General features: G+C 43.6%; 3 protein-coding genes and 1 long non-coding RNA gene across 13 annotated transcripts; 2 read left to right on the top strand and 2 right to left on the bottom strand.

The window, feature by feature from the left end:
* Window positions 1-18,090: 18,090 nt before the first annotated feature.
* On the top strand, window positions 18,091-28,290 carry TRIM45 (tripartite motif containing 45). Of its 2 annotated transcripts, none has more exons than XM_019730606.2 (6): window positions 18,091-19,423; window positions 21,016-21,740; window positions 22,990-23,119; window positions 23,723-23,837; window positions 25,462-25,588; window positions 27,744-28,290. In XM_019730606.2, the coding sequence occupies exons 1-6, from the start codon at window positions 18,936-18,938 to the stop codon at window positions 27,875-27,877; spliced, it is 1,719 nt and encodes a 572-aa protein (XP_019586165.2). In that variant the 5' UTR covers window positions 18,091-18,935; the 3' UTR covers window positions 27,878-28,290. The 2 variants fall into 2 exon arrangements, with proteins under 2 accessions (XP_019586165.2, XP_019586164.2); XM_019730605.2 differs by lacking the exon at window positions 27,744-28,290 and adding an exon at window positions 26,397-26,672 and having other exon boundaries at window positions 18,095-19,423.
* Window positions 28,291-32,929: 4,639 nt separating this feature from the next.
* On the bottom strand, window positions 32,930-69,302 carry TTF2 (transcription termination factor 2). 9 transcript variants are annotated; one of them, XM_019730608.2, is made up of 23 exons: window positions 69,207-69,302; window positions 69,023-69,125; window positions 67,107-67,193; window positions 58,817-58,883; window positions 56,971-57,963; window positions 56,536-56,650; window positions 56,003-56,185; window positions 54,021-54,148; window positions 52,447-52,528; window positions 50,515-50,634; window positions 49,213-49,363; window positions 47,392-47,500; window positions 45,651-45,832; window positions 44,776-44,929; window positions 44,370-44,461; window positions 43,500-43,582; window positions 42,966-43,099; window positions 41,988-42,158; window positions 39,493-39,551; window positions 38,446-38,596; window positions 37,632-37,714; window positions 36,257-36,331; window positions 32,930-33,871 (listed from the first exon to the last, which is right to left on the bottom strand). In XM_019730608.2, exons 1-23 carry the CDS (start codon window positions 69,232-69,234, stop codon window positions 33,727-33,729), a joined length of 3,495 nt encoding a protein of 1,164 aa, XP_019586167.2. In that variant the 5' UTR covers window positions 69,235-69,302; the 3' UTR covers window positions 32,930-33,726. The 9 variants fall into 9 exon arrangements, with proteins under 9 accessions (XP_019586167.2, XP_019586166.2, XP_074174716.1 ...); XM_019730607.2 differs by having other exon boundaries at window positions 56,003-56,188; window positions 69,207-69,280; XM_074318615.1 differs by having other exon boundaries at window positions 56,003-56,188; window positions 69,226-69,261.
* LOC141568487 (uncharacterized) lies at window positions 69,274-81,199 on the top strand. Its single transcript, XR_012491653.1, has 3 exons — window positions 69,274-70,074; window positions 77,887-78,066; window positions 79,434-81,199. It is a non-coding gene; the product is annotated as an uncharacterized LOC141568487 (long non-coding RNA).
* A 2,142-nt stretch (window positions 81,200-83,341) lies between these two features.
* CD101 (CD101 molecule) lies at window positions 83,342-118,204 on the bottom strand. The gene is made up of 9 exons (XM_019730611.2): window positions 118,071-118,204; window positions 110,883-111,263; window positions 108,560-108,976; window positions 104,635-105,021; window positions 100,637-101,020; window positions 99,539-99,943; window positions 96,489-96,890; window positions 93,599-93,994; window positions 83,342-86,138 (listed from the first exon to the last, which is right to left on the bottom strand). Exons 1-9 carry the CDS (start codon window positions 118,111-118,113, stop codon window positions 85,906-85,908), a joined length of 3,048 nt encoding a protein of 1,015 aa, XP_019586170.2. The 5' UTR covers window positions 118,114-118,204; the 3' UTR covers window positions 83,342-85,905.
* Between the last annotated feature and the right edge of the window lie 6,578 nt (window positions 118,205-124,782).

Here is a 124,782-nt window from a genome sequence, read left to right as displayed (position 1 = left end):
TGTCCATGAGCGCAGAGCAGGTGCATTGAACCACAGACGCATTACGTCAGCTCAAGTGCAAGGACCGGAATATCATGTATACCATAAACATCTGGGGACGGTCAAATCTAGATCTAACGGCTGAAGCATTTCAGACGAATTAATACATTTGAGGGAACAAACAAGTCAGACTTCAAGGTAAAGTGTAGGCTACCCACTGCACCCAGGTTGTATGAGGATTTGTTGTAACTGCATTGTTAATTGGGGGACAGGGTGTGCAGGGGGTATAATGCATACCTTGTTTCCCCGAAAATAAGACGTAGCCGGACAATCAGCTCTAATGCGTCTTTTGGAGCAAAAATTAATATAAGACCCGGTCTTATTTTACTATAATATAAGACCAGGTACAATACAACACAACACAACACAACACAACACAACACAACACAATACAATACCAGGTCTTATATTAATTTTTGCTCCAAAAGACGCATTAGAGCTGATGGTCCGGCCAGGTCTGATTTTTGCGGAAACACGGTAAGAAGGCTTCTGCCCCACGGCACATGTGCTGTGCTTTGGTTCTACTGATGAAACTTACAATTCCTACCCTCCCTCTAGCTGGTGAAGTCTCCACACATCCGACTGGCTGCTCTAACTCAGACTGTCTTACAATGTGCCCGAGCTCCTTGCTCCCTTTAACCTTGTCTTACGTCCTCTTTCACATCAGTCATCTCCAGGAGTTTCAGTATGGCTGCCATGAGTGAAAATTAAGTCACAAAAACAGAACCGTAGCTATGCTATCTCTTTTCTACCTAGCCTCAAAAAAATTCTTCTTTCCCCATGAAGCTGCCTCTGAGTGGTCCTATGCACCAGCATTTTACTCTCCGCTTTCATGTGTACATGCAGTTTGCACAAAATCACATGCTGTTTTGTCTATTGTCCTTCACTGCTGTGCAGTTGGACTCCCTTGAAGGTGATGACAAAATAAGGATGGGGTCTCAGGCAGCCCTTAGAAGTTTGCTCTTAACAGATGGCTCAGTTGGTTGGAGCGCGTCCTCTCAACCACAAGGTTGCCGGTTGGACTCCCGCAAGGGATGGTGGGCTGTGCCCCCTGCAACTAGCAACAGCAACTGGACCTGGAGCTGAGCTGCACCCTCCACAACCAAGACTGAAAGGACAACAACTTGACTTGGAAAAAAAGCCTGGAAGTACACACTGTTCCCCAATAAAGTCCTGTTCCCCTTCCCCAATAAAATATTTAAAAAAAAAAAAAAAAGTGGGATCAAGCAGATACTCCCAGCAAGTCTTGCTTACTGACGGTGTCTGTGGGCCAAAGCGGTTCAGTCACAGCCTAGAAGAAAGCACCTGGGTCTCCTGAAAGGCATGGCTCCCCCAGATAATGATATGCCTGTGTTTTCTCAAATCATAACTTGCCCTTCAGCATTATTTTATCTCTTAAATTCAAACCGAATTGCCTGGCTAAGAAGTATTTTTAGCATTTTCAATTATAAGGTCTCTTACCCAAACCTCTAAACAATACTTCAAGTAAGAACTTTATGGCCACGTTGGTCCCATATCCTTCTTTAGAACAAGACAAAAGTGGTGCTCAGTTAAGCTAGCCTGCGAGAGGTTCATGGCACACTGAGACCACGTCCTTTCTCTTTGCCTTCCATATTTGCAGTTACCAAACTTTTTTTTTTTTTGATAAGCAATCAGTACCATTATAAGGAGAATTATTTAGATTTTGACAGATAAAATTCCAGGGGCTTATGGCTTTTACGACTTTGTTGAGATGGATCAGGTAGCCATTTATGACTCCAGTGGTGGGTCCAGGTCTCATACCTAGGGTGTGAGACTAGAAGTGTGACGGGATGACAGCATAAAGATAGCAGTGTCTATTGAGAGGCAGTAGGTGCCCCCAGACGAAGCGCAGGGACAGCCTGCTAAATGAGATCCATGAGGAAAATCACTATTGTCCTCAGCTCCTCTCAGCTTTCCTTTTATCCACTTTTTCCCATTTGACCTAATCCACCCAAATCTAGGCCCTGAGTACTCTCAGTCTTTCCACCATTCTTTCCATCAAACTCCACCCACCTACCCACCCCACACCCAGCCAAGAAAAAAATGCTCTGTGGCATCCAGCTACACATACGAAGGTAATTAATTGACAGCCATCCCATGGAAGCAAATCCTTACTTCATTGAAATGAAGTTATAAGGAAAACTATCAAAGAAAAATATCAACCTAGTGAGAGATACTTGGATCATCAAAGTATAGACCAGTGATGGTCAGTGAGGGAGACCAAAATAGAAGAAAAAATGAGAAGCAAAGAATGAATGATTCGAAGGGGCTTATCAGTTCAATAACTAAACCCTTGTAAGAATGTGCACTGGTGAATGTTAGGGAGAATATTATCATTCTCCCTTAATGTCATGAACAGTTAGACACAATCAGGATAGAGATACATGTGTCAGTAAAATGCGTGGCTCCATTTAATTCCTCTCCCACCTCACCCAATTATGAGCCAGAGTATTCTACTTACGTATGTTCAGGGTCAGGTTTGAGCATACTCTGAACAGAGTTCCTGCTGTGGGCAAAAAAAACATAGGGAGTCCCTGCCACCATAATATCTGCCTCATTTGTAACTATGACCGTTACAGAGACAGCTCAGAGAAAGCAGTTATGACATTGCCTGGCTGTAATAATTTGCTAGGACTGCCATAACGAAATAGCCTTGTTTGGTTGGCTTAAACAACAGAAAGTTATGTTCTCACAGTTCTGGGGCTGGACATCCAAGACCAAAGTGTCAGCAGTTTTGGTTTCTCCTGAGGCCTCACTGCTTGCCTTGCAGACGGCCACCTTCTTGCTGTGTCCTCACGTGGCCTTTCCTCTGTGCACATGCATCCTTGGTAGCCCTCTTCTTACGAGGACACCAGCCACATTGGATTAGGGCCCCCCCACATTACTCCACCTAACCTTAATCACCTCTTTAATGGCTCTGTCTCCAAATACAGTCACATTCTGAGGTATCCCGGAGGTTAGGCCTGCAACATATGACTTTGGGGGAACACGATTCAGTCCATAACACGGGCATACATGAAGGAACTAATAAAAATTAGCTATTATTAAGTCCATGTGTTGGGCAGAGCAAATGCATATCAAGGCAACCAGACAGAAAAGATGAACAACTTTGCTTTTTTGTCCCACCAATTTGACCAAAATTGTTTAACGTTTCAACAGTTGGGGCAGCACTGAAAGCCTTGTCCAAACAGCGACTGCTTCAAAACAGGTCAGAGGACACTTGAAAACTAGAGCACAGTGGCTCAGCGGGTGGATGCTGTCACGGGAACTGAACTGGCTAATGGCCTCCCCAAACTGCAGGTTCCTATTTTAAATGTTACAAAAGACCATAGAGCATGAAAAGATGAAAAAATGCAGCCACTGTGAGTCCAATCTTCAAAGGAGGAGAACTGAGTGATAGGGGCAGCTGGGCCCGATGTGACTAAACTAAATTGCCAAGTACTAAGCTGCCTCTGGGCTAAAGGTAGGTTATTATCTGTTCTGTCCTGGGGCTTTCAGGATAGAAAATAGCTTTTTCCTTTTTTCTCTGCTTCTCACTAAAATCCTTTTGCCGTCCTTGAAGACTGAAAACATCTATGTGTTGGCCAAAGTCATGCAAAAGGGACACGGACAAGCACATTCACCCCTAGTGCTAAGATAACGTCAACATAAAAGAGAGCTTATTTGGGGAGAAACTTCCGAGCAGACCTGAAGAAGGGGCAGGGCAAGCCCCTGAGCTCCTGTTAAGAGTCGTGCGGTGAGGACAGGCAGAGCTGCCCTGGACTCATTCGGGCCAAGCGTCTGGGTAGGGCGTGATCACCGGCCCCCAGTACAGTAGGAGTGACCCTTCCCCACAGGAATGCTGTGTATATGCTGTGTATTTGTAGGAAAAGAAGAGCAGGGAGCTGGGAGGCTGTGAAAGCCTCCCGTTGAGGAAATGGCCTTGTTAGAAAGAGGATCTCCCAAAGCTCAGGAGCTGGTATTAGGTTATTCTCCCCTCGAGGATTCCAGGGCCCTTCAGATGTGCATCTCAAGGGAAAGGAATCATCACACTACGACCTACCAGCCATCGTAGGGAGGGCAGAGCTGCATACAAATGTCATCGCACTATCGGTGGGTTGAAATGGCAGCACAGAGGGTGACCGTTTCTTTAAGGGTTTTCACGTGGGTAAGACCACACTGACCAGCTCCCTGCCGGGGTGGAAGGCAGACACCTGCAAGAGTCTGTTCCGATCTGCATTAGGGCCCAAGTTGTGATTCAAAAACACCAACCAACCCCTCCCCACTACCACAGGTCTCTGGAGTTACACTGCCAAAAAGGGCTGCAAAAGTGGCTCTCTAAGTTCTTTTTTGTCATTTGAAGACTACACGGTCTCTTATACCCGGAGCACAGAAAGGTTCTCAGGCCACTAAATGATCGAACCCTTCCCTTTGACTTTCCTCTCTGCTTCAGGTATGCAGTTGCTCCCTAGGCAAATGGTGGTCCAGAATCCTATCGTGAACAGTATTAAAACAGTCGAAATGTCTCAAACACGTATTATGGAGCAGATGTAATTTACACCCAAGGAAGAGGGACACTTTCACTGAAAGAACGCACACATTTTTTGTAGTTATCACAACAACAAAAATCTGATGATGATAATGATGAATTATTATTATTATTTATGTCCAGCTTTCATCACTCTCTCCTGATCCAGACATGTTCCCACCTACTGACCAGGCAGCACCTCCACCCAAAGTTACCTCACTCTAAACTCGTCCAAAACAAACTCATTTTTATGAGTTGCAATCTCTACTTAAGTCATCCAAGCTCTCGGGGTCATCTTTGACCCCTAACATGTCCTAATCAATTGGTCATCGATTCTCATCAGTTCTACTGCCAAAATGCCTCCATAATCTATCCACTCCTCTTCATCCTTATTGTTCCTGCCTTAATTCAGCATCTTCTCTCAAGAGAACAATTGCCCAGCCTCGACACTCATCTTCCTGCCTCCAGTTTCCTTTTGATTTTTGATTTTTGATCCAAGAACCACCCCTTTGAGGCAATATAAATTTGAGCTCTTCTGAACACAGTAGTTTGCTTCAGTAAGGGAGAAGCAAGAACTCACCGAGCCCGATTCACAACAGAGGAGTGACAAAGTTGAGAAACAGAGGACCAAGTCTTTCCCAGTCTGTGTGGCATGGTGCTATCGTTTGAGCGAATGATTCTGACAGAGTTTTATGCATGTTTTTGAGAGGAAATGGGAAGATGTTCTTGATGGGAAAACAGAAGGAAAATGGCTATTCAACTAGTGGGTTAAATTAACCAAGAACCTCTTAGGACTCAAGATAGGTGACCCTTAGCTTTCCTTAACTGAAAAAGAACTTGGGTACGTAATACTCTAAACATAACAAACAACTTTTTTGACTCGAGAGAAAAACGTTTCTCCTAAACCCACCAGCCTAATAATGATTACCATGTCTGTACGTGCCTTCCCAGTCTTTAGCCACGGCACACACGTGTCATATAGCTGCAATCATAGCCTTTGGTTGGGTAACTACCTAAAGATTTACTAAGTTAGAAAAACAATTGACCTTACCTCATCTCATGCATTTCACCTGAGGGTTTTCAGTCTGGAGGACTTTCTTCGTTAGACAGTGGTTCCTGCTGGTGAACGGTGACGCTGCGGCCTGAGTGGTACCTGCACAATTTAAATAAAGGAAAGGTGTGAAATCGGGTAAGGGGCTGTACATTTTAAATTGGTGGAACCCAGATATGGGGAAAATGCCTAAAGTCTAGAAAATGAAAAAGAGACCCCCTTCCCTTCATAGCACCTTCTGATTTTTATTAGCAGGATCCTTAAAATGCGGTTAATAATACCATGTTTCCCCGAAAATAAGACCTACCCCGAAAATAAGCCCCAGTTAAGACCATCAGCCAGACGGACGCATTTAGTACATTATGACGATGTTCCAGAAGAAGATGACATGACTGTATTTGAATAAATGTAGATTGCTGTACATGAAAAAAATAAGACATCCCCTGAACATAAGCCCTAAATGCGTCTTTTGGAGCAAAAATTAATATAAGACTCAGTCTTATTTTCGGGGAAATACCGTATAAGACCCGGTTTTATTTGGGGGGAACACGGTATCTACTTCACAGGGCTTTTGTGAGGAATAAATTATGTGAAATTGCATTGTAAACTATTAAAAAATGATACAATTGTTAAGGAAAAACTATTAGTATCACTCATGAATTTGTATTGCTCACTAAACGCCACACTCCTGAATAACGACACTCTTGCTTCCTCTCTTTCTATCTCCCACTCCACTCCCCAGAATGCTCTAATACAGAGGCAAAAACAGAGCTTTGTTGGAACTGAGAGAAACAACCAACCAACCAATTTTTCCTGGGATTGTCAGGGACAGTTCATCAAGAATTTTACAGGGCTAATAATAGCGATCTGGGACTTACTTTTAATATTTATAAAAGTCTATCCTGAAATTATACTGTTATCAGCAATAAAGCTTTCCAAGCTAAATAAAACATCAAGGTTTTTTTTTTCCTTTTAAATGGAATTACGTAAAACAAATACGCATCTCATAGAAAAACGTATTGTTGCTTTATTTCATAAATATTGTGTGAGGCCCTGTGGTGACCACAGAGGACAATAAAGATGAACAACTCATAATCCTTGCCTTTGAGGAACTCATAGTCCAGTGAAGATAGACCAGTTTAATGTGCAAGTATATTATATGGCAAGGGCAAGAATAAGAACAATCACAATAAAAGGAATATATGCAGGATTCTTAACTTAGAGTTGAGTGGGGCTGGGTGTTCATGGAGGGCTTCCTGGAGGAAGTGAAACCTTAAAAGACTTCTAGGAGTTGTCCAGGCAAAGGCTGTGCATGAAGGAAGAAGGGGAAGCCAGACGATATATCCAGGCAGAGGGAGCAATATATGCAAAAGGTCAAAGGTGAGAGAAAACATGCTACCAAGAAATTGTGGTTCAATAGGGGGTACATGAGTGGGTAGAAATAGGCTGTGGAGAACAATGGCATTTTACCCCAACTTTAATTTTGCAAATATTCACACCTAGAAAACACAGCAAAAATAGAGCAGTAAATATCTATATATTCTTCATCTCAATAATGGCAAGGAGAGAGAATATTAATTAATTGATCAGTCAATTAACTTGGCAAAATGTTAACAATTGGTGGTAGAGATTTCTAACTCTCTTCAGATGCTCCCTCTTCCCAACCTGTAGTAAAATCTTTCTATGTCTTTCCTCCTCTCCATCCTTGAGAAACTTGGAGACTAATTGGTTGTAAAAACATGCTGGTGTTATGTGCACACTCTAGAAATATCTAGTCCAGATAAACCAGAGTTTCTCAACCTATTTTTTCATGACCAACCCCCTAAGGAACATTTTCAGACCTTTTTTTTCTATTTGTCTCCCTCAGGAAACTTTAATATACTGATATACTGTGTATCAGGTTTGTACTGTACACACACACACACACACACACACCCTATAAAGAGTAAGATTTTTTTCACACCCAAGACTAAATGTTTGCCCGTAACAGGCACTATCACTCCCACTGAGAATGCATGAGAAGATAAACAGATCTAACACAAAACTGAAATAAATCAGATTGAAACAGAATGAACTCTTATTCCAATTTAATTTTAGAAGCAACATTAATATACTAACCAATTATACAAATGTAAAGTGAGATAAATTCTAAGATCTCTAACACAAATGTTTAACTCCTAACGTTTTGCTTCAGCTAAGAATGCTTTGTTTCTAAGAAAACCCTTTTATTGTGAGCCACTTGGCCACAGATACCGCATGTTTCCACGCTCCGGAGAACCTAGCGCAGTGAGGACCTAGTCAGTCAGTTGTCACCTGGTCCTGACGAAATGCACCAAATAACGTTAAGTTTCCGTTGGGTAGGGGGAGGCAATCCCAAGTAGTTTAGGGGCAGCAAAGATGGGGCAAACCAAGACAGGCAAGACCTGGAGAAGGAGAATGTTCCTTGCAGGAGGCAGTGAAACTTAGGCAGGTGCTGAAATGAGCAGTTTGTACTGAAGATAAACTCTCCTGATAATACTGTTTTACCACGATCTACAGCAGTGTTACCTGTAGAAATGTAATGTGAGCAGTTTGTGTAATTTTAATGTAGACGCCACATTAAAAAAATAAAAAGGAACAAGTGAAAATAATTTTAATCATAGATGTTATTTTTATTTAATGGATTATCACTTATATAAATAAACTGCGGTCCATCTATACATGGGAATATTATTCAGTGCTAAAAAGCAATGAGCTATCGAGCCCCCAAAAGATATGGAGGACCCTTAAATGCATATTACTAAGTGAAAGAAGCCAGTCTCCAAAGGCTACCTACTGTATGATTCCAACTCTATGACGTTCTAGAAAGGGTGAGACCTTGGACAGTAAAAAGATCAGGGGCTACCAAGGGTTTGGGGAGGAAGAAATGAATAGGTGAAGCGCCGGGGATTTTCAGGGCAGTAAAACCACTGTTTGACACCATGCTGTAATGCATTAGACATTAGTCCAAGTGCATGGAATGTGCAAGACCAAGGGTGAACCCTAATGTAAAGTACGGACTTTGCGTGATACTTATGTGTCCATGTTGGCTCACTGATGGTAACAGACGCCACTCCCTGGAGCAGGATATTGATGGTGGGAGAGGCTGTGCAGTGTGGAGAGAGGAGACAGGTGAGAATTCTACAATTTCTGCTCAGTTGTACTGTGAATCAAAAACTACTCAGAATAATCAAGTCTATGTGTTAAAATATATATATTTGTAACATATATGATATCAATATGCAATCAATAGAAAACATTATTAATGAGATATTTTACAGTCATTTTTCATAATAAATCTTTGAAAACCAGCATACATTTTACACGTACACCATTTCTAATTCGGATTGACCACATTTCAAGTGCTCAAAAGCCACATATGGCTGGTGGCTCCCAGAGAGGACAGCACCAGGCTAGAGCAGAGGCAGCACCAAGCCACCCTGGACATATATTTGAGAAAAACGTGTTTTCTGCGCAAGCAAACGCAGCTTCCAGACAAGTGCTTGACTCTCCTTTCCACCCCGGCCGCTGCCTCTCGGCTCCTCTCGTACAGGTAGATACTCAGTCCCACGCTTCCTGCAAGCCCCTCCCTAGCCCAGCCCCCCACATGGTATCACTCCAAAGATTCTCTTGATGGGACACTGTCTAAAACAGAGGCCTGGAACACTGGCGAACAGAAGGGATTTATCACAGCAGAGTTCCCTGAAAACACCATGTACTCCTCACTAATAACAGGAGACAAAGCTTTGAGGTTCTGCACACTGTGCGGAAAAAAAAATGAATTTATTAAAATGCAGTGCAGATTTAAATGCTACCTAGAAAATAGGTACTTAGGAAAAAGACAGTTGGTGTCAATAGAGAAATAAATCATTAGGCTTGCCTCAGTTGGTGAGATAATTTATATTTCCTTGCCACTGGCAACGTTGTTTATTTATAATATATTTCCTAGCAACAATCCTGGAACTAATGCATAGACTTCTCTACATGCCATGATATAGTATAATCTATTCATGCTCTAAATGCTGTTACCAAGCTGTGGGTGCACTTTAGCTCAGACAAGTTAGCTGTCATTTGAATCAGAAAAGGCTCTACGTTGAATCATAGTCTGCCTTTTATATTCATCATTTCCAGGTTCTAGCACTCAGAGAAGTGAGGGGAAAAGAAGGCATTAATTTGCTTACCATTTCCAACAGCTCTTCCAAAAGAAGGGAAAGGAAAAAATAGAAAGTGGACTGACTATAGCAAAAAAAACCACAAAAAACAGTCCCACAGAATCTTACAAAGAAAACAGCACGACATAAAGCAGAATGCATACATGTAAGTTTCATTTATAGTCAGAAAAATCATTATTAAATGCTTAACTCTCATCTGAGTCCTCTTTGAAATAAAGGAGAAAATTAAAAACTAAAATAAATAAAATTTGTATTAACTGTACATGGCATTTTAAAAATTAAGATATCTACATGAAAAGTCAAAATATTTTCCATCATTAATTTAAACCTTTCAAATAAGTATTTTAATATAATCCTGGTATAATTTAATAAAATGACATATCTAGGATTCAGTTTAAAATACCCCAACAAAGAAAAAATGATACTAAAGGTAAAAGTTATGTAAATACATGAAACAAAAATGACAGAATGCTGCTAACTGGTGAAGCTGGGTGATGGGTACTTGGGGGTTCATTACACTTTTCTCTCCACGTGTGTATGGCTTCTATCTAAAGTTTTCCAAAAAAAAAAAGTTCAAAAATTGTTGGTGGCAAGTTGTAAAATATATGGGTATCCTCAACAAAAAAATTGACTGGCTTTTCCTGACTCAGAGCGTGGCATGGCAAATTTACTATTTACTTACACTATTTTAAATTGTTCTCATTTTTTTATCAAACATTATTCATCTCAATGAAAAAATATGTATATACACACATATATATGTACACACACACACACACACACACACTAGTGTTATGATAAGTGAGAGCACTTAACACTTCCTGATACTGGGTATTGCATTCAGCTCTGCACCTTATTAGTTGTGGGTCCTGAGGCAAGTTACTTCTGAGCCTTTCTACGTAAGGATAACATTTAAATCACAGTGCCTGGCACAATACAGGTATCCATGTAGCGCTGGGTTAAATGATATTTAATACGTGGGGAGAGCCAGGGTGATTGTGGAGGTAGGCCCACCCTACTATGTTATGTTAGGGGCCATGAACAAGAGAACCAGAGGCATCCAGTCCAGGGTCCGCTCTCCCTCCAAATGGAAGGGCCTCTCACCAAAGGTTCCCCACCAAACTTGACCGGGCTCCACCACCCCCAACAGCTACCGTTTGACCACTGAGCCCTAGGTGTGCACACACTTATTCTGTCTACACCCGGAGAAGAGCCTGCAGGCCCTGGCAGGGGGCTTCGGGCTATTTGTCAGGAAGTTCAAGCGTCCCTGGCAACTAGAACCTAGTCTGGAATGTGTGTGTGTTGGGGAGTGGGTTGAGGGTGGGGGGAGATGTACTCTTAGAATTCCTTAGCCCCCAGGAAAGAATGTGACAGGAAAAGGGCCAGGGGAGGTCCTTTCAAAGCCAAGGGCGCAGGGCAGGAGACCCAAGGGCCTGGACTAGAAGCAGGACTTCTTAGAGACAGCGTGTTATGTGAAAACCGCTGGAGTAGGAGGCAGAAGCATGGATTCTTGCCCCAGTTCTGCCAGTAACTTCCAGTGCAACCTTAGACCCAAGGCTTAACCTGGCTGTGTCTCAATTTTCTCATACAACCATTTAACAAATATTTACTGCGCTCCAATTATGGGCCAGGCATACATACTGTGACTACAGAGAGAATTCAACAGACAGTCGTTCTTGCCCTCAGAGACTTACAAGCCGTGAAGCTGTCTGGGGCAAGCATACTCCAGACAAAGGGTCTCTTCCAAGTCAAAATCTTCATGATTGATCTTGCAGGGTGACATGTTCATTAAATATAAATACCGGAAGAATCCTAAGGGGACAAAAATAGAATATGTAAATTGCAATGCAATATTATAAAAAGTGCAAAATGCCTTTTATGATCCATTCTCTAGCCAGACGGCATGAGCGCTGCAAACTGCTGCTCTAATTTTAATCATGAGAATTATCACCACAGGCAGCACAAAACCTCATCTCTAATGGTGCCATTTTCTTTATATTATTGCCCATTTTATTTATGTATATTTTCTATGGAAGATAAAATTTATATAAAAGACCGTGTAACCCCAAAGCACTTATCCACATTAATTTTTAAAAATAAATACATGAATATGTCAGGTGCTTCTTAAAACATTTATCTCAAAAAAGGTTAATAATGAGCTTTATTACTTGATAAACATACAAAAAGGAATTCACAGAAAGGGGTGAAAAGAGTGTACAGTAAGTGTAAATAGTCTAATAGCTTATATTTATGCCAAACCAATTAGGGTTGGGAGCAGCTTCCTGCCTACATCAGCTGCAGGGTGTCTGGGGTCCTGGCAGTGCATTTGGTCAGACAATTAGGAGTCTAGTGAGAAGAGCTAGAGGATCCTGGGTAAGATGATGGAGAAGTTTCTTCAGAAAGGGTAGGTAATAATGGACCTTACATCTTGTTTCATGCCAGTCCGACCTAAAAGCAGTTACACAAGGAGAGCTCCAAAGTTTGGGTCATTCTAGCCATTTCATCCTACATCTCAAAGCTGAAGAGTCGCCCAGTTGTCACAAAATATCAGTTAGAAGGGACTATTTATACTTGTGAGACCTCACAGTTAGAATCATCTCAGGGTAGTGAGGTTTCAGATAAAAATCAAAGCATCCCTATTGTAATGTGACCAACTTCTCCCTCTCTGTCTCAGTTCAAAAAAAAAAATAGAACAGGAACGTGCACTGTTCAAACTTTACCAGTAACATAGCTTTTTATTACAGCTACTTCCACTAGATGGCACTAAAGCCTGTGTTTTAGGAATCAGACTCAAAATCTGAAGGCAAACATCTATCTGAAATGAACAATACATTTCTCTGGTCATGTGTCTGGTCCTTAGGACCCATTTCTTAGAAATTTAACATACCTCTTGATTTATTCACTCATCAAACATTTATTAAACTATGCCACATTTCAGACACCGTGCCCAGGGTTAGAGATCCAGACATACAACGTGGTTTCTTGTCCTTAACACGTTGCGTACAGCGGGGTTTAAATCCCTCATAAAAATCCACTCAGAAAAAACGAAGATTCTTGTGATCCGTTCGCAACGCGTTAAGAGTTGTCAGGGTAGGAGGGGAGGGGTGCTGGGAGGGCAGGGGGCAGACTCAGACAAGCAAGTATAAAATGAAATGCAGAATGGTAAAGACTCAATAGCGGTCATCACAGAGTGCCATCGGTACCACACACAGGGGCACCTAATGAAGACTTGGGTCGGTGGAGTGATGCCTGCACACTGAGCTTTGAAGATGGGTAGAGACTAATTAGGCAAAAGAGAGAGGGGCTGGGATGTCCTAAGCAAAGTGAATGTCTTATACAATCGTAAGAGAGGCTGAAGGTCAAAGTGCACCGGGTCAGGGTGGGGCAGTACAAGAAATGAGGTTGGCAGGGTTGGCAGAGGCAGAGTCAAGGCAAGCCCCTACAAAAGATAATTACTATGAGAACAAGGATTTGTGCTTGTTCTACACAATGACATATCCTGGCACAGGGCTAGAAGTCCCTGCCCTCATGGAACCTACTATTCTAGTGGGGAGCAAGCCAGGAAGACATTTGGGGAAACATATTCCAGGAGCTTAAAGGATATTTGATGGATAAATGAAGGTACTACCGTGTTTCCCCAAAAATGAGTCCTAGCCGGACAATCAGCTCTAATGCGTCTTTTGAAGCAAAAATTAATATAAGACCCAGTCTTATTTTACTGTAAGACCGGGTCTAATATAATATAATATAATAATAATATAATATAATATAATATAATATAATATAATATAATATATAATACCAGGTCTTATCTAATCTAATCTAATACCCGGTCTTATATAAGACCCGGTCATATCATATCATATCATATATCATATCATATCATATCATATCATATCGTATCATAATATAATATAATATTATAATATAATACCAGGTCTTATATTAAGTTTTGCTCCAAAAGATGCATTAGAGCTGATTGTCCAACTAGGTCTTATTTTCAGGGAAACACGGTAAGAACCCACTGAAGATCACAACCAAATTGGAATTTCAGAAAGATTTCTAACAGGATTATAGAGAATGGATTGGACATTGAGACGTTCATTAGCAATGCAAACAAAGTATAAGAACTTGAGCAAAAGCAGGAATAGCGTGGATGGAAGAGAGGGAGTAAATTCAGGGATACGATGTGGGTAATAACAGTAAAAGCAGCTCCCATATAAAAAAAGCAGATGTTTTGTATACATCACCTCCAAATCCTACAACAACCAAGAAGGACGAAGAGGTTTTTTAAAGAAGTAGTGCCCTGCAGGGAGAAAAGAAAGGAGTGGTTAGAGAGGCAGGAAGTGGAAGAAAAATCAAGAAGAGTGTTATGGCAACCAAGGGAGAATCAAGTTTTAAGAAGAAACTTGTCAATGGCAAAACTATAGCAAATTCTGTTAGATTGTAACTGAAAAGCATCCACCGGATTTAGCAAGTAGGAAGTTATTAGAGACTTTGGCAAAAGCAATTTCAGAAGAATTGGCCACAGCAAAAGCCAAATTGTTCTGTTTGGGAGTGAAATGTGAGGGGAATTGGAGAATCAAGTGCAGACTATTCTTTTTAAGGGGTGGACAAACCAAGAGCTAGAGAAGAGCATAGGATAGGAGAGACTTCAGCGTGGGTGTGAGCTAAAAGAAAGATCCACCAGACAGGAAAGGATGAAGACAGAGGAAGAGGCAGGTGAGGCTGGGCTTCAGAGCATAGATCTTGGGAGACACGATACTCCTGCCTTTGAAATTAGGAAGGACGGTGAGTGGAGTAATGCTGAGAGATAAATCGGACATAGCTCTCTGGTTCACTTTCTATATATTGCGTCAGTCCCTGATGGTGTAGATTAAGCACAATGTCCAATCCAGACATTTTCCTTCGTTTCCTATTTCCTTCCTAGCCTCCTTGCTGTTGGTCCTTTTCCTGCCTTGGGCTGCAGGAGTGGGTTGAAATTCTCCAGACACCTTGATGGACGTGATCATTTTCATCAGTCCTGTTCCTCTGATCCCATGACTTCTGTACCGCCTCCCTGCAACTATTTGCTGCCTGGGGTCCGCGGGAAGACGAAGGGGCATGTGAAGCATGGACTAAAACCCTGAACTATTTCTGGGAAAGGAGAATCTCTAATCCTCTCCCGTCGTCTCACCCCGTATCACTTACGGTCCCCCTTCCTTCAAAGGCATGATACACAAAACCCTGGGTTGCATGTACTCTTGATGTTCTCCTTTATTTGAAATCATCATTCCCTGCCTCATCGATAATGTCTTTATTAGATGTCTACTGTGTCAGCGCTGGGTTAGTTGCCAAGGATGTCTCATCTTAACAGAGAAATAAAGAATATACATGTGTGTGTGCACGAGTGCGTATGTGTAAATACATTTACACATGCACACATGTATACATACATAGTAAAAACACTTACTACCACAATGGAACACAAACTGAAAAATGAAAAGTGTAGGCAAAAGAGCTATTGGCACTCAAATCTGGAGCCTGGAAGGAGCAGGGAAAGTTTCAAGGAGGTAGTGTGAAGCAGGCCTGACATAAAAAGACAGGTAGGTTTACATAATAAAGGTGAACGAATTCTGCAGACAAAATTGGCAAAGACTAAGAAATGTGGTTGGCAATATTTAGGGAATAATTAAAAGGCCAGTTTTATGGACCTATTAAGAAATCCAGATTTTATCCTATAGCGTCAGGGAGCTTACTGAAGCTTTTAGAATGAAGACTGACTTGTACCATGTTTTTACAATTAATTTGAAGAGATTGAAAAAACAGGGAGGGCAGGGATCATTCAGACATTACTGTAATACTGGAGGTGAGGCTGATAAAGACCTGGTATCATCCTAAAATTCTACACAGTGAGGTGTTGGCAGCAGGGATGGAAAGAAATCGGTACCTGCCTAGATATGGAAAAAGAGAAAGGAGGCCAGGAACACTATAAGGTTTCAGGCTGGAGGGGGGGAGGAAATCCTTGAGAGAATAAAATTCAGAGAGCACAAAACGTAGTGAGCGAAAAAGTTCAACAGTTTCAGATACATGGGGCTTAAAGTGATGGGAACACATTTATAATAGATGGTTGTGCCCAAAGCTCAGGGGATTGGTCAATACTGAAAGTGCGGACCTGGAAATCGTCTGCATAAAAGGAAATGGAGAGAGAAAAGGGATAAGTGGAGGAAGGGGAACGAGTGAGGAAAGAGAGTGTGTGAGGCAGCCCAAGAGATTAGAAATTAGATGGCCAGGAGAATAGAGAATTTCAGAAGTCAAGAAGGAAGCACGTTTTCAGGAAGAAGAAGTACGTAAGAATCATAAATACTAAAGAGTGTACTGGGAAAAGGCTAGTGACCACATCACTTGTGATCTACAAAAAGTTTCCATAGGAAAAAGGAGTCAAAAGTTAGTTTATTTGGGGGAGGAAACAAATGGGTGGTGATGGTGATAGTGGGAACGATGAAACCTCTAGAGAGCGAGACTACTCTTTAGAGCATGTAGTGCTGAGAGTCACACAAGGAATTTGCCCCCTTTAGGACTCGATCATAATTCTTGGCAGAACAACATACTAGGAAAGGACTGATTGAAAATGTAAAAGCAGCAAGGTTTTGAGGAGGCCGGAAAGGTTGGGATTAAAGAGCAATGGTCTTGAGGTAAGGTTAACCTTGGAACAGAAGAAAGGCAGTCAGGAGAGGGATGAGAGGAGATGTAATGAATCAGATTTTTCAGTAGAAAGTGAGGGAGTTTTCCAGATAGCCTTGCTTTTCTCACTCAGTTAAAGGCGGAGATGCTTTATCTCAAAACACATTAAAAAAAAAAAGCCTACTGAGATGCTTAAGAAACTGGGAGGGGAAAGGGTAGAGGTTCTCAGATGTTACCTAAGCCTGGCCACCGGACTTCCTTGGGGCGATCCTCATGGAATTGGTAAGATTAAATGAGATAATGCACGTGTAAATTATAAAGCACTTTTTAAACAAGAGAAGCCTGGAACGGCTACCATGGGAAATGTGAGAACATGAATAAGAGATGAAACAAAGCACCAGGGACAGTTGCGATCAAGTGCAGAGCAAGAATATATAGCAAGCCCAAGTCTGCACCGCTTTTGTGACTTGCTCCAGCACCTGGAGTGGAGAAAGCAGGTTCTGCATCAGGGCCCATGTGCAGAGAACCAGCTGAAGAAATCGAGGTAAGGACTATTGTAAGACCTTTGCAGGCATCCTTACTTTTGGAAACCCCGTGTCATTTTTATATAAAAGTGGCATTTTGACTCATTGGCATCTATATTTTGGAAATGGCTAAACATGTCCGTGTCTTTTGGAAATGGCTAAACATGTTTGTAACTAGTTTTGAAATACTGGAGTCGACAAGTTTTGGTTTTGTTTGTTTTTTCCCCCCAGATTTTCTTATTTTTTAAAGCTTAGGCTGGTAGGCACCGGGCCTATGGTATGAAATGGGTAAGGACGACATCGATGAAACAGCTGTTCGTTGGGTGCAAATCACGTAGGGAAGGTCAGGAACGAAGCAAACGGTGAGAAAAGCGTACTAGACAGGCGTCAGCAGCTGCAGATGATGAGAACAGCGGAGGGCAAGGGGCTAAGTGCTACCATTTCTGAAATGTTGGCTCCCAGGCCGAACCCGGAGGCTCCGGGTAAACACACTTTAAAAAGAAGACAGACATGACACAGGGGGCCCAATATGTTCCCTCTTTGGCATCTTCCACTACCCCATTGTGACCAGTCACGGGACCCTCCTTGACTGACTGATAAAAACAGCGGGACAAACCTGCTTCGCTTCTGTTACGTGTACCTGCAGAATTCTGGGTGACGACCCTTGAGGTCATCTGCACCCCTTGCCCCGTCGGGTGCAACAGCGGTTTCTCCAGCCCCAAGGGAGTCGGGGCCTCCCCGGTTCTGGCCACACGAAGGCCTCCATGCCGGCCCTCAATTCCACGGGTCCCAGAAACAAGGCCTCAGGGACCCGTAACCCCGGAAAACGCCAGGAGCCGACGAGCCGCCTAACCCCTCGCAGCCAGCACGCTACGCCCGCCGGCTTCCAGAACTAAAATAAGCGGGGAGAGAACTCCCAGCATGCCGTGGGCTGAGCGCCGGCCAACTGACAGCGCCACCCACCAATGGGAGAGCCCGGTCTGGGTTCGTGGGCCCAATCCGAGGCCGGAAAGGAGGCCGTCCCCCGACGCCTCAGCGCGGCTTTAAAAGTGGTCCTCTGGCCTCTCTGGTCGCCACAGAGATGAGGAGAGAGACAGTCCCCGTGACATGGTGACGTTGGCTATACTATGCCGCTCACTCCCCGCCTGGCTCTTTTCCTCCCAGCGAGGCCCGAGCCCTCCTGCCGCCCCACGTCTAGCCCTTAGCTTGGCCCCGCCCCTCCCAGCCTGAGTGGACGGGCGAAGATGTGGGATTTCCAGAGCTTATTGGATGCTGGTGGTGTCACCAGCCGCGAGGGCCGCCCCTCTCGGACGGTGATTGGACTCGCCTGAGTAGACCTGGGCAGCTGGGCTGGGATTGGTGCGAGCAGGGGCCAGAGTCTTTAGGCTTTTAGGGCTGAGGCCTGGGGAGGCGCTGGCAACCGAGGCGGACTCGGCGGGGACTCGCAGCATCCTCGCCTGCCGTGTACCCTCCCCGAAGGGCCGGGTCGAGGGAAGGAGCGGGAGGCCCCCCTACCTCATCACGCGGGGGCGAGGGTGGCACTTGTCGCGTGTCGGGCGCCGGCCCAATGGGGCGGGCGGCGGGAGGGGGGGGATGGTAGTGGAGGGCGCGAGAGGTGCAGGGGTCCAGGCGGTGGCCACGGGAATAGCTGGCACCTGGACCTGGAAACGCTTCCGGGAGGACTTGGGGGGCAGGGGAGGGCGTGGGCGTGTCTGGTATGGGATGCGGTGGAAAGGAGCGGGCGCTCCTGAGCGGATCTCTGGGCGGTCCCTTTGGGGAATCCTCTTCGTCCCCTTTGCCCTTTGATTTGCGGACGAGAGAGTCCCCATGGTCTCTGTTCAAGTTCTGGAAACTTTCTCTTTGGGTGGCCTTAATCACCTACCACTTCGTTATAGAACTGCCCAGGGCCTCTTCTGATACTGGGCACAAACGTGGGGAATATGTCCGAAAAGAGAAAACCGCTGCTGGGCTTCGTGGGCAAACTCCCCAGTGGGACTGCCCTTGGGAACGCAGGCAAGACTCACTGCCCTCTGTGCATGGGGCTTTTCAAAGCCCCCAGGCTCTTGCCATGTTTGCACACAGTTTGCACCACGTGTCTGGAGCAGCTGGAACCCTTCTCAGTAGTGGACATCCGAGGGGGAGACTCTGACACAAGTTCTGAGGGGCCGATATTCCAGGAACTCGAGGCGCACAGCCTGCAGCCCCAGATCGGCATTCTCTGTCCGGTATGTGACGCTCAGGTGGACCTGCCCAGGGGTGGAGTGAAGGCTTTAACCGTAGACCACCTGGCCATGAATGATGTGATGCTGGAGAGTCTGCGTGGGGAAGGCCAGGGCCTGGTGTGTGACCTGTGCAGCGACAGGGAAGTGGAGAAGAGGTGTCAGACCTGCAAAGCCAATCTCTGCCACTTCTGCTGCCAGGCTCATAGGTAAAGATGGGATACCCCCACCTGGTGTGGCGTATGAGCAGCGTTCAAAGGGTCAAGACAGAGAAACCCCTTGGTGAACAGATGGAAAGCAAAGTTTTCTCAAATGCCACGGGAGGTCAAAGACTAAACTAGGATGTGATAGCAAATACTCTAGAATGGTAGTTAACTCCTGAAGCCTGTTATTACCCATACTAAAAACAGCATCAAAGGTTTGCATAGTCCTTTCCGGTTTGCAAAGCACACTCAGTGATCTTGGATCATCAGTCGATTGTATAGTGAAAAATTGGACGAGGTGCTGGAGAAGCAGAAGGAATAGAAGAGCATAGCCCCTGCCTCGATCTCGTTTGATCCTTGCACCTTTTATAGGAAAGCACACACTGTTTTCACCCCTATTTATTATTCGAGGAAATAAGCACAGTAACATGTAATTTGCCGAAGTCCCACACCTGGTAAGTAGCGTGTAACAGAACCGAATTTTGAATCCAGATCTGAACGCATTCTGTGCTCTTTCTAATCCATGCTGCCTTCCCAGCATAAGGCGCTGATTGGGCCCCACCTCAGCCTTTGCCTTGTGTCCTACTTACTTGGGGACTTGGGGAGGTGGGCTGTTAGGTGCTCACTGGGGTGCAGATGGTCTTTTATGGCATTTGGTGAAGTTTGTCATCTGAAGCTCTTTGTCCCTTCTCAACCCTTTTCCCCATTCCAGAGCATCAGAATATAAAACGGCCAAGGTTTTAGGATTAGCCTAAAGTAGTTTTTAAGTTCTGCCTTCCATTTTTCTCTGGCCTCACCAACAGAACAAGTTAGTAGTCTCCAGTCTATTTTTAACTGATAATTGTCACTGCCTCGCTGCCAGCTAAACAGCTGGCCCTGTTTTCTTACCAGCCACTGTTTTAGTGCCAGAACAGGCATATAAGCTTCAAGTTGTTACAGCAGTCACCGGGGTTTCCTAGAGATTTCCCTGAATCTTTAAAGGGCTACAGAAAAGGAATTAAAAGAACTTTGAGTCTACTGACCATATCCCTCTTTCTAATAATGTTGATGACTTTTGTTGAGGAAATTTCTAGCTTGCCGCTCTGGGTGATGTAGACACTGGTCAAAGGAAATGCTCTACCCAAATCTTAAATGAAAGCTGAGACTTGTTGGGGCCAGCTAGCTGCTTTTCAATTCCCTGGGGTTTACTGCCATGCTATGTGGCACAGTTTGTCTCTTGGTGCTGGGTTTTCACCTTGCTCTCACCTGTAGCTCGCTGGAGTAGGCTGCGGCGCTTGTCTAAACTTGCCAAATTAATTCATTGGGGAAAGTTCTAGGAGGTAGCCTTAGTGTCGCAACTTTTGGAAAGTCATGTCCTAAGCCAGGGAGCCCTCATCTACTATCATTTATTCTGTACAACAGCCTCTGCAGGTGGTATTGTCCCCACTACACAGACGAGGAACTGGAATCAGAGGGGATCATGTACTTAGTAAGACGTTAGTTACCACAAGGAGAACTGAACTCAGGTTTGACTTCAGAGCCCATGCTCTGAAAAGTTGGGACGTTTCCCAGCTAGAATGGTTCCCTCATTTCCTGTCCCTGACTCTGCTTGCCCCTAGGCGACAGAAGAAAACGGCTCACCACACCATGGTGGACCTGAAAGGCTACAGCCGGGTAGGGAAAGCCATCCTGTGTCCTGCTCACCCTGCAGAGGAGCTGAGGCTGTTCTGTGAGCTGTGTGACCGGCCCGTGTGCAGGGATTGTGTGGTGGGGGAGCATCGGGAGCACCCCTGTGACTTCACGGGCAACGTGATCCACAAGCACGGGGACTCCGTGCGGGAGCTGCTCAGGGGCACCCAGCCCCACGTGGAGGCCCTGGAGGCAGCCCTGGCCCAGATCCCACAGACACACAGGGCCCTCCAGGAGCGAGTGGAGGCCGTGGCGGCCGATGTCCGCACCTTCTCAGAGGGCTACATCAGGGCCATCGAGGAGCATCGGGACAAGCTGCTGAAGCAGCTGGAAGACATCCGGGGCCAGAAGGAGAATGCCCTGCAGCTGCAGAAGGCGCAGCTGGAGCAGCTGCTGGCCGACATGAGGACGGGAGTAGAGTTCACCGAGCACCTGCTCACCAGTGGCTCGGACCTGGAGATCCTCATCACCAAGGGGGTGGTGGTGGAGCGGCTCACCAAGCTGAACCAGGTCGAATACAGCACCCGCCCCGGCGTGGATGGCAGGATACGCTTCTCTCCTCATGAGAAAGCAGGCCGGTGCCGTGGCTATGAAGTCTACGGGGCCATCAGCACCCAGGAGGTCGACCCGGCCAAGTGTGTCCTTCAAGGAGAAGGTAGGAAGGCACTGCCTGCTGGCGGTGTGGGGACGGTGGCCAGGGGCACGATGTGTAGAGATGCGTGGCTTTTTCAGCTAGGAAGAGCTCCCACGGACCAGCTTACCCAAGGAGACACACAGCGATCTCACGTAAAGGACAGGGACCCCCCCCCCCCCCCGGCCCTTTTCTGATTTCTCTGGTGAGGCTACAGTTCCTGTCCCTTCCCGGGCGTGGCTTGATCCTTTTCCAGCTGAGAAGTGTAGTAATTACCAAGGAGCTGTTTCTCAGATGGCAGAGCAGAGACAGTGCCCGGAGACGCCAACAGCAGACTACAGGGCAGGGCGAAAGCCGGAGTGCTCAGAGCCTGGCAGGCCCCAGTCGGCCTGGACCAAGTTCTGAAGAGGAGATTGTGCTTTCCCTTCTTCTGTGTCCATTTTGGCTCATGCAGGCCACGTATCATTCGCATTTAAAAGAATATGGTAGACGTGTCATTCAGTAAGGGGAAAAACAATTTCTTTTGACCACAGTGTTCTATTCCTAAAGGAAGCAATTGTGCAAACATGTATTTCATCGATCAGTCCTGACAGGAAAATTGTATCCTAGTCCTCCTGACTCTGGCACAGGAATTGGTAACTGGAGGTCACAGATCCCTCTGAGAATGACTCCCCAAGGAACACCCACTGTCTTTGGCATACATTTCTGTTCCTTAGACCATAAACCTCTCCGGAGACCTCCCAGTAGTTCATGAGCCCCCGTACAGGCTAAGACGCCCTGTTTCATAGGACTGCTGGACTGGGCTGTAGCTATTGAGAACCCCCATCCTGGCATGAGCTAGCACACTGAGGAGATCCTCACAGATGAAGGGTCCGAGCTAGTCAGCTGTACCCCCCATCTATCCAGCAGGATCTGCGCTCAGAGAGGGTAGCGTGGGGTTTCCCAACCTCTCACAGGGTCTAGAGGTTTTCTTCTCTAAATACTTAGGTCAGTCCTGAGTATTCTCAAAGCTTCCTTAGGGCTGCAGTTAAGGCCCAGGATCCTATGTGATCCAAGAGTAGCTGCTGGCTGAGACCACCAGGCTCATGAAGAGGGACTCCCAGAGGTATGCTTGGGGAGACAGACGGGAGGAGAAAAGAAAGGGAGCGGGGCGTTTAGTCAACAGGAAGCACAACCTCTTGTTCCAAAGAGCAAAAGCAAGATGGTGTCCGCTCTGGGGCACAGCCCCTGCAGTTGGCCTTCGAGGTGAGGGCTGAGTGTTTATCTTCGGCAGATCTCCACAGAGCCCGGGAGAAACAGACCGCCTCTTTCACCCTGTTCTGTAAGGATGCCGCGGGAGAGAGCATGGGCAGGGGAGGAGACGACATTCGGGTCACAGTGGTCCCCAACGATAAGAAAGACAGGTTAGTACTACACAGTCAGGTGTCACGGGTCAAAAGCACTGACGAAACGGGAAACTTGAGGTCCTTTGCAATCGGGGGGATGTTAATTGCTGTAGTTACCTCCTACCTCCCCACGATGCTATTAAAGAACGTGATTGGACCAGCTTGACCAGATGTATTTTCTTGCATGGGTTTTGGCCTATATTCAATTTTTTCCCAAAGGTCTGATCTGCCCCTCAGATTGTCTTCACCCCAAGCTTTGAATAGACTGAAAAATATTTTATATTAGATTGAATGGGGCCCTTCTCAAAATTCAGCCCCACTCGGCCACTAAACTGTGCTGGGCACAGAGTTCTGACTCTGGAATTAGAGGAGAGAGGAGGGAGGTACAGCGGAAGCCAATCGAAGAACACAGGAATGTTTTTGAGGAAGTCGTCTGTACATCAGGTTAAATTAGCATTTATGTTGCTTCCCTTCTGCTGTGACATTAATTTCCAAGACAAGTAGAAGAAGCATCCGCTTGAGATGGAACTTAATGGTGTAGAGTTTACATCCTAAGACAGTGGGCAGCTGCAGCCGGCTTGGGACAGTGCGCGGCTTCTTACAACTCTTATCTCCATGCAGTCCAGTGAGAACGGTCGTGCAAGACAACAAGGACGGGACATACTCCATTTCCTACACCCCCAAGGAGCCTGGCGTCTACACTGTTCTGGTCTGCATCAAAGAGCAGCATGTGCAGGTAAGAAATGTGCTTCCCTGAGCCCTTTTCACCTGGCGCCCCGGGTTCTGTCACCTTAGGATGTGGAGACATTTCTCCTGGGATCAGCCGTAGACGGGGACTGAATAGGATTCTCTTCTTTCTTACTTCCCTTCACTTTAGAAATGGGCGAGGTTTTGGGACTCTGATTCTTACTAGAGGAAGCTGGTGGCCACAAGAGCTCTCTAGCCCTATTTCACCTCCCAGCAATTACGCTTGCAGTTTATCGTTCTCCCAGGTGGCTTGTTGGAATGCTTAATTTGGGAAAGATACTTGAATCACAGGGGGCGATCTACCAGCAGACAAGAGTACAAGTTCAAAAAACATAAATCTAGCTCAGGATTTCCCTTTGTTCAGACTATGACCCGGCGTGGACGTCCTAGGACACAATTGGGAGAGGGATGCCCTCTTCTCTCACCTGCCCAGGCACCTACCTGCCTAACCATCTGCCCGTGTAATCCCCTACTGTTTACAGACCTGCATGTGTATCTGTTACCATGCTTACTGCCCCACCTCCACAGACAACTGTAACTTTCTGGTTAGAGATTGCGATTTTTTTTAAAATCAGGTCATACTCAACATGTTCAGCAGAATCTCTGTGACATTTGTACTCAAATGTCAGAGGCTTCCCCCAACAAGAAATCAACACCGACAGGGCCAACAAAACACCCCGTGTCGGGATGTTAGGCTGGCTTAGTCAGTGCTCTAGGAAGATGCAGGTTCCTGGCCACTTGCTTGCCTCATTGCAGCCCTGGAGTGGGCGAGGTGTTTGCATACGTTGTTTCAATTTTCTGCCAGACCATTTAGGTATAGGGATGCTCATGCAATTAGACTGAGAAACCAAACTTGCCAGAATACGTAGTACCTGCAGGGCAAAACCAGAACCTGACCCCACTTCTGTGAACTCCAAGTTGCTTTTAAAATAGTTTGTAAACTCTTTAAAAGAAGAGAGATTTAACATTTGGAAGGTTACTAAGGTGCCAAACTCAGCTTTCGCAGACCGCATGGTTCTCACATAGGGACACGTAGTATTTATTCTTTAACAAAGAAACTAGAGAATGGATGCTATACTTGAAGGAAAGGGGGCAAGTAGAGTTTCTAATTGGAGAATTATTAGCACACACCCTTGACCTTTCTCCCTTGCACATCCCTGCACCGTCCCAGAGTAAGTGGCTGGGTAAACAGGTACGGCCAGGATGCAGGGGTGGAAGGGAAGGAGGTAGCTCAGTGTGAGGGGTGGTGAGTGTCTGAGAAATTGGAGTAAGGAACACAGGACACAGGACGTCCTAGCCTTGTGGTTAAGACGCTCTACTAATTACCCGAGATGCCTCAAGAATGGAGAAGACAGACGGAAGTCAGTGATATGAAAGCCGGTGGGTTTACTGTGTATCAGGGGGCCGACGTACCAGAGGCGCAGGCCACACGCCTTGACTGTCCCTGCATTTGTGTCTGGCCCATCCAGCCGAGCACCCAGCGAGGCAGTTATTAGCCCCCAGCCGCCGGCCCCCTCCTGCTAGCCGTGTCCCTCTGACTTACACACCTGGGATGCTCAGCTCGTCCCTGACTCATACCCTGCTGTTCTTTGCTCTTGGTCCGAACACCAAAGGGCTCGCCGTTCACGGTGACCGTGAGGAAAAGGCACCGCTCGCACACAGGCGTGTTTCACTGCTGCACATTCTGCTCCAGCGGAGGCCAGAAAACTGCTCGCTGCGCCTGTGGAGGCACCATGCCAGGTGAGGGGACCAGGCGCTCTCCAAAGTCCCTCCCCTCCGGGCCCATCTCCTGGCAGCACACAGCCACTAGGTTTGCGGTAGTCGGACTCAGGCTTTGTTTCGAGACTACAATCTGTGCACATAAACGCCACAGTTCTAAAAGTCCCATTTCTAGCTTCGTTGTTCTGAAAATTGAAAGCAAACTTCAAAGTTCTGGGCTCTTGCTGTTTTGATACAGGTCACCAGTCCCATCAGCCCTGTGCTTCTCCCCAGATGCTCAGTTTGTTACTGCCTTTTCAAGCCTCCTGGCAGTATAACAAAACGTTACCCCACCTAGTTCCTTTGAGCAGGTTAAAGACATTCCAAACAAGGCAGGGATGGGGGAGTAGATGCTTAAAGCAACTGAACCAGGTCTGGCTCTTTTCTCAGCTCAGGCAAGAGATGTCATTTTTTTCAAGTATTCTGCCGTCTCCTTGCTCTAATGGTGGCCTTAAGACAGGCTCTCGCACCCTGTGGTGTAAACCTTCTAGGATCTACCTTCTTTATTTCCACTTCTCTACCCTCCTCTTTTATTCCAGTTCAAATCCAAACCAGTTCATCTCCTTGAGTTAGCACAATGTTAAAATAACACTCTTCTCAGACCTGCAGCTAAACCTTAATTGATTTGCTCTCATCAGTCCTGGGAGTCCTGACTGGAGAGGGGTCCGGTAGCCCGTTCTCGCCAGGTTTTTATTAGAGGTTCTCACATCGGTGAGTCAAAATGTTGCCAGGTGCTGTTTCCATGACAACTGCTGACGGTGCTCTTCCCTCTCCTCTGTGTACCACGCAGGTGGGTACCTGGGCTGTGGCCATGGCCACAAAGGCCACCCAGGTCGTCCCCACTGGTCATGCTGTGGGAAGTTCACCGAGAAGTCAGAATGTACGTGGGCAAGTGGGCCGAGCTCAGCAAGGAGTCTGCTCAGGACCGTGGCGCTCTGACGTTGCCTGCGTCAGCCTGTGAAGCTGCAGCCAGCACGACCTCAGATGCCCAGAAGACCCCCAGGCCCCGATGAAGTCTCAAGAAACTGACAGAATTAAAAACAAAGTGCCTTAGCTATACTCTCGAGTTCAAGTACTTTTTGTGAGTCACTCACTGATTGTATGTATGGACGGTTGAGCACAAGAGACCCCCACTGTACTCTTTGTCTTAACGATGGGTTGGCAGTGTCTTCTCCACCCGAGGAGGCTGCCTCTGTCTTGTACAGGTATGGAGGTACCTGTGCTGCTGAAACTTAGAGATCACGGGGGTAGTCTGGCTCCTCAATGTTTGATAAATAACCTTTCTTTATTTCTCCCAGAGCTGTTAGATATTTCCTTCAGAAATAAAACCTCCTTTCAGCATATCCACTTTTCGCTAGCACACACTCTTTAAATGGATTATACTGTGATCTTCCTGTTTAGGTAGAGGTCCCCCTCTTCCACCTCCGTGCCATGTTCATCTTGTACCCCCCACCCCCACCAAAGACTAGAAGATTGCTATTTGGTAAGGGCACACAAGTGGTAAGCCAATGAAGGGGAATGGTGCTGACATAGAAGCTCAGACATTGACTGCAGTTCATCTCCTGCCAGGGGGTCGAGGGACCCTCGTCCGCCTCACCTCTCTCAGCGCTTTGTTTTCTAGAGTACTCTTCACTTTTGTCTGTTACTAGGAAGTTAACTAGAAGCTTTGACTCCTAGAGCACAGCCGCTTTGCTGGTAGACTCGAAAGAGAATTCTTGGGGGAGGAAGGACACAGCAGATCACATTCGCCTTCCATGAAACATCTTCTGGTGTTTGTGGCGTCACTCTCTTAAGTCTCCTATGTCACTGACTTTTCCTTCTCAGTCTTCTGTGCCAGTTCCTCCTGATTTCTCTCTCCAGTCTCTACACATTGCAGAGCCCGAAGGGTCAGTTCTTGCATTCCTATTTCTTCCCACTCCATAGATGATCCCATCCTCTTGTGACTTTAAATACCATTTTTATACTGATGCCCCCAAATTTATCTCCAGCTCCAAATCCCAAAGGAACACACCCAACACCTGACTTAACATCTCCACTTGGGTATATCACAGGCATCTCAAATTTAAAATGTTCAAACGGAACTTGCAATTTCCAACTCTTTCCACCTGCCTCTACCACCAAACTATTTCTCCTGCAGGCCTCTCCATCTCTTTCCAAGGGAAGTCCAAATCCGCCCTGACAGGTGCTGGAGTCAAGTCTTGGGAACATCACGCACCACATCCAGTCCAGTGGCGGATCCGACCAGCCATCCCTTCAAAGCGCGTCTGCTGAGCTCTGCTCTCCTCCGCTGCCACCATCCCGGCCTCAGAAACCAGGACTTCTCACCTGGAGTCTGCCTTCTAACTTGTCTCTCTGCTTCCACCCTTCCCCTCCTGTGCTCCCTTCTCCACTCACCAGTCAGAGAGGTCCTTTGAAAACACCACAGCAAAGGAAGAAGACAAACAAATAAACAAAAAACTCATAGACACAGACAACAATTTAGTGGTTACCAGAGGGTAAGGGGGGAGGGGGTAGTAGATGATGGTAAAGGGGACCAAATATACGTGATAAAAAGAGAACTGAGTCTGGGTGGTGAGCACACAATGTGATATGTAGATGATGTATTAGAGAATTGTACATTTGAAACCTATGTAATTTTACTAAGCAATGTCACCCCAATAAATTTAAAGGAAAAATACACCTCAGATCACGTCACTCTTCTGCTTAACACCTTCCAATGGCCTCCCATCTTACTCAGAACAAAGCCAGTCTTTATACCTGTATGACCTGGATCCCTGCTCTTCTCTCATTTCCTACCCATCCCCCCACCACGCTATTCTAGCCAAACTGACTGCCTGGGGCTCCTCAGAATCCCCAAAGTCCTCTGTTTTGTGGCCTTAACACCCCTCCAACTACAATGGTCTTCTCAGATACCGACACTCATTTTCCCCAGGTATCTGCTCCCACGTCAAATATCTCACTGGAGAGAGCCCTAACTAAGCACCCTGTGTAAACAGCAACACCCCCCACCCCAGGCGTCCTTAGCAGGCTTCATCGCCATCTACCATATTATTCTGTGTGTTTATTGTCTGTCCTCTGATACTAAACTAAGCTCTAGGAAGGCAGAGATTTGACACTTATTAACTATATTGTTCCCGTGTAGGAACATTCCTGGCACACATACTAGAGGCTTAATCAACATTTTGTTGAATGAATAAAGATCTAATTGGTAGAATTTTTAGTTTGGATCTCCTTAGTATCTTTCTACAAGCCAGACTTCCCTTCCCTCAAACTCCAATATTTGTCGTTCAACCAAATGCCACTTGGAAAAAAATCTTGGCCTTCTCTCAAATGTGTTGGATAAATTAAATGCACCTTAGGGACCAGCCTTGAATTTTCCAGTTAACCTCAGACATCGCGAGAGTCACTTGGCATGAAGCTTGTTGTATTACATCATTCCCCTCCACACACGTCTTTTAATGAATCAGATTTCAGAACTCAGGATAAAAAGCTTATCATTTATTTCAGTTGGAAAAAGCCTTTGGTAATTGGATAACACTATTGTAGATGGAATTATACTGCAACAGAAATGTCTATAAGACATCTAGGTTTTGGCAAATGCTTTGACTTCAAACAATATTAATGGTAACAATTCCATTACAAACATTAAGAAAGTCTGTGCAGGTGGGGGTGGTGGTGGGGGCAGGGGAGGGGATGGCCCTGTTCCTTGGCCTGCCCTATAGTGCACTCTAAATTCAATTTAATTTAACTGTCCTGCCAGCTGAAAGACCTGGCAAAGTCAGAGTAATCTGCAGAGCCCAAGACACCAAGGTGAGGAAGAAAAGAAGTCTGAGGATTTACAAGTTGCCCAGTGTCACAAAGTGCTTCAGAAATCACCTTTGAGTCGCGAGCACTGGAGCGTCAGCACGAGGTAGTGTTATGAGGTAAGTTACAGCTCGGGAGTTCACAGGGAAGAAAAACGAACCCCAATTACAGCCTCCGTCCTCTGGGATGTTGTAAGAGGATAAACACCGTGGCTTCTTGGATAACAAACACACGCGTGTACCTGTCAGCCCACCCATTCTCTAAGCTCTAGAGTGCAAGTCACTCAGCTTTATTAGAGGACGTACACCCATGTTAGGTTTGCGTCAGCTAACAGGTGATGGGCGCAGCTGAATGCTCTGGCAATTAAAAGCAGGCTGTAGGAAGAGGCACATCCCTCGTGGCCTTGTTGGCTTCTACATACTGATTTCAATGCCCTCATCAATTCTTCCCAGAAGTCTGCCCTGACTAGGTCAAATCCCTGTTCTCTGCCGGCAGAGCTACACGTACCTCTCCACTGCTGCACTCATGACAGACACACACGCTGATGCAATTAATACCTGTGGCCCTCCCTCCTAGACTATAAGCCTTAGGAGGTCAGGAATCGGTCTTGGTTTTGCTTACCCTTATATCTTCGGTACCCAGCAATGCCTGGCACATTTCATACAGTTTTTTGAATTAATGTATAAATAATTAAGCAGTAAACGTATTCTCCCCATCTTCACTTTCATACATAATCCCTTCCTTCACGAAGATTCAGCTAAGGATTCTGGGAGAAAGGACTCCAGCTGGTAAAGACCCTGTGTAGCTGCATGTCTGTCTCCCTGTTCCTTCCCTAGGAGTTAGGCTGTTCTTTCACCCCCATATCCATCCCCTAGCTACTGATCATAATTGGCCCTAATTTCATTTTCATTTACGAACACACTTTAATCTAGGTTATATGTCTAGGAATTCCAAAATCCTATTATAATTTTCTTTGGGCCTGCAGGTATGCTTTTCAATTGTTTCTGCCTTTTCCTAGGGCTAGAAGCTACATAGTAAATAGCAGCCCAATATCCCATTTTGTAAACCCAGTTCTCTCAAAGCATCAAGGTTTCAGACAAGCAGAGGCCACGCTGAGCTCCGGAGTATCCATGGTTATCCTATGAGCACAGGACAATCGGCGTCCATGTTGAGCCCTGCTGAAAGCCACTTCTTGGGTAAGAGACAGTGAGAGAGAGGTAACAGCCGGGATTCCTACACAGCCACTGCAAATCACGACTGCTGGAGAAAAGGGCCATGTCCCACAAAGGTGTCCTTCTGCCGACTGCTGTTCATACTGGCTGCATGACCACAGGCGTCCTGGGTGGGGCTTTTAGAGGACCCAGGATGCCATCCAGCCGTGGCATGCACAGGAAGCCCTTTTTGGATCAACACTTCTAAAGAGCAGTCAAACTAGAAACCTTCCATGAAGACCATTCTGCCACATCAGAAATGCCTTGTAAACTGGCTGCTCAGCAACGTTGCGCTTTGGTGACAGATGTTCCCCATCTGGTTCTTTCAGCTGCACCCATGCGGCTGTTGTATTCTCATCCCCAGACCTGGTCCCACAGCAATAACACTCGCATCTGTATGGCCCTCCACGGCTTCTAAAGCATTTATTACCTCATTGCGTCCTTGCCCAGGTCTGCTGAGGTAGGCAGGAGGCTCTGAAAAGGAAACCTCGCAGTGCTGCTGTCACATGGAAGGCTGGCTGACACGGGCAGAACTCACACGCCAGCACCTCAATTAGATCACCACTTTGTGGGGTGTCGCCCATTGCTAGAGGGGCCAAGGACCCACCGTGTCATGTCCAGACCTTAAGAAACTGACTCACTGTAACTAAAATGAACATGAGCCTGAGATAGTCACCAGAATGCTACTTCCATGAATCCAGGAGAAATTCCCACCCCAGGGCTGGGGTTTAGGATGCGTGTTTGATACATTCCATCCCATCAGGACAGTGTTCCAACTTTTGTTGCACCCACCTCACATCCAAAGCATCTCACGGTTATAGGACACCTACTCAAGACATAATTAGGTGGCTCTGCTGGGCTTAGACTCAGAAACAAAAAACACTAGAGAAACTGTTGAAGCTACAGAGGGAATCTTATAGTAGGTGACACTTGTCACTGGGCTCTGAATATCTGAAGACTAGGTTACCCATATCCCTGCACCCATATCCAAACTAAAAGCAAGAACACTTGGACTTCAAAGTTCACACTGCCTCTATCCCAAACAGTGCTTGGAATGGGCAGTGACAGTGTCACCTAACTAATAAGCCTTCTGACTGACATACCCGATCTGTCTATCTAGTCAAACAGTTTCCAGCATGTGTATTTGTTACTGAATTCCCGGCGGAGCACAACGAGATATATGCCAATCAACACATCTTACAGATAAAAGAATCGAGATGCTCAGGGAATCTGAAACTAGCCTAATATCAGACAATCAGCAAATGGCAGAGGTAGGGTTTGTACATTCTTGCTGTCCTGGGAGCTACCGCTTCTCAGGTGACACCTATCTTTGCCCTGGTATGTTGATCTTATAGCATAACTCCCATAGGGTAATCTTACATCTTTCTTTTCCTGATTTTATCGGGGACCTCACTGTAGCTGCTGAGTTCTGAAAACAATGCCCACCTTACAAATGTGGAAACCATGTGTAAAGAAATTGGTATTTTCAAGGTTACGTCCCCAGCTACAGTGAAGCTGGACTAAGGTTAAGTCTAAGTTCCACACCAGAACTCTTCCCACCAGGCCAGACTGTCGTTACCTTTGTAAGCCTTGGCCTTAGGGGGCATCTCTGCTTAAACAGGCGCCAGTGCCTCAGTCCACAACTGTGACTGAGGTAACACAGGGTTTCATCTCCTAATCCTAACTCAAAGGAGGGCGACAATTCCATCTAGAAAGAACTACAATTCTTTCTAGCAAAAATTAGCAGAGTAAGCATTCTAGAAATGATTGCTAATGGGAAGAAGGAAATCTGAAGTTTCCTAAAGTACAAAAGCCTCAAGAGTTTGTATTAGTCAGGGTACTAACTGTTACATAAACAACCCCCAAATCTCAGTGGCTCAAGAAAATATATTCTTTCTTGATCATGTCATAGTCCAATGTGGGTGAGCTGGGGTGAGAAGGGAGATACATGTGGGGAGGGCTTTTCCAACAGTCATTCAGGAACCAAGGCTTCCTAGTCTACCTAGAGGGACCATGGCCAAAAAATAGGTTAAGAATCCCTGATCTAGAGGCTTGACAATTCTCTGGGGCCTTGTGGTCTTCCATCAGTAACTTTGCATCCAATGGACCAATGAGCGAAGAAACAGCATGAAGAATCACATGCAAAGTTTTAGAGCAGATAAAAAAAAACTTACATCACTTCTCTCCTCATTCCATTGACCAGAACTCAGTAATATGACCCAGGTAACTGCAGTGACGACTGGGAAATGTAGGCTGGGTGCCCAGGAGGAAAAGGAAATGGGGTTTAGTGAGCACATAGCATGATCTGTTACAGTGTCAAACACATATTTATTAGGTTATACCTATGATACCAATGCTAAAAGATACAACTGTACACCTACTAAATGATACAACACTAAATGGAAATACTGTGCATTTGTAAAAATGCAAATACTGTAATAATGATACAAATATCAAATTATATGATACAAATACTACATAATTTGATAGCAGTACGAAATTATACAGTAATACTAAATGATACCATACCAACTACTGAATGACACACTGATAGAAACGCTAAACAGCTGTTTATGTACAAAGCACCTCCTTGATCTGACGCCTGAGAGGAAGAACCTCCTGGATGGAGACAACTGTAGAGCAATGGCCATAGGGGTCCACTCTCTGCTCGGCCCACAAAGAGTTTACAGGAGTAACCTCACTGGCAGGAGAGACAAAGAGATAGGCTCTTTGTTAGAGACGGTAATAATGCTGGGTCCCCCATCAGCTGAGAAGAGAAAGGGCTTTTTGAGCTTTTACTGAAGCGTATGTACAACTCTCCCACAGTTGTTTTCCAAAATTATCTAACATGAAAGCATTTTCTTTTATCTGAAATAATTCATTGGCTTGTATGTCACGCACTAAATAAGTTGATTAACATGATTGATTAACCAATGGTTGACATGATAACTGGTCCTCCATTCTGGGAACTGAGTACGCCTCATTGTGTGGCAGGCACAAGGCTTGACGGTGACAGGAGAGCCCAAAGGACCATGGTTAGGTCGTTCTCTCCAGGTCCTAATACAAACCAACAGTGGCACAATACTGAGCCCTAGAAACAGGAAGTTAGATGCCAAAAAGGACTTTGAGGTCAGCCAAGGTGAGCTTAGTGACAGATTCTCCAGATCCTGACAGAATCTGTTTGGCCAAATCTTTCTTTTTTTCTTGGAGCTGCAAGATCTTCGTTTCCACTGTTCCCTCACAAACAAATCTACAAAATAGACAAGCAAACAATCAGAAACCGAAAGCCACGTATCTAATAACATGTTCATACTTCTGTTTATGCTTCAGTTTTTAAGTGAGATTTATTCCTTTATTTAGCTTTCTTAGGTTTGGTTAGGAACTCTGTGTATAGGTGATCTAAACAACCTGCACTAAATATGTGTCTATTTAAAATGATGTGACTCAAATTGACTTCATTTCTTTCTGAAGCTAAGGTAATTGAGAAATGCAAAATAAGCAAAAGATATCCCTCTCCAAAGAAGTGTAGAGATCCAGCTTTCACACAAAAAAGCTCATCCTGATAAGGCCAGAAGACCCTGAAACTAGCAAGTTTCTGCTAGGTATATTCACGCCAGTGTAAGCACAGAATGTCTTCTTTCTTGGCGAATTCACACTGAAAACGGGTTTTACAAACTGAGGAAACGCCACTGTTGTCACGCACTCACTCATTCCCCACGTGCTGCTTAAGCATTCACTATGTGCCATGTACTGTGCCAGGTAGAGGTATGGAGAGATGAAGACAGTCTTGCTCTCAAAGAGAACACAAGAGGGAGACGTAAAAATAAATAGCAACAGTAAGACTATGACCTAGAAAGTGCTACAGTGGAAATGTGTCCAATGTGCAAAAGGAGTAAAAAGAAATCAGTCTGGGAGACTCCGGGACGGCTCCATTGCAGACTGAACTCAACGTGGGAACTGGAGGGTAAGCAAGCATTGGCCAGATGGAAGGGTGAGGAGGGCCCCCCATGGACTGGGCACGTGTGTAAAACCATGGCTGATTGTAGAACATGGTATGCTGAAGGAAGATCAACTCAACCAGTGCAGCCAGGGCAAAAGGCAAACGGAGTCGACCACGGTGTCCTGCAATGGCAGAGCTGGGGACGCTGACGGAGGCCAGATCACCAGCGGCTTTGCTAAGAAATTTAGATCTGAAAGAGGGACGTGGCAGCAGGACTGGGAAGGAAGGGACAGTTGTAAGAAACATTTAGAAAATAAAATGAATGGACTTGGTATGTGAAAAGTGAGAAAGAAGGAAGAATCTTGTTTCTGGCTCTGATTAGATATTTACAAAGACAAGGAATACAGAAGAGTAAATAGACATGAGGTGGTAGGAGAAAATAACTTCAACTTGTGACATTTTGAGTCCCTGGAAAAGGTAACAGTACCTGATACGCAGTGAGTGCTCAATAGGTATCAGTTTTAGTTGAACGAGATGAGTGAGTGAAAAACGGTGAGTACGTGGCCACCTGATCCAGGGGTTTGAGTATCTAGGTCTGAAGTTTAGGGGACCTGGGAACTGAAGATACAGACTTTGGACTTACCTGAGGATTCTTAAGGGAAGTGCATACAAAGTGAGCTACAGACAGGAAAACGAACGTAATCTCTGTATTTGACAAATTTTGGAATTCCTTGGTGCCCTTTACCAAGAACAGTTTCAGTGGAGCAACAGAGGTGAGAGCCAGTTAGTAAAGGCTGAGGAATGAATGGGAGGTAAGCAAGTCAAGACAGTCAGTGATTTCTAGTTCTCCAGGAAACCTGGCCCTGAAAAGGAAGGAGAGAAAGAGGCCCACAGCTAGAGTGGACTGTAACATTAAGGCAGGGTTTGTTTTTAAAGACAGGAGGGTCGCAAACAGAGGGACATTCTACAAAATTATTTACTGGCTTCCAGGGTCATAAAACACAAAGAAAGACTGAGGTATTGTTCCAGGTAAAAGGAGGAAAGTCATGACAACTGAATGCTACACAGGATCCAGGATTTTCTTTTGCTGTGAAGGACATCACTGAGACAAGTGGCAGAATAGAATAGGGTCCATTGCTCAGACACAGTACTGTGTCATTGTTAACACCCTGATTTCAATCATTTTGTTGTGGTTATGTCCTTAAGAGAGTGTCCTTATGGTTATGGAAATGCACGTTTAAGTATTTAGGGGTAAAGAAGCATCATGTCTGTAACTTACTCTCAAATGGCCCAGAAAAAAGTGTACACACACATGCACAGCATACGGGAATGTTCTGGTATTATTCTTGTAAGAATTCTTACATTCTTTCCTATATGTCTGAAATTATGTCAAAATAAAAGTTAAAAGCAAAAAGAGAGAGAGAGGGAGAGAGGAGGGCCCTTTCATGGGCTGTCTGGACTGAGAGGAAGCTCACTGTGACAACAGGTTGCTCTTCTTTTGCAGGGGCCAACTGCAGGTTACCCCCAAACGCCTGTGTTCCCTTCCAGACTGTCAGTCCCAAGGGGACGTGTCCCGGGAGCATCACTAGTAAGGTGATCACCCCATACTCTACATTCGATTAGAACACAGCCAAGAAAGACTTGCCCAAAAGCAGAACTTGGGGAGGGTCCTAGGTCGGGGAGGACTTTACTTACCTGTGTATGACGACATCTTTCTCCTGCCCTACGCGGTAAATTCGGTCACAAGCTTGATCTTCAAGGGATGGATTCCTGGTGGAAGAGAGGTCAAGCTCAAAGTACTGACATCCTAGGCCTGGGGTACCAAAATCCCCCAGGCAAATCCAGCCCACGCCTGGTTTTTCATGGCTTGTGAGTTAAAAATGGTTGTTACCTTTGTAAAGGGATGTAAAAACAAGCATACAAAACCCCACCACGAAGAATATGACAGAAACTCATGTAGCCTGCGAAGCCTAAAATATTTACTACCTGCACTAAAACGTTTACAGAAAAAGTTTGGAGATCTCTGTCCTAGGCGATATTGGCCTCAGAAAGGTCAGTCAGATACCTTCTTGCCATCTCATGAGAAAAAGGGGTCAGACTGCTAATATTAATAACAGCAACTCAGCACTATCACTAGTTGACAACTATCGGTAACAGGTGAAACCAACACTCAAGTGTGGTCACTAACTAGCTGGATGACCTTGGACAAGACATTTAATATTCACCCCCTACGCTTCAGATTGTTACTTGGAAATGTTAGAGCTGGCTAATGATCTCAAGTACCTTTTTCAACTTTCATATGCTGTGATCCAACTAAGGAGACAATTTGTTTCCTTCTTCGTATTCTCATTAGCAACTTGAAACTCGTTTCTCTTCTTACCTTGTTAAAATCTTGGATTACATTTCTCCATTTCAGAAAACAGTGTAATTCCCAGTCAGCTTTCCTCACTGCCACATATAGGGGTGTCCCAAGTAAGACCTACACCCATTCTCCCAGGAGATAACAACAGGTTGGCCTGTTTGTGACCATCTGGGCTGCCTGGAGCATTAGAACAACACGTAGCAATTCCTAATTGGCTGAATTTGAAAACCAAAAACTGGGACTATTTATGTGTCTCTTAACACACTAACTCATTTATCTTATTTCCAGAAAGGATGCTGTTATGCTTCTAGTGTTGACACATGTGAAGCTATATGTTAAGTATATGCCAAACATAATCAGTAAAGTCCTTTGCCTTTGCTTCTTCCTGTTTTCTGCAGTTGAGATTTCTCAACGAATATGGTATTTTGAAGAGGCAGGACTGAGTGATGTAGCTCTCAGCCAGGAAGAAAGCCCTGTTCCCAGTCTCCATGGAAACAGATGTTAGATTAACAATGAAGTGAATGGACTATTTTAAGCAGTCACTTGAAGCCTTGCTTGTTCAGGAATTTGGGGCTGTCAACTAGCCCTACCCCATTTAGATCTGTATCTACACACGTGAGCACAGAGGCAGCTCTGTAATACAAAGAGCACAGTCTGCTGGTCTCCCTGCTGTGCTGTGACAAGTCAAGAAAAATCCAGAATCTTTACCAGTGCATATCCAGAAGAAAAAGATGGTTTCCTCCAATCAGGTTTAGACCAACACCTCCAGCCAACAGAGAGATTAGCATAACCTTCAGAAGGAAAAACACCATTAACTTTATCCTGATTTGGTCTCATAACACATTTCTCCTTCTGTCTCAGGTTCAAGTCCAAGATCAGTACAGATAAGCAACGTGTTCCTGTCAAATCTTCCTCTGCTGTCATAAACGCACTGTTTTGAAACTTTCAGATGCTATCTCTGTTGCCTCACCTCTGAGGAAATTCTCACTTCACAGTTTCACGTGTGGGTGTCAACCATAAGACATGATTGTGTGCCTGCCAAAATACAGGAACGCTATCACAGAGCACCGGGAGTGGTTAGCTCGGTGAACTCTCCTTTAACCAGTATGTCTGTTCCATCAGCCTCTGCACCTGCACCCCCGCCCCCTCTGCTGTGATTCTCCTATCACTCAACTACCGCTTTCCAAATATTTATTATCTATAATTAGATGCCTTTGTTCTTCCACATCCCTCCGTATTTCCTCTTATCAAAATCCCTCCTCGTCTCAAAGCCTGCCTCCTCCACAAAGATTTCCTTGATCCTCACCAGTTCTGCTCTTCCTCTTTCAGCCCTCATAGTTTATTCTCTTTCGAGTATCTGCATACTTTGATAGGTACCCCATAAATGTCTAATAAATTAAAAACACCTGCAGGAATCAAAGCCATGAATATACTTAAATTGAGCTGCCATATTAGAATTCTCTCTGTATAACTAAGAACAATTTGCTCTTAATTCTATAACTCTGATGTGACCAACTCGTACCTGAGGGCCCCCGGAGTGATTAAATGCCTCTACCAAGTCCATTCTCTGTTTGGGGTTGACAGAGCCATCGATGGTGGCGAACGTCAGTCTGTGCCTCTTCAGGTGCAATGCTACGACTTTCAGCATGCTGGTCCACTGAGAGACAATGACACTGGAAGGAAGAAACAGACAACCAACCACCTCACGCAGGTTAAACAAACTCATCCACAGATGACCGGCAGAATGCTACTGCTATTCTTAAGATTCCGTTATCAAATGTGAATGAGGAAAGGCCTTCTGTTACCTGAGATGGAAAGGTACACTCTTAGGTCTCGCTTTAAGATAATAATATGGATAAATAAATCGTGACATTTAAAAAGAAGATGATAATGCTTCTCATTGTTTCCAGATCCATTCTACAATTTATCTTTTGCTAAATGAAGTCCGGATAAAGTGGTGGCTAGACTAAAGTAAGGACTGCAGCCTCCTATTATTTGGGGACCAGGGGTTCACCCAGAGATCTGTGGTCCGGCAGAAAAGGGACACACCCTCCCTTAGCCAGTCAGAACAAGCTGCTAGGACTTCTCTACCCCTCCAACCCCAACAAACCCCCAAGCTACTTTTCAATTAGAGCTTTAAGTTTCTAGATTAAAATATTTCATATATACAAGTACCAATTTATAACATACATGTAACTGGTAACAAACAACAAACGGACCTCCTTAGATCCAGGCCCCCCTTGCACTGTGGGGCTCGCTATCTGTTCACTCTCCTCTGTTTTGCATGTTACATCCTTGCATTTCTTTAGATACTTCTCTTTTAAATGTTTCTTTCGATGCTTAGCTTACTCTGATCCTCTAGGGATTTCCTTTTCAACCAGTGCCACAAATATTTTAATTAGAAATCACAGGGAATTTGTGCTATAACAAAAAACTCAGCAGTGCTTTCTGCTGAGCGTGACTTAAGGTCCTTGATATAAAAAGCTAAGATTTACAGTTATCAGCAATATCAAATTTTCTTGCTTCACCAATTACAAGCAATACTTAGATAATGAAATAACACATTTACCTCTTTTGGGACCCCGAATTTCTTCGGATTGCCTCCAATTCTGCCAACAGAGATGAAATCTGGAAAAAGGTCACATTAATACAGGCAGGTGTAAGCACTTTTTCTGCATTATGCCTCACCTGAATTACTGAGTAGTCTCCAGTCTGGCCTCTCTGCTCCTGGTCTTATCCTTCTCTGCTGCACTCTTGTCTCTGCAGCCAGAACTATTTCTAAACTGTCAGTGTGTCACTTTCCTCCGCTGGCTAAAGCCCTTGCATGGCTTCCCACTGAGGTAAAGCCCAAGGTCCATGCACTGATCCCTGCTGCTCTGGTTTCTGCTTACTCTCCAGCCTCACCTCTCACTATGCCCTCCCAATAACACGCTAGTCCATCCAATTCCTCCCTCCACTAAGCCATGCTTTGCCTCAGCTTGGTCCATTCTGTTCCCTCTGCCTAGAACACCCTTCCAGGTCAGCTTAACGACACTTCCTCCAGGAAGTCCTCCTAGCCCCCTAAGTACGAGTTAGGTGCCCACTGCCTATGTGCTGCTACAGATGCCTTTTGTTTCAAGTACCATGGTCTTTTTTGTATTGTGTATTAACTGCTTATTTAATCATCTCTTGCTTTCGTGACTCGATGCTCCAAGGAGGCACACCAGCACACGTCTGGTTCATTTCTGTACCCCTAGCAAGTAGCACATGACTAGCAGACAAGGTACTAGCCTAACCATTGTGGAAGGAGAAAGTGAAAGCGCTTTACCCAGTTTAAGGCCTGCTCCAAATGCTGCTGAAGAAGAGGACGTGTTCAGACTGAAGAACACTTGCTGAAGCTTCCAAACAAGCTCTCTGGGTATTTATGCAAACCCCTCAGGGCATCCCTGAGTCCACATGGGACCAGTCAGTAAGAACGCAGGGACACTCTGGACAGCAGCTGAGTTCCTTCTGCCCGACTGCTAATGCGAACGACCTTTCCAAAGCCTCCAAGGGCCCTAGAGCTCATCCCCAGAATGGTGGAGGAAGAAGAAAACTGGATCAGGAAGCAGGAGATGAAGAAAGTGCTTCCTCTGTCATCACGTGACTGTATCACTCCGACACCCCCAGGTAAGAGCGCAGATTCCTCATCAGTGAAAAAGGGCTGAGCCAGAAAAAACGCAGAGGTGCCCTTAGCCCTTCCATTGCAGGCTGCAACGGCGGTAACCTATAGAGGCCCCCACATGGGGCTGCTTTCCGATCTGAACAAACATGCTGACGCCTGGGCAGGAAGTGAGTCACAAAACTGTACCATTTTGAATACAGTCGGAAGAAAAACAGCAGGTATGTGAAGTGCGTGGTGTCTTGGCAACTGGAGGTTGTGGGAAGTGCTTTGATTGGCACATGAAAAAATTTAAAAAGAAAGGAAGGGAAGGGAAGGGAAGGGAAGGGAAGGGAAGGGAAGGGAAGGAAGGAAGGAAGGAAGGAAGGAAGGAAGGAAGGAAGGAAGGAAGGGAGGGAAAAAGCAAAAGCTGGTGATGGGTGTTTTGAGAAAACTGTAGTGGGGGAGCAGGCTCCACGATGCCTGAGCCGGGGCCAAATTCCAGCAACACTCTGCATGAGCTTAGGTCTCTGTTACCCACGAAAATCCTTTCTCCACATGAATCAACTTAAATGGTGTGAACTGCTCTGAATGGGCTTACATTAAGAAGCTCTGTGAGTAAATATTACCCAAGTATTAGACAAGGAACACGAACTATGAGGAATATAAGTTTTAACCCGACAGCTATCTTTGGAGGCGCTAGAACAGGAAGTCTGGCCACATATGGTGCTCTTATGTTTCTCTCAGTTATTAGTACCTGAGTAATACTTTAAAAACGTAATTGAAAGTAATTCTTAAGTAACACCATTCCCTTGGCAGTGACCTCCTTTCTAGTTCCTTTCTTGTTTAAAAAAACCCTTTGAAGAGAGAGGTTGAGGCTAGGAACAGGCTTAAGATGAAAGGCAGGACTCAAGTTACAACGTATCTCGGCTTTCTTCTAATAGAGCTCTTCAGCCTTAAAAAGCTTTAATGAAAGTAGAACAGAATGACTAATGAAGACGGAAGGCCACGTAGGAAACAATACTCACAGATGGAAGCCTTTCAACACGTCCAAGCAATCAGTGCCCAGATGTATTACATGGTCTCCAGGGTCCAGCTTTTGTTGTTTTCCTTTCAAGCTTTCCTGGGACAAATTGCTCTCCCTGAGGCCCTGTCACTAGCATGAACCCGACAGGCTCCTTTCCCAGTAATCCGTGACAGGAAATGTGCCTTGATGCCAGGACTGGCCCACATCACTCCCTAAAAGCCCACTATGAAACTTTAGTTTTATTCATGAAATGAAAGAAGAATTTAAGACTGGAGAGAGAATCTGACCAGCTAAAATCGAATAGTTCGAGCTCTGCCATCCAACACCCGGCTGTCGCCACCTGGACAAATGTGCTCTCACACAGAAAAACATGTGAGGAGTCCCAGCCTTTCTACTAGGATAGAGGTGACAAAAGTACCTTAGTGCTCTCTCGCGTGTCTTCAAAAAGCTCCACCGGGAAGCACTGGCCATTCAGAGAAACCGTGGAGGACGGCTCTGTGTTCTGGAGTTCGGTCAAGGTCAAGGCACCGAGCTCCTCCTCCAGGGAAAGGAGCAGGCCTTCGCTCTTCAGTTCTGCTGGGTCCAAGGCCTGAGCAGAAGACAGGAAGGGGACAACAGCGGGCACCTGAGGCTTCCGGCCATGTTACCTACCAATGACGTGCTGACTGTTTAACACTCCACACAGCAAAATATCTTCTAATGTATCATCAGTATCTCCTCAGAGAAGCCCTGATTAAAATGTAATCTTGCAAATTTTTTTTACCAGATTAAAGATGAATCAAATGATAGAACTTTTTAGAGACTTGCCCGACAGATTATATGATCATTCTTTGTCCCCAGCTGGGACAGTACAGTTAATTAAGCTACTGATAATCAAGACATATTATTACGACTCCTCAAAAGATACATTATTACGACTCCTCAAAAGAATAACACACTCCCCTTAATTATGATGTGCCTCGCTCCAATGTAAAGGCAGCTTTTCCAATTGTATAAATACTTGAGTTTTCACAACTAGACTTTAAAGCCCCAATACTGCCTGAAGGCAGGAAAAAAGGTAACTAAATTAGTTTTGTGATATCCCAAAATACCAACGTATGCATAAATAGTTTCCTTTTTAATAAAATGCCATTTCCACTCTAAAATTAAAAAGCTTATTTAAAACAAAAGAAAACAAACAATAAAAACTGTTCAACACCATGGGAATTATCAAGGTCAATAAAGATTAATGTAAAATAAAGTAAAACAAACGAGTCCCCTCTTTTCTGGCTCACCATAAACCAAAACAACCCCAAACCCCATTTGCCTTCATCCAGCAGACCAGATCCCAGTTGCAGGAGACTGAAATGGACTCCCCAGCAGCCCTCCTGAGGACCAAGCGAAAAGCTTTTCTTACCGACTTTAGTAAAGAAAGGTGACAGCAACACTGGCGGAGTCTCAGCAACTGTGACAATATGTGGGCGGTGCTGGATCTCTTTGAGTCTGCCACCACGGAGTGCCCAGGCCCAGTGGCCCCAAACTCCTGTGCCACTTCCAGGAAGGAAAACAAACCACAGGAAATAGTACAGGGTGTAAAACAGAGAAACATGGGGACGCATCGGGAACTGAGTGAGGCTCTTTTAAACTTCTTTGATCAGAGCGTCAATCATATAGTTACAACTCACTTCTCTCTGCCAACTAAGCCAAATGAAATACCGGTTTTCTTTATAGACCCACTTGCATTTAATAGAGCAGATTTTGAAAATAATTAAAAAGAAGTTTAGACCAGCATGTCTGGCGCTTACAGATCAGTCTATTTTACTGTGGTTTGAGGTTCCTGGCGAACGTCAAGTCTCTACCAAGAATTCACAACCTCCCACTGCTGTAACTTTCTGACTCTGAGAGCACGTTTCCCTTAGTTACATGTACTTAGGGGTGTCCCACTGCTCACCTCTACTGAACGGATTATCGGGGCTTCGTCCAGATTCGTTACCCACACTTGTCTGTCTTTGCAGATAGGACTGCAGAGCTAACCTGCCTCAGATCAGAAAAGAGAATATACATACAATGTTTGCTAAAACCAAACAGGTTTAAATGGTCACTGCTTGACTGTGCTTGCCGTAGGACCTTGAAACATTATAAAAGTGGACTTTTAAATGCTATTAGGTTCACAGTCAGCGCTGGCCAAAGACAATGAAAAACAGTTGTTTAAAAAAACAATTATTTTTAAATGATTCATGTATTAATATAAAATACAACATTTAATATTAATATATAATATACTGGTATGCCAACATTATTGCTTAGTGTAACATTATTGATAAGTGTTAATATATATAAGGTACATACAAGGAGAAAAAAGCATATTCCTGTTAGAAATGAGAGGTATCCAGCGGGAGAGAGTTAAATCTAGAATTCAGGGAAGGAGAAGTTTTTCAGAGAAAGAGCAAAGAACAGTGACAAGAAGGATTACAGAGCAATTTTTTTAAGTTCCAATGAGATGCTGGATGAGGTTCAAAGGTCAAAGAGATGTAATTTCCCAATATGGCCCCATGGGGACGAGACAGAATGGTGGTGACCACACCCAGCACTTCTGTGCAAGGAAGCGAATGAAGAACAGGTTCAAAAGCCTTCGATGTGTATATGAGACAAAGCTGAGCCAGGGAGCGGGTAAGGAGTGAAAGAGGGGGCTTATAATAAACGGAACACGGATATCCAACTTATCCATAATTACCGTTGGAGAAAACCTGACCCCCAACTCCCTCCCTAGTAACGACAGGCATACTATACAGCTGAGAAAGTGCTTCTTCATTGCACACACCTTGATGTTGCAAAAAGGACACTGTAAACAGTCTCTTCATCTTCAGAAAGCTTTAAACGATGCAACTGATAAGAACGCTGGGGCAGCACCACCTGGAAGAGTAAAAGAAAAGACCGGCTGGGATGGACTGAATATTAGAGTCAATGACCCCGAGGTGACACTGGAAACCTAGTCAAGCCCCGGACAGCAGCTCCCACCCTCCCCTAAAACACGACCGCTCGCTCCAACACGACACAACAGGACCGCTGAGCCACAGGGCAGGACAGCAAGCCCAGGGCCTCCTCAGGAAAACGGGAGACTCAGAGCCTCCCGAAGCATATCTGAGAGCTGTTCTACCCCAGAAGGGACACGGTCATCCACCTTCCCTGGCCTGCCCCCCGCCACGGACGCGTATAAATGAGATTACCAAGGGCTTGCCAGTGCAGTCCAGCTGGTCCTTTGTTCTCCTCAGCAAAAGGCTCTTGGTTAAAATAGTTAACCGTTCTCCTCCTTTCTTTGAACCGTTGTCAACCTGGCTCTTCCACAGATTGAACTCATCAAATGGAGAACAACGGAGAAATCTTTTTTGTTGGGGAAGAAGGACAGAGAGTCAGAAAGAAGTATGGGAGGACGGAGTAAAGGTTCAAAGAAAAACATTAGATGAAAAACAAATCAGATTATCTGTTACATCTGTCATCCAATCATTTTTTAAAGTGAATTTCATAGCAAAGCTCTGCAAGACAGATCAAAAAGATCCGAGTCAGTAACGAAAACCACATTATAAAAATGTGAATTTTCCCATTAACAATGTCAGTATCATCACAACAGGACATATAACCAATAGCTAGAATTTATTCCAAAAGCTTCAAAGGCGAGCAAAGAGATTCCATATCTTCTTATGGGCTGACTTTAATAAAAACAAGTATTTTGAAATTCAGCATTCTTTTCTGTTTGCTTCAAATAAATTGTAGTCCTGACCCTAGGCCATATGTTTTAAAGCAGAAGTAGCCCAAAACATTCACTGGGTGGCAGAAAGATGACTTCAATTGTTTCCTTTAATTTAATCTGCTCTATATTTTTCCATATATAGTGGCTGAATGTAATCAAAGTGCTGTATCAGCCAGTCAATCAACAGATTATTTTTCTCATAAATGGTAATTCTTTTGCCCTTGAAAGGTTGACAGGCTTGCCATCTGCCACAGGAGATAATGTGGCATACACCGGAGCGTTATCAAGAGATGAAATACTGATGGAGGTCACTGATGGGATTCACACTCGTGTCACCTCAAAGAGTTGACTCACTTCAGCAGGGAGTACATGTCCAGCAAGTTATTCTGAATGGGGGTTCCAGTGACAGCCCAGCGGGCACGGGCTTGGAGCTTACACACAGCAATGGAAGTCTGGACGCGGGGGTTCTTCACATTGTGAGCTTCATCCAGTATGATCCGAGCCCACGTGATTCGAAGCAAAGGGGTCAAGATACCCTGGAAGAAACACCAGTGAAATCCAACAACAGGACGGGAAAACGTCTTCAAGAAGATAAGGGGAAACAGCAAACAAGTATTGAGGACCCAATCTTTAAGTTTGAGGGTCCACTGAAATAAGCATTAAGCTTAAGAAACCAAGACTGGAAACCTCAGTGTGAACAAGTAAACTAGTCACTTGCGAGTCCCAATCCTTGAGCTTAAGCTGCTTAAGAATAAAATGTTTTCTGACTTGAGTTTTCATTTATTCTTTCAACCCACTTTCACGCGATGGCTATGCATCAGGACCACTGTAGGTGCTGAGCCTGCTAATTTCACTCATTCAATAAAAAGGATTTACTAAATTTACAAGAAGTCACTAAAAATTTACTAAGAGTCTACTTTTACATGTAAGATACTAAGCCAGACATAAAGGACAGTTCTACCCTCAAGAGGCTCACCATCTAATGGGAAAAAAACAAGATAACTGCAACACCGTGTAGACGAGGATGTAGTAAGTCCCACCGGATAATTCCACAGATGGCACTAGGAATCTAGTCAGTCACGTTCAAGGCTGTATCCCTAATCCCTGAAATAACATCTGGCATGTAGTAGGCACTCAGCATTTGCTGAATAAATGGAGTGCTGTGACGTAACTAAGCACAAGGTGCGAGAAGACACATTTAATCAAACAGGGAGGCAAAGCATTCCAGTTAGAGGGAGAACATGGCAGAGCAGTACACGTCCTGTGGTGCGGCTGCCTGTCAGGGGCCACATGGAGGGGTGGGGTGTAGGTGATGAGGGACACACAAGCAGGGCAAGGTCGTAAAAAGCCTAAGACATCACGTAAAGGAATTAAGGTTTTATCCGTGAAGCAATGAGGAACCATTGAGGAATCTGCAGTTAATCATTGAAAAGGAATCAGAGTTGGCCAAGCTGGAGAAGTGTTCTAGAGATCTCCCCAGATACAGAAATCTGTGCACATTCTGTTGTACTGAAGATAAAAACACATGCAGAAGATGAGTTCCTGGAACAACACTATCTTTTCAGGAGAACAAAGGCCCACAATACTGTGCAATAAAGCGTCAGCCCCGGACAAGTGAGCCTCCCCGCGTGCACAGCAAACATTCAGAGATCTTCTCAGGTTAGCATTTAGCCCATCATCTGCAGCCTTATTGTTTCAACCCCGTTTCCTGGAAGGTGAAGGGAGGCAGGCAGAGATGACTTAATACCAAAATACTAGACTTCACACTAAACATAAAACATATCCTGAGACTATACCACAAAGACTAAAATAAAAATTGCAACAGGTGAGGCCTTCCTACAGTCATGTAATGATTACCAACAAAATTGCAATGTAGTTACTCGTTCTAAGAAACAGCTAAGTACTGTGCCAAGCCTCAACCTCAGTCACTGAGGAGGTTATGGAATAAAAGAGAAGGGACAGAGGAGAGACTGCTTCGTTTTCACCAGTGAAACGTTTAGGACCTTTAAGGGTACTGCTGCTATTTCTGGTGCTGTGACAAGAATCTGGTTAAGAGGTGTGGCCTCCCCTCCTTCCCTGGCGGCCCCAGCCTCACCTTCTCACTGACGTTTGTGCCCGGGACCTCTCCCTCTTGCTTCTTCTTTGTGGGGATCTCCTTGGCCAGAAGGCTATAGGTGGTGATCACAATGTCATACGTAGAGAGGCTGCGTAGAGAGAACACAAAGCAAATGGTAAACGCTCCCTCTGTGACTCTGACAAGAAGAGGTAAAGTGGGTCCCTTTATCAGAATGACTGGCTGGAAGGACAGAATTCATTAACCTATGTCCTTAATCCACACACACAACTTTGGAATGGTAAACTTCACTCATTTGGCTGCCTTCTCTCTTAACTCTGATAAGTGTTAGTCTGTTCACCACAGCCAGAACAGCCTCCTTCTTTCCATCCAATTGAGTCAGAAAGGAAAATCCGCTGGGGTCATATTAACCTTGATATGATGTGGCCAGAACAGAACTGACATTTAGGAATTGATTTGACACAGATGACGCTGAAGGCCCAGGAAGTCGCAAAGCACTGTCCTCCTTTGGTCAATGATGCTGTCTCCTCTAGGTTCCATAATGGACTTGTAAAAACCCAGTAGTCTAGCTCTGACATTTGGGTATAATCATGCTGGAAATTTTCAGTTTACTTTGCCTACACTCTTTACATGTAAAGATTCTCAATGAAAGGCACAAATCTTTTCCCAACAAAAGCTTAATATTGTGCACTTGAGAGAACTTCAAATAAACACCTTTGATAAAAATGAGATGCCTAACTCATAGAGACAGCGACGTCTACATGTGGCCTTTATATCACAGAACGGGCATAACTGAGAATGACTCCAGTCAACTAGTGCATTCTGCACACCACACCCGGTACGATCAAAGGGCACATCAAGTGAGATGCGAATTACTTCTAATAAAAATCCAGAAAGAAGGCATGCTCCTCAAAGAACTCTACGCCGGAGAAGCACGAGGCTGTGGTGCTGCCCGGCTGCCTCAGTCTGCTGAAGTGACTCTCAGTCATGAGAGCTGCTGTGCCGTAAGTCACCTACCCTGTTCTTCAGGAGATAAAATACCCGGTGTCAGAGGTTGGGGAGAGATGACTCAGAAGCAGAAACAACTCTGTTCTTAACACGTTGCGTACGGCGGGGTTTAAATCCCTCGTGAAGATTCTCGTGATCCGTACGCAACGTGTTAACTAATCAGCAAGTATTCAATCCAGACCATCCTATCGCAGTTAGGAACAAAAAACAATTCCTTTAAAACCAAGACAAACACGAGGACTAAAATTACCATCTGGGGAAATATTTCCGTTCATCCTTCCTGATCATCCCTCTTCAGGAATTCAGTGAGGCCTAATCGTAAACTCTTGATTCTAAAACTTCTTCGATTGTTCATAAATGAAAACCACAGTCATGAAAAGATAAACAGCCTATATCAACTAATCATTAGTATTACATCAAAATGCTCTGTTAACACTGAGCTGGTTCCATTCACAGTAACAGAAAAAGAATGTGAATTTGGATTCAGAAATTCAGCAATCATGAAATAACTGTGACATATCCTCTTTCACCAGGGGAATGCTGCTGTTGTTATCTGGGTGACAACTCAGGCATCCCAGACCTCCTCACACAGCAGCTTTTGGGGACAGTGACAAGGATATAGCAAAAGCATTCCATTTTCTCTCAAGAGGTGTCTCCTGTACAGCTGAGGGCTGTTTAGTGATGAGAGAGCCTTTGGTCATCTTATTAATATAACATAATATAACATAATGTATATAAGTCCTGATTAAATGAAAACCCAGGGAAAGCAGGTACAGTCCTGTGGCCTCTGGGGACAGTGAGGACCCCTACTGATCGCAGTGTTTCTGCACTTACACTTTTGCACGCTGATCTCGGTTGGACCCATGATAGAGATAGACTGTTAGTTTGTTGCTGCTCACACGTTTCTCCACCTCCTTTTTCCAATGATGGATCAGGGAAGCAGGACAGATGATAAGTGTTCCATTGGAAGTAAACTCAGTGGAGTCTTTGGAGGAAGGAAAAAAAAAATCAACACCTATTTATACTCATTAAATAGACTTTAGCTTCCTAAAGACAGTAACTTTCTCTTACAGACTTATTTCTCCAAGCAATATTTTTAACAACTGCTGCTCTAATTTCTACGTAGCTTATAGAATAGGACATGGAAGAGATGGTCTTTTAACTCAAAACACTTAATGACTTCTTTATTTTCCCCTATAAAAGCATCAGATGGGCTAAAGAGGGAGAGGAAAGTAGGTAGTACATGACCTCAGTCTTAAAAAAAAAAAAAAAAATGCACTTTCACAGTGGCCAGAAAGTAGAAGCTGGATCATTTCCCAACTCGTCCTAAGCTGATTCATCAAAGGGAAGTATTATTTTTTTCCGAAAAACATAACAATTACATCCACGTTACAATGTAAGTATAAAAACCCCTAAGAAAACATTATTTTGGAAAAAGTTAGTGATGGAGTATTTGTACCACTGCACCCTCATCAGTGTGAGGCTGTCTGTGTGTGTGTGTGTGTGTGTGTGTGTGTGTGTGTGTGTGTGTGTGTGTGTACCAGGATCCAGCAGCAGTGGTCATCAGAGGCCCTGACAGCAGACAGTCACAGATTATTTTAACTCTGTTCAACTGAGAAATATACCTGTGTACATGGCAACGTACATGTAGTGTTAACCTTTAGGTACTTACACAATTATTACATTTTTAAAACAGAGAGTGAAAGAAGATACACATTGTCTAGAATCTGGAAACTTCTGGAATTTCAAAAACATGGAAAACAGTTTCTGCTATGGGGGTGGCTAAAATCTGAATTTGGGACAGATCTTCCTTAAAAAAACAATATATTAACTAATTTGGATCTACCCTGCAGTGTTACCTTCAATATTAATAAAAATAATCATTATTATGTTTAAGTCTTCCATAAAAATCTTCTAATCACAGGTCAAGCTAAGTTTATATTAAATGGAAAAAATGGTCACTTATAAGTAGCATATTCAGCATGAGAAATGACACTACAGGAAAGTAGTCTAATACCAGATTTCCAATAGATTAATTAAATATGACCAAAAATGTCCTTTTGTAGCTTAAAAGCTTCCCCTCTCTGCTGGCTCGAATGCTTTAGGAAACAGCAGGCTGTGAAGGCACGTGAATACCATCTTTGGAAAGCCAAGTCAAGGCCATGTTTTTGTCCTTTTCTTTGTTTTTCTCTTGATTTTTCTGGGCCAGGATAAGTGCAATCATTGTCAGGGTTTTTCCTAATCCCATGTCATCCGCTGGAAAATAAAAACAAAAACAGGAGAGTTAATTACTGAGGGCAAAGAGTCAGCTCAGCTTCAAGAGAGGAAACCACTGGCACTCTCTTTGCTGTGGGTGCCATTCAGGGCACAATGCTTTGCCAGCTCTAATGAAGCCTTCACTTTTCTTATTTAAATGAACCCTAGCTCTTGCTATTTATTTTGAGATCTACATAAAAGAAAATAACGGTAACTTTTGTAAAACTTGAAACTTACTATATTCTAGTCTCCATGTTACACTGTTACTTATCCAATGCATTCACTGATTTTCTATCTCAGTTTGAAGACGTGGCCTAGTCTTTTTGTTACCCCCACAAAAGCAAAAAGATGCAGTAGAAATATCCTACTACCTACTTGACTGGTGCTTCCCACATTTCTGGAGTTAACTCAAAACACCCCACCATTCCCTTAACTTACTCATCAGAGAGGAGCATAAGTGAACATTTCTTGGGTACTCTCATCGTACCAGTCACTGAACTTACCAATTTACTACTTATACCCTATAAAACATTATCCTCATTTTAACAGTCAATCCTTCTGACATAGCAGAAGTAAAATGTCACAGCATGGGTTCTGGTCCAAATTCTGGCTCTGCCCCTGTGCAGAGGAGTTAACACAGCAGGCCTGTCTACTATCCACTGAAAGACCTGCTTACAAGGTCGGCCCTTGGCTGACGTCTGGCAACTCGGATTTAAGGCGGCTTCCCACCACTCCCAGAACTGCTAAGAGTGGCTCACGGTGCCTCACCTATTTGTACAATACGGTTCATGCGAACACCTTCTAGAAGTGAGGAATTTAAGTACATAACATGCTGAAGCTGCCTATGTGACCAGCCCTGGATAAAAACCTTGGTTACCGAACCTCTCTCTAACAAGCTGCCCTGGTTGGCAATATTTTACGTGTGCTGTCATATCTCACTGCTGGGAGAAGTATGCCCTGTGTGACTCCACTGGGAAGGCCTCTGGAAGCTTGACCATGGCTTCCCCTGGACTATGCTCCATGTGCCTTTTCCCTTGACGGACTGTAATTTGCATCAACTCAAAATAATTTTATTATTAGTTTTTAATTTTGTATTAAGTTATAGCCATGAATATGACTACATGCTGTGCATCCTCCTAGCAAATCATCAAACCTGGAGGTGGTCTTAAGGACCCCCAACAAAGCCACTTACTAGCCATAGTGGACATTTGTCATGTTTTCTAGAAGTTGAGCACTTGAGAAAATTTCAGTTTGATGAGTGCCCAAAGCAGAGCCTGAAAAACTTGCTTTCTGGGCTCCCTTGCAGCTATGGCTCTGGCCGCACGCCCTGGCTCCACAGACCACATGTTCTCATACAAGACTTCGACTCAAATATAAGCAACTTGAGAAAAGAGGCTCCCTGAGAACCCCCTCCTACAGGCAGAAGGGTCTGAATCTGGGGTGGCACTGCTTTCCTCTAGTGCCTGATGGAGCAAAGCAGCGATGACACATTCCAGACATTCAGTTTATTACTTGGCTGTGGCCACTGGTCCTACAAGTCTGGCCTACAGCCGGGCTCTCCACATCTCCCAGACTCTGTGGGCCACTGCAGAATAAACTCTGTCTCTGCTTAATCAGCCAGTCAGCGTCTACTGCTTGCAACCAAGCCCTGACTGGTCCTACAGCTGCGTACTCATGAGCATGTTGCTTAACCATTCCTTACCTGAATTTCCCTATCTGTCAAAGGGGGCAACAACCCCACAGAGCTGTGGGCAGGACTGAAGGAAATAATGCCACAATGCATTTGCTGGCTCTCACCACAATACCACTTACCTAGAATTCCTCCTTGTGGCTTCTGACTTTCTCGCCAGTGTAACCAGGCTAATGCCTGCTTCTGGTGCCGTAGCAAAGGGACCTAACAAAAGCAATGACCAAAAGTTAAGTACAAATTCCTAATGAGAGAGAGGCTCTCCTGGATCCCGGCTACACGGACTCCACACTCTACTCTTTTATTTTCTGTATGTGATCCTCCCAGTATTCTCATTGTCATATAAGCTGCCTGTCTCACCTGGAAGTCCGTGGCTCCATCCTCTCACCTAGGATAAACCACACGTCCTGGCCTGCCCAGGGCGGTGGTGACTTATGCCTACTGTCCAGCATGTCTGTCAAAAGCCCCTTTTCTCACCCTCAAGTGACAGTCCTGGCTTGTCTGCTTAATCAGCCAAAGTCAGTTTCCACTGCTTGCAGCCAAGACCTCTAACTGGTCACCCTACTTTCACCAGCCATTCTGTTGGTTTTTCTTGTTATCTCTTAAATGTCACTCTCCTCTCTGTAGCCAGGGTCCAAGTCTGCAGTACTAGCCATCATTTTCAATAGCCCTTTAACTTGCATCCTTCTCCGTCTTTTCTTACTCCAGTTTATCTTCTACATACTCGGTGACAAAAATATCCTTCATAAAACACCCCCGCTCAAAATTCTACAGTGATTCCATAGTGTCTCTTGAGCTGGTCTAATCTATGTTCCTTCACCAATGCCAGGCTACGGCAAGGGAGTCCTCCTGCTCAGGAACGTCACCTGCGGCTCCCAGCTCAGGTACTGATGTCACCCTGTCCTTCCAATCTCTGTATCTTCCGGCTAACCACCACTCCCCCTAACTGGAGGGTCTGGGTTCTGTCCCCTCTGCTATCTTTAGGCCTATAACTGTAAGGCACCAAGTAGGCAGGCAACAAATAATTATTAATCTAGAGTGACTTTTCCTTTATTTTGAATCCCTTTTGTACTTTGTACACAATCTACAGTATATCACAAGGCACATTTTATCTCTGTCTTCAAGTCGCTTTCTAATTATTTTATGTATGTTGTATATGCACTTTTATCCCACCTACTTCATCAAGAGCAGCAATTCCTTTGTATCATGTGACACCTACTGAAGGTCAATAATTGGAACTGCTACTGCTCCAGACATATACACTTGACCCTTGAACCATGGGGGGTTAGGAGCACCGACACCTCTGCAGTCAAAAATTCACATGTAACTAACTAGTCGTCGGCCATCCATAAGATAGAGTCCCAAATGTGGATCAAAAATACAGTTGACCCTGAACAATGTGGATTTGAACTGAGTGGACCCACTTATATGCAAATTTTAAGTGGACTCATGCAATTCAAACCCATGCTGCTCAAGGTCAACTGTATAACTTTATGACTGTTAGAAAAAAAGTGGTGTTTTTTTCCTCAATGCTAAACAGAAAAGGACAAAATACAGCAAGGGAAGCTACTAAAGCATTATCTATAGGAATGACACACCAGAATGGCGCTCTGCCCAGCAATCTCACAGCGGTCGCCCTCTTTAGGGGCGCTGGGACACTGTTTTGGACACTCTGTACCATGACTCCTCCCTGGCTCACCTTCAACCCAGCTGGATCCTCTGCCACAGCTGTCTCAGCAGGACACGACTCTAGTGATCGATGCAGCTCAGCAATGGCTTCGCTTGTGATTTTCCACACAGCGTAAAGGGGATCGTGCTTCGTAGGGCCTGCAAACAGATAGGAGTTACCTAAAGGTGTCACACGTATTGTCCTGGCTATAGCTGCAAAAAGGCGTTTCGTTATTTGCTGACTGATGGCTCTGTATGGACTAAAAAGTCCTTTTTTTTTTAATTTATTTTTAATTATCGTTGATATATCATACTAGACTAAAATTTCTTGCCTCCCGATTCTCCTAGCCTCACAGGCTCCTCTATCCTCATTCTGTCTGCTTTTTTTAATCACATAAAAAACTGTTATAATAAAGGACAAAATAATAGAAAATCAAATGAAAAAGATTAGATAACCTATTAAATTTTTGGTAGGTTTTTCTCTTCTAGCTTTGAAGAGATGGCAGAGAAAAGGTCCCTGGGGCTGGATGCAAAGAAGTCAGCAACAGGAAAGGTCAAGCTGGGTGAAATTCAGGCAGAGAGGGACAGACCGCCCCTGGAGAGCGCGTCACCCGATGACTGCACTGCCCCGGGAAACACTGCAGTGCTGGGAGCTCTCGCATTCTACATGAAGGACCTCTACTCAAATGCAGGCATTTGGTTGCAATTTTAGGGATGAAGGAGCCAAATAACAGGTTACTAGACCAAAACCATGTTTCCCTGAAAATAAGACCTCGCCAGACCTTCAGCTCTAATGCGTCTTTTGCAGCAAAAATTAATATAAGACCGGGTATTATATTATATTATATTATATAAGACCCGGTCTTTTATTATGTTATGTTATGTTATACCCAGTATTATTATATTTGTTATATTTATTATAATTATGTTATATTATATTATATTATGTTGTGTTATATTATATTTTAGATCCGGTCTTATATTAATTTTTGCTCCAAAGGACACATTAGAGCTGATGATCTGACTAGGTCTTATTTTCGGGGAAACACAGTACACATTAACCATTAAAATGTTTTTAACTGAAAAATTATTTTAATGGAATTCTTTCCAACACCTAGCACATACTTGCTGACCTTAACCATCTAACAAAATTTAATTTCCCTCCAGGCGACTCAGTCGCTGTTACGATTACAGAATGAGGCTGTAACATAGCAACACTCTCCAAACAGCCCTGCGCACCCATCCCCACGCTGCTACTGTAACAGGCGCACCTTCTGTCCCCATGGAGACTGACCTTAGCTCCATCTGGCACCGAGTCTATTTCCTACCCCCTTGCTAACTGCTGCTCTTCAGCTTTCTCCCCTGCCTTTCTTTCTCCCTGTTTGCTTGCTTCTCTCCTTTTCTCTTTCTCTAGCTCTTGCAGTTCTCAACTGGGTGAAAACTAGCGTTAGTTTTGCTAGTCACTGCCAGCCGACCTGAGCTCCCATCTTATGTCAGCACACCGACCCATCGTATTACACATCTGAGGCTCTACCTGGCATCTTCATTCCGCAGTTACTTCTGAATTCATTATTTTCTAGAAAGTTCAGGATGGAAACACTCAGCTATGTAGGGTGTTACTGCTCTTGGTGGACCTATCAGCCATTGGTCTTCACTCATGGCATTCCTTTGCTCTGCCTTCACACACACACACAGACACTCACACACAATACAAATGTAACTGCTGGTCTACCTACCTTACCTCATCATGATGTGAGTTCAAGTTTCATCCACATTTTCTAGATGACGCCTACACACCAGCCACTGGGCAATGAACAAGGCAGACCCAGTCCTGCCCTCACGGAGATCTACAGAACACCGTGCAAAGCTCGGCTACACATCACAATCTTCCTTAGACGGGCGACTCAGAACTCAGGGATGGCGTCTCCCTTCACACGGCACAAAGACATCTACGGGCAGCACTGAGCTCACAGGTGGAGCTGCGCACCACAGGGCCAGGCCCTTGGGTCTTACCTCCAGAGCACTGCCTGGACTGTCCAGCAGCTTCCTGGCAGGCAGCCATTAGTCCTCGGGAGCCCAGGGGCTGGGGATCCTGAGCCTGCAGGGGTTTGGGCGGCACCAAGTGGGGAGGGTTACTTGTAGTTTTGGTGGAGTTACTCCGTTGCGGTACTTGGCTGTTATTCTTCTCATTAATACCTGCTGAACAACCAAGGGAAGAACATTTTAAAGTTCAGAAGAGTGAAGGAATTACATGTGCGAGGTGAGGGCCAGAGAGGGTGGGATGACCACCATTCCACTCAGCTGGGGAAGGCTTCCTGGAGAGCACAGGATTTAAACAGCTACACAAAACAATGGGAAAGAGAGTTGAGTCCACAGGAAATAAGAGAAAATTTTTATAAGTCACAGGTGTAATTTGAAAGAAAGCTCAGAACAGATAATAAAATGGAAAGGTGAATGAATGACCGTATTCTTTATCAAGATGGCGTCTCAAACGTCTCTTGTAAAGTTCATGCAAACCCCAAGTTCTGGGGCGTAAGTCACTTTACCTTGCTCTGGGGAGAGGGCGAGAGCACTGAGTGCTTCCTCCAACTCCTGAATTTGCTTGAACAACTTCTGACCCTTGTCTGGAAGCACCTGGACGTTCACCGATGCCAGGGTGCTCTGAAAAACAGGTGCAATAAGATGGATCTCTCCGCTCGAGTTGTGAGCAAGACAGCTTCAGATTAAAATACCTACAATGCTAGAACTCTGAAATTATGGTCTTTGAACGACTATGTGTGTGAAAACCAATACTTTTTTTTTAAGCTGAGCTGACCTATCCATCCTGAAAATATAAACACAGGAAAAGGCAGAAACTAAGCACCCACCTATAAAACCTTTCTCACACTAACATCTCTTAAGTCATCTGTGGGGTCCCATATCCACCCAGAGCAAGCAAACAATGCTCTGACCTGAAAGAAAAGACAGAAGTCAGCAGTTACCTTCTTTTGTTTCAGTTGTGTTGTGAGGTACACATGTTGGGCGGCTGGGTCTGAAGGTTCTACCTCCTTGGAAACCCCTGAGGCAGGAGACGTTTTCCTTTGTGCACTCTGACTAGGGAATTCACGGCTGTCCTTCTGTGAGTCCAGAGTCCTATCAAAGAGCAGGGGGCTTTCTGGCTGACAGGAAACAAAAGCATCGTCATCTTCCTCACTGTCACCACTGCTTGTGTCAGCTCCTCGCCTCTCCCCCAGGGAAGGCCCGGTGGCTGGCAGTGCAGACTGAGTGGCCAATCCTTTTGGCACAGGCACACCATGGGTCTCCGATGGCACCTGGAAATGCCCCTGGAGCCGCTTCTGGGTGGTCTGCATGCTTGGGTTGTCCTTTGCCTTTGTTTCTCCAGGCTCCCAGCTCTTGGGGGGCTCCTTGTTGAGGTGTTCCCCTTTCCGGGGCTTGCTTATCGGGTTCTGACTGTGAACAATTTGAGGCAAAGGCTTGGTTTCCTTTACTCTCAGAGGTTCTGATTCTTTGGACACACAATAACTCCTGCCATTTGATTTCTCCTGAAGAGACGCAGGAGGTTTTCTCAGCTCATTCCCATGGCACTGTTTGGATTTAATCTCAAAAAGGTTTCTATTGTGTGTCCCTTCAGTGTCCTTTGCTTCACACTGAAGCTCTGTTTTCTTCTCTTGCTTCTTCTCTTGAACTGCAGATTGTTTTTTCTTTACCACCAGGCCAGATGAGACATCTTTCTCCTTCCAGCAGTTAGATTCAGGCTTCTTTTCCTTCGTTTGATCCAAGAGTGGATCCCCCTTTTCCCTTTGCTTATCAGCCATCTTTTCCTCATCACCACCTTTGGTGAACTGACTCCAGAGAGATGGTTCTTGATTCTTGTCAAGTACCTTGAACGGGTTTCTCTGACTGGAAGGATAAAGAAACGGCTCCGATGCATGCTGCGACTTACTGGTTACAGACTGTTCTTTGGAATTAGGATCCTAAAAGAAAAAGAAAATAATCAATATAAACATTAATGCAACCCTCATATCTAGAATGCCTCTGTTCAGAGGAAATGGAAATGGAGTAAAAGCAGTCCAATGTTTCTGAACATGGCCGGGACCGTTTCTGCCTCTAGAGGAGACTGTGCTAAACTCACGACATATTACTTTCTTTACAGTGCTTTCAATCCTTGGTTCCTTCTCTACCCATGATCACCACTCTTCCAGGCCTCAATGAAACACAGTGACCAAATCAAAGTGCGTGTACAATAGCAACAAGCCACAATCATGTAGTTTTCATGAGAAACTATTCTCTCAAGATGAACTTTTCCCCAAACTTAAACAAGCTGCTTTGAATTTGGCTTTAGGAAGGTTTCACTGCAGGAGTCTAGAATCCTAAGTTTAGTAGAATCTATCCCTCTACCAAAACAAGTCTTGTCACCTCCTTAAGTCTAGTTCCTCACAGACTGGGTATCTGCAGGGTCTCTCCTCGTTCTCACATTCCAGGAGCTTAAGAATTGTATTCAGCTTATACCAATATCAAGGAGATATCAGTCTATAAAAGGATGCTGAAGCTAGTCAAGTAAATCTAAATTTCCCTAAGTAGGATAATATTGACTATAATTAAGACCTTGAAATGTATTTAAGTAAGTGAAATATGAAGCAAATACTTAACTCTTGAATATAACCAGTCCTTTGAATTACAAGTCCCAACAGGTTCTATCAACTGCCTTTCAGAGACAGGATGACAGAGACCAACCAGTTTATGGTGGACGTCAAGGTCTTTGCAGATGACGCCACAGATTGAACAGTCTTCACACAGCCGGTTTAAAAACAGGTGAATAATTCCTACCTGCCATGGGACAGTTCCACAACACTGCTTCCCCTCAGCCTTACTTCTACTGCATCGGAAGAACAATCTAATGAAGTATAAAACACAAATAATCAAGGCCATGAAAACCCATTAAAACAAGAGATAAACTTGCTTTATTTAAATCCAAGAAAACATTTTACAACTGTTTGATATTAGTTTTCAAAGGTCACTTGAAACCAATTACTCTCGTATATGTACCTTTAAAAATTCTCTACTTGCACAGGGTATTTATAAGGGCTGAGAAGTGAAAGAATAGAGATGTCATGGTAACCAGAAGGGATTCACTGGTTTATTCTTTTTCCTCTGTAAAGAATGACTGAAATGAAGACACTGATAAAGAGTGGCTGCAAAAATCAGAAAAAGAGACATAACCAGACATTCTGTTTCCCTGAATCTGGTCAAACCCCTAGATCCAATTACCAACTTACAGGAAATACAAACAGAGGAATACAAAACACTAGACCATGGGGATCTAATCTGCAAAATCCTGACAGTGGGAAATGATATATGACAAATAACTTGATTCCTTTAGCAGATAAATCACAAGGGAGAAAAAAAGATGAAGCAAACTTAGAGACTTAAAAGAAATATGTATCAATTGCAATTTGTAGACTTTATTTGTATCTTGATTTAAACAAATAAAAAACTACCAAAAATAAACTATTTATGGCATTCATGAATCTACTGGAAATTTATAATCCAACTGGTTTTATTTAATTTTTTTATTATTATTTTTTTAAATTAAAGTTTATTGGGTTGACAATTGTTAGTATCCAACTGGTTTTAAAAAACAAAAAAGAGTTTGTATCTTTTAGAGCTACAAAAATATTTATAGGAGAAATTATGTTTTCTAGGATTTGTTTCAAAATATGGCAGGAGTTGGGGCATGGAGCCGGTAGGGTACACACAAGTATGAAATAAGATTAGCGATGAGGTGGTAATTATTGAAGATCACGTGCCACATTAGTCTATCCTGTCTACTTCGGCAATCTTCCCTTAAAAAAAAAAAGAAGACTGAATACAGACTTATATATCCCAACACAAGTCAGTCCCTACACACCCAAACACAGCTTACATTCCAGTGACGCAGACGTGGCTACACTGCCGCATTCCCAAATTAAGCCCTACATTCTCCAGCCTCCCAGACTTTGTGTGTGTACCTCCCTCCATCCAAAGGATGCCCTCTTTAGCCCTTTACCTACCATCCTCCCCATCACCAGCTGTTAACACGTCCCTCAATGTCTAGTTCAAGCCCTATCTCCTTTGCAAGGTTTCCCCACATTCCCTTCCCTGTTCAGCCACTGTACTGCTTCTGTATGTGTTGTATTTAGTTGCATTACATTTGTACCTGTGTGTCTGCCTGACTGCCTGATTTTCAAAAACTGGAAGGCAATAATCGTATATGATCTCTTTATTCCCAACTATGCCTTGACTTTTATACATAATAAAGTATTAGTGAATTAAATAGAACCATTTGATTTTTTTCCTTACCTAAAATAACACCTCAAAGATTTTTTTCAAAAGAGCTTTTAAAATACGTATTTTATTTAATGTTTAAATAGGTAATATACTCACTCAACCAAAAACTATAAAGTGGCAGTGGTAAGTACCCCCTCAGCATGCTTTCTCTTATTTTTTATATATATATATTTTACAACTGCACAATTTCCCACTACATGAATGTTCCATTATTTATTTAACCAGACCCTTCTTGATGGACAGTTTGGTTGTTTCTAATCTTTTACCATTAAAAGCAATGTCACAACGAATACCTTATACACGTCATTTCACATGTGTTTTAATATACCTGTAGGGTAACTCCTTATTTCTCATATTGTGTATTAGTGCCTTCTCTGTTTTTCTTGATCTTTTAGCTTCTGAATTTTATTCCTTAGTTCTCTTTTTGCTGTTTTCTAACTCACTAAGTTTAATTTTTACCTACATTAATTTCTTTTCTGTTTCTTTCAGTTTAATTTCTTGTTCTTTTCCTAACTTCTTAAATGAGTCCCGTGATATACAACAGGAATCATAATAGTCTGAGTCCTAACTGAAAATGAATCCTGAGCAGGTTCCAATACCTCAAGGCCATTACTTCCCCTGGACATATAGGCAAAGCTAACAAGCCCCAAATGGACAAGTATTCCATAAAAATCAAGCCCCTCTCATACAAATTCACAATTTTTCCATTCAAGCTCACAATTTAAAAAAAATGTACTGGTCTCTTTCATTTTTCTCACTGCAATAGGCTATTATAATGAACTTAAGTTAATAAAATTTCTGAAATGCTTGAATGCATAAAAATTCAAAGTACTGGCTACTATTACGGAGAACTACTAACCAAAATAAATCAAGAACAAATTGCTGATGTTACTTAAAGTGTACCAAGTACTTCAAATTTACTGCAAGAACATTTCATATATACCATCTATTTTAAGGCCCAAGCCATGTATACTTCAGAAGGGCAAGGTTTGGAGAAAGAAGGAATAAAACAATGCACACCGAGTATCTATTAATACTACATGCAAATAATAAGCACAGCACTAAAAATGCTTTTACTTACATTTTTATTAAAATCAATGAGAATGATTTTGTTTTCAGGATAAAAAGCTTGTTATGTTTATTAAATTGTAAATTAACAAAAACAGCAATTGAACTATATTCTCATAGAGAAAGTAAATACTGATTCTACTAAGAAGAATGTAATTTCTGCAGTGTATTACTTATTTGTCAGGACATAGGTTATAAAGAGTAGTAAGAAACCAGCTAGGGGAAGCCAGACCTGAGCAATTCTATCTTCTTCACCAAAAGGCAAATCCTCCCTTCTAACCAAAGGCTGACTGTTCCGCCCAGCATCACACTGTCAAGTGCGTTTACTTCGGCCAGGCTGCGACTCTCAGGTTCCACAGGCGTCCTCTGCTGGGTCACATCCCAGCCCACCTACATAATTATCTCTAAAATGAAGACACTTTATTTGACTGGCCCCTGTGGCATTTTCCTTTTCTGTAAAATGGCTTAAAAAACAAAACAGAAAAGCACCTACCTCACATGGTCACTGTGAAGCTCAAATGTATTACTAACACATGTAAAATGAAAGAATCAGACCAAGGCCTGACCCATATTAAGGACTCAATAAGTAACAGCAATCATTGGTCCACTCCTGCTGACCACCTTGATTATTCCTATGTCCACGCTTCTGCTCGTGGCCCAGAACACGTCCTTGTCCTTTTCTCTATCCAAATGTTAAAGCTCATTCCAGGCCAAGTTCACTCCACTTCCTCAGTAACCTTCATCAGCCTTCATAATCCCTTACTGTAGGTCTTAGTCACAGAAGCACCTGGCATTTGAACACATCCGATTTAGCCTTCTGACATGTGCAGGTCGGACCGCTCACAACCTTCTGAGGTCCAATTCTTATTATCCCAGGTTTATCGCAGGGCCCTTACGAATATGGGTTCACTTCTTTGTATGCACCAGCAGTGGAAAAACATAAAGCTGGATTTCTACCTCATTCTTTCACCCTAAAATTCCAAGATGGAACAAAAATATAAATGTAAAGAATGAAACTTTAAATGTCCTAGGGGAAAAAACAACAACAGATGAGTATTTTTTTAATTCTAAAGTGAAGGCTTTACTAAGCATGACATAAAACTGGACAGCTGAGATAAAGAATCAGTAATTTCAACGACATAAATGTTTTGAACTTCTATATGGTAAGAATACTATACGTGAAACTCTAAGACAAAAAGCAAACTGGGCAAAGTAATTGCTCTACATATTACCAAGGGCTAACACCCCTCACACACAGGATGACGTCCACTGTACAGCACTGGGCACGCTCGCTGCTCTGCAGCATCTAAGAACTGGCTTTACTGAGGGGGTTCTTCAGGGGTTGGTGGGGCCTGTGGTCCTTCGGGCTCACGCCCAAATGCTTCTCTGTCATCAGCCCAGATAATCATCATTGGGCTAGAGACTCTGCATGCCACTTTTACCCAAGAACTAACCACACAAGTTTCTAGACATACAAAGACTCAAGTGTTATTCAAAAGGAAATACCTTGAACATTCCAATATAACCAGTTCCTTAAAGAACTAAAAGTTGTTTCACCTATTTATAGGCAAGAGTTGTTGCATCAATTTTGACCCCATACCCTTGAGAAGAAAAGGTACAAAGGCAGGGTGTAGGGTGAGAGGGAAGAAGAGAAGAACTTGAATTCAGGAGTTCGATGACAACGTACGACACTTGTAAACCAAGGTGTGCCACTTTTACTTAGTAAATCATTCACGCAAAGGCAAGAGTGCTGTCCTCTGATTCTGAGTGACTATCATAGCTTTCTAATGGCCCAGACACAGAGGGCCATGGCCAAAGGGCCCATCAAACGCTGGTGAGTGGCACCATCTGGTGTTTAATTTAGAGAACTGCACACAAATGCAGCTACACTCCAAGGTATAAAAATAGTGGACATTTCAGCCTCACCTTGGCTCACACCTCCCCTCCATACTCCATGGCACCTGGGTCCTAGCTAGGCTAAGCTTTAAATATAATGGCGTTAATTTGAGAATGAGAAGTACTTCAAGTTCTTAAAAAGAAAACCCAGTTTGGGGGAAGGAAAGACTGTATTCCTGAGGTCATTTTCCAGAGTCCAGTTCTGGCTCTCTTACTGTCTCAGAAGAAAGTCATCATGCATGCCTTCATCTATTTCTGCTTAAATTTCCAGCCTATACCACCTGATTTTTGCTGTTGTCTTCTGTTTTTAATTTACATGTTATTGAACTCTATTTTGTTTGTCCTAAAACAATCTTTTTAAAGCTCTAATACTTCCTAGTAATAGTGGTGGGCTAAAAGAATTCCGCTCAGCATACCTTTTCTTCCCATTTTAAAACAATGATCATTCTCAGCTTCCTCTACCTCGTCAGAAGAACGTTAAGTTCTCAAAGTTCTATGTTGAACCTAAACCTTCCTTCAGAGCTGCACTCACGTTTTCCAGCTGCTTTCACATATACGTAAGATATGAGTAGTTCAAAGCTCTGTGTTAGCCCCACATCTTAATCCTCCACTGTCACTTTTCCTTCCTTGTCTTGCCCCAAACCCCAGCTTAGCAACCAACCGTTCACTGAGCCCTGACACTGAGCCAAACGCCAGACTAAGTGCATCCCATACCTGACCTCACTGCATCTTCACAACCCGGGAAGTCAGGACTAGTCCTGATGAGAAAAGGGGGAAGGAACATGCTCTACCAGGAAATGCGTCTTTCCAATTCTCTTTCAGCAACTTTTCCTCAGGCTAGGAGCACCCAACTCCATTGCCATTGCCTCAATCCAAGGCCATCTTTCACTTAGGAAAGTGGGCGTATCTGGAATCAGTCAAACCTAGGTTTGAATCTTAGCAATGCCACTTACAACCATGGGTGCTCAGAGTCCTTTCCTAACCTCTCAGAATGCTTCCTTATGTCTGTAAAGCAGGCGTACTGAAACCTATCACAGCAGATTCTATGATCATAAGAGATAATGAATACGCCATGAAACAGGCATTCAATAGTAGCTATTATTTCAGTGGTCCTCTTGCCTCCACTGTCTTCACTTTCTAATCTACCCTCCATAGTTCTTTTTTTAATGCAAATTGGATTTAAAACTTTTCAGTGGTTTCCTACCATCTAGGAGAGTGTTTCTGTATGGTAGAGGCCACCAGTAGCATGCAAGTAATTTTAGATGGGAGGAGGGCATCCTGATTTCATGAACTAGAGGCCAGCCCGCCCCACTGTACCAGCAGAAAACAATCAATAAGTTAACTTTTTACAAATTCCATTTACAACAGTATCAAAAAAATTAACACCAAGGACTAAATTTAACAAAAAGGGTACAGAACTCCATAATGAAAATTATTCAACAATGCTACGAGAAAAATTTAGTCATAAATGAATATACCATACTCATGGATCAGAAGTTCAATATTAATGTCAGTTCTCCCCAAAATGATCTATATAGATTCAATGTAATCTCAATGGGGTTTTCTGAGGAAATTTTAAAAGTCGATTCTACATTTTATATGGAGATGCAAAGGACGCAGAAGAGCCAACCTTGGAAAAGGAGAAAGTTGGAAGACTCATAGTCTTATCTGATAGCATTAAGAATAGGCAAACGGATCAATGGAACAGATTAGCAAGTCCAGAAACACACAGGGGTCAATTGATTTGTTTTTTTACAAAGGTGCCAAGAATTTCCATGGAGAAAGAAAAAAACAGTGCTGAAACAACTGTACAACAGTCACTCTACATTACATGGAAAAACAAACTTCTCCTCCTAGCTCATAAGATACCCCAAACTAATCTTAGGTAGATCACAGACTGAACAAAAAAAGCCGTAAGAAAAACTATAAAACTTCAAGAAGAAACTGCCGGAGAAATTTGTGGTCTTAGATAAGCAAAGATTTCTCAGAGAGAAGACAAAAAGCACAAACCATTAAAAAAATTATAAATTGGAGCTTATGAAAATTTAAAATTTCTGCTTTTCAAAAGACAGTTAACACAATGAAAATTACAGACAGGAGAAAACATTCATAATACATATATCTGCCAGAGGACTTGTATAGAGAATATATAAAGAACTCTTCCATCTCAAAAATAAAAACACAACACAATTTTTAAAATATGCAAAAATCCCAAAAAGTTACACTGCATGATTCCATTCATACATTATTTTTGAAATGACAAATTTTTGAAAGGGAGAGCAGCACGTGGTTATATCAGGGCAACAGGAGGGAGAGATCCTACGGTGATGGAACTGTTCAATATTTTATGAGGTGGTGAATACACAAAACTCCACACGTGATAAAACTGCATAGAACTAAATGTACACACACACACACACACACACACACACACACAAACTAGTAAAATTATCTTTACAAATAAGATCGGTGGACTGTGTTAATATCAATATTCTAGCTGTGACATCATACTAAATTTTGCAGAATGTTACCATTAGGCAAAGTCCACAGGAGCTCTCTCTACACTAGTCCTTATAACTGCCATGGGAATCTACAATTATCTCAATTTCAATTAAAAAATTTCAATTACAAAAATTTCAATTAAAAAAAAATGGGCAAAAGACTTAAACAGATACTTCACCAAAGAAGATGTACAGATGGCAAATGAACACATGAAACAAACTATACTTATTCATAATAGAATTCAACTCTGTAATAAAGAATGAATTACTGATAACATACAGCCACTTGGATGAGTTTCAGCTATTGTTACATGAAAGCCAGACACAGAAGAATACATACAGTATAAATGAAAACAGTGGTTGCCTATATGGGGAGGGATTAACTAGAAGTGGTGGGTCCAATGACCCTTAATGGGGTAATAGAAATATTCTGTGTTTTCACTGGGTTCCTGGTTATTAAGGATGGTAATATACATATCTCAAAACTCAACCCGTTGAATACTTCAGATCTGTGCATCTTATTGCATGTATAGCTCAATTAAGAAAAACAGTAGTACAGACAGTACCCAGGCGTGTAAAAATTGTGAAGATGGTACTTGAATGCCTCTATCTTGGAGGGAAAAAAAAATCAATATGGAATATACAAATTCTGAACTGCACAGGATATCGTATAAAGACCATCCCATCTGCCCCCTGACTTTCTGGCCAGACTTATCTTCTGAAGTCTCTACTCAAATATATGCTGAACTGTTACCAAACCAAATACTTGCAATTCCCTGTTACTTCATGCCTCTACCTACCCAAAGCAGGGTATTAATCAGTCAAATATGACCCTTTTCTTGTCCCTAGTGAATTCGTACTTAGCTTTCAATACTCATGACAAATATCATCTGCCCTCTATATACTTTCCTGCCCTTCTGAGTTTCCATAAAAAGAAAGGGAAACTAACATGTATTGAGTACTTAACATATAGTAGACATTTTTATACATTACCACGTTCTACTAAAGAATAAGAAAGTTGACAAGTTAGTGCAAGTTAATGACTCTTGGTGGGCTGGTGTTATTGGCTACTAGAGAGTTGGAGAGAAACTAAGGTAAAGCAGTTTATCCTGCCATTAATCAGAGGTCAGGCTTCTCATTAACCAGTTGCTCAGCAGTGAAAGAGTGGCAGCTCAGAAGATATTCAATTCATATAGAAATACAGTTTGTTTTTTAATAATGAATTTTAAGAATTGTCAATCCTAGAAAAACACACCTGGCTCTAACTTTTCCAGGCACAGACAAAAAAGAGCAGATATACTTGGATGTTCCTTTTGGACACTTACTTATATTCTTTCGTGCCCTGCAGTGGAAGTAAACCCTGAAGCTCTACCACAAAGTCCGCATGCAATAAACAATGAGAAACAGGAATGCTGGAGGAAAAAAATTGAAATTTTAAGAGGCAAAGATCAAAAGACAACATCCTAAAATTAAATCCAAACTCTGGGATTTAAAGTCTATGTATGACCTCCATTGGGTCTGTAAATCCCACATTTTATGCCAATGTGCATTCCTCTGGGGAAAGGGTCCACAGCTTTCATTTTCTCCCCCCCCCACATAAAGCATGACAGTAAATGTTATCTTTTTCCTGATGACTCAGAAGTTTAAAACTACATTGTTTTATGCAACCTCTGCATTTTGGTACCTCCGGAATGACTAAGGCTAGCTGGGAATTTTCCTTTATTAACGTGTTTGCTGTCGGTATTACTCATATGCCTATTATAGTAGTGCACTCTACTAATTTATTCATGTTTAGCATAAGTCTTTTTAACTCCTCTCTTCCAACTGCTTATTATGAGAGAATTTATATATGACATTTGAGAGTAAACAGATTTGAGTGAAGATCAAAAATACTCTCGGATGACTTGTGGCACATTTTTAGTTTGCTTATATTTTGGTTACCAGACATATTCCAAATAGATCAAGTTTATCAAATTACTGTCTTCAAGTTAAATATTATTGTACTAGTTTGTAGAGCAGTACATTTGTGTAAATGGGACTCTACATAAGGCTATGTTTCTTCTAATGTGAGTCTTACGCTACCATTAGTGCTTAATTCCTGAGTCTGAACATGCTTTCATGTTTCAGGAAACTTGAGTTAGGTACAAAACCTAAGCTCAGTATAAAAATTAGAAATAAATAGTAAACTTTAACATAATATTGTTCATCGCTTATTTTTGGTTGGTCTCTTCTATCTTTAGATTTGACACTGTTTCACTCAAAATCATTTTGTACTGTATTAAAGCGGATTCCAGTAATTTCTTTCAAATAAAAAACACAACTTAGAAGTATAAGAAAATATATTCTCTAAAAACTTTTTTAAATCTTAAAGTCTTTTACTTAATTTCAAAGCACAACAGACACAAATGATCTAAATCACCTAGAGAAACAAAAGAAGTTAATATACATGTTGAAAAAATACTTTATTTTCTAGTGTTATCTACTGCGTGCCTTACATGAGATGGAGAAAAGTAATTTTTCTCTACCAATTTCAGTAGAGAGCAGGAAAAATGTTTAATGATGTGACAGTTTTAAAGTTCGTGAAGAGACTGGACAGCTGGTACTACGATAACATCACCACTTTATGGAATAGTATTAAATTTTCCCACTTTAAAACAGGTGTTTAATACTTCTGGGTCCCAGCTTCCAATTGTGTAGAACTAGGGTGCTGAATCGGATACCCGATTTTCTTTCCGCGTTAATCCCTAACCTAACTTGTTTCTTTGGATTACCCATCTCCCTTTGAATTCAGAGAACCCTGTTTTAAAAGGGGGCTAATACTCTGACCACCGGAGTGTTTTAACCTCAACTATTGAAAAACCAGCTCGGCCTGAAGCTTGTCCAGAACAGGAACCAGCAACTCTCCACTATGCCTGTTACGTCCTCACTTAAACGGGGTGGGGGTGGCGTGGCCCTGTCTGGGCAGAAGTCGCCAAGTCCTGACGAATAAACAACCAAGAGCTGGAAAGGGCCAGATGATCCAGATGTGGCCGAGCCTCCATTCATACGGGTCTCGGCGGCTCCAAGAGGGTAAGTAACCGGTCTCGATACACAGCGAGCGGGAGCGGAGCGTCTCCCGGACACGCCAGGCTGTCCTGAGATTCCCAACTACTCTCACCCGTCCTAGTCCCTGTGACGCCGAGCGGCCGAGAGCCGGCGGCCCCGCGCGGTGGCAGGGAACTGTCCCCAGCTCGAGACCTACTCAGTGGCCCGCACGAAGTTGCAGGCGTCCGCCCGGCAGACGTAGAAACTCTTTCCTTTATTCGGCCCATCGCGGACGCCGGTCTTCAGAAAGCAGCTCGTCCCTGAGGAGACAAGGTCGACAACAGTTACGCCGCGTTAGATTCACAGACCCCGGGGCGAACCCTCGGACCCTGACCCCTCACCGTGTTCTGGGCACCTAACTAATTCCATCGCGCTCCTACTCGCCCCTTCCACAAAGTGCCGCCTCAATGCCTGCTTCCGCCTTTTGGTCCGGCCTCCTCACTCAGGAACCAATCATCATCCGCCTCCTGTAGTTTTTTTAACTCCCACAATTCACCGCCGTGAGCCTGTGCTATTATCAGCCAATCATACGGAAATGTTCGCTCACCTCCAGCCAATCACAGTTTGGCGCGCGCCGAAATCAAATACGAGGCTAGGGGCCCCGGCATTTAGCTGGGGGGCGTGGCTGAGGCCGGCGGGCGGTTCCTAGAGGCTGGCGGGACTTCCTGGGCGAAGGAAGCGTGTCTTAGCTGGTCCTGGGAGACAAATGGGCGAAAGTACGACCCGTGGAAGGGTGGAGGGCTAGAGGGACGATTCCGGTTTCCATTTAAGACTCAGAGGTGGCCGTCGAGTAAACACGTGTTTCAAACTGCAGAGGGGAGCTCTGCAAAGAAAGCTCCCTTCTCCCGGTGGCCGAGAGCGCCTCAAGCTTCCCAGTCGTCTCCGAGCCGAGGCCTGGCGCCCGTGGGCGCTGTGTCGCTGTGCTGGGTCACTGGGGAGGGGAGGCCTGGAGAGGCCCCTGAATTTGCGGTGCTGGAACGGCGCGGACGACATAGGGTGCGGGGGAGGGGTCATGCGGTCGTCCTTTAACGCTGCGTGGTGAGCTGACATAGGGCAGGCGTGAGGATTTCTCTAGGACCCCACAGCAATCCTTTAAATTTGCGTGGCGCTTCAGATTTCACAGAGGGCTTACCCATACACGTCTCTCTCGACTCGGCCATCTGGTGAGATGGGCAGCATTTTATGGAGGACCCCGCGAATCACAGAAGTGTGAGTGACTCACCCAAGGTCACAGAATTTGTGGGGGGGGGGGCGATCTAGGGACAGGTGCCCAGGGGACCGCGCAGCTGTCCCCTGTGTGTACTGCATGTTCTCTGGGCACTTGTAGTGTTGGAGCCCTGAGTTACAAGTGTCCAAGTGGAAACAACGGGAGAAAGAGAATACTTTTGGTAAAGAGGAATTTTATACTTTGTACCTTTTGCCAAACTTTTTCTACTAGTATGTTCTGGTAATGTTAAAAATCAAGGATGCAATTAAATAAAAGATTGTCCAATTTTTCTACTAATACGTTCTGGTAATATTAAAAATCAAGGTGAAATTAACAGGACTATATTTGGAATCATCAAATTTATTTAACAAAAGGAAGGACTAGAAATCAGAGACTTACTGCAATAGACATGGCTTCATATTACAGCTATTGAGGACCATATGTGCAGACACATGGGGTGTGGCATGTGCTAGTGTACTTATGGGGACATAGGACAGAAAATCTAATGTCTAGGGGAAATCTGGGCTACATGATAAATGTAAATGTCATGGGGGTCTGGAAGAGGGGAAACAAATCTGAGATAATCATTTATTAATTAAACAAGTACATCTTAAATAGCATTTTGTGTGCCCCATGGGGACTGACTAGGTACTTGAGAAATGTAAAATTTATTGTCTGTACACACAGTTTATAACAACTATTCTAAACACAAGGCGCTTACTCAACATTTGGAGGAGACTGCACTAGCACGTTGAACACTACAATAACAATATAAAATAATATGTCAATGTCAAGATGAGTGGAATTAGTGGTAAATTCTGTAGGGCTAGATTAAGATGTGTCTGAAACCAAACGAGTTCGTTTATACATAACTACCCCTTTGGAACACCTATAGATAAAAACTTGGAGATAAGACAGAAGCAAAAAACAAACGAATAGAGGCATTTTCATTATTCCCAGATTATAATTCATGCATTGAAAGATTTTTAGGTACATATTTAAAATAGATGTTGTATTGGAGGAAATTGACCCTGCAACTGGATTTGCCGTTAGAGGGCTATGATAATTTAATTATTTCTTCAATAATATATTTTGTAAACAAGACAAAATCAGGGCCTCTTTATCCCATGCAGAAAAAAACTTCCTCTGCAAGTATCCCAGCCAATATCTCAGGTCAAACCTCATGAAAGTATGCACAGCCAAATCACAAAAAGGGGGAATATTTCTTCCATAAATTTGGGATATGCTATATCAAATTGAGGCTCTGGACAGCTTATCCTACCTAACCATATTTATATGAGTGAAAACAAATTTGTCACTGGGTGAAAGGTGACCAACCTATCAGTATAAACTATAATGAATTATACAACATACGCTTTTCAAAATACACACATGCATTATGTGTATTAACTTTTATTCTTAATTTATATGTTTATATCCTTAATCAGCCTGCAAATCCATGGAGAGACCTTTGCAGAATGTACTTTATGGAGTTCTATTTTGAGTCGAGTTGAGAGCTTGACTTGGTTTTTCTTTAAAGCTTGATTTATTCAAAACGAATGCCTAAGCTAGGTCCTAGAGCTAGATGGTTTAAATCCACGGGCCAATGATCCAATAAATTATTTCCATGTGGAGCTGGTCAAACGCAAAGTATGTGATGAAATTGTTCTAAAACTGAATTGTGGTAATGGATGCACAACTGTATAAATTTACTAAGACATAGAACTTTACACTTTATATAGGTGAAATCTATGGTATCTACATTATTCCCTCAATCAAGCTGTTAAAAACAAACCATATAAAAACCAATGTCAAAACATCTGCATGAAAAATAAGAGCTAAGATTAATCATCTAAGACATTTTGGCATTCTAAGGGGGAAAAAATGGCTGAAGAAAATAGTAGAAACTCTTTAGTTTTAGATGATGTAGCTCCTTAAACAGTCTGGTTCTCTCACCTGTGAAATAAAATTTAGAGTGGTTCAAACACTCATTTTAATTCTTGAGAAAGAATTATATTTTCTCTGGTCAGCATTGTGCTGGCTGGAATATATAAACATGTCGGACGTCTAGAAGATATGGGTGGTGAGCAGCTCAGCTGGAGCAGTCACCCCTTGATATCTCTGTCACTATCTGTATTGTTTAAAAATAATCAGCAATGCCAAGTTTCAAATTATTTGTAAAGTTCCAATTTCTATGCAACCTTTACCTTTACTTATTTTAAAAATTAAATTGTTCAAATTTGTTTTTCCAGTAAGCTGGTGATCTAAGTATACTTAGTTTTCCAAACTTATATCCCTCTAGGTTTTGCTCATTGCTTTGGGTGGGATGGAGAGGGGTAAAAAATTTTAAATAGTAGATAAATTATTTTTCCCCATTAGGCTCATTATTAACTATAAGGAAATGTCACCATAGCCTATCTTTTTCTGAGGTGTATTCTGAGGTAAGTGCTTTGTATATGCATTCTTAGTTCTCACAATTACCCTGGAAGTGGGTATTTTATCCTCATTTTAAAGAGTAAGATACCCAAGTTTAGAGTAATTAGGAGCTTGCCCCAATGTCCTGCTCCTAACTGCTGACCTTACAGAGCCTCTCCTTGGACTTTGGAACCAGATAAATTAATCTTTTCCAGGCTCAAAGTTACAAAGATGACACCAGCAGATGGGAGACTGGAAAGTTTTTGAGATTACCAACCCAGTTCTTGCCACTACAGTATTTTTATGAAGCATAAAATTCACTGATTCATTCAGATATTTAATATCTGAGTGATATACAGACATGGCTCAACAAATCCAAGATGAAAAACAAACCAAGTCCTTCCATTTTATAAACGATCACTAGGTAGCAGCATATTAACATAGAAACCAAACAGAAGGCCTGCCTCTTCTGTGGTTTCATTCTTTTTGCTTAACGATATGTAATGGTAATTCAGTTTCATTTCATTTTATGCCTTACAAATGTATGACCATTTTATACTTGTCCTTTACATAGGACAGTATAGTTGATATTAGAGTAAGAATAAATCTGGTTATAATTTGAAAACTCAAGAGAATTTACAAATTCTTTTGTTGTAACGATATTTTGTAGTATTCTGTTCTGAATTTCACTGGTCTTTAAAATATTACCCCCCAAATGGTTCAAAGCAAGCCCTCCTCCATTGCTTTTTTAAAAATATATAAGTGTGCAAGTCAATGTGTTTTTAGTAAATTTACAAAGTTGTACATCCATCACCACAATCCAGTTTTAGATCATCTCCATCACCCCAAAATCTTCCCTCAGGCCTGTGTGTAGTCAGTACCACAGACATGGCTTAATAAATCCAAGAAGAAAAATCACACCAAGGCAACCACTGGTCTGCTTGTCTTTATAAATTTGCCTTTTCTGGACATTTCATATACATGGAGTCATACTATACGTAATCTATTGCCTCGGTCTTCTGTCACTTAGCACAGTGCTTTTGAGTTTCATCCATGTTATGCTCCTTTTTATTGCTAAATAGTATTCCATTGTATCCGTTCACCAGTTGATGGAGTATTTTCCCTTTGGGGTTATTAGGAATAATGTTATGAATATTAATATAGATATATTTATGTGGGCATTTCTTATCATTCCTCTTGGGTATATATATACCTACGAGTAAAATTGCTGGCTCTGTGGTGAGTTTGTTTAACTTTTTTAGAAATTGTCAAACTGGTTTCCAAAGTGGCTGTACCACTTTATACTCCCACCACTAGTGTGTGACGGTTCCTGGTTCTCCATGTCCTCACCAACACTTGCTATTGTCTTTTTTTTATTATAGGCATTCTAATGGCTGTGAAGTCCTATCTCGCTGTGGTTTTAATTCATCTTCCTAAAGACTACTGATGTTGAGCTCCTCTTACTGTGCTTATTAACCATCATCTTCTTCTTTTTAAATGGTCTTGAAAAGCTTTTCCTTTTTTTTTTTTTTTTTTTTTTTTACTTACTAGAGACTGGTTTATTATAAAGATACTCAGGAACAGCCTGAGGGAAGAGATGCATAGGGCTAGATGGATGGAAAGGGCCCAGACGAGCTTCCTTGTTCTCTCCAGGCACACCGCTCTGCCAGAATCTCCTCACATTCACCGAGGAAACTCTCCAAATACTGTCCTTAGCTTTTTCTTTTAAAGGCTGGTATGGAACTTAAACTAAAACCTAGGTAAAAATGATATTGTTATTCATCCAAGGAGAGCAAAGAAACAGTAATGGTTTGCATAATGTTAAGTAACCAAATTGCATATATACTGTGACTATACTCATGTGAAAAATATTTATTTTTATTTATTTTTTTACTACTAGTTTCAAGGTGAAAAATAGTTTTAACCACAACACACTATTTCCTTTTAAGACTATCTATGGTATGATTTCATGTATATACCTCTGAGAGGTTGAGGTGGGAGATGGCTGTAGTTTTTATTTGCTAGGCCTCGCATGTATTGCTGTTATAATTTTTTAAAAAATCCAACAGAGATATTAAAGCAGAGGCATAGGAATAAATAACAGAGGGCACACACCAAAATAATAATACTGCTTATTTCAGATGGCAGGATGGTTGGTAGCTTTCTTTCTTTCTTCCCATTTTCTATATACCATGCGATGGTATTACACTGTTGGCAGTAAGTCATCGTAGGTTCCTCACCTGCACCATTTTACCTGTTAAACTCACTCAGTTCTCTTTCTAGTTAGTTAATCCTGACCTTCCTGCAATCAATACTGTCTTTTATTTTCTTTATCCTTCCTACCCCCTTTTGGTATCTAATTTCAATTTTTACAGCAAGGTATCTTCTTCTTTAACTCTACACCAGTTACTTTGCTTAATTCTAACCTTATCCTCAACCCTCATTCCAAAAGTTACTAGAAAGCAAGGTCCCTTCTCCCTTGTTCTCTAAAATCCTCACGTCCACAGAAATTACAGACAACCTAGACTCAAGACCTCCTGTGACTGCGTCCTTGTTTTCTGGCAGTCACCCTGAGCGGCATTTCTTCTGGAAGGCAACAAATGGTACTAGGGTAGGGTCCAGGTTCTCAGGTTGAGACTGGATCCACTGCCCACTGCTCCAAAGACTTGTGATGACGGGAGCCTCCCTCCATGCTGGGGTCTTAGGGGCTGAGGAAAGGCTAGCGGAGTTCTGGCGAGTTCTCCCTACATTTCCTTTCAGAGTTCACCTAGGAGCTGGAACAGAACAACCTCTGTTTTCTGCTGCTGTTTTTCAGTACCAAAATGGTCTTAAAGAACTCCACTTTTTAATAACATGCATCAGAATCCGTCGGTCTTTGCTGAAAACTCTTCAGTGGCTTTGTGTTGGAATCCTCATTTTGATTCATGTGGCGCCCCCTATGACATAGTCCCGCTTACTTCTCTCTCACCTTCTGCCCTCCTACTCCTCTGCTGCTACTTTCCAACCACCGTGACATGCTTTCTGTTCCTTGAGGTGCCCAGGTGGGTCTGACCTGAAGGCCTTTGTGTGTGTCATGCTTTCTGTCTCGAATGCTTTTCCTAGTTATTCAAAGCAAGCCCCTCATCCTTTAGGTCTCAGCTTAAGTTTTACCACAGCAAGACTTGCCCTGACTTCCGTATCTATGGAAGTCCTTCCTTGTGTTTTTCTCTCTCAGCACCGTTTGCTTTCTGCGTAACATTTAGTATGTAGTTCTCTGCTTACTTATTCATTGTCTGTCTCCTCCATTGATTAGATTATATATGAACGTCCCAAGAGAACAGGGACTTATTTCTGTTTCGCTTACCACTCACTCACCATGTACACAGTGCATAGAAATTCAATACATATCTGTTAGGTGACATAAATTAAGCCATAGAATACAAGGGACCCTAAAGGCACCTCATGTGCCCTCCCAATCCCTTCCACGTCATGCCTAATGGATTCAGCATAGAAACTTCTGGTCACAGCAAATTCTCTATTTGGGTATGTCAAAATGTCAGTTAATTCTAACGTATATTGAGTAGAAATCTGTCTTTCTGTCTGAAACTTTCACTGACTTGGCATCTTAATTCTTTTCAATGTCACTTTCTAATATTTGAATGTGGCTGTCTCACCCTCCTGGGCTCCACTTATGTTCTCATTCCTCAGAGAAACTGCTCCCACTGCTTCAATTACATCCTCCCCTCCATCCCCCCTCACAGGCATTTGTCAATGAATGTGTGTTTCATTTGACACATCTCAAAGAGAATTCAATATGAAGAATACTGTGGGACAACTATCGTCTTTATTTTAGATATGACCACTCTACGAGGTCCAACAATTTAGTTCTTGAACTTGTTGCAACGATGTTGCTAACCTTTTTTGATATCAGAGGGATTATTTATTATGCATTTGTACCAACTGCACAAACAGTTAACCAAGTTTACCATTTGGAAGTGCTGAAAAGGCTGCGTGAAAAATTAGACGACCTGGACTTTTCACCAACAATTCATGGCTCTTGCATCACGACAATGCACCAGCTCACACGACACTGCCTGTGAGGGAGTTTTTAGCCAGTAAACAAATCACTGTATTGGAACACCCTCCCTACTCACCTGATCTGGTCCCTAAAGACTTCTTTCTTTAGCTGAAAATAAAGGAAATATTGAAAGGAAGACGTTTTGATGACATTCAGGACATCAAGGGTAATATGAGGACAGCTCTGATGGCCATCCCAGGAAAAGTTCCAAAATTGCTTTGAAGGTTGGACTAGGTGCTGGCATCAGTGCATAGCTTCCCACAGGGAGTACTTGGAAGGTGACAGTAGTGATATTCAGTAATGAGGTATGTAGCACTTTGTCTAGGATGAGTCGCAAACTTAATTGTCAGACCTCGTATATAAGCAATAGAAAGCTGCCAAAATTTTCTCTCTCTTTTCTAACAAATATGCCATGCTAGTACTTTCTATCAAGTGTGCAATCAACCGAAACCACTGCTGTCATTTTTCACGTGTGAACTCCAGTCTCCCTTACCTGGTGCATCTAATGGCTTGAACTTAACTATGGATTCTCTCTTGTAGCTTGTTAGTTTTGATCCATCATTCTAACCTGTCTAGATCTCTCTGAACCTTGTTCCTGTCCGCTGACTTATTAGTGCTCTCTCCTGACTGTGTCAGCTGACCACTCCACACGCCTGCTCCCTTTGACTTTATTCAAGTTGTCAGTAAAACTGCTGAACAAGGCCGAGCGCTTGCGCATGGCCTGGAGAGGTCTCCTCCAGGTGAACATGGCGCCCTAGTCATCATGCTTTGGGTATGGTCATTTAGTCAGGCCTAGACTCACATCAGTGCCACGTTGTGTCTTCTTGTCCAAGTGGCTCACTGCAGCTCATGCATGCTCTATTTAGAGCTGTCCCTTGATTTACCAGGCTGCAAAGCATAGCAGAAAAGGAAGTGAGGTTAATCTGAGTGGTTTTTTGTTCTGGGTGAACGGCACAGGAAACAGCCTAGAAGCCACACGGGGATGTGGTTTTTCAGGACAAAGGTTCTCACCTTGCATGAGTCTATAGGTTCTTTCAGTCACGCCATCTCCCGTCTGGTCCATTTGCCTCACAGCATCTGTCACTTCTCATTTCTTCTCTAATCTGCTGTCTCCTTCCTCTCCCTCTTGGTCCTCTCTCAAGGTTTTCCTGCCTTTGGATGAAGGCTGGGAAGTTCTAAGGGAGGGATTTGCTACGGCCCAGCGATGAGAAGGAGCGTTAATAAATCTTTTGATGAAGATCTGAGGCAGCCAGCGTTCCTGGGTAGCCCAGGGCATCCCCTTCAAAAGATCTCGCTCTTCTTGCTAGTTCCTCTTTAATACATTCTCACTCTCCTTTCCCAGGACTGCACTTCCCCACACAGGGGACTGGACTTGTTTTCTTCTGCTGTACCAGAGACACAGTGAAGCCTTGCCCCCGTGCCGTGGAGCTTCCTGCCTCTCCTGGTGTCTGCAGGGTTTTTTCCTGCCAGCATGGAGTCTGCTTGTCACATTCAGCGGGTTCCTTCAGGAGCTGCTGACACTGTAGGTGGCTGGTTGTGGGGATCAGAGAGCCCCCACCTGTGCCGAGAGAAGAGCTGGGGCACGGCAGGGGGATGAGGGTCTTCTTCCTGTGGTTTGTTGGCTTGTATTTGTGCTTCCTCACTCTTCTGTGCTAATTGCCCTTTCCTTCCTCTATTCCTCTTTTTCCCCTGCTTTCTTCACGTCTCCCTCCAACCCTCAACACTTCTCCTTTGTTCCAGGGAGACAAAAACAACATTAATGGCTGTAGAGGACGAATGGTCTAGATTCTTTGTATTCCCACCCAGAGCTCAGCATGCGTGTTGAAACAATCCCTTTTCATCCTTAAACTTTTTCCACGGCACCATTCCTGCCACTTTAGTAATCACCTGTTTCCGATGGAAGAGCTGGAGTATGGCTAAGTGGCAGATGGGGAAATTCTGCTCACTTGACTGGTTTTGCTCTTAAGTTGTATAACCTACCCAAGTGCTGTGGACTGAATTTTGTCCCCCCAAATTCATATGTTGAAGCTCAATGTGATGGCATTTGGAGACAGGGCCGTTGGGAGATAATTAGGTTTAGATGAAGTCATGAGGGTGGGGCCCTCATGATGGGATTAGTGCCCTTATAAGAAGGGACCTAGGAGCCACTTTCTCTGTGTCTCTCTTCTCTCTTCTCTCTTCTCTCTTCTCTCTTCTCTCTTCTCTCTTCTCTCTTCTCTCTTCTCTCTTCTCTCTCCTCTCTCTCTCTCTGTCTGTCATGTGAGGACACAGTGAGAAGTTGGCAGTGTATAAGGCAGGAGGAGGGCCCTTGCCAGTCAGCTGGCACCTGGATCCGGGACTTCCTAGCCTCCCAAACTGAGAAAATACATTTTTGTTGTTTAAGCCACCCAGTGCATAGCATTTTGTTATGGCAGCCCAAGCAGACTAATACAAATTCCCAAGCTAACTATTTGCTATCTGCCATAACATTTGTTTTTGCAAATGTGCCATTTGCACTCAAATCTACATGTAAATTGAATTAGCTAATTAATACAGGTGTAAAGTACCTCAGGATAGGAGTCTCCGGAGACTTCATTTCCCATTAATGCCCATATACTTATATATTTTCACTCGGAACGCCTGGGTGAAACTATCCTGGCTTCTCATTTAATTGTAAAGCACTCAGACAACTTTTCCAAATGTTCTTCTGTCCACATTGCCCCAATATCCTGACTCTTTCCCGAAATTTTACTTACCTTTCCCTAAATTAGCTTTTTGGGCTGAGGACCCAAGCAATGATTCCATTTTGTGACCAAGCCCATGCTTCCATTTCATCCTCATGCCCTGTTCTCTCCTTGATCATGTTAAGAATCGGGTGGTAACATGTAGGTTATCTGGTTTCCTTTTCAGGCGTCCAAAGGATCAAAATGGCCACCTTGTCACTGATGGCAATGACGATGATGATGATATTAACATTGATGAGTTCTGACTCCTTTACATGTATGTCTTTCATAATCCTTACGACAAACCCTATGAAGCAATGGGTATTATCCTCATTTTATGGGTGAAGGAATTGAGGCAAAGAGAGGTTAACTGCCAAAGACTATAGAGCCCGTGAGAGATGTCATTGAGATTTCAACCTAGGCTGTCTAAATCCAGAGTTCACATTCCCGACTATCAAATGACTGATGTATTCACTGGGCACACCGTCTAAAAGGGACAAGAAAGTCAAAGTGAAAGACCTTAAGAAGGGGTAGTTAGCAGCTCAATTTTATCTCGCTGATGCTTACTTCTGTTGAAGGCCCAACTGTCGACGATTTCGTTTGTGTGGAAAGATGGACTAAATATCACAGTTGCCATTTAGCCTTCTGTTGCCAGGTGGGACATCTCCTGGTTTACTCCATGTGAATGATCCTTACTGAACACTACACTGAATACCTTCCCTCCATCAGAAAAAAACATTTCAAGTGAGGAACTTAGAGGTACGTGTGTGTTAAGAGCTGACATTGGACAGAACCAGGAACCCTTATTCAAGACTGAAGCTGAGGCCAGCCACTTCAGACTCCTGTAACACCGCTCAATATTTTGCTTCAATAGCAGTGCTTTCTGCACACAGCATCTTCATTTGTCATTTTTATGGTTAGAAGTTATTTGGCCCACACATAGGGAATAAAGACCATTCTGGTCATATCTTGGCTATTGAGAACAGAAGATTCCGCAAACAATTTCCTGCTGCCAGCAGGGCAGTACAAAAGCACTGCTGTCACACAGACCATTAAACAATACAAAGTTTCCCTAAAGACAGACTTAAGAACTTGTAGCATCTGCCTTCAGTCATGGAGACCATCACAAAAACACGCTCTCGTTTGTCTATTTAAACAGCACCATAAGGAAGCACAGGTGGCCATTTAACCCACATGCATTGGGCTGAATGGAAATCTGGGAACCAGGGTAAAGAGTGTGAAAGGGTCTCCTGCTCCCTCAGTCCAAATTCATCTCTTTTAAGAGGAAATCCACACTTAGACAGCATGGGCCAAAACAAGCACTGGTCATCATTTCCTGTCCCAGCAGTCCCCTCATTACCTTGTGTGTAGAGATCTTTGCTGTGTAATAACATGGTAGAATCTTTACAACCTGAAGAAGCCTTGAAAGAGTGTTGCTTTTGGAGTCAGTGTACTTGGGCTTACACAATATTCTGCCTCTTAATGATCAGAGACCTTCGGCAAGATACTTAACCACTTTTTCCTGGTTTGTGGTTTAATCTTGGCTTACTCCCAAGATGGTCATAAGGATTCAATCCTCATAGCACATGATGGCTGTTCAATAAAGTAAACAGTAACTCCATTCCTCTTTCCTCTTTGAGGGAATGGACGATGTCAGTTATTTCTGCATGCCAGCTCCTAGCGGATGTCTTGGTATATGCTAAATATCAGAAGATGTTTGTGGGATAAATTAATCTTATAATTTCTCTTGTACATTAAAATCTCTCATTCTGTGTTGGTCCTCTATTTGGTTCTCAAATACGTTTTGAAAGAAACATGCTTTTTTCAAAAATTCAAGTTTAAGTTATTTACATATAGTAAGTTATTTATTATTCTACAGAGGGTGCCAAAAAAAATGTATACACATTTTAAGAATGGAAAAAACTGTATGAAAATTGTGATACAATGAATGACGCTGGCATTTGATTAATGCCATCTTTTGAGCGAACATACTATGCATTGCTACCGTAATTCAATTCAACTTCAAAAAGTAATACATAGATAACATTTCTTAAAAGGTGTACATTTTTTTGCACCCCCAGTATATTATATATTCATACTTATATATTTATAACAGTTATATGTAATTTATTTTATATAATATACAATATGTATTATATACGATATATAATGTATAGTACATAATACATATGATTAAGTTATTTACATGAAGTTCTCAAATCTTGAAAAGATAGCTCAGTACATTTTTACATGTGTATATACAATCATGAAACCACCTCCTAGACAAAGATACAAAACATTTCTGTTGCCCCAGGATGTTCCTTCATGCTACTTCTGAGTCCACACTCACCCTGCGAGAGGAAATCAGTATTCTGACTTCTGTCACTATAGACTAATTTTGCTGGTTCTTGGACTCCAGACAAATGGAATCATATAGTGCATATCCTTTGTTTCTGGCTTCTTTCACTCAACAAGTGCTGCGAGATTCAGCCATAGTGTCACGTATGTTGGTGAGTTGGCTGCCCTGCTTTGGCTTGGTACTGCCACAACCCTCACCCCAACCCCCACCCATCATCTATGCTGCTGCTGTTTTCATTCTCCTAAAGCACAGCTGCAAATAACATTCAATGATCCACCATTGTCCACCAAAGGAAGTCCAAGTTCTTATGCATGTTTCAGATCTGTTCTTCTGCCCCTCCCCTACTGTTTATTCCTCTTCTCCTGTCAAAACATTTCCTGACTTTCAAAGCCCAGTTCACATAACATCTCCTTTGTGAAACTGTCTCTGATTTCTCAATGCCCATGGCACTTTGCTGCATTAGGGGTAAAAATTAATAGCCAGCAAAACAGAAGTCCCAGCTGAACCTACAGGGAATGCAGCCTTCTCTGGCCCTATCTGATGAGTGGGGAGCCTCCCCATTTGCATGACCCACCTGAAGGAGGGAAAGGGGGGGGCTGTAATGAAGAGGTTAATACAGAGGTTCTTATATTAACCTGACAGTGGGAGCTGGCAATGGGAAACAGACAACATAGTATGAAGTCTGTCTCTCGCCCAGACTGGTCCTAGCCTGGCTGATGTCTGGACCCTATGGATAAAGGAGATACAGGGCAAATGCTAAAGGAGCTGTTTTCACAAGAGAATCTTTAGAGAGATGGGGCACAAGCAAATGTGGAATCATTTGTGGTCCAAACAGAGTGTAATGCAAATACAGACTGAAAGGTAGGTGCTTTTCCTTACTTACCATTGGGTACCATCCAGCACGGTATCTCATCTGCTCCGGGAGCCCAACCACCGTGGAAGCCCGTGGAGCTGGACAGAACCGCAGGGAACCACATACAAGCAGACTTGTTTGCAAACTCGTAAGAAGTCCCAGAATCCCAGGGAATCCCCTGAAATTCTTGAAGAACACTTTCTAGATGGCCAAGCCTCTGTATAAGCAGCCTTGGGGGCAAAAGTCTGTGGGATATGGATTACTCTTGTTGATTTAATTTCATTTATGCGTACAGACGGGTTAAGGCCTGGAAAAACTTGGGTTATGATGACATTCTTTTATGGCTTGAAATGGTTTAAAACTTCTCTTCAGGTAAGTACCTGATTTGATCCTCAAATCAACCACATAAAGTGGATATTCTTACCTGCTGGTTTTCCCCATCACAGTGGATTTGAGCATAGTGTTTATGGTGGAAAGAGTCCAGGACTTGTCAATTGGAGCTCTTATTCTTCTGCATGTTGTGTGATCCTGGGTAAATCCCAACCTCTCTGAACTTCAATTTCTTACCTGCAGGATGGGAATAACAATCCCTTTCGCATGGGGATGCCGTGAAACTCTGCGATGAATAATAACTCCTGCACAATTGTAAGAAATTATTATGGCCCATGACTTTCTACCATCCCATTCATGTGCTGCCATAAATCAGTCGTTCCTATAGATATCTCCATAGACTGAAAATAATGAACCTATGCATGCCTTATTCTCTGTGTCCTCCTGTCCCACATGGAGTTAAAGATGCAGCAGGATGGTGTGGAGTTTCCCATCTCTAGTAGGAGTTGGTAGAGAGGACCCGTACTTCAACACTGCTTGGACTAGACACCAATACGGAGAGGCTAAGGTTATTTATTAAATTAATCAGATATATAAATGGACACAGATATAATAGGTCAAATCAAGTTTCCCAGGAACATCATACATGGCTAAGACAGAACATTAGCCGCTAATAGAGAGTGTGGTAGGCACACTTTTCCATCAAGAGCCAGATAGCAAACATTTCAGGCTTTGTGGGTCATACGGTCTCCATGGCAACTGCTCAGCTCTAGCAACCTGTCATGACAGCAGCCATAGACGCTATGTAGGCAAATGGGAGTGGCTGTATTCCAACAATCAGTATTTAAAAAAATATATGGTGGGCTACCTTTGGCCCTTGGGTAGCCAACTCCTGAGACAAAGGTTTGTCTTGTCTCCAAGCAAGATTTATAACACAAGAAGCTCAAAGGAAAACCAGGTGGTGACACAGAATGGATAAGTGGAAATCAATGAGTCAAAGTGAAGTTCTCCATGAAGTTTTAAAAACGAAAATGAACAAGGACATAATTGGAGCCAGAAGAGGTTTCATGTACTGAGTTGGGTGAAAATGAATTTTACTCTAGAAGTTCAAAAAAGAAAAAAGAAGACAGTGGGGTTTTAGTCGCCTGGACACTCACTACAGGCCAAAGTAGTATAGCGTGGCTCCTTCGAAAATCTAAGGAGCTCTAGGTCCCATTGAAAGAATCCACAACAAACAAGGCGATAACTCCAGGGGAGTGGCCATGTCTGCTTGTCTGCTTGAGTCCTCACTGGACCCCACACCGGCTGCTCCCAGGGTCTGCTCTGGGGAAGCAGCTGGAAATTTGCGTGTCTGTTCTGTGCATCTCTGGGCTGGATTTAAACACGGAAAAGTGGTGGTTGAGCTAAGAGTTGAAAGCGCTACCCAGGTGAAGAGGGCAAGGGTGTAGCACCAGAATCTACCCTGATTCTCCCACTGGCTCCGTGTTGCTCTCTTTCCCTAATATCCCAATTAAAATGCAGGTTTCTGGAAAAAACGGGTGGGGAGTGGGAGGGGGTAATCATACTTTCTAAGAAGTCATAACTGTAGCTTTGGTTTCTGAAAAACGTTCTCCCTTACCTGAGAGAGAAGAAACTACGTGTTGCCATGTTTAAGGAAACATTTGGAGTATTTCAAATGAGGCCATAAAGAGAGACGATGGATTGAAGGAATTTGTAAATCTACGGTGGGAGTTCTCATAGCCACCAATAATCCCCTTGCAAAGGAACTAATTATGTTTGGAGAGGATGTGTGTGCCTGATAAAATAATTAAAAATAAATTGCTCTCCGTGGAAATGCAAATTACCAAGCGTTAAAGCAATGCTTTTGGTCATATAGATAATAAATAGATGTGTTTTCTCACGTCTGTTAGGGGACACTGATTGATTTTCATTACAGCCTACAACAGAGCCTGAGCAGCTTTTGAAACAAAGGGGAAGGGACCTCAGGCCAGAGGGGACAGTTGTGATCTCCTAGGGGACAGTTGTTAAAAGCCTTAAGCCATGACACTACCCATCCCCCACCCCCAGGACTTTTCCTGGCTGAGAATAGGGGATACTGAGGACCTAGGCTTGACTCACTGCTGCCCCTGAACTCTTAGTCCCTGCTGGAGTGGGAGGGGATGGTGGCACTGTTGACCCCTCCTCCCCCAAATAACTGCCACAACACCCTTTCCTAGCACCTAGTGCTGTCAGGTCAAAGAGAATAAAGCTTTGGCTAAGAGCCAGGAGCCAGATGGCCCTTTTGGTGTCTGGAGGAAGGGGGAACATGAGGCCTTGGGGGGCTGCCTGGAGCACTGTTGCGAAATTAAAAAAAAAAAAAAGTTTTTCCTTAGCAATGACTTAGTAAGTCTTACAGACAAAAGCAAAAGAAACTCAGGCTACGAAATGCTTTATCGTTTCATCCAACAACCAATAAAGGACCTACTATGTAGAGCTTGCTCTTGAGTGGCATTTATAGATGGGATGGAGGGAAAAAACTGGATTTCTGTCTGGGACGTTGTCACATTTTTGGGGGAGAGGCAGATTTGATGGACAGAAGGGCATATTCCCAATTCCTTTCACCTTATAGACATCAGGCCCTTTCTTACACCTCTTATCTGGAGGCAAAAGATTCCCTAGAGCCAGCGTGACTGGATGCTGGGTGTTCTCCAGGGAATCACTGAGGTAAAAAATGAGGAGAGCGGAGGGAAGCGTCCCCCTCCCCCCGTTTGTGGTAGGGGCACATATTTCCTTTGAGGATCCACTTTCTTATTTAATCCCCAGAGGCTGTGTGAGGGGGGCACTTCTCACAGACGGGGAAGCTGAACCTCCAGGGGGTGTGATGAACGGAAACCGGTGATGATGCCATCCAGCTCCTGGGAAAGGCTGTAAGGGGTAGGTGAGGTCACACACAAAGACACACGGAACAGTGCCTGGCACCGCATCCGCGCTTCATAAAGGTGCCCTCTGAGTCCTAGGTGACTCACCCAGGGCCAGAGGCACAGAGAAGGGCAGAAGCAGGGCTCAGCCACATCACATCCCGGGCAGTCCGAGTCCAAATTCCCCCTTTTCCCACAGGATCGCAGGTGCCTCTCGGGTTCAGTGGTCATCTTCCTCTTCACTTCTGTCTGTGAGTATGTGTCTTGGCCCTTTCATGTCCATCCAGAGAGCCTTATCTTTCTGGACATTTCGGCGCAGTGTCGACAACTTCCTGGCCTTCCAGTAGAAGCCGAGGAGGGAAATGAGCAGAAGAATGAACAGAATGACGGGGTAGATGAACATGAAATTGAATAAAGGGGCTGATGAGCAGACCCTGGAAAGAAACGTGGTCTCTGCAACAAAAAGGAGTAAAACAGAGAGCATGATTAGTCTCCGACTTATTTGTACGAATCAATTATAAACACTTCTGGGATTTATGGTTACAGGCAAGTTCCATTAAAAATAACAGGGCCCAGTAGCAACCAGCCCCTTCAATGAGATGCGAAGAGCAAAGGGAAGGCTGCGGGGAGACCAGGACTCCAGAATGGGGCTCTCCCAACCTAACTGCCCCTCGCCCAGCAACGTCCAACCACCGGAGGTTCCGATGACCTACTTGAAAGAGCAGCCAGAAAGAAAAACAAAACAGAAAAGAAAACCTCTCCTTTAATCTTCTTTCCTCAGAAAAGATATCTATAATTCAATCCTCATTCTCAACTCTGCTGCAGGTCCTGAATTTTTAACTTGAGTTATTCCCACTGCTGCTTCTTAAATACACACACACACACACACACACACACACACACACACACACACACACACTGCACTGTCCTCATAAAGCAGCACCATCGCATCCTGACTCACCAAATTGCTCTCCCACTCCCAAGATGCCGTCCATTAGCCTCCTTTCCTGTTGTTCTGACTGTTGCCACCCCACCCCCACGCTCTCTGCACCCTAATTTTCTGGTCCTTCTGGCCCAGCTCAGATCACACTTCCTCCCCCCTCCCCCACCCCCGTCCTCCCTCCCCGGGGGTCCCACCTCGCCTCAGGCACAGTTCTCTTCTACCCTCCTCCCACACACCACTGTTTCAACCTCTTTCCTTCCCTTCCAACCATCTCCTTTGTTCCATTATAGTTATGTGAGTACGTCTTATGGTGCCATTTGTTTCTATATCCGCTTCCGTGCCTAGCACACGGGCTTGATAACTTTCAGTGATCTGAATTGAATTAAATTGAATTGACTTGGGCAAGAGATACTACATACAGGCTTGCTGAAGTTATCCAACCGACAGGGGCAGCCCGCGGGGAAGTGGTGTCAGCACACAGACACGGGGAGCACACAAGCACCGCCCCAAAGTGGGTCCCAGCCACACAGCTACAGAAACAAAGGCTAGAGACTGCAACCACCACAGGCTCCAGGAAACAGTGTTTTGAGTTATCACTCTAAGGACCAGGTTTATAGTCTCTTGAGGCAGAATGACACATGCTTAAGGAGACACCAGCTACATTTATTTATGACAGGTTATTCGAAAGCAGGGCTGTTCTGAAAAATCTGATGCTAATAGTAGCTGTGCTTGCATTGGAAAATTGTAATAACAGAAGCAATTTCTTCTTCAAAGGTTAAGCTGTAGGATTCATGGGATTACAGACTCTTAGAGATGAAAACACCAGGTTTCGAGGTCATTTCGATCAACCTCACGCTGGGAGAATTTCACTTTCGGCATTCCTGATGCATTTTTGCACCTTGAAGAGTGTCTCTTTGTTGGAAGTCAAGAAAGAATCTAAACAGTGGTCCAACTCCTGCACTGTGAACTCCTGGAGAACAGGTCTTAAGTCTCACGCATCTTTTCATTTTGTGCAGCACTTTGTCCATAGGTCATCAGTGGAGAGGGATGAATGAATCAATTGCACGAGTGAATTCCACACACAGGGACCCAAGGGCAGCTGCCATCTTGTGACACAATCATCACCGAACCTGAGGCTGGCAGCTCTGAACTGGGCTGGCGAGGAGCTACAGTTGTTGCCTAGATTTTCTCTGGTCTCATTTATACTCAACATCTTACATTGGTTTTTGTTTTTGAAGGAATGGGCAGTGATGAAGCTAAATTTTGAATCTTTTATCACCCTCTCTCCACATCCTACCTGACCCCTCTCTCCACAGCCCTGCTTGAATCCAGTAATTCCCCCAGGTCTTATCTGAACCCATTTGGAGGCATATGGTTAAGAAGGAGGTACAGACAGTGATGCTGAAAGAGAATGGAGCTGAAGAGACCCGTGGGTAAGCGTCCTGGCCTTGATCCTTCACACAACTCACATGCAGAGTTGTGATTGAGCACCTGCTACACCTTGAAGAGAGCTGGGTTCAAATCCTGGCTCTTCCACTTCCCATTACTGAGCTTGGACAAGTTGCTGATCCTCTGTCATCAATCAAATGGGGATAATAATTTCCAGTATCGTGCTGAGAGAATACAGCACTTAACATAGTGACTAGCGCATTTGTTGAGTCAGCAACAGATAAATATTAGCCAGAATACTACTGAGAGAGTCAGGAAAATCACAGGCAACATTCTCCTGAAAGACTGGGCAGAAAACAGCTGGACCTGCTGATTCCTCCCTCGGGGGCCGCAGGCTTGGTCATGTTCAATCATTGGTCAAGTCTCTGCCTTCAGTCTCTGAGCCCTCTGTGCACAGGACTGGGTGACATTCAGCTGAGAGTCAAATGCTTGCTTAGAAGACTCTGGCTTCCTTTTCCAGTTATGGGAGACAGATAACTGGGAGCTGAGAGTTACAGCACCCACGTATCACTGTCACTGGATGATGGAGTGAGTGATGATGGGGAGATGGGTCCGACACACAAGAGGGGAAAGAACTCTGATCCTTGGCTTTTCTGCCATGGACACGCTAACCTTCAGTGAGAAGGGGCTGCCAGAGGGCTGGGTTATCTTAATGGGGAGGCCACTGTTCCTCCTAGTACATTCTACCATTAAAGGACGGCAAAGTGTGCTCTTCGCAGTGCGGAATTGGCCAACAACTAGCAACTGTCAGCTCCAGTGCTTCTGTGGTACCCCTCCTGGGAGGGCAGGGTTTGCCCTGGATCCCATAGTCACCATTTCCCACCATCTGCCTCTCACCCATATCTGGATTCGAATTAGTGACATTCAAAACCATTAAGATCTGGCACTTTGAATTAATCTGAGTAAGTGGCCAAAGCTCAATGTACAAGGCTTGCAAGACAGAGCCAAAAATGTAATGAGAACCCTTCATCATGAGGTATAGTTTATAACGTTCTTCCACCCACAGCCAAACACATCACGAGGAACATTCCTTTTTGATATTACCGCAGAAAGACTGGCTTCAGAAGGAGAAAGGTATGGGATAATCAGGGGGCAACTGACTCCTCCCCCACCCCAACTAAAACTTGGGCAACTGACTACGCTATGTGTGGCCATGGGGAGAGTTGGCTTCTGCCAAGAAATAAAAGCAGCGTCACTTAACCTGACGCAAATGCATCCCAGAATAAGTGAACCCCTGACAGCAACCTGTTTCTACCCACTGAAGACTCGCTTGCTCATTCTTTCATCCAGCATTTGTTGAGCGCTATGCTATGTGCCAGGCCTCGGTGGAGACAGTGGGGTAACATGGGTAAGTGGCATGGTCTCTCCAGAAACTTCAATGTGGTAGGGGGCACATATTTCCTTTGAGGATCCACTTTCTAAATATATCCTCACCCAAATGAAAGCTAGGAAATAGTAACAAATAACCCTGTTACCACAAATAATCCAGAAAGCCCTATAGCGTCTTGCCTATTAGTTAATCACAGAGAGTTCTCCAGAATAAGACATTTATGTCTGGGGTCTAAGGATGAGGTTAAAAGACCCAGGTAACTGGAGGTTCTGCCTTGGCTTAGTCATAGCTCAGAAAGGAAGATGGCGAAGAAAATGCAAGGTCCATTCCCCCAGGGAAATGCCTCTTAACTTCTCTGCCTTCCCTTGAACCATACAATCCAGGCAAGGTTTTATCGTGAAGTCCTACACTAGCCCAACCTGGAATTGCCAAAGAGGGGTGGTAGAAAGCCATTTGAGAAGTGAGAATTGGTAGCGTCTTGGATTTGACCTGGACTTAATTAAGACGTAGAGCTGGCCCTTACACGATGATTTGAGCGTCTTCTATGGATGTCCCAGGCACTGCGCTAGTGCTGGAATAAGACTAAGCGTCTCTGCCATCTCAGAATGTACAGTCGAACAGTGGCGAAGGATGTTAAACAGCTGTGATGACTAAGAGAATAAGGTAAGTCAACTCAGAAAGTGGCAGTGAAGCCAGTAGGTAAAGTTGGAGTAGGTGCTGGCCAGGGAAAGCTGGCACGGAAGGGGCTCTCCAGTCAGGAGGTGGCATGTGTTCGTGCAAGATGTTGGACTGTCAGTTATATCTGTTCTCTTCTCCTCCTCTTCATCTCCTTCCTCTCCTCTGGTTCTTTCCCTCTAGAATGTAAACGTGCTCAAGCCCCAACCGAAACAGAAACCAGAAGTTTCACTGACACCTCTTGCCATTTGGTACTGCCGTCTCTTTCCCTGTACGTCAAAGCTCTTAAGTGTAATCTGTATTTGATGTGTCATCGCTCTCCTGCTGTCTGACTTCCCTCATTATTGTTCTGTAATTGCCCCATGTTGTTAAATCCAGTGGATATTTTTCCATCTGTATCTTAACTGACCTCTTTGTACTAGTTGAGTCTGTTGGCTCTCACTTCCCTCTTGATCCCCTCTCTGCCTTTGGTTTCTGTGCTACCACCAAACCCTGGCTCTCCTCAGCTACTCCGTCATAGGCTCCCCTGAAAACAAAATGGTGGGGTACCTCAGGGGTCCATCCCTGGGCATCACTATTGGTTTTAAATTGGTGGCATCTGATCTACAACTCTGGCAAAAATCCCATTTGGAAGTCCTGATGTCTGCTGGATAGACCTCCCTGGATAACTCACAGGTCTTCCTGCCTCAGTTCTAGCCCGCCGTATTCAAAATGGAACTAATCTCCCCCTTCAGACCGTTCTTCTGTGTTACCTCATTTAGTGACTGCCCCCCACGACCCACCTTTGCCAGAAACCCGCTGTGCATCCTTGATCCCCCACTTCTGCTCCTTCACGAGCCCCCCCGCCCCCCCACACACACATACACCTGATCAGTAGTACACGTCCTACTACTGAATTCCTGTCCTACTCTCAGCCCTCACAGGCACTGCCTTCGTTCAGGCCTTCATCTTGTCTCCTCTGGATTCTACGATCAATATCCAATAATCCTCCCTGCTCTGCGTCTGCCTCCGTTCCAGTTTATCACTAACAGCGCTCTGAGTGGGGAGCTTGCTAAACTGCACATCTCATGACATCCCACCCCTGCTTGAACTTGTTCAATGTGCACTTTCCTTAGCTTTATACACGTGACACATTTGAGGTCTGCACCCTCCCTATCCCACTAACCTCTTCTATTGGCCATTATACCACAGTTTCTATGACCATCTTACATACTCGTTCCTTTTCCTAAAATATGTTTCCTTTTTCTAGGCCCCGTATGCTAGGGAACCTTCCCAGACCTCCTCCCCACCCAGCCCTCCCCCCTGGCCCTGTCTCTGCTCCCCCTGTAGCATCCTGAGACTATTTCTTCAATGACACCTATTAGGTTGGGCTTCGCTTCCCCAACCAGACTCTGAGCTCTGTGGGGACAGACTCTGTAAACATGTTTTTGTGTCCTCAGAACCTCATGTAGTTATTTATTGAACAAATTAAATATTTTGTTACATAAATGGACATATACATATGTACTTATGTACGTCTGTACTTATGTACATACGGGTGTGTGTATGTGTGTGTGTGTGGCATGTTTGGAAGCAAAGGAGGAAAGGAATTAACATTTGTTGAGCACTTACAATATCCCAGAGGCCGTGCTATTACGTTGGTGCAAAAGTAATTGCGTTTTTTTGCAATTATTTTTAACCTTTGAAACCGCAACTATTTTTGCACCAATCTAATAGATAAATACTTTGATTTCATAGCTAGCGGGTAGGTAGGTGGTAGAGCCTAAGCCTGTCTGATTCCTAACCCTGAAATTCTTCGTCTCCCCAACTGCCAGAAAGGAACATCTGGGCAGAGAAAGTGAGATGCCATATCATAAGGATTTAGTTGGGAGCCCTGTACTTATAATGAAAACCCTCAGGTTGTCATGGCACAGGCTTTCAAGCTGCTTCAGTTGTGAAGGATACAAACACCACTCAATTTTTAACATTTCCTTTCCAGGGCTCCTCGGTTTAAAACCTTACACCAGTTTGATAAGGATTCCACAAAGATTAACAGTATATACATGCCAGGAAGGATCCTATCTGGCTCAGAGGAGATGTGCTTTTTAGTTACAGAATATATACTTTTTACAGTTATTATCTATTTATTCCACTGCAAAAACTGCTGACACTACAGAGCCGAGAAATTCCAGTGGGCAAACATGGATGGAATGTGCTGGGGTGTGGGACTTCTATAATTGTTGGAATAGAAGCAAAGGTGATAGGAAGAAAAGTTCTGCCTGGAGACTTGGGAGAAACTTGCTGCTGGAGACTGGACAGGAGAAGGGGACGATGGACCCCCAGGGAACAAATCAGAGAACTCTGACTTCCACTCTAGAAGCCTTGCTGGGATAGCTGGGCTGCAGCTCTCCCCACTTCTCAGAAGCTTCCATATGTTCTCGGCAGCACTCTTTCCCTCCTAAGGAGTGTCACCCAAGCTAGCTGCTATGTAGGAGTTCCAATAACCATCAGGACTCCAAATGAGATCTTTGGTGACCTGTATACGGAACCAAAACGGCACCATGGCTTCTCCAATGACCCTTTTTCGTCGTAAGTTTAGTGCGTAGCTCACCCCTCACCTTCTCCTTAAACCGCACCAGGAGGAAGTGGCTCAGAGAACAAGCTGGCTACAACATCTGCCAGCTCATTGATCGCCAGGAAAGACTTATTGGTCTGGCTAGAGAAGTTTTTGCTTTCATTAACAAATGCTTAATAAATGCCTATTATACGCTTGGCACTGAACTGGCTGGAAGGGTGCCCTCTTCTCTTCCACCATCTCCTGTCCCACATCCCTCCTGAAGCTGTGCCCTCAGCTGAATAGGACGACCTTCCCACACAGAAAAGGGTCATCCTTTGGCTGCTGGTCTTCAAGCAGCTGCCCTCCTTGCTGGAGCCTGTAAACGCATTTGACGGTGCACTCAATCCATCCTTTGATGCCTTTCAAGACGCCATCAGGAGACACACACCAAATGGCTGTCCTCACCCAAGTCCCGGGAGAGATAAGAAACCTGTCACTGCATCATTGAGAAAGTTTTGGCTTGTTTGTTTTGCGTTGTTTCTGACTCGGAGCATTTAGATGGAGCTGCTCTTGGTTCACCCAGAGCAAACGGAAAGTCACCATGTCCCTCTCCCTCATGCCCGCTCCCTGGGCAAAGCCACATTCTCAGATTCCAGAATCAGCCAATAGGTACCGGTGTCAGCTTCAAACATCGTTTGGTTATTTAAAGGGATGTAATGTGGATGGCTTTTTTGTTTGTTTGGGAGGGGAAGCGGGGAGCATCTAGATGCCCCTGATATTTCAGTGTCTATGCCAAAATCTCATGTAGACCTGGTGTGTCCAACTGAGTTACTATTGAGCGAAATGGCAAAGTCATTTTCTGTGGGAGTCTGAAATTGTGTTCGGCCCAAAGAAGGAACAAAATGCAGGCTGGTGAGAAAGCGGGAGGGGAAACAAAGATTCTCCTGCCCACGAGCCACGGCAGGTTAACCCCTGCTTACCTGAAGGCAGCACCGTGAGTACTATATGCTGTGACACATCTGACGATTGGTTGACCAAGTTGCTTGGGATGCCATGGAGCTGCCACTCTGTCACCCTGCACCAGTACACTCCAGCATCTCCCATCTCCACCCGGTGAAGCTTCAGGACAAAATCTGTAGGGGACGAACGGTAACAGTACAGGTGCCTCTGGAGACTGTCTTCACCATACACCAGCAAGCCATCATGCTGCAGGTGCACCAGCATTTCACTTCTAGAATTTTCTCTGTGCCGGAACCACATCACAGATAACAGGGAGGCCGAATTGCCGGAGCTCTCCAGGCTGCAGGGAATGACCACGTCTCTATGCTCGGTGGCATTTTCCGCCCAGTACACTTTGGAGACACGTACCTTACTTCCTAGGAAATAAAATGGCAGCAAGTTAGAAAAGAACTCAGATTTTCAGATATAATCTTCAAATATCAGGTACGTCATCTTTTTTTTTTTTTTTTTAGGTACGTCATCTTTAACACATTTCTTTGGCCCCTGTCCTTCTGCCATATTTGCTAGAAAATTCTTTGCTATGACTCAAACCAGCCACTTCGTTCCTTTAGCCCTACCTCTTGTCTGCGGGACCTGCCACTGAAAACCACCCAGTTTTGGTGGGTGTTCTCCCCTGCTGCTTTTACTTCTCCCTGGTCACCTCCCGCTTCTACTTCCCCTAGGGACCATTCCAAATGTCCAACCCTCGTCTTAAGTCATGTATTCCACTGCTACCCCTCATTCTTAGCATATTATCCGCTATCCGAGAGACCGAACATTTTTATACAAGTGTTAGAACACCACTCAAGGAAAATATTTAAATTATTGGATTAGAATACGCTTTAAACAGATTTTGACATTTACTTTGGAAAAAAGTTTTCCCTGCTAACCAGCAGGTGAAGACTTGGAATGAAAGCCAGAGTAGTTACAAACAAAATAAAGAAATTATAGCATGCACTCAATTTTCAACTCTACTACAGACACATTTGTCAATCTCTCTTTACAAGAACAATTTTGTCTGATCCTGGATTCTTTTTAGTCACCATCTTTACTCTCTCCTTCTCTTCAAGGTAAAGCGTGTGAAATATTAGCTTATGTGATAAACTACTTTCTATCTGTTTCCTCACCTCACATTCCGCCCTACTTTATTACAATCAGGCTTCTAATCCCATCACTATACTCTGGCCAGTGTTTGCAATAAAGGCCCAATTTCCTTGCTCAAAACACCCGCCAGTCTTTTTTTGTCCTCTCTGTGGTCTTTGTCACGGAAGTCCATTTTCTTCTTGACATCCTCTCCTCATTTTGATTTGATTGTCCCGCCCACAATTCTGACCCGTCCTTCTCAGTATCTCTCCAGTATCTCTCTTCCTTAACTCTGTACCAGGATATTCAGCTGGCCACGCCCAGCCAGTCACACCCAGATATGTTTTGCTTGACACCCTCAGGATTTTAAGAGCATTTGAATTAGTGTTGAACATTCTTAAATGGAGCGATGTCATAAAAAAAAGAAAGTAGGCATTTTTTTGATATATGAAAAGACCAGGCCACTCTGGGCCCACATTTCTGATTGGGAAGCGTTGACGTGAGCTCAGAAGTGGCTGCCTCCTTAAAGGGGCATGACCCACTGGCAATATTGGGCTTGCACAACTGGGAGGAAGGCGTGCCAGCCACACAGACGGAGAATACGAACATGTGCATGAGACTTGTGGGATGGCAGAGAGGGTAAATGTGATTCGGGACATGCTGGGTGTGAGGGGCTCTGAGGCATCCACGTAGGAACGTCCAACAGGCAGTTGGGTAGAAAGATCTGGAGCTCAGGAGTTCGGGGCTAAAGAATCAAGACCTAGAGCTATTTCACTGAAGGTGATTGTGGAAACCAAAGGTAGTATTTAAGAGAAAAACCAAATGCGAGAAGAAAAAGAAAAACAGGCCCAGGATCTATACGTGAGGAACACCCACATTTAGCAGAGAAAGGAAGGGGGGCCTGAAGAACTCAGAGAAGGGGAGCCGAGGGGGCTCCCTGCTCCCTCAACAGACTATGAGCTCCTTGAGGCAAGCGCTGTGCCTCACATCTTCGTATTCCTAAGTGCCTAACACACAGTCATGCTTATTATACTCTTATTTTTGATGCTACATTGAAAATAGAACTTGAAGTGCCAAACTAGATTAATTTATTTGCATTATGCTGTTGGATCTTATCCAGTTGCCAAACCTTAGCCTGACATTCATTTCATTTTAATCAACATTAGAGGTGACCTAAGGCTGAGCGAGCTATGCAACCCTGCCCACATTTAGACCACAGCACTCTTAGACCAACGCAAGTGGATGGCGCTTGTTACATTTGTAAAGATCTCCTGAGGAAGAGGAGAGTCCCTCAGTAAGCCATTCCAATGGTTAACTACTCTTCTTCGCCTTCTGTTTAGGCAGCCAAATGTTGAAAAGCAATTTCTCCACACATCCCTGTAGAGTTGTACAGTTTCTGTTCACAGTGGGAGAAATATGCTTCGTATTACTCTTTCTCTGCCAAATTACAATAAGGCCCCAGTGGAGTGACACAGCTTGTTATTACAGAGATCTGGAGATACGATACCCTGGGTAGCTGCGTAGACCAGGCTGCCAGGCCGCTCAGCAAACCAGTCAAAGGGATCTTGTTCCCATCCAGTCGCCTTGAAACATCAGACTGACTCACCTTAAGTGACCCCCGCCTCCTCTGGTGGGCTACAAGGTCCTACGGTCATTGCGTAGGTGGACACTATTCCTAGGACGCTAGGTCATATTTTTACCCTCACGTAATCACTCCATAGAACAGTTGCCCAAGAGAAGATGGCAGTCCTACAGCAGGACGTGTGCGAATACGCTCATGAGGTTTACCTGTGGGCCTGAGTTTCAGTTCTGTCAGACCTGATGTCTCTTCTCCAAGCTTGTGCCAAGCGCCGTTTGTAGACAAGAGCCATTCCTGCACAGAGCAGCGATATCTGCCCTGATCACTGTCTCCTATATTCAGAATGTGCAGCTGAAACAAGTCTTGGGAAACTTTCTCGATGTGGAATTTTTGCTTTCTCTGTGGGGTGTAAAATTTTACAACACTGGTTTGGTCCATTTTCAGAATCCTCAGCCAGGATGCATTATTGGTGGACATGGGAGAGAAGTACCAAATAACGGCCAGCTGAAGGTTTCTGGTGGACCGGGACAAGATGCTACATTCTACGTCAGTGTTGGAGTTGATGGAGACCTCTCGGACTTGACTGCTTGAATTCACTGTCAGCTTGCTCTCTAAATGGAAAGAATGGAAACAATTACTTTTGTGACTTTGTTATAAAACAGGATTTCAAGGTAGAAGGGACATTAGAGGTCAACTAGAGCAGTATCTCCTACATCCATCAGATGTGTGAATTTCCTCTCCAGCAGCCCCACCAACTGCTCAGCCAGCCTCTGAGAAACTATCTCACACAGCAGCCCATTCCTTCTTTGGACAGCTCGGCCAGAAAGTTCTAGAAAATTCTTTCTGATATCAAGTTGAGTTTTGCCTCTCCATCACTTCTATCCACTGGTCCTAGTTCTACCCTTGCCCAGGAGAGGGGGATGGGACCAGGGGGCAGGAAGTGTCATACAGAAAAGTCCAATCTCCTCCACATGACAGTGTTTCAGTATTCAAGCACAGACATCTTCTCTTCTGTGGCTTTTTATACATCACATGGAGAGGAAGTCATCCTATTAATGCTTTGTCTGTGTGTGCACTAACTGGAGTAGTCCTAGATTCACACTTTGCCAAAGTCTAGTTGTGTATGTCTTCAAACACAGGTAAACAAAAGGAAGTTGTACCTGGGCTATTAAAATTGTATGTTTCCTTGCAGCCATTCAACTGTGGAATATCATATCTATATGGAGTCGATTATTCTTTAACCCCAACAGTATTTCTGCTTTGTCAGACAGATAAATGAGAAAACCTGGCTTCCAAACCGTATTCTAACTTCTTGCTGACATCACTGATTCTACTTTCTTAATTGTTTATTGATGTGGCTCGCCCTTCGATAAGCATTTATGAAGCACATATTATGTATGTGGTAGACTATTCCAGGCTCTACGGACACCTCACATCAGTGGATTCACAGTCTAGAGGAAGACATTAGTACAGGGACAAAGGTTTAGCGATGACAGGATTGTGTCACCCAAGCAGCACAGAGGTATGCAGAATTGTCTATCAAAGCACATATCAGGACCACCTAACCCAACCATGGGAGTGACGGGAGGCTTCCTGGAGGAGGTGTCTCTAAGCTAAGTCTTAAGGGTTAAGAGGAATTAGTCTGATGGAGGAGGGGAGAAGGAATTCCACACAAAAGAAGCAACTTGAAGAAAGACTTTGAAAGCGAGAGAGAACACAGAGTATTTGAGGAACTCCAAGTAGGTCAGAGTGGCTGGAGTTCAAGATGGAAAATGGAAGGAGAGAATGCTGGAAAGGCATAAATGAACCAAATTATAAAGGGCCTTGCATGCGATGCTATGTGAGTTTGGACATCAGGTAGACATGTAGGCGCTGTGGATGACTCGGGTTTCCCACCTAGGTCACAGGTGGGTGGTGGGGACATAGAGAACAACGCAGGAGGAGTCGCTTTGGAGGTACAATGATGGTGTGTTTGTTTCGACCTATTGAATGTGGACATGTCTTGGAGGCAGTTGCATAGATGAGTCTGGTGATCAGAAGAGAAGCTTTTCAGGATAATGGGTAATGGACTTGGGAGTTGTCAGTACGGGTTGAATCCGTGGCTAGGAATAAGCTTACGTCAGGAGGCTGCACAGAAAGAGAAGACAGCAAGCTGAGGATGAAACCCCAAGGAATGGCTCAGTGGAGGAGAATTCTGCAAAAGAGAATGAGAAGGAGCAGTCAGAGTGTTAGAAAGAAAACCGAGAAACTCTTGTATCGTAAGGCCACGGGAAAAAGAAGTTTCAAGAAGAAAGGATTGGGCCGACAATTTCAAAATCCACAGCAAGGACAAGTAAATTGAGTCATGAGTTAATCAACACGGATCATTACTGAGCACCAAAAATAGTGCTCAGCCGCAGAGAGAATAATGACAGCTACCATATCCGAGCATCTCCCTGGTGCGTCAGGTACTGTACTAGACATAGTATATATGGACAATGAAGTTCACGAACTTTCCACCGTGTAAGTAAACAGTGGAAAGTGCGTGTATGTCACCACCTGTGAGTTGCACATCAGCCATTTATAGATGCGGTAAGAAGCCTTGGACAGATTACGTGACATGTCCAAAGCTATGCCTCTGTCCAGTGCTTGTCAGATCTAAATGATTGTGAAGGCTCTTGAACACTCTGCCCTCAGAGAATAAAAGTCACGAAAGAGGATACTTGACACAGTAGAGCTTTGCCCAGGTTGTGTCGTACCTTTAACCTCCATACTCTATAACCAACGGACAAGGTCAATTACATTTGACTGGATTCATAAATTCACATTAACACATTAAAATAAGTGGATCCATGTATTCTAATGGAATTCATATTATCCATTCCACTAGGGGAGACATCCCAAAAATTTCATGACTGGTAGGGCATGAGCAGTGACTGACTAGTCCAAAAGAACACCTCTCCACTGGAGCTGGCCCTAGAGGCCCCCTGCTGCGCCGTGTGGTAGGTACCCTTTGCTTGCTGGCTGGTGAGGCCTTCGGGGAAGATGGGGAGTAACAGTTACGATTAGCCAGTACGGAAGTATTTCAATGTTTTCACAACCTTATGGCCATCCCGCACATACTAACAACGCTGTCCTTTATACATGGCGCTGACTTACACAGTACAAACACAGGGAGAAGATATTTTATGCTTCAATTCTATAACTTACCCAAAACAAGAGGAATTTTTTGTTTTTGTTTGTTTTTTTAAAGCAGGGATTCATTTCAAGTGGCAATTACCTGGTAAAGTGACAGCTATGCTGAGTGGGTGAGAGCTGGCAGAAGCCCTCGCAGAGCCACTTGTGTGTAGGGAATTTCTGTCATAAACTTCCACTTTACACCGATACATTCCCGCCTCTTCCTCCGTGGCATCGTGGATTAGGAGTTGAGAAAGAAATGGAGACTGTGAAACTTTCGTCTTCTTTTGGAACTGGGTTGGAACATCCCCCCACTCGATAGTGCCATTATGGGTGATTCGGATAAGTTGTTGAAAGACTTGAGACCCAGTTCGCTGGAACTGCCATGTCACAGTGAGTAGGACCTTGAGGTCAGAGTAACCAGCCTTCACGGTGCAGGACAGGTCAAAGGGGTTGGTTAATGTCACTTGTGGTTGACGGCTCATCAGGTTAACTTGTAAACTTGACTCTGTGGGCAGGAATGCGAAACACAATTTCCAGTATGCTTATCAAGTCAAAGTACAGGACTGCCAGACTTTTCCTAGTCACCACCTCTTTACATGGAACCATGCATTCAAATACTACTGGGAATAGCAAGTATTTGAGGGGCTAACAATTGATTTGCAGGACAGTCTGTCCTGAATTCTGACCTCAGTTTTCCAAAGTTGACCCGCTTCTCCAAGGGTTGTCAGCAGCGACAACAAACAGGCAGTGTTTCTCCAGTCCGCTGCTTAGACAGCTGCTACTGAGTGGGTGGAGGGAGCGCCAGTGGCTGGCCTCCTTCCCTTACCCCCACTCATGGGTTCAGTACACTCTTGTGTACGTGCTAAAGAGACTCTAATCCCAGGGCCGCAGCTGTCAAAAAAGCCCGAGTGTCTGAGGCTCAGCTCTACTCGACATATCTCTTCTATAATAAGTCTACCCCAATTCATAGGATTTTTGAATGGCAACGTACAGGTTGCACCCTAAATTAGATGATCTTTATAAAAATGAGTGAATTTTAGAGATGAGTTGGCAGACGTGGGAGCCAGAGATTATGCTCTGTGTCCCGGGGCACACATATCCTAAGGAGGGGATTCAGGATGACACACACAAATTCCACCACAAAAGGAAGGTGCTGATGATATATGCAAGTTGAAACAAGGATTTCTTTGACACTTACGTAGAGATTTCACAGTGACGGACAACTTCTGAGTCCAGCTCAGCTCTCCGGCCGGCTTCTGGGTCTTCTCAGACACTCTGCACTCATATGTGCCACTGTCTGTGACAGAAGTGGGCATGATCTCCAGCTGGAAGGTGCTCCAGACCCTTTTCTCCAGCCTTACGTTGGCGTGATTCTTGGGTTTCCTGTAGGAGGCACCCAGCTGCACGGTGCCATCCTGCTCCATGCCAACCACAAACTCTGGCTGTGTCTGGTCCTGTGGGATGTGCCACCAGTTCACAGACAGCAGACTCTCTGCTCCATCTACCTGGCAGACAAGGGTCAGTGCCTCTCCTTCCCACACGGCTTGCTGCCCGTCCATGGTGGACACGGCCACACTTCTTGCTGTGGATCACAGATTTTAGAAGAAAAAAGTATTTCAAGTCAATGACAAATTTTCTAAAACACGGTGACAGCTCATTAATTAGGAATTGACTTGTTTGTGACCAGTCAAGTTGTTTATGCCCGCCCTACTCCCAGAAAGAAAAAAATACTTGCTCAACACTTAAATAATGGAAACAAGACAGCAGAAAGAATATCAGGAGAACTGATGGACATGGAAACAATGTGTAATCTGCCCTCAATTTTAGTGACTTGTTGAGTCAGCCATTCCTTAAGAACATCTAGTTGGGAAAACATCTGGCAAGATTTTGTTAGATTAACTAGGGTGGGTGTAGTGAAGCCGTGTTTACGAAATTTTTAGTTTTTCGGAATTCAGACTTTCACAGTTCAAAATGACCTTCCTCTCCCTCCTTAGCTTTCCCTAATTAGTATGTGTTTTGAACAGGGAAATTGTTAAATTTAATATTGTTAAACCAGATTTCTGTTCACAATACTACCATTAAAAACAATTATGTGTGTGTGTATGAGTGTATGTGTGTGTGTGTATGTATATATACATATATATTATATATATGTATATATAGATACACACGTAATATATATATATGCTGTTGTTTGAAGGAAGATCCTTCTTTTATCTGAACTACAGTGTAAAACTATAAATGTAAACCTGATGGATAAGGGATGGGAAATTCAAGATGTGTAGAAATGCAGACATTCCTTCAACAAACACTTCCTGGGCAAGGCCTTGTCCCAGGTGCTTTGCAGACAAGGCAAAGACACCTCAGGAGCTCATGCATTGGACGCAGCCCAGCCTCACGCTTAAGGCCAAGGTCCCTGGAGTCAGAATTATCTTTGGCAACACAGTTGACCTCTTTGAGCCTCAATTTTCTTTCCTGTAACTATAGGGGTAATAATAGCGCCCCCCCGACCCTTATTGCACTGTTGAGAGGACTAAGCAAATGGCACAAGCAACGGACTTAGCCTGGCTGGAGAGGAAAAGCACCCAGGAAAGGTTAGCTATTAGCATGAGTAGTAATAATAGGCACTTAGGGAAAGCAGAGGTAGTTCAAAGCCAAAAGAGAAAAGCACAAGAGAACTGGCATTAGAAATCTATATAGGATCTAAACGCATTTGCAAGCCATTCTTTCCTGCGGAAGAAGGAATTTCTTCTTCCACTACTGCATGTATGTAAGTGACAAAGGCAGAATGAAGAACGAGGTCCACAAATACTTTATACGCAAACCTGCTTCCTAATTTTGGGCAGGAGAGGCATAATTATACTTAATTTTTTTTCAAGTTAAAAATAGATTCGTAACTGAAGTTTAGAAATTAGAAAATGATACTTATCGTCTCAGTACTCCAAGATAACCGTTACGATTAATTTCAACCAACATCATTTTCTTTTTCCCCAACAAAATGAGGTTTCCCTAGTTCACTGTGGTCATTCCTGCCTCTCGGTGAGAAGTATTAAACTTACTCAGTGTGGGTAAGTTTCACATTCACAGTATTTTGTTTAAAACTTTCATAGAGGGGCCGGCCCCGTGGCTCAGGCAGTTAGAGCGCCGTGCTCCTAACTCCGAAGGCTGCCGGTTCGATTCCCACATGGGCCAGTGGGCTCTCAACCACAAGGTTGCCGGTTCAATTCCTCGAGTCCCACAAGGGATAGTGGGCTGCACCCCCTGCAACTAGCAACGGCGACTGGACCTGGAGCTGAGCTGTGCCCTCCACAACTAAGACTGAAAGGACAACTTGACTTGGAAAAAAGTCCTGGAAGTACCCACTGTTCCCCAATAAAGTCCTGTTCCCCTTCCCCAATAAAATCTTTAAAAAAAAAAAAAAAAAAAAAAAAAACTTTCATAGAATAACTGCTCGTATTTCAGGTACAACGGTTTGACTTTCAAAACTGAATGCTCAACAGGCTCCTTAACAAATTGGCCAAGAACTTTTTCTGTGTCTACATATGAGGCCCAGTTTGGTCCCCAGCCTACACAAACAACTATTTTTAGCTTTGGAAGACCTCCCCCCACTGAAAGGCTTGTGATCTGTGTGCCAAGAAGCACACCTTCAGGTCCCTTTGGCACAAATTCCCATGCACCAAGTTCAAGAAAGGTCACAGATATGTTCCAGGGAAGATTGAAATGCGCAAAGCAGAGACTTAGCTCTGGGTCAGTATGCAAACTGCCTACCCAGTTTTTCTTGATTCCTAGAAAGTTAGGCCAAATGTTTACTGTGGAAACTAACACCATCGCATGCCCTGGCTTGCCACTCTAGGCCAAAGCTTCTGTGTGTTCACTCCTTCCTAGCAAATGGGGTAACGAAAAACAGCACAAAAGGGAAATGTATCTATCTTTGGAGATGCCTCCAATGAGAAATGAGTAGTTTGTTTTTGTTTTGGGGCAAGTTAATCTTTCTAGACTTTGAATTTAATACTCAGCCCAGAAAATCCCAATAAGGTCAGCCCTGCATAACCACGGTTTTGCATCTGACTAAAAATATTACCAAAAAAAGTTACAAGTTGCAGACGTGTACTATGTAGTTAGGCCTACGATGGTTGCATCTGTATTGAGCATGTGCAGACTTTTTTTTTCTTGTCATTATTCCCTAAACAATGCAGTAGAACAACAGCAAAACAATACAAATAGCAACTGTTTACATTGTATTAGGTATTATAAGTAATCTAAAGATGATTTAGAGTATATAGGAGGATACGTGCAAACGCTATGCCATTTTATATAAGGGCTTGGGGATCAGTAGATTTCGGTATCCATAGGGGGTCCTGCAACCAATACCCCGCAGATACCTACAGATGAAGGTATTAGCTGTGGATTTGTCTGTTTTCTTTCCACTCGAAAAGCACTGATTATTCATGCATGTTTAAGGTCACCCAACCTTCATAAACTAAATGAGAGCTGAGTGGCTTTTCCAGTTTCATGCCTACAGATATTCAGACCTATGTGGACAGGTTTCTTATCACATCACAGCAAAATATAGGAAACAGTCTGCCCACTATCACGTCCCTCTTCATTCCTTATTCTGAGCCATGCTTTGATGCAGAATTAAGACTTAGTATCATCCCCTGTATCAAGTTAAAATAACAGAGGATAGACAAAAGGCATCTGAAAGATGTCGGAGGCATGCAGGGGTGTAATGCGGGTGCTTATTCCCCAGGAAGGAGGCAAAGTGGAGCATTTTCTACTCACATCGCATAAACAACAACAGCAAAAAGACAGAGGGCTTCATTATTAAAGGTGTTCTCTGCTTGAAGAAAACTCAACGTATAAAAATTAGGACTAACGACAAATAACATCAAAGGTGCTAAGACAGCAAGAAGGGACTTAAGGGCAAGCTAATTGTATATCATTATTTTACATCTGAGGAAGCTGAGGTGTAGAGAAGTGGTGATGTCCGTGGTCATGACCCATTTAATGGCTTACGAATGGGACTCAGCTCTTCTGCTAGTTTGGGTGCTTTCCTTTACTTCCTCTCTAAGTGAAGTGATTGACACCTGACTCTTCAGGAGACCCCCACGTGTCCACGATGGCATCCTGCATTTATAAAGGACAGGGTCTGACAGCAGCGCAAGCGCAATCATGTCTGGTCCCGACTTCACATACCTGCTGGCTTCCTCAGGTTTACATAGCTGTCTGGTGACTGCTTTCTCTGAAGCACATGCCAGGAGCCCATCTGAGTTCTTGCCACCTCTGCCACTGCACAGCTGTAGGTTCCTTCGTCCTCTGGGCCCGCAGCGAAGATCTTGAGAGAGAAAGTCTTGGGGCTTAACTTTGAAACCTGGAGTTGTCCTTGACTTGCTCTCTCTTTGTAGTCTTTCTTCAGGACCAGAACTCCACCAGCATCAATAAAAGCCATTTCATTATCATTGAAGAACCAAAAACCCTGAAGCTGTGGGTCCCGGCCACTGCCCACTACGTGGCAAACCAGTTCTAAGGGTTTTCCTGCGATAAATGTGCTGTTCGCCCTGATGTTGATTTGGAAATCTCTCACTAGGAAACAAAAGCAAAGCAGGTATTTAGAGAGGCCTCTGCATCTATCCTTTCAGTACCAGAGACAGATGACACCCTCTGTTTACAGGGATTGAATTTCATGGGAGGATTCAATTCAGTTCTCAGGGGTAGGTAAGCCAAAGAAAGGTCTAGAACCAAAAATGCCCTTGACTATTTCTTAAATCACACAGAGAGAATAGCATCCATGTTCTCTGAATGCAATCCTATTAAGCAGGATGTATGCATAGATCTATAAAGTATACAGTAATGTATCTTTTTAAATAAAAAATATAAAATATTTTATACTATGTTGAATTACTATAAAGTGTGATTTCTTACTCTATTTTTTTGCCTGAGATCATCCACTGGAATTTTTCTAAGTTAAAAGCACATGTGATACATGACAAGCCTACAGCTAACATCATTCTTAATAGCGAAAAGCTTTTTCTCTAAGGTCAGGAGTGAGACAAGGATGACCACTCTCACCACTTCTAGTCAACATAGGACCGGAAGTCCTAGCCAGAGCGATTAGTCAGAAAAAGAAATAAAAGGCATCCACATCAGAAAAAAAAAAAAAGAAGTAAAATCATCTCTGCTTGCAGATGACATGGTCTGGTATGTAGACACCCCAAAAGACTCTACTAAAAAAAAAAAAAAAAAGAACTGTTAAAACTAATAAACAGTTTCAGTAAAACTGAAGGATACAAAATTAACATACAAAAAATTAGCTGCATTTCTATACACTAATAATAAAGTATCAGAAAAAATTAAGAAAAATCATATTTACGATAGCATCAAAAAGAAGAAAATATTTAGGAATAAATTTAACCAAGGAGGTGAACAATCTATATACTGAAAAGTATAAAACATTGAAAGAAATTGAAGAAGACACAAATAAATGGAAAGATATCCTGTGTTTATGTGTTGGAAGAATTACTATTGTTAAAATGTCCAGACCACCCAAAGCAATCTGCAGATTCAATGCAATACCTATCAAAAGTCTAATGGCATTTCTTTTTTTTTACAGAAATAGAAAAAACAACCCTAAAATTTATATGGAACCACAAAAGACCCTGAATAGCCAAAGCAATTTTGAGCAAGAACAAAGCTGGAGCTATCACACTTACTGATTTCAAAATATATTACAAACCTACAGTAATAAAAACAGTATGGTACTGACATAAAAATAGACATAGAGACGAACAGGACTGAATCCAGAGCCCAGAAATAAATCCACATATCTACGTCAATGGATTTTGGATAAGTGCCAAGAACACACAGTGGGGAAAAGACAGTCTCTTCAATAAATGGTGCTGAGAAAACTGGCGAGCCACATGCAAAGGAATGAAGTTGAATAGTTAACTCATACCACACTTCAAAAATCAACTCAAATAATAGTAAAGACTTAAATGTAAGACCTAAAACTGTAAAACTACTAGAAGGAAATACAGGGAAAAGCTCCTGGATACTAGTTTGGGCAATAATTTTTTTTCACCCCTTAAAAGCACAGAACAACAAAAGCAAAAATAGACAGGTGAGATTGCATCAAACTAAAAAGCTTCTGCACAGCAAAAGTAATAATCAACAGAATGAAGAGACAGTCTACAAAATGGGAGAAAATATTTGCAAACCATAGATCTGACAAGGGGTTACTATCCAAAATATATAAGGAACTCACACAACTCAATAGCAAAAAAACAAATTACTTGATTTAAAAAAATGGGCAAAAAACCTGAATTGACATTCCCTAAAAGAAGACATACAAATGGCCAACAAGTATCTGAAAAGATGCTCCACGTCACTAATCATCAGGAAAATGCAAATTAAAACCATGAGATATTACATTCTTACATCTATTAGAAATGAATGCTATTGCTAAAAAGACAAATAGAACAAGTGTTGGCGAGGATGTGGAGAAAAGGGAACGCTTGTGCACTTAGTGGGAAGGTAAATTGTTGCAGCCACTATGGAAAACAGTATGGAGGTTTCTCAAAAATTAAAAACAGAACTACCACATAATCCAGCAATTCCACTTCTAGGTACATACCCAAAGGAAACGATATCAGTATCTCAAAGAGCTATTTGCATTCCCACATTCACAATTCATAATAGCCAAGATATGGAAACAACCTAAGTGTCTATAGATGGATAAACAGATAAAGAAAACATGATATATATATATATATATATATATATATATATATATATATATATATACACACACACACATATATATATATTTTTTTTCAATAGAATATTATTTAGCCATGAGAAAACAGGAAATCCTGCCATTTAAAAAAAAAAAAAAGTGGATCAACCTGGAGGACATTATGCTAAGTGAAATAAGCCAGACACAGAAAGACAAATGCTGTAGGATCTCACTTATATGTGGAATCTAAAAATGTTGACCTCAGCGAAGCAGAGAGTAGAATGATGGTTGCCAGGGGTTGGGGAGAGTGGGGAAACGGGGAGCCGTTGATCATGGCGTACAAACTGTTAGTTATGCAGGATGAATAAGTTCTGGAGATCTAATGTACAGCACGGTGACTGCAGTTGATAAGACTGTCGTATGCTTGAAATTTGCTGAAAGAGTAGATCTTGAGTGTTCTCACCAGACACGCACACACACACAAGGTAACTATGTGAGGTGAGGGATGTGTTCATTAGTTTGATCGTGGGAATCATTTCACAATGCATATGTATATCAAAACAGCATGTGGTACACCTTAAATATATACAATTTTTATTTGTCAAATAAATAAATAAAAATTAAGACTGTTTTCCATTGAAAAAAATTGAGAGGAAAAAAAGCACATGTGATGTGTCCCCATGAAACTCACTGAGTGTGACTTGGACACTGAAGGCCAACACGACAATTTTTAATGGAATAGATAACACACCTCCTTAAAAAAAAGAGAAAATTTCACTGAGCCACCCCTGGATCGGTGCCATTAGCATGCATATATGTGGTGTTAGCGACCTCTTCTTATTGGACCAACGCCTATATAGAGAGACCAGGAATGACAGCTGAGGCTTTCTGTTCACTCTGATGAAATGCCAATGGACCACGAAGCGTGACACCATTCCAAGTTGAAAAAGGGACCAGGTGGAAGGAAATCCCACCACTCAGACAAGACTTTTACACAGGAAACTGCAGCTACTCTGAGGCCCAGGTATCTGCGGTGACACACCTGTCCCAGCCCCACCTCTCAGCAGCTGGGCGACCTTAGGCAGAGCATTTAGGATGTCTGAGGCTCAGGTTCCTTGCAGAGCCTGGCGAAAGTGGTAGCAAAACTATTTCCATGCATGGCTTGTGGCATCCATCTAACCATTCAACAAGTCTTATCCCATACAAAGCTTCCTGTGGACAGCGCCCAAATGGAAGGTCTTCCTTTATGCTTCCCCAAAATAAAATTCCCCTAAGTTTTCTGAATGATTTTTTTTTTTTAAAGATTCAACAAAAGGTTAGGAAAACAAAAAGTGATCCCATACATACCCACGACCAGCATACTAATGAATTTCCTGAGAAGATAATTACCTGCTGGCTGGATCCACAGAGTTGTTTGCTCTGTCTGCTTTTTCGCGATGCAAGTCCAGCTTTCATCTGGATCCTGAATCCATTCCTTGGCCTCACAGAACAGCTGGCCTTGATCTGAGGGCTGCAGGTGCCCGATGGACAGCCTGAAGGCAGTGGCCCCCAGCTTATCCAGCCGCACGTCACCAGCCGCGACCCTCTCTGTATACGCGAGCCCAGGAATCAACATAAAATCTTTGGAGAGGGAAATAATCTCCATGGCTTGACTTCTTTTTCCATCCCGCATCAGGTACCAGGTGACAGACAGGTGGGTATGTTGAGCTGTGGCTTTGGCGACTTCACAGGTAAGTTCTAATGGGTCACCTTCATCCTTACTGAGAGTCTGGGGACTCATGGTGGCAGAGAGGGTATCTGGAATGACTGGAAGCAAAGGAATGATGATAATCGACTGGCCCCGTACCTGTCAGACTTGCCTCCTTAGATAAAGATGGCACCCTGACCCACCATCTGTAAAGCACACACTTTGAGTTGCTTTTTCACTAGTTGTATGCTTTCCTAGCCATATGCTTTCCCTATTGGCAACGGGAACCTTGCATCTATGTAAACACAGTTTATGCAACTTGGCAAAGCTAATGGCTCACTGATGTAGCGACCCTGACTTTACATTTTTAGCATCGACTGTAACCAATTTAGGTACTCAGACACAGAGTATTTAAAGGGGAAACGCACTGGGCACCAGAAGACCTAGATTCTGATCCTAAATCTGTCCCTATTTGACTACATGAACTGGAGCAAGTCACTTCCCTTCCCGGGGCCTTAACCTGCTCCTTTATAAAACAGAGTTCTATATCTCTGAGACTATTTCTGTTTAGTTTGCTCATTTATTCTGTTTTCAGAGATGTAGAGAAAAAACTGAGGGTTGCTAGATGGGATGGGGTGGGGATGAGGGAGAAGGTGAGGGGATTAGACAGCACAAATTGGTAACCACAATATTACCAAGGGGATGTGAAAGCCAGTTTGGGGAATATAATCCATAATGTTGTAAAGATTTTGCAGGGTGTCAGATGGGCACTTGTCTTATTAGGGAGACCACTTCGTGGACCATGTAGATGCCTGACCACTGCACTATACACCTGAAACTGAAGCTGAATAATGCTGAATGTCAACTATAATTTAATATATATATATAGTCATGGGATGTAGAGTACAGTATAGGGAATAGAGTCAGTGGAATTGTAACAGCTGTATACATGTCAGAGGGGTAGATTGGGGGAGGGGCTTATCACTTTTTGAGGGGTGTAAATGTCTAACTAGTACATTGTTTTGTATACCTGAAACTAATAAAAATAATAATAAAGTAAATAAATAAAATAACAATAAAAAAAACAGAGCTCTGAAATAATCTGTTATAATCTATCCTTCAGAGCCAAATGCAACCCTTACCAAATTTATGATAACCACCACCCTATTACCCTACCATTCTCTCCTTCCTCAAAAGAAATCACACAGCCTAAGCTTACGTGAAAGCGACAGTTAGATTTAACCAATGAATACTTATTGAGCATCCAGTCATGGCTAGTTACTGTGCAAGGGGCTGAGATAAACATTCTCTTCTCACGGAGCTCCGGGTAAGGTAGGAGAGAGCCAGAGAAGTAGCCAATTACCACGTACACTGAGTGAGTGCTAAGAAGAGTGGTGTGAGCGGAGCTTCAAGGGGAAACAAAGAGGGAAATACTTGCCTGAGATAGTCCGGACCGGTTTCACAGTGTAGGTAATATCTAAACCGGGTTCTGAAGTATATGTAGGAGTTTGCTAAGCTGAAAAGGGGGTGATAAGATATTCTAGGCAAAGGGACAAAATGGTCATTGCAAGAACGATGACTCTCTCCTTTTGGGTAAATACGCTAGAGAATGGTAGTTTGAAAATAAGCATTTCTAAGTGAATGACTTACCATCTATGATTTTAATACCTGCTCTCTTAGCGAATTAATGTTCTGCCTCCAAGAGGAGACATTACATGGGGAGACCGCTCTAGGCTTTGTCTGATGCTGCTGCTATTATCAACCTTTGGATAGCTGTGGGCAAGGCCTTGGGAAGACCACGTGCTAGCTCAGTCCTCAGGGCAAAGATGACTGGGAAAATGAACGGAGAGTTTTAGAGAACATGGGACACCTATTTGCGACAAATCTCCAAAATGCCCAGACGGGTAGGGGGCTCTTTTGTCAAAGCAAACAGCACAACATAAACCATGTCAGAATGTAAAGCATTGTGATTGATAGAGACTCTGGCGTCTTAGGCTGGCTAGCTGAGGAGGGTAGACAACTTACCGGTTAGATGAGTCTTTGCACTGTAACTCCCATAGTATTTTCCATCAGTGTTTGGTGTGTCACACTCATACTCGCCAGAATCCTCCATCTGGAGCTTGGAGATGTGCAAGAAGACGGAGTTGCCCTGGACCCTCTGGATGTCGATTTCCCTATTTCGTACCCGCTGTGCATACACTGCGTAAGTGAAGGTGGCATCCTTCGTGCTAATGATCTGGACATTTTGGGTCGGGGCTGTCGCTAGCTCCACAGACCACTGAAAATGCTGCTCGGAAGGCCCCTTGTGGCCAGTTACATTGCAGCCGATGCTGATGGGGTAGCCTTCTGCTCTAACAAGCGGTCCTTTCTGAACTGTTACTTCTCTCTGGCCAAAGCTGAGCTTAGCTTGCAAGCAGGAGAAAGAAAGGGGAATAAAAATAGATTAGTGCTCCGGTTCCCAGGGTGCTGCCTTATGTAGCTCCCTGTATCACAATTCTAGTAAATTGGATCGCAGGTTATTAGCTATCACCAACTCACACGTGCAACACCTCTTCAGGCTGAGGAGCAGTGGAATGGCTTGATGAGTTAATTGTTCTTTTATAACTTCCATCGTAATCTCTAGTCCCTTAAAAAACAGGTTTTTTTTAAGGAATACGGCCCTTACCAAACAACCTATCTGCTTATTGAAGTGCACTTCTTTTAAAGTAAATACAATATATGATAATTCACCTTTATGCTATTTCTATTGGAAAATTCAGCATCTACTTCCTCAAGCCTCAAATTCCTGGGTGCCTGTTCTCACAAGAGTGACTGCTAGAGAGGCCAGTCTCCAGCACTGCCCACAGGGCTGTGCTTTTTTCTTGCTGATCGATTGTAACTATTTGTAGCTCCTGACCAGGTCTGATGTACCACTAGCTAAAATTAGCACCTGGAGAGACAGTAGCACTTCCTTTCTATACTGTGGAGGTTTGTTAGTTTTGTGACTTTTTTTTTTTAAGGAGGTCGCTGCTCACAGTGGCCCATGGCGGGGATTGAACCGGCAACCTTGGCGATTACATTAGCATGCAATTTTTTTTTTTTTTTAAAGAGCTACTACAGCTTTATTGAAGTTTCATAAAGATGGCTGCCAAGTCCAGTAGGATCTGGAATCAGAATTTACTTGAGTTCCTCTCTTACCGCAGATTTTCAGTCGACCACTATAGGATGTCTCCTGTTGGGACCAATCTCAGGTATTAGATTTAAAGGAGAAAACATTATTAAAGAGCAACATTTCCTCTAACATACACATTTGCAAGCGTTCTTCAGAAATTAAAATGTATGTGCTTGGGTTAACATTAAAGGCTACTTTATTTCGTGTCACAGAGAGAACAAACGACAGAGATGCCACCAGGGTGAGCTAGATCTTTCATGGGAAACCAAGGGCCCAGTGGAAGGGGACGATGGGGTGGAAAGACATCAGAAGCGTCCCCCAGGGAGCGGGTGCTACTGTGAAGGAATGAACAGAATGAGGTTCAGGAGAAGATATGAAAGACAGAGCATCTGCTAAGTTTTATGACTCTACAGGACAAATAGCAAGGGAGACGGGAATGAAAAAAACAGTCACAGAAAAGGAAAATGACATCACAGAGACCAGGATAAGTCTGAGTACAGGAAATTTTGGAATACAAACAACTGTGATAGAAAGGGGCCTACAAAAAAGTGGGCAGGAGCGGTAAGTAGTTATCTGAGACAGTCAACTAAAAATTGCACGTGTGTGCTCAGTGCAAAACTGAAAAACAAACAGCCAACCAACCACACACACTTCCAGTAATAATTTAAAATGTGCTAATGCATTCATAAATCCCAATTAAGATGATATATTTGAATTATATCTAGGAATAGACGTTAGACCATCTGAGAAAAATTTAAATTATTACTTACCAAAATATTATACTACAGAGGCTATTTAAAACATTTTCAGCAATGCCAGTCTTAGGCATGTATCTTTGAGAAATGTGTGTACTGTACACTAGGTTACACGTAAAAGAATATCCATAGCTGTACTGTTCATTACAGCCTCCAAACCAGAGACCATCCATATGTCCATCAACAGAAGAACAGAGAAACTCTGGTACCCTCAGAAAACGGAATATACAGAAATGAAAGTGGAGGAAATAGAATGAGTTGCAAAAATATGGATGATCGTGTTTAATAAAAAATGTAAAATACTTTTGAATCTTTTTGACTGTATATAGGAGTTTTCTCTTTGTAAAGTTTTAAAACAGGCAACCCTACACTGAATTGTTTAGTGACGCAAACATAAGGGGTACAAACATTTTGTTTAAAAAAGAAAAGCTAGGAAGTGTTATCACAACAGTCAGAAAAGGGATTGTGGCGGGGAGGGTTGTGATTGGTGTGGGGCATATGGCAGGACGGATGGGTGGTTCCAGGCTTCTCACAATTTCCTACTTCTCGACGTGGGTCGTGATTACATGGTTTGTACTTTTTACTTATTTGTTAAATTGTACATTTATATTTTATTAACTGTTCTTGTGTGTTATATTTCACAATAAAAATGTCTTTTAAAATGTGGTTTCTGAGGTATCACTAACCTGTTTATATCAGGGCGTGTTTCCAAATGTTGTTTTTGGTAGTTACACCACACGTCTTCAACATTTTCCATGACTTTTCGGAGAGGTAGGTACCACATTTGAAATGTTTTACGGTGAAAACTAGCACTTCGTTTTTCTACTGCTTTTTTTTTTTTTTTTTTTTTGCCAGTTCAATAAATATTTATTCAAACACTTACAGTATTTCTGATGCTTCAACAACCAAGATGTGAAGATGAGCTTGGGATAATCTCTGACTTCTATATTTTATTTTTCAGTCATGTAGGGTGATAGGCCTCACCGAGAGATGTGATAGAAGTGCTCTGAGAAATTTGAAGGAAGCAGCGATGACATATTTTGGGGAGGAAAAGAGGTCAGGTTTATGAAAGAGATAGTATTAGAAATGAACTGTGGAGAATTGGAAAAATTATGACAATTTAAGGGGGGAGACAGGGGCTTCTAGGTGAGGAGACTTCGTGACAAAGAATGTAAGATCAAGAACCCAAAGACTTGTTCAGGAAACAGGGAGTAATCAGTTAGATTAGGGAAGCGTTAATAGAAGGGTGTAAGATTGCATAGGAAATCCAGAGAATGAAAGCCTTGACTATCATGATTAAATGTTTGAACTTGATTAATTAGGCAATGGGGAATCTACTGAAAATGTTTGAAAGCTCTTAGGAAAATTAACCCGACAACTGTGTGTAGGATGATGAAAATTAGAAACAGACATCAGGTAATTGGAGTAACCCAGGAGAGAAGGGATGAGGCAATAGGAATGGAAAGAAAGGGACTACAATTGAAGAGCCACGGAGGTGATAAAATGTATAGTTTTTCAGTGTCTTGGAGGTTTGGAGGTACAGGGGTGCATGGAGGCAGGGAAAGCAGGAAGAAATCAAAGATGCTTCCCAGGTTTTATGAGGGTGACTGGGAGAATAATGGTACTAGTAGCAGAAATAAAGATATCGGGGAGAGTTACGGTTGTGTGTTCAAGGATGAGAAAGCAGAGAATGCATTTATTTTCGCAGTACTAAATCTGAGTATCATGCAACACACAGGAAGGATATCTAGCCAAGTATTTAAATGTATATACTTGTGCTTTAAAGTCACCAGCCCTTTGAAAATACGTATAATCTCATCCCTTCAAGAACTCTGTGCTATTTCCATAATTAGCAATGTCAAAACTTGGAAATGGTTGAGCCAGACTTGAACTTGGATTTGCAAATGCCAAATCTCGGGCTGTCTCCATGGTTTCTCATGGCTTGTTTGTAACTAGGGAGAGTTCTGGCCTATGGATGCTGATTAAGTCAGTTACATATAAGTACGGAGAAGTGTTAGGGAAATAAGGATAGGGCTGAAGAGAGACTACGAGAAAACCTCTCTATTTTGGGAACTGGGCGAAGAACAAAACCTACTGAAGGAAGAGTCAGGGAGGTGAGAAGAGGGCAGCCAGGATACAGTGACTTGGAAACCAAAGGAAGCAAAATGTTCCGACGAGAAAGGGCTTGTCAGCACTGAGAAATGCTGCTGAGACATGGAAGATTCTAAAGGCCGGGGGAAGTCCTTTCAGTTTGACGACAGGGAAATCTGCGGAGATCCTTGTAAAAGAGATTCTGATCAAGCAGAAGCAGCAGATTTCAAGGGTCAGAACCACTTCAAGTTTCACGTAGAAGGGAAAGAGAAGAATAAGAGAGCAGCTGGCAAGACTTGCTGGGAAGAGAGAAGCAGCGAGGGTCTGGGGGTGGGGGGTGGGGTGGCGGCATAGGTGCCAGGCTCGTTTACGGGCAGAGCAGCAGTTGAGGGCAGAGATGGATGAAGCCAGAGAGAGGAGGATGAACGGAGTAAGATCTTCGTAGAACCATGAGGTCAAGGACATGATTGGGATGGCCCGGCTTCTCAGAAAAGCGGAAGAAATAGTGCAGAAGTTTTGAAGGTATTTTTGAGGTGGAATGACTGACAGAGGTCAATTCACAGGGCTCTGCATTGGGGTCATACGCGGAAGCGTCTTATTATAAGTATATTCTCCGTGGGATATGTTGTTCATATCTCTCCTCCTCCCAGAGAGTGAAGTACCTTGGAAGACTATCCCATTGCTTTCCCCTCTAACGCACAGAGGGTTATATACCTTTGCACCACAGCTCAACGTCTTATTGGCGGATGGGCACACAGCTCAGCACTAATACTACACTGGAGTCACCCATTGGAAACACGAAGAATTCCCTAATGCATTGACTTATTTTCAGAACTATCCCTGGGATTGCCAAATGTGCCATTTCAATATTACCTGAATGGAAGCTATTGGGCGTCACCATATAAAAAGATCCCTAAAAAAGAGCAACTTCGAATGATTCCATCTTATACAAAACCTATCTGGAGAATATCTCATACAAGTAACTTTTTCTCTTTACACATGCAAAGAGCCTTTATGTTCGGAGACTGAGACAGCTTCCATCCATAATTGAGTCTAATTTTTTTTTTTTCATGAACATGGGCTCAGTTAGACAAACAAAGCCCCTCCCCGGGACACTCCCATGTAATGGCCTTTATTTGTAGGATGCTCATGAGGGTAAGCAGTGACAGATCAGGCAGGCAAAACTAAGGGCGAAATGCAAGAGCTCATTTACTCGTGACAATAATCTCATCTAGCACCAAATTCTAACAGGATGACTCAGTCCTTACAATTATTTAAAAAAAAAAATACATTAGGACAAAGTATATATTTGCTAAACAATGCAATGGATCAATTGATAGCTAATTTGTTTCTTTTGTTTCCCCCTCAAAATTTATGATGACAACTAGCAAAGTGTTTTCAAGTTCCTTCTTGATTTATGGGTTCTTCACATAAAATCTGGTTCTACACAAAATTAGTGCTGAGGACGAGTCAGAATTTAGAAGAAGAAAATTTATAACCCAGTTTGGGTTATTGTTTAAATGGGTTAAGGAAAAGCTTCTAGCTTCCCCTTTTTGAGACTGGTTACTACTTTTTCTTCCCCCAGGCCTTCCAGCCTGCTTGAGAGAGAGAGAGAGAGAGAGAGAGAGAGAGAGAGAGAGAGAGAGAGAGAGAGAGAGAATTTGCAATTGCCTGACTTCCCAATATAAATCTATTTATTCCCAATATAAATAGATTTATATTGGGATATAATTCCCAATTATATCCCAATATAAATCCATTTTCCCCTTATACACAAGCGAAACACACACTCCAAATACACTAAGCAGTTTGAGAATCCCACTTAAGAATCCCACTCAGGACAAAAAGGAACACACGAGCCAGCAGTCCCCAAAAGATGCCATTCGCCCACCTGGCCATCAGCACCTGGCAGGCCAGTCTAGCGGCCCTGATCACCCAGGAGCTGGTCCTACTAATTTCCCTGTAGGCCACCTCAGGCCCCAGATCTGATCCTTACTTCGCACTATCCAATGTCTCTTGAGACACGAGCCCACTTCAACTCAGGCCAGTGTTTATTAAGCATCGCTTTGGCTGAATGCTCCATCCTTTTCATGCTTTACCCAGAGCCCTGGTCACACGAATTAAGTTCTAGTTCCTCTACCACCCCAGCCATTCAAGTCCCTGTGCTAACTCAGTCCAGTGTCTCTAAAGAAGTTCTTAACTTGGGTCTCCTTATGGGATTGAAGGGTCCGTAAACGTGGGTGGGGAAAAAAAAGAAACCCTACGGCATTATTTGCGCTAATCTTAATGGAAACTTCCTTCAGTCATGAATGTAGACAACAAACTGTAGATAATCTTCTTTTCACATCACACTAGAGTTGTGGCAGATATCTCGAAACGTTCGTACGCATCACTCTTTGAAGTCTGGTGGTTCATAGACCACCTCTAAATCTTGTTATACAATGTGTAAAGAAGCAAATAAATGACGTCACAATTTAAACATGTGCTGATAACTGCATTTCAATATGATGGATTTCCCCTGTAATCCTACGCATTTTGTTTTCTGCATTTAAGAAATGAGTCTGAGGTGTGGTCCATAGGCTTCACTGGACGCTAAAGGAACCCACAGTCCACAAAAGTACCTGCTACCCGCTCTATCTGCTGTATTTCATTCCGTGCCCCGTTCACCTGTTCTCCCATTCACCTCTAAATTTCCCTTTCCTCTACTTGGTTCCAGCACGTGTCAATGCCCGTGGGCCAGCTAAGTCTCTCCAATGCCCTTCAGCAGAGCCACGTGGATCTCCCTGCCCCTTCCTCAGTCCCTGAGTAATCAATCCCTACTTCAGCTCACAGGGGAGGTCTAGAACCTTCTTTTAGCTTAGCCTAAAAACGATGAGGTACTCTGATGACCTTTCTTTCCATCCAACCACATCCCCAAGGCACCCTTCTTTAGTCAAGCTCTCACATCAGGTAAACCTTAAGATCGCCTCTCAGCCTGGAGAGCTAAGCCTCTCACTACCTCCAGGGACAGGCCATCCCTGGAAGACATGGTGAAGGCAGGGCCAGCCAAGCTGGCAGGTCTGGCAACACAGATAAAAGTCAAAACTAATCACCAACCCAGCGATGTGTGGCACTGTTTTTCCTATAGAGACCAAATGGTCCCGTTCCATCATCCAACAGCCTCGTTAGTGGCGGGGTCCCTGTGACAAGAGAAACACGTGGAATTCCGACACTTACTCAGAAAGAGAAAGAAAGATGCCACAGGTGGGATGCGTGCCATTTGGACCAGTAGAGACCTTTCCTGGTGCTGTCACTGAAGGTGCTCAGACGCCGAGTGACAAACGCTGTGCTCTCACTACAAGGGTAAAGAGGAAGTGGTGTGGTTTTCAGCCCACGGACAAACAGATGGCTTGCAACAAGCAAAACGGGTTGCATTGTGGTTTTCTGCTAATCAAACTTGGACATGAAAAGTTTCCTTTTCTTCATGGGTACATATATGCTTATACAGATAAAAATAAGAAAATATAGGCCTCATCTTGGCTACATACACATCATCAGTAGATAATCATGATAAAATTTAAGTTAACTAAATAAAAAAATTAGCTGTTACTTCTCCTCCCATCTTGGGAGAGGAAAGACCTGAGAAATTAGAAAAGAACGCCCGGAAAACATAAACCTGGGGAGACATGAGGTGACGGTGAGGATGGCAGACTCTAGAGTCAGGCTGCCTGGATTTGCACACACATTCTACTTTGAATAGCTATGTGCTCTTAGAAAAGTTAACTAACCTTTTCTAACCCTCATCTATAAAATGGAGATACTAATAGTATGTCCCCCCTAAGGTTGCTGTGAGAATTGAATACATTAAATTTACTTAAAACACTTGGAACAATATCTGGTACATGGTAAGTGCTCAGTGAATAAGACCAGCTACCGCCAAGCGACATGTAAGTGAAGCTTCATCTGCCCAGTGTGGGCCTGGGCACCAAAGGTGGCCAGGGAGTGCCTCAGTGGGCACTGAACTCGGGCGCACTCAATCCACTCTAGTCCTAGAAGACGAGACCAGACCAGGGATGAACTCACTGAGGACACGAGTTCCCGAGGTCAAGCCTACATTTAGAGAGGCCACAGGTACAGGCGGATCTCTGGTTCTATCCATCCATCCAGCATTTTTTTAGTACTTCTATGTTCTGGCGGCTGTCGTAGGTCATGCACATACAAAGGTGTCAAATGACCCAGCCTTTGGCTCAAGAAATGTCCATTTAACCAGATAATCACAATGCAGTGCTGAAAACTCAACAATCAATGTGGCACCCAAAGCGGAGGCGGGGAAATGGGTGGGTGGAAGGGAGGGTCAAGATGGGCTGGGCTGGGCCCAATGAGACAACTAGGGAGGAAAGAGGCCAGGTGCAATCGGGGAGAAGCGGTTTTGGCGCGAATAATGTCGCACCAGCTGTGACCCCCCATTGGAGTCAAGTTTGAAGCTGGTGTGAAGGGCAAAGATCTAGGGAGGCAAATTGGGTAGATCTTGGTGGGCCACACATGGCACGCGTAAGAGCTTATCTTTTACCCCACTGAACAAGGGAGCTAGTGAGAGGGTTTGTTTGTTTGTTTGTTTTTAGCAGGAAAATGGTATGGTCAGATTTCCCTTTAATATTGAATTCCGTATTTGGAATTTGCTACCTGGTTGAGAGATGAAAGGAGGCAAGGCCAGTTACAAGCTTTTTCCAGTTTTCTGTATAAGAACGAGGGCCTGAATTAGGGCATTTAACAGAGAGACAGAGGACAGGTAGACGAGGAAGTAACCACGTGCTCAACGGAGCACCAGGTGTGCTACACGAGCAGCATCCTGGCATGTGCTGGAGACGCACATGGAAATAAAGCGGAGCCTCTGCTCTTAGCAACTTCTGTTTGTGATGGGGACGCACAGTGGGGGTGAGCGGGAAAGAAACAAGACCACGACCAGCTATCACACAGGGTAAATTAGGTGACGTGCCCTAGGAGAAACACAAGTGAAGAGGTGTGGACATCTGAAGCAGGGAAAGAGCACATCTAACTTGAAGACAATGGGAAATCAGGAAAATCTCCACAGAAAAGGCGGCATTTTAAATTACGATTTATTCTCCCAGTGGGAATTATGATAGAGCGGGGTAACATTCTAGAAACTCAGGCCTGGAGATCTAGAGGCCTCTAACTTCCTTTTTTATTTTTATTTCTTCCCTCTTCCTTTTTTATTTTATTATTATTATTATTATTATTATTATTATATAATTGACATATAAGATTGTATTAGTTTTAGGTGATCAACATTGGTTTTATTCATTAGCAATGCTACCTAACAATCAGCTCCACCCATGTCAGTCAACCTACAAATATGACCGTGTTTAGTAAACGTTCCCATACTTCCCTTTTCAACGTACACTGCAAGGCTTACAAAAGAAGGGGACAAGGGTCCCCACCCTCCAGGAACTTGGGACTCCAGTCTGCATTCGAGAACTAGTAGCCATCTAAGGCAGTATGTGTTGGGGATCCCATTTACGGTTCAGGCAAGAAATACGCTGAGTCAATAGGCTGGGCAGCCATAGGTCATTCAGAAAAGGCTGGTTTTAATTAGGTCCTTGGAGATCTGGTATGATTCAATTAGATAGAGAAGAAATGGAAGGACAATCCAGGAGGGAGAATTGAAATTACAAAGATACAGAGATGTGCAGGTTGTATTTAGGGAACAATTAAAGGGCAGTGTAACCAGAATGGAGATTTTCAAACTACTACTCCAGGCTGTTAACTTTAATATCAGTGTGACTAAAAGTCTAAGATTGGTTCACCATTGCAGTTGAAGTCTTGGATCACCCCCAGGCACCAAAATTTTAGGCAAATGCACTGTATTGGTTAGTTATCGGTGTGTAACAAACAACCCCAAAGCTTTGGCGGCATACAGCAGCAACCATTTGTTTTGTTCATAAGCCTGTGGGTCAGCTCGCGGGAGTTGGTTGATCTAGGAAGACCTTCGCTTGGATCCTTCTCACATCCCTCTAGTAGAGTAGCCTGGGAATGTTTTAAAAGGTGATGTCAGGGGTCCAACAGAATTAGGGGAAACACATCCATACTTTGTAAAGCTTCTACTTGCATCATGACTGCTAACATCTCACAGATCAAAGCAAGTCACATGGCCAAGTCCAAATGCAAGAGATTGGTTAACAGGCTCTAACTCTTTAGTGCAGAGAACTGCAAAGTGACAGGGCAAAGGGAGAGGTGAAGAACCGGGGCCGTCGATGCAGTCAATCTGCTAAGTGCATTGAAAAGAGAATTATTTTAGAAATCAGCATCAACCACAGAGACAATCATTGCCAATAACACAGAGTACCCTGTATTCCTGAAATACACACAAGCAAATAAGTGCTATGCAATTTCTCATGCCTGGCTGTTGCCAAAAAAATTTTTTTTTCTCTTTCCATTTTAGTGGCTCCATTTCTGCCAGAATTTAACATTCACAGGGTGATGTCACTTCTTTTCCAGGGGGAGAAAGAAGCTTTCTGTTGTCAAGGAAAAAAAAAAGAAGAAGAAAGGAAAAATAGAGCCGGTAAGAGACAGTTATTCTATTACCTTGAGAAACACTGCATTGCAATTGTATCATTTGAAAGGAATGTAAAAATGTACTTCTTGATTCAGATGGAGGGAGAGGGCCAGTTCTGGACAAAGCAACACAGGAATGTACTAAAAAAGAAAAAATCCTGTCCCAGGTCCTGGAAGATTAATGAAAAGAGGTTTTTTTTGGTATATGTTTTTTTTCAGGTTTGACATGCCCAAATATTAATTCCTCAGAATCACAGAAATTGTAGCCATTGTGGCCCCCTATCCTAAGCAGACCCAAGAAATATTTAAACAGGGATCTTTTACACGTCAGGCTCTGTGTGAGGCATTTTCACAAACGCAGTTTTATTGAATAAATCACGTCACCAAGTGATAGTACTATTTCCATTTTACAGAAGAGAAAACTGAGGCACAGAGGAATCAACTAACAAGACTGCATGGCTAGGAAAAGGCTGCATTCTAAGGCTGCCTTCTCACTTTTGGCTCAGTGCTCTTTCTATTGTACCTCTAGCTTGCTGCTCACAATTTTCAGAAGGTAGAATGTGTGGGGGAGAGTGATTGGAGGACAGAAAAGGAAATCCCCAAGGGCTCAGCAGGAAGCTGATCGTGATTTCCCTGCTTTCCCTACTTGAGCTCTTATAATTCAGGTCTGATTGGTGGTTACCCCACAGGTATGGGATTTACCCAAGTATATGGGCGGAGCCTCATGTGTACCCACATGGGACACCAGCAGTGACACCACAGGAAGGCATCAAATGATCTGTCAACTCCCTGCATTTTTTACAAATTGAAGGCAAGACCCTCAACCAGTAAAAAGATTACAACACAATGTATTGCAATATTTGCTTTATTTGGTGATCGATACTCAAACCTGCAATATCTCTGAGGTATGCCTATAATGAATTCATTCTACCCTGTGGCTGTCACATTTTGAGGGCTTTGATTTTTCATTTGGACTAAACAATTTGATTCATCTTCCAGCCTTGCCTAGGCCCCCATCTCCCCTGCTGCCAGAGTAATCTAAAATGCAAACATTGCCCTGTACTTTCCTGATTAGTTTTGCAGTGCCTCCCCAAATATGTCTAGAGAATCAAGTCCAAAGTCCTTGACTTGACTTTTACGAGCTGGCCCTTGGCAACTCCGCCAGGACTTCACGCTTCAACTCTCACCCTTCAGACACAGAACCACTGTATTTCTCTGAACGAGTCTTTTAACCTCATTTCCCTCTTTCACTTTTGCAAATGCTATCTCCCCTTTGCTTAGAACCTTACCCCACTGCTACCTGGTAAATGACCATTCAGTTAAAACATTCTGAATGCATCTCCTAGGTGAAACCTTCCTTGACATCTTAGAGTTCACCACTCCCTCCTGTGCTATGGCAGTGAACTTCTATATAATTTTACTTATTACATGTAATAAGATGAGTTATTTACATGCCTCCCTCTCCTAAAGACCACGAATTTCATAAGGGCAGGGCCCAGTTCTTACTCATCTCTTATTCAAGAAATACTTACTGCATGCCTAAAATATTCAGGCCCTGAGACTGGTGTAGTGATTTAGAACATTTACAGACTTGGGAATCAGATTTGGGTTCAAATCTTGAACAAAGTACTTAATTTAAGTCTCAATTTTCTCATCTATAAGAATGGGGACAATAACAGCAGAAACTCCACTGTCTGACACAATTAAGAATTATTAATTGATCAATTAACAGAAAATGTTAGCTAAGGTTGGGAATCATAAAAAGTATGTCTTAAAATTTTTATTTTTACCTCAACCACAGACATATATACATTCATTCACCAATCTCTTGGCAGAGGCCCAGGTTTTTCCTTTGAGTACGGGTCTCTTGTCTGGAGTCTTCTATCTCTTTTTTGCATAAACCAAACCTATAATTTCTTTTCTACAAATTTCAGGTTTGATGTCTTTAAAATGGAGTACGAATTTAAAAACCATTTGTGACGCCAATGGAGTACAGCATCCTTCCACATTTCTGTGATTTGTTCTCCTTCAGTCTTTTATAGTTGTTTGGTCTGGACCTAAATTAACTGCATTTTTAAAAAAGCAATTTGCCTCTATTGAGTCTTTCTAGAGAATTCACGTTACTTTTTTTGATCTACACTTCCTTCTTTGGCACTCACATTTCATTGGTCGGCATACTATTCAATGAATTTATATAATCATAGTGACCAGTACTCTTAGCACAAATAGGGTGGAAAATAAACAGAACAGAGAGGACTCCGGGGAGTGTCACCTCTCTGGATGGAGCTGAGCCACCCAGGCCTACCTGAGCAGTACACAAGCCCCCAGGAGGAAGTGTATTCCAGTCATTTTATTGTTTTCTATACTTGGACATCTAGGCCTTGCTGATCCTGGAGACTGCCCAGGGCTAGCCAGTTCCTAGAGAAAGGAAATGATTCGCCTGTGAGCACGCCTTTCATGTGCAAACCAACCAATCCAGAGCCCTTACTCCCTCCCCCGCCTTCATTGGGCGTGCATGCTGGGGACCCCTGTCCCCTACCTCTAATCACCCCAGGGACTGGTACCAGACAACCCCTACGCCTCACAGCCAGCTGAAATGATGCAAACTAGCCAATCCTGAGTCTGCTTACCCAGTTCCTTCCTGTGAAGACCACAATAAGGGCTGTCACTGCCCAAACTTCTCCCTTGGCCTGAGGGCCCCTGGTGCTTCCCTGTGTGGCAGTGCGTGGCATGCCCCCTCGTCTCGGGATCTGTGAGTACAACAAACTATCTTTTCAGTGCCACTCATCTCCTGACCTGTTGGCCCTGCCACACCTAAATAATAATAAAACCTGTGCTTTCCAACAGTGTGGCACACACATGGGTCTGTGGATGAGAGGAAATGGAGTGGCTGTTGTTTGGAACATCCGGTTCCGTGGAGAGCAGGTAACAGAGCTTCTGCTATAGCCGCTGTGAGGTGACTTGAGACACTTACCCCAGGGCATGACACGTGGTTAAGAATCCGTGTTAGCTTCTGTCACAGTTAAGCAACGGGGCCACAGTGGTGAATGGCCCGTCCTCAGGTCACATTCAGACCAGAGCATCTGTCAGGCAAGCCTCACCTAGCAGAGGGGGACAGAAAAGGCTCCCGGGACCTGGAGCGGAAGTATGAGATAGGCAGGTAGAAGAGGAAACGAACAGTATGTGCCAAGGTTGAACAAGGGCAAGTGGCAGGTTCCCCGAGCTTAGCACAAGGTCTAGGCACACAGTGGCTGTGCAAGCAGGTTTTTGTTTTGTTTTAATTTAAACTGAGGCAGGAACACGGTCAGTAGTAGGTAAGGGACTGCTAAAGACCAGCTCTGACTGTGCCAGCATCCTGGCATGAGCAGAATCCTCC

The sequence above is a fragment of the Rhinolophus sinicus genome, linkage group LG14, assembly GCF_036562045.2.
Source record: "Rhinolophus sinicus isolate RSC01 linkage group LG14, ASM3656204v1, whole genome shotgun sequence".
In the NCBI taxonomy this organism is placed as follows: domain Eukaryota; kingdom Metazoa; phylum Chordata; class Mammalia; order Chiroptera; family Rhinolophidae; genus Rhinolophus; species Rhinolophus sinicus.
The sequence above is the reverse complement of the archived record's forward strand: the minus strand, read 5'-3'. Positions and strand labels throughout refer to the sequence as shown.

Coding starts and splice junctions, on each gene's coding strand:
- TRIM45 (XM_019730605.2), top strand. CDS start 18,936: ATGTCCGAAAAGAGAAAACCGCTGCTGGGCTTCGTGGGCAAACTCCCC. Junction 21,741..22,989: donor GTGTGTCCTTCAAGGAGAAG/GTAGGAAGGCAC, acceptor TATCTTCGGCAG/ATCTCCACAGAGCCCGGGAG. Junction 25,589..26,396: donor CTGTGGAGGCACCATGCCAG/GTGAGGGGACCA, acceptor TGTACCACGCAG/GTGGGTACCTGGGCTGTGGC.
- TTF2 (XM_019730607.2), bottom strand. CDS start 69,234: ATGGAATTAGTTAGGTGCCCAGAACACG. Junction 47,501..49,212: donor CGAGATCAGCGTGCAAAAGT/GTAAGTGCAGAA, acceptor CTCTCTACGCAG/CCTCTCTACGTATGACATTG. Junction 43,100..43,499: donor CGATAATCCGTTCAGTAGAG/GTGAGCAGTGGG, acceptor CCTTCCTGGAAG/TGGCACAGGAGTTTGGGGCC.
- CD101 (XM_019730611.2), bottom strand. CDS start 118,113: ATGGCACGCATCCCACCTGTGGCATCTTTCTTTCTCTTTCTGA. Junction 111,264..118,070: donor ATCTTTCTTTCTCTTTCTGA/GTAAGTGTCGGA, acceptor CCTGCTTGCAAG/CTAAGCTCAGCTTTGGCCAG. Junction 101,021..104,634: donor AAACCTGAGGAAGCCAGCAG/GTATGTGAAGTC, acceptor TGTGATCCACAG/CAAGAAGTGTGGCCGTGTCC.